Genomic DNA, 144,179 nt, shown 5'->3' with positions numbered 1-144,179 from the left:
GATCCAAACCGATCCCGGGAGCCACTCTTTCAAACTCTTACATGTCCTTTGTACTCTCAGCACTTGCCATTCTGGATCTGGAAACCTGGGGTCAGAACTATCCTCAAGGTAATAGGATTGGGACAGTTAGAGGAGAAGCTGACGAATGTCAGAGGTAAAGAAAGGGTGAATAAAGAGCTAGAGCCCTGGTTGGTGGGAAAACAAAAAAATAACAAAAACAAAAGAAACCCCTGAAATAGCCAAATACACAATTACCAGGGGAATGGGAGCTGAATGTCTGCCTTCCACACCTCGGGGACTTTTAGGATGTCTTCTGCCCTTCTCTTTCCTTTTAGATCTCCGCTTGATGTTGGTGGTCACCATCTTTTCGCTCTATGAAGTGTTAGGGAGAAAGGATAAGTAACACAGTGGGATTAACCCACAACCTGAAGTTCAGGTCATGATGGTCTTGGGGTAGGAGGGTGTGATTTGAGGAAACAAAACAGTTTCAATGTACAAGTCCAAAGAGCTTGACTTCACATCTACCAACATTGCTCTTCCCCCGCCTGGAACCCCAGTCCCAAGCTTCCCCACACCCCAGCTCTGACTCCCACCACTGCTCCTTCCCTACCCATGTTAGCTATTTTCAAGGACATGGAGAATTAAGACCCAAGGCTCTGCCTGTGCCCTGATAGTCCATTCTGCTCATGGCCTCAAAAAAGCACTGGTCTATGCACAATAAACCACTGCTGCAACTGCTCTGAGAGTTTCCTATTAGAGTACAAAGGAGAAAGCTTTAAAACCTCAGCATACAATTTAGCCAAATGATTTCTTTCTTTTGTTCTTTCTTTCTTTGTGTAACTTTACTCTTTGCCTTCCTAGATCAGTCTTAGGAGAAGTTATGTGAGGGTGAGTGAGAGAAGATTTTGTCTCTCAAAGGATTTGAGCAATAAGTTCAACCCCCCTGTCTGTCTTGCGTGACAGGAGGCTCTGTGCATGCCTGACGGAATTCAGGACACCATCTCACTCCCTCCACTTGTAAAATGCGTATTTCAAACTTGATGTATCTTTCAGCTTAAGCCTTTGTCAAAGCTGTAGCCGGCACCAAGAGCTCCCCCTGAGGGCCTCACTCTAACTTTTCCACAAAGAAAATAACCTGCCCTCACCCCATAGTAGTTACATGCTCAACTGGCAGAGTGAATTTTTATCACATTAAAAGAAAGAAAAAGAAAACACTAACCATCATGGTCTCCAGAAATTCTTGCAAAGAGGTCAGCTTTAATGCAATGCCTATTAAACGCATTGCAAGGAACACAGGGCCTGGCTAGCTTATTCCCAAACTTCAGTTCCTTAAGGTGTTTTGTTTTGTTTAATTCCCAATCCACTTCAAATTTCAAATATTTATGGTTCCCAGAGAGCGGGCTGTCATCCTTTGCAGCATGGGAGCCCCGAGGCAGCATTCTTGCCTATCAGGATTCTAGAAGGAGATGAAAGAGTGATAAATAGAATTCAGCATGTGTAGGTTTGGTCTAAAGAAGTGTTATTCCTTTTGTGCTGTGGGAACAATATCTGTTATCCAGGCTGTCCCTCTGAGGTGCACAGGACCAGACAAGCCTTGCAGCCTTCAGGAAGGTGCTGCTATCCAGGTCTCATCTCTACCTGGCCACTGCACTTCCCCACTGACTCCTCATTCCTGACCAACACAACCAAGAAAATACTAGCATTTCTCATATTAGATTTCATCACATCCACAAACAACAGTAAAATATAATGAGACTAAGTGCACACTGTACGTGTAAGAACTAAACAATACCTTAAAAATGAGAAATGCGTAAGAACAAAACCCAAAGCCACTGAATGATCCAGGAGATTTCCTTTCTATCCTTGGGTCCGATAATTTCTGAACATATTTTCCTCAAGAGACCTCTTAGAAGACATCAATTATAGTTATTTTATCAATCTATCCATCAATCATTATATATTGAACATACCTATATAGTATGTACAGTGGGGTGTGTGTGAAATGGATGAAGGGGATTAAAAGGTACAAATTTCCAGTTATAAATATATAAGTCCTGGGGATGTAATGTAAAGTACAGTGACTATAGTTATTAGGCTGGTGCAAAAGTAATAGCGGTTTAAAAGGTTAAAAATAATTGCAAAAACCGCAATTACATTTGCACCAGCCTAATAATAATACTGTATTGCATATTTGAAAGCTGCTGAGAGATCTTAAAAGTTCTCATTATAAGAAAAAAAAATTTGTAACTATGTATGATGACACATGGTAACTAGACTTATTTTGGTCATCATTTCACAATATATGCAAATATCAAATTATTGTGTTGTATACCTGAAACTAATAAAATGTTATATGTCAATAATACCTCTGTTAAAAAAAAAAAAGTACTGACAGCATTTCTTGCAACTGTTTGTGATTGTCTCATTACCTCAAAACAAAATTTCTAATTTAAAAAAATTACTGAATTCTAAGATTTTACAGAGATGTGTTGCCTCATAAATAAAGAATGAACTTCCACAGCAAAAATTCCTGAGGAAGATAATAGCTCACTAATTCTCCTTATTTGGTATACTGCTACCAGTATGTCTTGGGTTTGGCTCATTGAGCCAAAGAGATAAGATAATTTCAACTGTGTATCATTTACCAGGCAGGTTTTTTAAGGGAGTAAACCTTTGATATGGAGTGATTGGGGGGACTCCCCCAAAAGCACCCTGTTCTATATTATACCCATATTGTATCTGTGTGTGTATGTATGTGTGTCTGTGGATGTGTGTACATATATGTATGTGTATACACATATATACACACATACATATGCATGTGTATACATACATCACTTATCCTGCTCTTAACTAAAATTAGTCCATCTGAAATAAATTTATCTCCAGCTTTCTTTTGGCTTGAAAAATTCCAGGATTCTGTGTTGTGTTAGTCAGTGTGTAGCTCAGCCCTGAGGAAACAGAACATAGGACAGGACTGTGCTTTTAGAAATGGAAAGTTCTGGAGCATGAGGTGCTGCCTAAGGGAGAGAGCCTCAGTGGGGGCCTGGGGCAGAGAAGGGCCTGTCCAAAAGGAGGAGGAACAAAATGGGAGCTGTGAAGGCAGCAAAGTCAAACTTGGCCATGACTACAGATTTACCTGGAGCTAGGCCTAGACCTGCAAAACTGGGTTTAATGGCAAAGTATGTAAACATATGTTCAATGAAAACAGTCTAGGGAAGGATCTAAAATGGCCGAGTAGATAAATACTGTGTGTACTTCCTTCCAGGAACACATTAAAATTTCAACTAAATTATAGAACAACCAACCTGGAGAATCATTTAAAATCTCACTTAACAAGAGTTTTTAAACTAAGGATACAAACAAGAAGCCACGTCAAGGTTGGTAGGAGGGACAGAAAAGCAAAACGGGCTGGCCCCAAACCTCCACATGACAGTTGAGATCAAAAGGGATATCGTGATGGTGGAGGTTCCCCCCAGAGGACTGAGGGACCCCAGCCTCACACCATGCTCCCCAGCCCGAAGTACTGGTGCTGGGAAGAGGACCCCATACAACATCTGGCTGTGAAAAACAGAAGGGATTCCTACCATCTGGGTGGGACAGAACACTGCAGGAAACCCAGACATCATCTTAAATGGCCCTCAGACAGACCTCTCACCCCCAGGCACTCACCGTGGTCTCCAGTGGAGGGACTCAGGGGGCATCAGAGACATACAGGGGGCAGACTGAGTTGTGAGGCTTCCCAATGAGGATTAGAGAAGAGTCACCACGTTTCCTGTGTGGGGTCCGTTTCCTGTGTGGGGTCCTTCTCCTGTGCAGCTGGCAGGCAGGGACCATCTTTCCTGTGTTGAGCCTTCCCCCACCATTGCCAAATCTGAAACTGATTGGCCTGGTGAGCTCTGATGAAATCCACCCAACCCAACGCTCCCAACACTGGAGGCACTTTTTCCCCGAGCAGCTAGCCCTGCCCACATTGCACTCTTTCTTTGAAAACTACTGGCATCCGCGTGCTCCAGGTGGGTGGCGACAGGCCTTGGTGTGCTCTGAGACTTTTGCTGAGTGCTCCAGGCTCAGTACTGGCAACAAGCCAGAGTCTACTTTAACCTGGTGACCACAACTCTTCCCACTTTAGTGACTCCCTGAGCCTCTTCCTCACCCAACTCACATACCACATGAGGCTTTATTGGTGGCTGAACCTTAAGGCAGTTGGCAAGTGGCAGCAGGCCTGAAGGTGTCCTACCTTTTTGCAGAGACACCTCAACCCTAGTTTGGTGTCAGCCACTATCAGTTTGCAGCGTGGCCTCTCCTACGTACCTCCAAATTTAGCACAACGGCAGATTGCTTTGTAGTTCCTACTAGGTAGTCTCTGACCAGTCACAGGCAGTGGGTGACCTGGTCCTGCACTGGAGCCCCAAAAGGCCCCAAAACAAACATACTTAGAGGTTGGCTTCATACACAATGGAATACTATTCAGTGGTAAGAAAAGATGAAAAGAGGTTGGCTTCAGACCACACCAGGGCACCAACCTAATTAGCCCCACAAGTAGCACACACAAAGGGTGGTCTCAACAGGCACTCAACAGGATTCAGCCTGCTGGGATGAATCCCACTCCATGGGGTAAGCCCCCTGCACAGCAGCCCATAAGCGATGAGTGTGGCCAAACTTCACAGTCAATCAGCCTGAGGGTCAGTGCCACCCATTGGCATGCCAATAGCAATCAAGGCTCAACTATAACAGGAGAGCACATACAAACCACATAAGGGCAACTCCTGGAGCACTTGGAGCAGGTGACCAGGGAAACTGTGCCAGGGCCCCACAGGGCTCCTACTACATAAGGCCACCCAGCCAAGACTGGGAGACACAGCAGATCTACCTAATACACAGAAACAAACACAGAGAGGCAACCAAAATGAGGAAACAAAGAAATACATCCCAAATGAAAGAACAGGAGAAAATTCCAGAAAAAGAACTAAACAAAATGGAGGCAAGCAACCTACCAGAGACAGAGTTCAAAACAATGGTTATGAGGATGCTCAAGAAACTTAGTAAGAACTTCAAAAGAGAGATAGCAAACATAAAAAAAAAGACATAGAAACCATAAAAAAGAACCAATCAGAAGTGAAGAATACAATAAGTAAAATGAAGAATGCACTAGAAGGAATTACCAGCAGAGGATCGAATCAATTTGGAAGACAAGGTAGCAGGAAACACCCAATTGGAACAACAAAAAGAAAAAAGAATCAAAAAATAAAAAATGAGGATAGTTTAAGAGACCTCTGGGACAACATCAAGGGTAATAACATCCACATCATAGGGGTGCCAGAAGGAGAAGAGAGAAAGCAAGGGACTGAGAACTGATTTGAAGAAATAATGACTGAAAACTTTCCTAACCTGGAGAAGAAAATGGACATATTTGTCCAGGAAGTGCAGAGTCCCAGACAAGATGAATCAGGCCCACACCAAGACACTTTATAATTAAAATGGCAAAGGTTAAAGACAAAGAGAGAATTCTAAAATCAGCAACAGAAAGACAGCTAGTAATTTATAAAGGAGCCCCCATAAAATTGCCAGTTGATTCTCAACAGAAACTTTATAGGCCAGAAGGGAATGGCACAAAATATTCCACGTGAAGGAAAGCAAGGACCTACAACCAAGGGTACTCTACTCAGCAAGGCTATTATTTAAAATCAAAAGACAGATAAAGAGCTTCCCAGACAAGAAAAAACTGAAGGAGTTCATCACCACAAAACCAGTATTACAAAGAACGAAAAAACTTAGAGGGACTTCATTAAGATGAAAAAAAAAATCAAAATTATTAATAATAAAATGGCAGTGACTACCTACCAACAATTACTTTCAATGTAAATGGATTAAATGCTCCAATCAAAAGACAAAGGAGGGCTGCATGGATAAGAAAATAAAACCCTTACATATGCTGCCTACAAGAGACTCACTTCAGATTGAGACACACACAAATGAAAAGTAAAGGGATGAAAAAAGTTATTTCATGAAAATGGAAACAAAAAAAAATCTGGGGTAGCAATACTTATACCAGACAAAATAGACTTTAAAACAAAGGCTACAATAAGAGACAAAGAAGAATCCAGCAATCCCATTTCTGGGTGTTTATTCAAAGAAACTCAAAACACTACTTTGAGGGGACCGGTGTATCCATCTGTGGATGGAAGAATGGATAAAAAGGAGGTGGTACATATATACAATGGAATGTTGCTCGGCCAGGGAAGGGAATGGGTTCTTGCCATCTGCAGTGGCATGGATGGACCTGGGGGGTACTGTGCTGAGTGCAGTATGTCAGACAGAGAAAGACAGACGCAATGTGATTCATTTATATATGGAATCTAAAAAACAAAATAAAAAAACAAAACAGAAACAAACTCATAGATATAGAAAACATTTTGTTGGTTGCCAGATAAGAGGGAGGTTAGGAGTGAGTGAAAAAAGGGGAAAGGATTAAGAAGTATAAATTGGTTGTTACAATTTATTGGTGGTTACAATTGGTAGTCATGAGGATGTAAAGTAAAGCACAGAGAATATAGTCAATAATACGGTAATAACTATGTATAGTGCTAGGTGGGTACTAGACTAGTCAGGGGGATCACTTCTTAAATTATATAAATGTCCAATCACTATTCTGTACACCTGACAATAATTTCAACTGTAATTGAAAAATTTAGAAAGGTGGGGGGAATGTGAAAGGGGAATAAGAGGCCCAAATTTCCAGGTATAAAACAAATAAATTATGGGGATGTAATGTATAGCATGGGGAATATAGTCAATAATATTGTGATAACATGGTACAGTGTCAGATGGTTGCTGGACTTATCATGGTGATCACTTCTTTAGGTATATAAATGGTGAATAATTATGGTGTACCCCTGAAACTAACATAATACTGTATGTTAGCTATATTTTTAATAAAAATCTTTTTTTAAAAATGTCTACTGACCTTATTCTCAGAAGAAATGATTGCAGGACACAATGGGGTCAGTATTGGGACCTTCATTTTAATGCCTAAAAGAATCTGCATTTACACAGTCAATTTCCTCCTACTCCAGAGTTCAACTTTTGACTTTTTTGTTGAATCCTGGCAGTAAAGGGATCAGGGTTTAATGGACTTGTGAATCCAAGGCTCAGTAACAGAAGAAGTGTACATTCCATTCTCACTTGAGCATCTACACATTATCAGACTAAGTAAATACAGTGACACCTCACTCATCTATGATCCAACAATACAGCAAATGCATAAGTGGGAATCAGGAAAGTAGAAAAGGGGCCTTATGATAGGGTGGAGATTGCAGGCATTGGAAAAAACAGTGCTTGGGGGTGGGGTGGGGGGACTGAAAAACAGACAGACAGACAGAGAGAGCACTGAGTAGCCATTCCTGTAACCCAAAGCAGGCAGCCCACCTTTTGTAAAGTATATTGGAGGGAAGCAGTCTTCTAAAGAAATCATTTACTGAAGCTTCTGTACTCCAGGATTTTGCTTTGAAGAAGTGCACAGAGATGTGATTAGTGATATGAGCCTTAAAGGAAAAGGAAGGATTCGATGCAGAAAATGAGAGCCAGCAGCAGCCTGAGGACAGTGGAAAGAGGAGAGGTGCTGCAGATGTCTGGGACCGTGTCTGTGCCCTTCGCTGCAAGGCTGATATGTGATCAGCTGATCTCTAATTATAAGGCATAGGAAATCAATAACAATACCTAGAATGGTTTATATCCCTGTCTAAATGAGCTATAACATTGTCTCAATGAGTTCTAGCTTTCTCAACACGTTCCTTTAGCATTCTGGCTTATTTCTGTGTGTCCTACATGCCACATTTGCATTAAATATAATTTACCCTATTCAAGGGTAGACGCTTGGTCTGTTATTAAGATTGTTTAAGGCTAAATTTTGCAGTTATAGCAAACTTGGACTCTGGCTTTCTGACTCACAGACATTAGAAGTGAGGGTGAGTCTATACAACCACAAACACTAACATCAGCAATAAGTGACAGATAATAAAAATACGGGGAAAGAAAATACATAAACTCTAAAGTGCCAACGCAAGAACCAAAGAGCCAGCCGATTTCAAACATCATCACAGACTTCTGTGACAGATAAGTGACAGCCTAAGTCTACCAAAAAGAAAGTACAATTGGAGTCAGTAGATTTGATTTTAAAAGGTTGAAAAGCAAGCAAGGAAATTTGGCAATATTTTGTTCAAGTGGGGCTAAAGAAAAACAGAAACTTGGCTATCTACAGCAAGTTGTCAAGAGATGTAGACTATTGAGGTCTATACTGGGTTGAATAGTGTCTCCCCAAAATTCATATCCACCCAGAAGCTATAAATATGCCATTATTTTGAAATAGGATATTTGCAGATGTAACCAAGTTAAGATGAGGTCATACTGGAAAAGGGTGGGCCCTACTACAGTGACTACTATCTTTATAAGAAGAAGGACATTTGGTTATGTGAAGAGAGGGAAGATGGTTATATGAAGACAAAGGCTGAGATTGGAATGATGCTGCCACAGCCAAGAAGTGCCAAGAATTTCAGAAAACACCAGAAGCTAGGAAGAGGCAAGGAAGGACCTCCTCTAGAGTCTTCAGAGGGGGCATGGCTCTGCCAACATCTTGATTTCAGACTGTCTAGCCTCCAGAACCCTGAGACAGTGTAATTTTGTTGCATAAAGCCACCCAGCTTGTGGCACTTAGTTTGGCAGCCCCCCAAAAATAATATAAGGTCCTGTTCTTCCAGGTTCATTCAATTAGACAGTTGCTTTTGAAATAAATAGATGTTGCCTGTTGAGTGATTACCGTTTTCCAGATACCATTTTAAGCATTTTGTATGAGTCAACTCAATCTTTATAATAACCTTCTGAGATGGATATAATTGTTATGAGAAAATTTTGAAGCACTGTTGTTACAGATGAGAATATGAGGCAGAAAGAAGTTCAGGAACTTGCTCAGGTTCACTTGGCTAGTGAATGTTGGAATCAGAAATTGGACTCAGGCAGATTAGTTTCAGAATCATGCTCCACTGCCCATATGACACACTTTGGACACTAAACCATCCAAATCAGTTGTTTTCATAGAGTAAATGATCCAAATAATTCACTTACCTTCATTGTGGATAATTCAGGTCAAAAGTTAGCAAAATAAAATGTAGTGAATTTTATGGTTCCCTGGTGATTCTCTGCCACTTACTTACCTTCTGCTCTAGCAATATGATGCTTGTCATTCATTCACTGACCATATCACACCATTCATTGGTGCCTTTGCAATAGTTATTCCTATTTTCTGGAATGTTCTTCCTGGCTTTGGCATGTTTTAAATTGCATCTTATCTTTCAAGTCACAGCTCACATGCCATGGTTCAGTTAGACGAATATGCTCCTAACTACATAGCTTCAAAATACACAAAGCAAAAACAGATAGAACTTAAAAGAGACTTGAACAAATGCATAATTTTAGTTGCAGACTTTAACATTCCTCTCTCAGTAATGGAGAGACCTAGTAGTCATAAAATCCGCAAGGATTTAGAAGAATTGAACAACACCATTCATCAGTTGGACCCAATCTGACATTTATAGAACACTCTACCCAACAACAAATTACACATTCTTTTCAACTACACATGAAACATTCACCAAGATAGACTATGTCCTGGGTCACTGAACAAACCTTTATAATTTAAAAAATTGAAGTCGCAGAGAATATGTTCTTGGACCATAATGGAATTAAACTAGAAATCAATAATAGGAGGAAATATACCTAAAAAAAAATCCCCAGAGACTTGGAAATTACACAATTCACATAATTTCTACAATACTCATGTGAGATGGATACCATTTTTATTTTCATTTACGAATGATAAAACGAGGCAGAGAGAAATTAAGGAGCTTGCCCAAGTTCACTCAGCTAGTGAGTGTTCGAGTCAGGAATTGGACTCAGGCAGGCTGGCTTCAGTGTCATTCACTACTGTCTATACGATACACTTTGGAGCAACCTAAATCATCCAACCAATGTTTATATACATCACGTGATCCAGATAATTCACTTAGCTCCATTTTAAATAATTCAGGTTATGTTTAATGGATATGAAATACGAAGTTGACAGGTCCCTCCTCCCCCGTAAGCACTTTAAAGATGTTTTTCCATTGTCTTCTGCCTCCACTGACTCTGATTATTGTTTTTCCATATGTAATGTGCCTTTTATCTTTGGCTATTTATCTCTGGTTGTAGGCAGTTTGCTGATGATTGGCCTAAAGGTAGTTTTCTTTGAATTTATCCTGCTTGGGATTTGTTGAGCTTCTTGGGTCTGTAGGTTAAAATACTTTTTATCCAGAAACTCATAGATACAGACAATAGTTTAGTGGTTACCAGAGGGTAAAGGGGGTGGGGGGTGGGAGATGAGGGTAAGGGGGATCAAATATATGGTGATGGAAGGAGAACTGACTCTGGGTGGTGAACACACAATGGGATTTATAGATGATGTAATACAGAATTGTATACCTGAAATCTATGTAATTTTACTAACAATTGTCACCCCAATAAATTAAAAAAAATACTTTTTATCAAACTTGGAAATTTGGGGACTATTATTTTCTTAAAATAACTATTCTGCCATACACACTCTCTCTCCCTCCTCTTCTTCTGGAACTTCATGTTAGATATTGTCCCACAATCACTGAGGCTCTGTTCATTTTTTTAAAAAATATTTTTATTCAATTTGCTTCAGCTTGAATGATTTCTATCCATCTGTCTTCAAATTCACTGATCCTTCTGCAGTTAAGTGTATCCAATAAATGTTTTATTTCAGATATGTATTATTTAATTCAAGGAGATATATATGATTCTTTTTAAAAATCTCTTGGCAGCCACTAGGATATAACCTTATATGGTTATAAGGGCAGGGCATTTTATCCATTTATTCACTGCTTTATCCCTATGCCCTAGAATTGGCATAAAATTTGTTCATGAACAAAAATGTGAATTCATTTCCCTGGCTGTAGCTAATGAGATAAGGAAAAAACAGCTGACCTAGTAAACAATATTTAGGAACAAATGAGAGATGCCATGGTTCTTCTTCTGTTCCTTCCAATGTGTGATGATTGCAAGTTCTGCTGACTCTTCTCCTTATAAAAATCTATATTTGGGACAGTTGCTGACTGCATTAGTTTGTGTTGCAAAGAAGCAGACCCTGGGAGCCCTGAGACAAGTATTCAAATGCAAATAGTTTATTTTGGAAAGGATTCCAGGAAACAGATATAGGTAAGTTTGGAAATGAGACAGGAATAGATGGCAGCCAAAAAAGGTGTGTTATTATGCATATCACTTTGTGGACAACTGGACCTTAACTCCAGTGGAGAATTCTGAGAGTCAGTGGAGGGTTATCCCACCCAAGGGGCAAGGGAGCTTTGGCTTTTGTACATCATTCCTATTAGTCATTGGTTGAGTGCTGCAGGTGTTGGGGTGAGGAAGTTAATTCTCCCGTACTTTTAGTCTGCCATACTAACATCCTTGGGCAGACAGGCTCTGGAGCCAATGAAAGATCTCAGGTATCACAAAGCCTGCAGAGTGTGCTACAATGGTAAGGCATAAAGAGATATGGGTGGGGTACCTTTATCAGGTGTTACATGGATAAACTTACTCTAAGAATATATATTTAGTAAGACAAATCTTAATACGAGGTATGATTGAAAAATACGGTGAATGTTTACATTTTAAGAAATTTATTACGGTAAAAGACACAGTGCCATTAATCCCCCTCAGATGACCCCCCTTCACTTCAAACACACTTAATCCAGTTCTTGCCACTTTCTGAAGCAGTTCTGGAAGCCCTCTTTCATGAGTGTCTTTACTTTATCCTCCATAATGACAATGCTCCGTGTCACACATCACTTCTGGTACAGCAATTTTTGTCAAATAAAAACATTACAGTGTATCCTCATCCATTTTATTCACCAGATCTGGCACCATGCGACTTCTGGCTCTTCCCCAAAATCAAAATGGCCATGGAAGGAAAACATTTTGAATAGATTCAGGACATCGAGGCAGGCATGACAGTGCAACCAAAGACACTCATGAAAGAGGACTTCCAGAACCGCTTCAGAAAGTGGCAAGAATGGTGGGATAAGAGTGTTTGACTAGAGGGGGAGTATTTTGAGGGGGATTAATGGCAGTGTGTCTTTTACTGTAATACTTTTTTTTTTTTTTTATAAATTTAAACATTCACCGTAGTTTTTGATCACACCTCATACAGTGCTAGACCCACATAAATATTAGTCTAGAGTAGTAGATAAATCACAGATTTTGGAGTCAACACAACCTGCGTTTAGTTATAATCTCTTCTATATACCTGTTTTGTGACCCTGAAAAAAAATTTCTTAAGTTCTTTGATTTTCAGTTCTTTCACTCATAAAAGGGTGTAATGCAAAAGACTGATGAGAAGAGTAAATAAGCATATACCTGGCACATAGTCAGCACTAGAAAAGAGATTTACATCCTTTTCCTTCTCCTAGCTTTAAGCCAAAACAATAAATTATGGAATTTCAGGCATCAGTAAACCAGAAGGAATTTGTATTGAGGGCATAAGGAAAAGGGAAGAGAACTTTCTGGCATTCTTGAATTACAGATGGAGGGAACACCTCTTTGCCTTACTTCCTAGTTTTAAGTTTGAGAGTCCAGGAGAGTGCAGCATAAATTACAGAAATGGAGAAACTAGAGAAAGCTGTTTGGGTGCAAGGATGATTAATGAAGCAATTCAGTCAAATATTTGGATATTTAATCCATGAGAGGTTAATGATTTGAATATCGCCCTAGATTTTAACAACATATTAGCTCACCTTAAGCATTTTTAGCAAATGTATTTACACGTGAATAGAGATCACTAGATTAGAGTTGGAAAACCCAAGTTCAAACTCCAACTCTACCACTTTTTAACTGCAAATAAACAAATCCTTTGACTTTCATAAGCTTCAGCTTCCTCACCCACAAAATAAAATTATGCCTGCTCGCTCTGGATCATAAGGGGGTAACATGAAAAGTCTATGTGAACGATAAAGTGCTATTAAAAGACATGAATGTTGTTGGGACTGCAAATTGGTGCAGCCACTATGGAAAACAGTATGGAGGCACCTCAAAAAATTAAAAATAGAACTACATTATGACCCAGTAATTCTACTCCTGGGTATTTATCCAAAGAAATCCAAAACACTAATTCGAAAAAATATATGCACCCCTATGTTTACTGCAGTACTATTCACAATAGCCAAGACATGGAAACAACCTAAATGCCCATCAATAGATGGTTGGATAAAGAAATTGTGGTACATTTATACAACGGAGTATTACTCTGCCAGAAAATAGAATGAAGTCTTAATTTGCAACAATATGGATAGACCTAGAGAACATTATGCTAAGTGAAATAAGTCAGACTGAGAAAGACAAATACTATATGATCTCTCTTATGTGTGGAATCTAAAGAACAAAATAAATAAACAAACAAAACAGAAATAGACTCATAGATACAGAGAACAAACTGATGGTTGCTAGATGGGAGGGGCGTTAGGGGATAGGTAAGAAAGGTAAGATTAAGAAATACAAATTGGTAGTCACAAAATAGTCACGGGGATATGAAATACAGTATGAAAAATACAGTCAATAATGTTGTCAAAACTATGCATGGTATCAGATGGGTACTAGGCTTATCAGGGGATCATTTCATAAATTATATAAATGCCTAACAACTGCACCGTACTCCTGAAACTAATATAAAATAATATTGAATGTCAAATATAATTTTAAAATATATATGTAAATATATGTTTATATATATAGTCCATATATATGTATATATAGTCATGGGATGTAAAGCACAGCATAGGGAATAGTCAATGGTATTGTAATACGTATGTACAGTATCAGATGGGTAGTAGAATTGTTGGGGTTATCACATTGTGAGGTGTGTAAATGTCTAATCATTGTGTTGTTTTGACATACCTGAAACTAATAAATAAATACATAAATAAATAAATAAATAAAGACATGAACATTGTTACCATTAACATTAAAAAATATTTCTGGGAGATTTCAGTCAGGGCAAGATCATTATAAATACAGAGAGTGCCAAAAAACGTATGCACAATTTAAGAAAGGAAAAAGCTATTAAAATTGTAATACTCAATATATACCAATAATAGAAGATAAACACAAGTCACGTTTGACTTCTACAATTACAAGAGGTGCTCAAAGTGGTTACCATCAGTATCTAGACCCTTCTGATTACGGCGAACTACTGCTTGAGCAACGTTGACCAGTGTCCATTTGTATACATTTTTCTGACTCCCCTGGTATTTCCAAATCTCGACAGCAATAGGATGCTAACATTTTTAAAAACCTCAGACATTTTCAATAAAATTTGGTGACAAGTTTTACTTAGGCACCACAGAATAGCTGTAGGTAGGACCAAACCACCACTACCAACAAAACCTGCTCACAACACTTAGAGGGTTAGCAACTGTCCGAGGAACCGAAGGGAAGAGGAAGGAGCAAGCTGATGGTGCCGGAGCGAGTGATGTGCTGCTAAATTAGCTCTTCAAACACACACAAAACAAAAGCAAATAAACACAAAACTCAGAAACCAACTTGACTCCAATGTTTGCTGATTTTCAGGGTTTAAATACTCCACCATAGTTAATGTCGCTGATAGCAGACTTGGGAAGGGCTATCACAATCTAGTCTTGCCAATCAGTGTAACCTGAGAGCTTTAGAATCCGAGCCGTAGAATCCCTGCTGACAGCCTTAGATCACAGACTCTCACAGACTCTCTACTCTGAGAGGAAATTGGAATGACCTAGGTCCTCAAGGATCTCATAAATACTCCACAGAAATCCTATTCTAGGAGGAAAAACACCTACCCCGAGTAAAAGCTTCTGGCAGTAGAATCTAAATTGATCAGAACAGGGCACTGGGTGTAACCAGAGAGAAGGTGCAAAGAAAGAAGATCTTATGACTGGGGGCGAAATACACAGAATGGAATACTTTGACAACGGAGACACTTGTGAGCCAAAAAGCTACCTTGGTCTATCCCCTACTCCCTACTTGACAACATTGTTTTTAAATTACAAAGAAACCCATCTTACATACATACAAACACTAAAAAGAAATGTAATCAAACTCCCATATGAAAATATTTTAAGGAAAAAGAGAAAAATGAACTGATTACTGTATCAACAGATAAGAAGGCACACCAAAAAAAAAAAAAAAAAGGCCACAAAAGAGATGACAATTGTTTCCTAATATAAAATGAACCCAAACAATTTTTTAAACTGAAGGAAGTTACAGAAACATGGCATAAATATGATATATAAAGTTCAGAAATGAGGCAGCAGCTAAACAACAGGGATGTGTCAAATAAGAGCTGAGAGAGCTCAGACAAAGTTTTAGAAAATATTACTTTATGAATTGAGACTAAGCTAGAAGTTACACAGGAGCAAATAGACGTCACAGAAAGCACAGCAAGGGAAATTGAGATTAAAAGGAGAAAATTAAGAAATCAAACAGAAATAAAAAACAAAAAGGACTTCTAAAAAGATAGCTGTAGAAAATAGGCAAAGAAAATGCAACAGTGTATAACTGGCGCTCCTGAAGCAGTAAACCACATCAATATGTCAGAACAATGCTAACTGAAGAAATCTTTTATGAAATAAAGATTTTGGAGCATATATATTGAAAGGTCACACTATGTACCTGAGAAACTCAGCCAGAATGGTCCATACTGAGACACAGTCAAATTAAACTACTGGAATTGAAGGATAAAGAAAAGTCATTTGGGTATCCAGACCAAAAAAAAAAATCAATTATAATGGAGAAAAGATCAGATTTGTGTCAGACTTGCTAGCAAAAACACTTCATAACAGACAGCAGCGTAACAATATATTTATAAGACTCAAGGAAAGAAATGTGAGCCAAAGATGGTATGCCCAGGCAAATTTTATATCCTTCAAGAATAAAGGTCACAAACAGTTATAAACATGCAAGTTCCATATAGTTCTCACATGCCCTTCCAAGGAATCTATAAAAATGAGCTCCAGACAACCCTTCAAAATAATCACATGAAGCTTCAGTACAAAGTCTTTGATGAGTCTTAAATATATTTGTGCATAGAACTAAGACTAAGAACTAATGGGAATAAAAGTGGAAGAAAGTATTTCAATACTCTGTGATCTGACAGTGTAAATATAATACTAATAATAACAATGGAGAAGGAACAAAGTATGTGGAAAGTAGAATAAGCTCAGTAAGTAAGTCATAGATATTAACTATGAGTAACAGACTATAACTTTAATTTTGATGCTGGATGAAAAGGGAGAGAAAAAAATTATATTTGCTAATTTTATTATTACCTATAGTTGTGGACAAATAGAGTATATATATAAAAAGAGGGGCTTAATGGTGTTATACAAAGATACTATTACAAAAATAAAGATTAGAACAAAAATACAAACTTTTCTAAATATTAAAAGCAATATAGATACCAAAAGCAAAGCAAAACAAACAAACACATTGTGAAAGCATAAAAAAATTTTGTTATATATTATAAGGTAATATGATAGACTTGTAAGAAATGGAGGAGATATATAGACATTTGCTTAAATTTGCAAAAACAAAACCAAGGAAAAAATAACCCAAAACTAATACAAAATGGTTACCCTTTGGGTAGTGGTTGGAACGCAGGAGATAATTGGGATGGAAGCGAGACTTAAGTGAAATGTACCATGTTGTATTAACTTTAGAAACATCAAATTGTTTACATAATTAAAAATAAATTAAATAAAAAACAAACAAACCAAAAATAGAAAGAAAACCTGAAACTATGAACGTAACTACATTTAAAGCAGGTGGCATCACCATATAGAGAAAGCAATTATTTAAGTGAAACTTTAAAACAGAATTTTTACTGCATATTGTTAGAATAATGTAATCTAAGGACACAAAAACACCAAAGAAATTTTAAAAATACAGTTAGTGTTTTAGTAATATTAGTATTATCTTTAGACTCTTATAGTTTTAATGCAGGGTAAAGTGAAGAAGTAATTGTGTTAATGTTGTTAGGACCTAAGATTTTCAGCATAAAAGAAAAGTAAAATAAGCTAAAAAAAGTTTTTAAGTAAAAACCATGTAATCTTAAATCTGAATTGGAAATATCAGTATGAACTCATATTTTTTTTTAAGAATGTAAAAAGTATTCCTGCAAATTATTTTGGGATGCCACCTCAAAATGGATCATAGACTTAAAAGTAAAAAAATAAAATAAAATAAAGTCTACAGTAGTCCCCCCCTTATCTGCAGGGAATATGTTCCAAGACCCCCAGTGGATGGTTGAAACCAAGGATTGTACCGAAACCTATGTATACTATACTTTTTTCTATACATACCGTACACATTTACGATAAAGTTTAATTTATAAATTAGGCACAGTAAGAGATTAACATCAACTAGTAATAAAACAAAGCAATTATAACAATATACTGTCATAAAATTACGTGACTGTGGTCTCTCTCAAAATATCTTATTGTACTGTACTCACCCTTCTTCCTGTGATGATGTGAGATGATAACAGGCCTATGTGATGAGATGAAGGGAGGTGAATGGCACAGCCTTGTGACCTAGCGTTAGGCCACTACTGACTTTCTGATGATATCTCAGAAGGAGAATCATTGAACCATGACAATGTTGTGTCTTCCACCCACAAACTGAATGCCTTTTCCATCTTAACTAAGCACTTATCACTCACTGTGGCCATAACTTTGGCAGGTTGAGGTGTAACAGCAAAACTAGCATGAATTTCATTTTTCTTCTTCAGAATTTCACTAATAGAAGATTCGTACTTACTATGGATCTTACTAACCTCAGTATATGATTGTTTTCTTATTACGTCAAGAATTTTATTTTACCTTTTCACTTAAAGGAAGTACTTCACAGCTTCTCTTTGGCACATCTGAATGGTCAGCATCACTACTCTTGTGCTTTGGGGCCACCACTAAGTAAAGGAACAAATGAACAAGTGACTTGAACACAAGCACTGTGATACCTTGACAGTCAAGCTGGTTACTGAGATGGCTAATCAGTGAGTAATGGGCAGCGAGCATCTACAGCGTGGAGACGCTGGGCAAAGGGATGATCATTACGCCCCAGGTGGGACGGAGCTGGACCCATGAGATTTCAGAACAGCATGCAATTTAAAACTTATGAATTGTTTACTTCTGGAATTTTCCATTTAATATTTTTGGACCACAATCGAAGGATCATTTGTGCCCTAAAGGTACCTACAGTCTGTATTTTGCTGATAACATTCTTATAGTGTTACTAAATATTTCCCTGTATTTCCTGTAAATTGGTAGTTAGCTATAAAAGCATGACCAAGAATTATGTTCATGTTTTTGGCAAAATTACTTCATATGATTGTGTGTTTCCATGAGGAAGCATAGAGTGTCAGGGCTGTCTCTTTTTTTGTGATGTCCCAAGCTACTGATGCTCATTGCCGAGGTTCATTATTAGCTGGAATGCTCCTATAAAGAAAAAAATTATTCTATCAACTATTTGGTTACCCTCACGTACAATTCATTTAGGAATGGCACGAAAAAATGCTTCATTTTCCCCTTTATTTATCAGTTTTCAATATAATAAGATGGCTCTTTAACATCTTCCAACATGGCCAATAAAGTTCATTTGTGTGTTTCTTTTATTGGCGTGCCATTATGAACTCATGGATCCATTGGGAGCCTCTTCAACCTGGCTCCTAGGTCACTTTGGCATGACTCCAGCAATATTTGATAACTTCCCTGGTTTCTGGTATGACAAAATGTTCCAAGCTCATCTTTACATTTCTTATCTTCAGACGTAGAATCAGCAATTTCTACAAGGATTAGCTGCCTTTTAATTCCATTCTTGGCAGGAAGTACACATTTAAAAAAAATTTTTTTTTCTGCTTGAGCAGTAAATAAATCCTCGTTCAACTCTAACAAGTACTAACATCATTGACAGAACACCTACATCCATGACCCATCAATTTCCAGCACAAAAATTCCTGAAGGCATCCAGCTGGATTTCTGCCTTGTCTGGTTGGAGAGTTTCCTCCCTACTCAGTCAATCAATAAGGCAGCGGTTTGGGGATTCTCTCTCTTCTCTAACTCCAGTTCAATCACTGAGTTTGTATTTCACCCATATGACTGTTCTTAGTAATGTGCAAGGACAGCACTGGCCTCACACACCTGAGCATCTAAGTCACCTCCCGGCCACTTACAGCTGTGTACCTCTGTACCTCCTGAGCTAAGCACTGGAGAGAAAAGAAGTGAACAAAGAGCTTCTGTCCGGTTGGGAGACAAGAATGAATCTTTCAAAAAGTCACAAGATGGACTGGAGGAATACAGAAGGACACTTAAAGGGTGTGGGGGAAGTTGGAGATGCAACTGAACCTTGAAGGGACCCTATAGCAGAGACGATGCTCTGTGTCTCTCACACCTTTTCCCGTCCTGGGCCCTCAGGAAGATGGCGGAAGATGGCATTTCCCTCCTCTGACCACTGGAACGTGGCTGGACATTCTAAGTTTGGCCTTTGCAAGGGAAAATAATGAGCCCTCAAAAATTTCCCTTGTTTGTCTCCCTCCCTCCACACTCTGGCCCCAGCATCACCTCACAAGGCCTGTGCCTCTGGAAGGATGCTACTCACACAGGTCTCTGCAATCACAGCTCATAAGCAGCCATCTGTGCCTCAGAATTGAGTAGAATATTCCTTGTCTCACTTAATAATGCTTTCATCCAAAGGGAACTTCAGGGTTACATTTTCAGACATGTTGGATCTTTTCAAATCATACAGAGGATGCCAAAAAAAATGTATATACATTTTAAGAAAGGAAAAAAACTATTAAAATTGTAATAATATATACCGATAACAAAAGATGAATAGAAGTCACGTTTGACTTCTGCAATTAGAAGAGGTGCTCAAAGTGGTTACCATAAGCGCCCAGACACTTCTGATTACGGCGAACTACTGCTTGAGCAACGTTGACCAAAGTGTCCGCTTGTACACATTTTTTCAGCACCCCCAGTATTGCTAGTGCAACTCCTCTGAGTAGAACTTCCCAAATAGGAAGACAGAATTCAGTGCGGGGATATAAATTAGATAATCACTTCCTCATCCTAGAACATTACACAGCCGTCACACCTGACCTCCTGGGTGACTGTCACAGGTCACTAAGGAACAAGATAATGAACAGGATAATGCACTGACTCTTCCCACTGGTGCTGTGATACATTCCTTTTAAAAATAACATGTATCATTTTTTTGTTGTTAGAAAAAAATACATTTACTATAGGAAAAAGTTTACAACAGGCAATACGAAGAAAATTAAAATCACCTATAATCCAATAATCAAAAAAATTGAGCTTGTTATATATACATCTGGTCTTTTTCCTTTGGGTATGTGCCTGTGTAGTGTTTTGTTTTGTCTAACAGAACAAAATCGTATCACACATACTGTCTTCTAACTTGCTTTTTTACTCAACAATATATAGCGACCATTATCCCATGTTATTAAATATTTTTCTATGGCCAGAACTATATATCCAGAATAAAGGTGATTTCACCAGGGAGGAGGGCCCTTCCTACAAAAGCAAGATTTGTCTGTCAAGGCTCAGGCCCCGCTGAGCTCTGTAGATTTGCCAAACCAAACAAAAAGAAGAATGAAAGAGGAACTTGGGTCGGGCGGTGCTGGCATCAGCAGTGCAGGCGACTCTCCCTTCTGGGAGCGGAAATGCGGGAGGGTCCCAGTTTGCCAGGAGGCCTTGCTTGCCACCCACTTGCTGCTCTTATTCTCTTGCCTGCTTTTCAGATGCCCTGGTCGCTGTCATCTGGAACTCAGAGTTTCTCACTTGTCTTCAATATGCATCGGAGGTGGATGGTAGTGAGGGGAGCTTGCAAGGGGAGAGCGTTAGGACACCTTCAGAAGGTGGGAGACTCTAAGCTATCTATACGCACGCTTTCCCTTTCTGGACCATGTTTTCTCTGGAAAGGAACGGTAAATTTAATGCTGCTTCACCTCCTCGGTGGGCTTTGCAAAATCCTTAGAAGGCATTTGCATTATGCCTCGGAAACGCCATGGGGCGGCGCTTGTCTGAGAACTGCAGCTGTGCCAGCTTTCTCGAAGGTGCTGCACCATATTTAAGACACAGGTAGACACCAGCGGCGCAAACGTGCGCCTCAAAGGCGCTTGGGGGATTGTGATCTCGCCACAACTCGGAGGTGCTGCCACCGCCGGCAGATGACCGGGTCACCGCAACCCCGCGGCTCAGGCGCGAGCGGATCGGGCAGGGCGCTGCCTGGGACCCGTGGCCAGAGAGCTGCACTGCGGGGCGGGAATGCGGGACGCACTCAACCAGCAAGGGCTTCTAAAGGGCTTTTTCAGCTAAGTACATGAAAGCCTGTTCCTTCACAGCTGGGTTCCTATTTTAAAACATAAAGGTTTATTGTCCTGAAGTCACCCAGCCTGTTGGACCACTTTAGAAATTTCTTTCTGCTCCGCAGAACTTGGAGTCAGTCAGTCATCCCACCTCGTCCTGGGTGGTGAGACAGTGTTTTTCACGCATGGGAGCTTCACCCAGCCAGCCTCGCTAATGGGGCGGCCTGGTTTCATTGTCTGTGAGGGACAGGGAAGCAGCACTGGAAAAGAACAGTTCTGCTTACCAGCGCGCTCAGACTTGACTTTCAGAACAGTACACACTCCAGTACTTGATAGAGGAGGAGGTATTATTAACCTGAAAAACAAAACGTTGTGGTGAATAGTTCTGTATATTGACCAAGACTCTCTCCTTTGACCAAACTTGCATCAGGCTCCTCTGACCCATCTGCTCCAAGAGGACCCACCTTGCGCTTCCCTCTCTCTGTGGGGAATCCCATTTGAACAAGAATCCTGCTAAACCAGTGCAGCAGAAAACCCTACCCTTGGTCTCTGATCACTCTGGCCTGCCTTCAGCAAGAATCCCCATCTCTGATGTTTCCTCTTGACGATTTTCTGTCCCCCGACCCCTTCCCTACTCCTTGGCTATAACCCCCCACCTGTGCTCGTTGCAGTCAGAGCTGAGTCCCATCGCTCTCCTCTACAAAGCCCCACTGCAGTAGCCCCCCTTGAATAGAATCTGCCTAACCATCCTGAATAAGTGTCCTGAATAATTTTTAATGTGTGTGTGTGTGTTGAAAACTCTATCATTGAATGATTACCTGTTTCCAAAGAATTAATAAAAAATACATTTATTAAACATGACTTAATCTTTCCCTCATGTCAGGCTCTTGTGCCATTTTCCTAAATCATTCAGAACATCTATAATACAGATTTTTAAAAGTGCATGGTTAATAAAGGTTTGTTTATAGGAGTGAATTTCTCTCTGTTTGTAGAAACTATCTTGTTGACCATAGCTTTACACCTGTAAATTCCTTGTAAACTTTTTTTCAAACCAGACACTTTAAACAGAGGGGCACTGCCACATGTATCCCCCCGTTCCTATGAAGCCAGATGGAGGGCGCTGGTCTCCTTTAGAGAAGTGGACAGGTGCTCCCACAATTGTCGGAAAGCCATCACACCAACCTGACATTTCTGTCCTCCAGCCTTTTATTTATATGATTATTTCCTAAAAATAGGGAGAAAAAAGTGAAGGCAAACAAAACCAAAGCTCTTGAATAACATTAGAGATAGTTGAAGACACCAACTCATTACTCTGAAACTTATAAAGAGGGAGCATTGTTATTAAAAATTATCTTTCCTATAGTAACTGTATTTTAGGGTAATTAAATAGACCTTATGGATGAGGGAAAAAAGTTTCTATACGAAATAATTCTAGCCAATAAATGCAGAATAGCATTTTTAAAAATTATATTCTGCAACTTCCAATTAGTAAGTGACCCCAGACAATTGCCAGATGGAAGTTTAGCTGAATTTATAATGAAGAGATTAGGCTGTCTCACCCTTTAAACCCGTTGAGGAAACTTAGCCTTACTGCAGGTGAGACAACCAGCCGCTGTGTGTAGCAATAGGATGTGTAGCATATCATCTATGAGGTGTAGCTACAAAACAAACAAACAAAAATGCAGGAAGACAGGCAGTAACTCAGGGACTCAGGCAAGCTTTGAACGCTAATTCCCCATTTATTGGAAATACAGGGGATGGAGAAACAAGTTCAATGACACCCTGGGAAGCAATCAGCCAACACCAGAATGTGGAACATTTTACAAAACAACTGACTCCCATATCTTCAACAATTCAATGATAAAGGATAAAAAGGGGGAAGAGACTGTTCTACATTAAATGAAACTTAAAAAAGACTTAAGAGGCATAAATATAATGATGGACCTTGTTTGGATGCTGATTCAAACCAACCAACTATAAAGACTGCTTAGTCAATCAGGAAAATTGAATATACATTGTACATTAGAAAATCTTAAGGAAATATTGGTAATTTATTAATAATGCATTGTGGATATATTTTTAAAGTCCTTTTATTAATGGGTTAAATTATATGAGGGGAATTGATGTGGTTATAAGACGACGTAGATGGCAAAATATTAATGGCTACTGAAGCTGAGTACAAGCATAGAAGTATGTTCTAGTCTCTACTTTTGCGTATGTTTGGAAATTTTCACAATAAAAAATAAAATGCAATAAAGGATGGTAATCAGAAGTGGAGAAAACATTGTAGTAAAAACTGTAGTCTGAGCAACTAACACCTCATAAAAATCATGAGCTCCTCCTGTCCTGTTTAAATAATCAAACATTTCATCATGAATGCAGGATTTTTTCCTGTTACATTTGGATTTTGGGATTCAGTCCTTTGTTGAGACAATGGTTGCTGATTATCACCCAACCTCCAACATTTTTAAAACTAGAATTCTCCAATCTGATGAGCATTACAAAGCTAAAAAGAAGACAAGCTTCATCCCAAACTCCTCGAATTCCAACAGAAAAAGCCCCGCTCTCCTGAAAGTGGTGACAGCAGCAAGCCTTCAGTTTTAAGAGAGTTTCACTTCCCCCTTAATTCTCTTACCACTGAATACGAATCTCTTGGGTAGGGAAAACAATGCCAGCTTTGTCAACAGTGGACAAGTCTATTCTAAAAGTACTTGGCATGTGACAGTGCTGACAGGAATGGATGCCAGTCAGCACAGCCTTCATCACCTGGGATGCTCTTCCTTGACTTTGTTACAAACATTTCTATGTCCTCCAAAACTCAGCTCACATAACATTATCTATTCAAGGATGATGGAAATGCATTCCCATACAACACGAAACAGAATCATTCTATCATGACTGAAAACAGCTCCAGCGTCACTCCTGCACGAAGCCCTACCTCACTGCTGCTTCCTCACTCACACCCTATAATCACCTCCACAGTGGCTCCTTTTTACCGTGTCTTTTTTCATTATGAAAATATTCAGACATATCCAAAAGTAGAGTGAAAAAAGCCCCCCCAGGCACCCTTTACACACCCTTAACAGTTATCAACATTTTTCAGATCTTGTTTTACCTTTTCTCCCTAACCTGCTTTGCTGTTTTGTTGTGTTTGTTTCTTGGAGTATTTGAAAGCAAACCGCAGACATCCTATCAGTCCAGCAGTCTCATAGCCGCTTCTATCACATTTCTCACACTGCAGTGGCTCCTTGACATGGTAGTGTCTCCTACTGACCCCTGGTCTTCAGGAATATGGTTCCTTCATGGCTGTAGAAACCAGTGTTGAAATGGCCCATGGTAGGCACTCGAGAAACTCCAGCTACTGTTGGAATATCTGAGTGACCCCAAGCCAGAATTGTCCAGCTAAGCCCTTCCTGGATTCCTGACCTACTGAAACCGTAAAAGAATGATTGTTGTCTTAGGCCATTAAGTATTGGAATGATTTGCGTTTTAGCTAGATAACCAGAGCATCGGGCAAGTCATTTAACCTCTCTGTACCTCAGTTTCCACATCTTTAAAATGGGGATAGTAACAGATCTACATTGCATTGGGCTTTTACTAGTATCAAATGAGGTAAGAATATAACCAGCTGGCACACTGTAGCACTCAATAAGTGTTGGCAATTATATGGGAAAACACAGCTTAGAAATCCTGACTAACGTAATAACGACGATATTTACAAGTTCTCATTTGCCAGGCATGCTGATACATTTCGGAGAAGGGTGCATTCCATAAATGAAATATCAACTTCAAGGCTGCTATGAGTTTTGCATTCTTTCAATGACTGGGGAGAAAACAGAATTTAAATAATCTCTCAGCCTATAATTTGCATGGTAGATACACCCTGAAATGCAGAAGTGCTTCCCCCGCTGGTAAAACACGCTTCAGAAAGCAGAAACAGTAAGGCCTTGTGATCACTTTCTTTTGTTCTCAGGCATAAGTAAATTTGATCTTTGAAGAAAGCCTGAATATAATTAAACTATGAACTTATTTTCTCTTTCATACATACATGAGATTTTATACTCACTTTGTGAATTTTGTGCAGTGCTTTAGTAGTGTGTGTATCTGAGAAAGACTGTTTGCTAAAATAAAAAGGACGATGGTTACGGAGTTCACACCACATGATGGCATGAGTATCACTAGTTAGATACGTTTCAAAACAAACCCATAAGCAAGATGAAGAGCACATTTGTATCTGGGGACCTGCATTCGTCCAACAATCTCTAATCACTCATGTCGCACCTAACTGCTTCTTGAAAATTAGTCATTACTATCAACTCACTTCACCATTAAATAACACAACCCATCTCTAAGTATTGTTTACACTAGGAGCCGGGATGCTTTAGGTGCCTTTTCTGGGGTTTTAGGTCAAGAACGGAAGCTTTAGAAAGGTATTTGCTGGGACCTCATGGACCCTCCCCATTAAAAGGGTGAGCTTAACTTTTTCCATTTGCTGTGTTTTCCCCTTAAAAGTACTCTCTCTCACCCATTGCAATGCCAATGTGGAAATTACAACTCAGAATTCCTAACAACTATTATTATGGAGAGTATCAACTGGAAGACTTTTAATATTGTGGGTGGAGACATAACATGGGCCGTGAAAGAACGACTGAATTAAAGCAAAAGTAAAAAAATCTTTCCTTCAAGTAATGTGAAAGACATTTTTAAAAAATTCAATCCTCTATTCTCCCGTATACCTTTTTCTTAGTAAAAGCTGTTTCATGAAACTGAAATCAAAGTAAAAATAAATAAAAGATATATACAAGCATGTTTGAAAGAGAACGTATTTATTTACCTCACTATTTTCTTTTTTACAACTCCTACACTTTTAAATAAAAATTTTCCAGGAAATCGGGTAATTTTAAATTAAGATATTTTAACAAAGAAAATTTTCACAATATGATTTTTATTTACATGACTTTTCAAGAATTTTAAATAGTTCTTTTCAAACTGCACAACAGAATGAAAAGCTCTTATGTCAATCTTGCATCCTTTTCAAAAACTTTTAGTTTAGGAAATGATGACAGTAACCAGATCCTTGCAGTTTGGACCCTTACAGATAAAGATCTTATTAACACTTACAAATACAAACCTGCCCCACAAATGATCCTCATTTTGGCTGCGAGCTGAACCTATCTGACACATTTTGATGGTAAGAAAGATATGTTTTAGACAACTGAGATTGCTTTGATGAAAACTCTCTAGAAGTTTTCCGTATCAGTCATGCAACTGCTTGTAAGTTCCTGTGGACATGTTGTGAGCACACACTGAATTTCTGAGGAAGGATTATCTCCAGCTTAGCCAACCGAACAGGGACTCTGGGGAGTCAGAACTTTGTGGAGCAGATATCAGTGCTTTCTCTTCTCCTTGTCGAGTCATACTGGGATGCTTCCTTCTCCTCAGATATTGCACGTGCAAATCACTTACTTTTACAAGAATTTACTATTCATAAAATGACTTTCAACAGTAACAATGGTCAGACACCCTTTCGTGTCACACTGACAGATTTCAAATATTTATTTAGTGAAACTATGAGAGAGGACAGATTCTCCTAATATTTTAAGCATGAGTTCCTCTGACTAGTTGGTATAACATCCATTAAAAAATAGAAAAGATTAACTTTTGCCATGACCAAAGTCACCGTTCACAATGAAAAATATATAGTTCAGTCCAGCTTCTCTGTAAGAACAGCCAAGGGCCAGACTTGAACATCACGCAGCAGCAATAGACGTATCATCCATGAGTCGACCCTGTGGCTTTAAAGTGGGAAAACAAAAGGGGTTTACAAAATAATAGTGACAACACAAACTTTACTGCTTGAAAAAATTTTGCAATTCTTAGAACTGTTTCACAAAAATCAACACGTGCAAGTTATCAAAATAAAATGTTATTCTCCTTCTTTCACCTCGTCCTCTTTCTTCACTGGAATGTGGGGATGGCAGCTGTGTGTGTAGGTGCTGCCTGTTCCCTCTGACCCCACACAGACATCAGTCACTACTTCTCTCATAGCCCGGTGTTCTAGCAGCTGCTGACAGCCTATCACCGAGGGCATGTGAAAGGGAACCTATCACCGTTGCTGCTTAAGTAATAGTTGTATTCTCTCCCTCTCTTGCTCAGGGCACTCGGTGTCTCAAGCTCTGACAGATAAATTCCTTGGGGATTCAAGAAGGTCTCTCAATCTTCTGTTTGAGAAAAACTGATTCACAATGAACTGTGGGCTATCTAACAATGAATATTGCAAGGACAGAAGCAGCAGATAAAAACAAAAATTTCCCTTTCTCTGAGGTCACTGACTAAAAAAATTTAAAACATCGTATCAGAAAGTAAAGGCTAAGAATGAATAAATTGTACTATAACTGCTTTTAGGTGTAAAAATTCTGACAGGTTAGCAACACCCCAGAGTAGAGTAGCTAAAAAAATGAAATTCTCAAAAGTAATTTTGTTTTATTATACAGCTATACAACAGCAGATCTTTGTGGGGGGAAAACGTGAAAGAGGTGGTATTCAGGACTTGAAAAAGAAGTGTTACAATTTCACCACCAAAAGCCATTTGCTGTGCTTTAACCAGAATGATTCCTGCGGGATTCTCTGAGGCACTGAAGAGGGATCCCCCGCTTTCAGTTTGGTTGCTGTGTGGTTGCGTGCAGGTACACATGCACACATGTACGCACGCATGCCAATATGCACACACGCAGGTGTAAGTCAGCTCTCTGACATTCAAGGCAGAAACGGAATGAAAGAAAGAATAGGGGCCTGGTCTTTTATACTTCATGTAATTTTTTAGTACTGATGGAGGATTTTCAGTTTTAGAAGCAGAATAATGGCTCAACCTTGTTAAATCCTTATCAAGCACAGCTTTACAAACAGGGGCAGCAGACAAGTAAGTACATCACGCAATCAGAAAACTGAAATTTATTTTTCGAAGGCAGAAAAACATTGACCCAACCTTGCTCTAGGGCAGCTCTGTCCAAACCACCTTTCTGTGATGATGGAAATGCTCTGTATCAGTGCTGTCCATTACATGGTAGCTACTAGTCACACAAAACTCCTGAGGATCTGAAGTGTGGCTAGGGCCACTGAGTAACTCATTTTTAATTTAATTAAATTCTGACTAACTTTGATTCAAATCTCAGTAAGTATGTGTGATTAGTGGCTGCCATACTGCAATAGCACAGCCCTGAAGTTTAATAAAGGTGTGATGGGATATAACATTTTAGTCAATGATTATTCAGTAAGTGGGAAAAGGGTAATCTTCATGCACTGTCCCTAGTGTGACAGACAAAACAATTTTAATTATAAATTTTCCCAATGGATAAAGGAGCTAGCTCTGAGAAATCCAGCCAACTTCTCTGACAGAAGTCAAATTACCAGAAGGTGGTACTTGTATTTTGAGAAAAGACCATGGCAGTTAGAAAAGGGCATTTTAATTATATTAAAACTTATGAGTGTTTATTTTTCTGAAACCTTTCCTTAGGGGTTTAAACACCACCCAAAGGAGGTTTACTGTGAAAGAAAATCTGAAGACGGAACTAGCATTAGCCGGGACTAAGTCTGGGTGTACTGAGTGCTATGGGGAAAGGAATGAAAGAGATTAACTGATAGAACCGAAATCCTGATTTCTCAGTATGATCAACTCTTTCACATCTCAAACAAGCTGTTTGTACAGCTAAAATATGACCAAGTCTGTACATTGACACGTACTTTCACACTGCGTAAGGCCGTACTTCTGAATTTAGAAATAGAAAACTTTAAAAGGCCAAATAGCTAAAGACTTTAGAGACCAATCATCCCCCCAGTGCTCCCCAACCAACATGAGACTTCCCCTGCCAGTGGCCTCAGACACAACAGTGAGGAACAGCAACGGAAAATGTTTTTAGAATGTGATCAGGTGGAAATGTTTAAAAAGCTACTGTTGTGTGGGGGCAGAGGGTATATGGGAAATCTCTGTACCTTCCTCTCAATTTTTCTGTGAATCGAAAACTGTTAAAAAAAAAAACAGTCATAAAAAAAAGTCACTGTTTAAACACTAGAAATCTCAAATTAAGAGTTTGGCTTTTTTTTTTTCCCCCCACAATTTAAAAGCATCATAGCACAGGAGCTTGGAGGGGTTAATAAAATGATTTTTCTGCATATGCAAAAAAAAAGTTTGTAAATCTGGAAAGATAAAGGCTAGGAAGATTATGAGGGATAGGGTAACACAGACTAATTTATAATTTACCAAATTCCAGATTATATAAACAAGGGACAGTTCCCCAAAACTTGACAGAGACAAAAAAGGAAATAGTAAGCAATGTAATTTGTCATTCTAAAATGGGGTATTAACTGAGAATAAAAAGAGGGCACACAGGATTCACATATATTCATGAATATCTACCTGAGTTACTGAGGGAAACTGAAACTAGCTGGAAGAACAGCCTTAATTCAGGCACCAACAGTGGCTTTATCAGACGCGAGGCACTGAGCTAAATGCACCACTTAGGCAGCTCAATTCACACTCTCACACACTATGACCACTTACATATTCTTTTACTGCAGGAACCTGGAAACTGTATCATTGTAAAAAATCAAAACATTAAACCAGAGTATAATTTCCGGTAGATGATTGTTTTCAGAAAAGACCCAAATCCAGCATTATACAGTTAAACTGACAGAATTAGGAAAGGTCAGGAATCAGACTTAGAAAGTTAGTACATTTTGTTTAAAAATTAATTACAAACTAACTACAATTTAAAAACATGCTTTAAAAAGAATAAATGAATGAACTAATCAGAAACAGACTCAGAGACATAGAGCAAAAACTGAGGGTTGCTGGGGGCGGGGGATAAGGGGGAAGGTGAGGGGATTAGAAAGCATAGTCGGTAACCACAAGATTGCCACGGGGATACGAAAGTCAATTTGGGGAATGTAATCAATAATGTTGTAAAGATTTTGTAGGGTATCTGATGGACACTTGTCCCATTTGGGAGACCACCTAGGGATGATGTAGATGCCTGATCACTGCACTGTACACCTGAAGCTGAAGCTGAACAATAATGAATGTCAGCTATAATTTTATATCTATCTAACTAACTAACTAACTATATATATATATATGTGTGTGTGTGTGTGTGTGTGTGTGTGTATATGTATATATATATGTGTGTGTGTATATATATATGTATATATATATATAAACATATACATATATACATATATATACATATATATGGTTATAAGAAATGGAATACAGTATTAGGAATAGAGACAATGAAAATGTAATGGCTGTGTGCAATGTCAGAGGGGTAGTAGATGGGGGAGGGGGGTTATCACTGTGTGAGGGATATAAATGATAAACTAACTAAAACAAACAAAAACATAAAACATACTTTAGTAAAACCAAAGTTAAAAAAGTTTAAGGATACTATAATGATAAATCATTATTTACCTAAGGGAATAAAAATCTTTGTAATTAGATTCTATAAAATAATAGTAACTTTATAGAAATGATATCAATATTGCCAAATTCATATAATAAAAGCCAAAACTATCAATAATTTCAAAATATTGTTTAGTGAAGGCTACATGAAAAAACATCTTCTTTTGTTTGTTTTCAAGACAGTAAATTTAAAACATAGAACATTTCTAAGCCTTACCTTTACAAAAATAGTGGTAGGTATAAAACGCCTGAGCAGTTGATTTGTGAAGTTAGGAAATCTAAGCAAATTGATGTTGAGAGACGGCAGTTGCTGGTATCCAGCCATCAGGGGATAGAAATTGTATAACATTTCCTGTTCGGTGCCAGGTAGGATACGCAATCGAATCTAAATCATAAACATTTATGAAGAAAGATAATTAAATATACATACTTTCAATACCTCTATGTTGTCACCACCAGATTATCTGCAAATGATTGGACACCCAAGTCCGTGTTTCCCCGAAAATAAGACCTAGCCGTACAATTGGCTCTAATGTGCCTTTTGGAGCAAAAATTAATATAAGACCCGGTCTTATGTTACTATAAGACCGGGTCTTATATAATATAAAATATAATAAAGTATAACAAAATATAATAAAATACATTAATTTTTGCTCCAAAAGATGCATTAGAGTTGATTGTCCAGCTCGGTCTTATTTCCAGGGAAACACAGTATTTCTGGTGAAATATTCTCTTTCTCCTACTCCATCTACCAGACAGATTTCAAAATGTAGGGCTGAATTAGTATGAGGCCAGAACCACGTAGATAATACATATATAAAAAATATGAGCACAATTTCTCAGTTTCTATCAAGATCTAAAAGGAAAGTTATACCGGCTTAAAAATGAGAACACTAGATGGATCAATATTTTCTGCGTCTCAGAACAGGTAACAGGTAGATGTTACAGTGACAATATGCTATGGGATAATTTGTAGAAAAGTATCTTTGTAAACATTATATCAACATAAGACAAACGAGTTGTTTACTATGTTTTTTTTGGGGGGGATTTTACCTTTGTGGTAAGGTAAGTAACTTCAGGGGAGAAAAGATGTTTGGAAATTTTTAATAATACTTTAGAAAAGAACACAAACTGGTAAGATTTTGGCATCTTATAGTATCTAATTATTTGTAAGTTAGTATGTGAAACAGATCAGATCAAGAAAAGCTCACTCATTTGCAAATGAGTACATTATAGGTATATAATGTTCCAAAGATATGCACGTGTGTACCAACCGATTATAGCTAATATTACACTTAATATGTAAGTTTAAATTAGTGCATGAACTTACAGTATACTTCATATATAATTCTATTTTGTATTGAAAAACAAACAGCACTCAGAATATGCACAGCACAGATGATTAGTCAGAGTAGGTACTTCTAGGTGTCCCTCTAATTCCCCTAATTATGTCCTCATTAATAAAAAGTATTTACTGACTATTGAGGGGTGTCTCTGTTATCACTTTGGACAGTGGAGGACAGTATTCTCACTGAAACATGATTTTGCCTGATAGCGTATGTTCTACTCAAAAATCTGATGAACTTTTCCACCTCCTATTTGAATGGATGAATCAAAATGCCCGAATAATTTATTTTTGTGTGTAGACACAAATGTATCTCAACGTATCAAAGACAAATAAATCTATACAAGATCAAAATCTCTGAAAAATTTTACTGATAGTTCAGAGGAGAATTAGACTTTTAAATAGGTTGTCATGCCTCGAGGCCTCAAAATGAACAAAGTCAGTCTCTCTCCCTCTCTCTTTAGTAATAAAAGGGAAATCTAAAACTTTCAGGAATTCTCTTATACTCCAAGGATTTGTGAACTCTTGTTTCATAAGGAGAAAGAACCTAGATGTGTGTGCTCGATATGAAAAATGGGTCATATCCATTTTATGAATGCCCATTTAATCCCATTTAATCCACCTCTATAGCAAGTTGTACTTAATCTTCAAAAGTGACTAAAAATCCACTATCAAAATAGTAGGGACCACAGTCAGCCTTATTAGCACATTTATAAAAACTAAATGTATAGTTCTCCATTTCCTGGCCACATTTTTGTGTCTATATGAGCAACCCAATAAGATAGGAACTGTACCTGTTTAAGACCTGAGAACATGAAGGCATCGCTGGGCTCCACGGAAATTTCCACATCTTGAACTAAGTTAGTCTTATTCTGTAGGTGATACTTGACAGGTAACGATTCTCTGACTCGTCCAAAGGATGGCAGATCTGTAGAGAAAGATGAAACAATTCTTTTGGTTAAAAAAATTTATGGGTTATTTTTGTAAATAAATCTCAATCTTTACACATGGGATTATTTACACTAATAATATTACTGCACTCTTGCTAAATAAGGAAATTCTTTGACTGAACAATAGCCATGGGACTATGATAAAAACAGGCTAATAAGAACGAAAGTCTCCTTCTAAAACTGATTAAGTTATAGAAAGGGTCTTGGCTATCAGGAGCTGAATTACGTTAGGAATAATTTTTAAAATCTATAAAAGATTTCGTTAACTAGTAACCATGGCTCAAAAGGGAATGATAGGAGCACATACCATTAACTATGAAGTATCCCTGCCAAAAACTTGAACCTGAATCTGATCAAGTTTATAGATCTACCAACTTATAGGGACTGAGAAACACTTAAAATGATACAACGCAATCAGCAAAATCCAGGCTGTAGGAAGCTCTATAGGACAAATGACTCAGCTTCTTCAATGCGTCAGCAGCAAGGAAGTAAGGGGGGCGGGGGGGGAGGTAATGGAAGAGATGGCAGTGGAGAAGAGGGACTCTGCCTACCTACAGATTTCAAACATATGAGACATCCATCAACTGCAATGTAGAGACAGTCCTTAGAACAAACTAAAGAACATTCAGAGTCAACTAGGGAACTTCCAACACTGGAATTTGATATTAAGAAATTATTGCCAATTTTAAAAGTCATAATAATGGTATTTTGATTATATTTAGAAAAATAACCACTAATATTAAAGATGCACACTAAAATATTTATAGATGAAATTGTATCTGAGATTTGCTTCAAAATAATGGGGGTAGGAGGAGTGTTAGCGGTACAGATGAAACAAGACTGGTCATAATCTACTTTGGTAAATATTGGGCATTTTTCATAATAAAAAGCTTTTTAAAATCTTAGCAGCCAAAATAAACATTCTTACTGGATTCTTTTTATTATGTAAAACTTGAAAGCCGTTACCTGCGTTCACATGAAGAGGGATATTTTCTACAATCACATGCGGCAGAGTAATGACAGTGCTGATGACAGGGACGTTCTCCATGGCTGAGGTCCTACGGCAGCAAAGTGCGTCGTTTACATTCACAATTTATGTAAGAAGTTAATAAATCAAAAACAGGGAACACAGATGTTCACCAACTAGTTTCAAAGGAAATATACATTATTTACCTATTTTCTAAAACTTTATTAACAGAAGTGGTTTTGTGAAGTAAGAACTTTTAGAATCCCATTTTCCTTTTGAGTATTTCTAATTAACAATGTCACAGCCCAAGGCTGCTGTGTGGTCCCAGTGGCTAATGAAGAAAGGACTGCCCAGAATGCCCATCAGCTCTACCCAAGCTCACTATGGAGCGGTGTTTGTGGTAAAGCATCCTCAGTGCAGTGATTTACATTATGCCACAAACACCTACCACACCAAGGACAGTTCACGGATGAGCATCAGACTATTTCGAGGTGTACCGCGAGGTGTAACTACACTACAAGCACACAGCAGGAACCGAAGAACCAAAAATGTTTTACTGAAAATAAACATAGTGCCATTCTAACGTTACTGAGATACAGTGAGTAACAATATGAAACTGTCAGGTATTTTCCTCTGTACTCAGAGTGGGAACCAGGGGGCAGTTGGCAGCTATCTGACTGCCAAGGAAATTATTAGGAAGAGTCTGTATCTAGAGGTGGAACAGCCAACAATGTGCAAACTATTACAGAGCAAAAGCAACAGGCAAGAAGATCTCATCCTTCATCATTAAGAAATACGTCTTTATACCATTATAGTAACATGATGGAATAATTAAGCAGTGCCTTCAAAATGCTGATTTAATTCCTATAAAGATATAAGTTAAACATCAATATGGTAAATTCAGAAGTAGGGAAAATAAAACAAAGTTAGTTTTTTAAAATAAAATTATATATTTTCATATTTATAATAAACCTTACTGTTTTAAAATTTATGAAATAATTGAGTTACACCACGAAAATAACACATGAAATATCACATATGTGCCGCCCAGTCTAAGAAAACGTAACAATATAGTTGAGTTTTCCCATGTACCCCTTCCATCTTGCATCTCCCCACCCTCCCATCCAGAAGTAACTACTATCTGGAATTTGGTATGTATCACTCCTATGTATTTTACACTTTTCCAAATTATATTATGTAGCCCTAAGAAACACAGACTGTTTTACATGTTTTCCAATGTTATATATATGAAAGTTGTTCATATCCTGAACTTCTGCAGTTGCTCTGTTCACTTAATATCAATAGGATGATAGGTGTAGCTGGTTCAGGCATTTCCAGTGATATGTAGTATTTCATTGTATGATTGCCACATTTTATCCATATTCCTGTTGACAGACATTTAGCTCGTTTCTAACTTTTTACAGTCAGTGCTGCTATGAACATTCTTATACATACAACTTTTATATGCATGTTCGAGACCTTTCCTAGGACTACAGAGTATAGACATCTTCAATTTTACCTGGAATTGCTGAGTAGATTTCCAAAGCAATTGTTCTCATTTATACTCTACATCTTTGACAAACTTTGCATCGGTAAACCTTTTTATTTTTCCAAACTAGTGGGAATACGTTTGAATCTCAGATTACTAGTTAAGACTGACTTTCTCTACCTATATTTACTGGCCATCTGGCTTCTTCGATTTCACTTCTACTGTCTCAAGTATTCTGCTCTCCTTTCTGTTCGGAGACTTGTGTTTTTCTCGTGATTTGTAGTTCTTGACATGAATTTTAAAACTTTGTCAGTTTTGCATGTTGTAGATAACTTTTCCCAGTTTGTATTTTGTCTTTTCAGCTTTCTTTATGTATTTTTTAATGAACTGATAAAGTTAATTTTAAGAAACCAAATTCATCAATTTTATTGGCTTGTACTTTTTGTGTCTTAAAGAAATTCTTCCCTACTCCAAAATCATAAAGTAATTCTCTTATTTTTCTACTAAAAGTAATGTTTTGCTTTTTATAATTAGAACTTTGACATACTTAGAATTAATTTCTATACACAGTATATATCAGAGATCCAATGTTTTCCCAAATGGATACCGAACTGTTCATCGCCAATTACAAAAGTTCATCCTTTTGTAAAATTTACAATGTTACCTCTGTAAAATTTAATTTCCATATGTGTGGATCTATGAATCTATTTCTAGACTCTCTCTTTTGTTCCACTTGTTTATTTACATATCCCTGAGCCAATACCATACTGATAAGTACTGTAGCTTTACAGTAGTTGGAATTTACAAGGGCAAGTACCCTTGCCTAGTTCTGGAATATCTTGACTAATTCTGACTTTTTGCCTTTCCATACAAATTTTGGAATCAAGAGTCTCAAGTTCCACAAAAATACAGAACAAAATAAGCTGTTGAGATTTTTGAAAAAGACTGACTCTATAGAACAATTTATAATATTAAATCTTAGCCAAATCCTACCCAAGACCATTCTGTATGTTTCCCATTTATTTAGGTCTTCCTTTCATGTCTTAAAGTTTTATAATCTTCTCCATAAAGGTAACATACACCTTCTGTCATACAAGTATATATTTCTACGTATCTTACAATTTTTGTTATGTAAATGATACCTATTTCATAAGTACACTGCCTAGTTTTATTACTGATATACAGAAATCCAACTGATCTTGTATATTGATGTTATACCCAGCAACCTTGCTGAAACCCTTACAGTGCTAATAATTTGTGGATTCCCTTGGGTTTTCTATGTAGACAACCCTACTAACTACAAATAAGGGCAGTTTCTCTTAATGTTTTTAATGGTCATATCATCAGAATAACTTTTGCTAAAATTTCATCAGTACCTGTATATTGGTCACAAATTGTGACAAATACAAATAAAAGTTTAATTTTCTTTTTTAATCTTTGTGATTTTGACAAATGGTCAGTGACAACATGAGACTTCTAGTCTGCTCTTGAGGACTGACAGAAGCTCCCAACTATTAAATGACAATGACAAATAATAAAGGCATCAGAATAGCACCGATAATGGAGAAAAGAGGGCTGATAAAATTTTACCTCTTCCAGGAGATAATATAATGCCCAGTTGCTACTCCACCTTCAACATTTCCAACAGATGGGCACCGAAGACAAAAGCATTCACTAGCACTCTCTCCAGTCTGTAAGACAACTACAAGAAAGAACCTTTATAAATCTTATGCAATGATTTCATCTATGAAAGGAGAGTTTTACATCCAAGTAACACAACAAAAAAAGAATACCTTATTATAAATTATTTAGACTTAGAAACTAAGTAGAGATGTTAAATAACTTTTTCAAGGTGACAAAGTCCCTATCCAGTGTTTTTTTTCCTAATCTAGCAATATTCCATTATAATAAAAATAATAGGGGAGGCATCTGTATGTCTGTGACACATTCCGATGGGAACTAATGAAAAGGAGAAGTCTGGAGTCAGAATAATACCCTTTGGTGATTATTTTTATTTCTCCAAATTATTTCATGTTTCTAAAGTGAACATTTCATGATCCAGAAAACACTAGCTTTCTCTGAATAAACACATACTATCGATACCACTCAAATGGAAATACATCATCTATTGCCTTATCATTACCTAACGTGGCTACCTACCTCTCATGCAAGGAAACTTTCCTCTTGCCAATTTTATAATAAATCTCCCAACAAATGCTCGTCTAAGCTAAGTCTTCCCTGCCCTTCAGCACGTCACCGCCTGCAATGTCCCTCCTTTAAATGCAAGACGGCAACGGTGCCAATCTAATGCCAACTCTATGAGTGAAACCTTGTAATAACATCAAAGTCCCTAAATATTAAGTAATTTTTTTTGGTTTTCCAGTGAAAAACATTTTGATAAATTAATAGTTACGATTGTGGGTGGATACCAGAAGTCAAAGGGAAAAAAGCTGGGTCAATCTTTAACTCACTATGTTTAAGTAATTTTTAAAGACTAAGAAATAATACTGTAGCCCAGTAAATAAAAAACACATCAATTCAGACCTCTTAAGATACTTTTTTAAAAACCTGGAACATTCTATGAAATTCTTCCAAAGTCCTCCCTAATTCTACGAAGTTAACTAAAATGATCACAAACATTTTTTAACAATTAACAAACTGGGGTCAAATGTATGACCTAGGAAAGCTGTGGTTTTTAATGTGTCATACGCAAATTGTATAGCGCAGCAGTGCTGACGTTCTGCAGGTGGCACAGAATAATGCCACCCCTGCCCCAAAATACCCACATTCTAATTCGCAGAACCTGTGACTGTTGCCTTACACGGCAAAAAGGACTTTACAGATGGGATTAAGATACGGATCTTAACACAGGGAGGTTATACTGGATTATGCAGTTGGGCCCAATGTAATCACAAGAGTTATAAGGGAAAGAGGCAAGAGGAAGTCTGAGGAAATGTGACAATGGGAGCAGAGGAATCTGAAGATGCTCCACAGCTGGTTTTGAGGATGGAGGAAGGAGCCACAAGCCAAGGAATCCAAGTGGCCCCTAAAACCACTTACTGGGGTAATTTGTTATAGCAGCAATAGGAAACTAGTAACGGGAGGCTGAGAGTAGACATTATCATTCATTTAATAAACATTTATTAAACCAACTACTGTGAGGCCGGCACTACAAAGAGGAGGCTCTAAAGGAACATAGTGTAGCAGGGAGCCAGGCCTACAACAAACGACGACGACATAATGGGGGAAGTGTTGGTATCAGTGGTGTGTACAAGACATCATGGTTAAATAGGGACGCGAGCTTAGCCCTGCCTGCTTGGGAGGAACAGAACCTCCAAGCTTCCATGAGCCCTCAAGAGCCAACAAGACTTCAACAGGTTGAAAAAGAGGGAGGGAGTTTTGGACGAAAGTAGTATGTTCAAAAACAGATGGGAGCGATGTTTGCTGATGGTAAAATGTCTGGCTTGGCTGAAGTCTGGGAAAGGGAAAAGGAAGTAGAGGGACTGGTGCAGAAGAAGCAGGAAAGGTAAGCGGCCCCTCACTGGGAAGGGTCTGGTATGTCATGGAAGTTTTCAAGTTCAGAACAGTCTTCTGAGGAATCAAACTGGCAGCAGTAGGAAAAGTAGACTAAGGGAGAGAAAGGCAAGGAGGCAAGCAATTTAGAAGCTATTTCTAAGGCAGATACAAAATAAGGATGGCAGTGAGAATGGAGAAGAGAAGCTGGGTTTAAGAGATGTGTAAACGGAGAACTGCCACTTTAAGTGAAACGACGTATGATGAAACCAATTTTACGAGAGGCTAAATGCTGTAAGTAAGAGTTAAGTTCCCACGGCATCTCACGATGCTGTAACGAAACAACATTGAATGAAGTGATATTATACGAGGACCTGCTGTTATTATTTTATTTTCAAGTACATTTGTCGAAAAGTAACTAACTTCCTTACAGTAGCAAAAACCTGATTTTTAAAAATAAGGTGTACTCAAACAAATTGTAAATTATGCTAATTCTACCTTAATTCTAAATGCATTTGCTTTTGTGAGCATAAGTCTCAAGATCCCTCCCTTACCAAAAAGCTAACTCTTACACTGCTAACCTACACACACACACACACACACACACACACACAAGTGTCTTCTGCTAATTAAGTGGGATGAGCCACATTCTCACCTTGGTCCACCTGGGACTCTAGCTGATCCACTGGGCTCATAGCAGGAGCGAGCTGGAGCTCACTGGATACAATGGTGAGGGGCCAAGGGGAGGCACTTAGGAGGTCTGTCATCAACAGAAAGGGGATGTCGGCATAGACCCTTTCCAGGTGCTCAAACTGTCAGAAATGAAGACAAAAGGTCCATTACCAACTACATTAATCCATTTTATTTTCTGTTCATTGCTGTAACTTAAGTGATTTCCAATATACTTCACAGTGACATACCTTTGTAGAAACAAATTTAACTGCAACATCAAATGGAAAGACGGTTTCTATTGTTACAGTTTCATCCTGCAAAAGTGTAAAAGGCACATTCAATGGCTTTTCTAAATCTTAACGATAAAGTTTAAAAAATAGAAGGCATACAAAACACAGTCTATTATTGACCAATAAATAATCCCAATTTATATATTAAGAAGCTAGGATCTTTGGATATTTGTAAAAATCTATGTAGAGAAACTAGACTACTTTTTCTAATAAATTATCTTATGGTATTACAACAGCTCACACTGCAAAGTGCTTTCTTACACATTATTTTTCTCAGGATCTAATGCAAGTGGGCAGGGCAGGCACTGTCACCACTTTACAGTACAGGAATCAAAGGTTAAGGAAGATTTTAAGTGTTTGGCTTTAAGCCACAAAGCTCGTAGTGCCAAGCAGGGAATCTGGGTCTTCTTCCAAAGTTCTTTACCTCACCTCGACTCAAAAGGACTAAAATAATAGTAATAGTAATGATAACAATAATGGATTCTGACACAGTGTTATAATCATTATGCACATATTTTTGTAATGCTCATAACTCAAGGAAACAGGTGCCATTATTACCGCCATTTGAAGATAAAGTTGTCACACAGCTAGTAAGTGACAAAGGCTAAAATAAACCAAATCTGACCCTGGAGCCTGTACTTTTAACCAACATGCTACACCTCCTCTCTACAAGAGTCTGTTCAAAAAAACAATAGGGTTATTATAACTCTGGAAACAAACACACCCTGTTGGTTGAGAAACCTTGAAAAAAGGTTGCGTTGATTAAAATCTCAGGCTGTAATGCCAGATAGATGTGGATTCTAATCCTGGCCGGATACACAACTAGCTGTGTAGATCTTGGACATAGAGATGTGACCTTGGGAAAGTTACATGGTCTCTTTAAGTTTTTCACCAATCCTCATAGGATTGCTATGATAATGCACACAGAACACTTAGTGAAATGCTTAAATCATGTTTATTACCGTGTTTCCCCCAAAATAAGACCTAACCAGACCATCAGCTCTAATGCATCTTTTGGAGCAAAAATTAATATAAGACCCGGTCTTATATTACATTACATTATATAAGACCCAGTCTTATATAAATAGTAAAATAAGACCGGGTCTTATATTAATGTTTGCTCCAAAAGACGCAGTAGAACTGATGGTCCGATTAGGTCTTATTTTCGGGAAAACATGGTATTATGTGCTTCAAATTATTTCCTCTTTTAATATCATCAAGCTAACTTTTTAAAAAGTACAATAGATAGGATATATGACATTTTTATTAATGGTGGGAAAAAAGTGTGCAATGATTCCATGCGTTTAACGCCTAGGGCCTCAATATTTCCCCCAAAGAAAAGATCTATGGAAATGAAGAAGCAACTCAATGATTAGCTCAAACTTGGCCAACTTTTTAAATTTCCACATGGCCTGCAAAGCAGACTTACTATAAGTAAAAATGAGATTTAATCCAGTGAAGGGAAAGAATTTACATGCAAATTTCCAGAAATGTCTTCCAAATAACACTAGGACCTGTAAGACATTGCGTGAGAACAGAGCTCCTTGGTGAAATGATTTTTACAGATAATCACTAATAACCTTTTGAGAAAATTCTCAACACAAATTAGCAAATTAAATGTTGTGCTAAGTCCTGAAGTAAAAATACCTATTTAACATCTTTTAACCCAGTATTTTCCAAAAATATTTGACCAATTAATTCTTTATTGTGTAACATCTATTTCTATCCCTCAGAATTTGTGTCCCTCAAAAGCACATCTTGAGAATGGTCTGGCTGAAAAGAGCAAACATATTCTTCTCTAAAAAAAGTGGCATGTACCTCAATAACATCATGTCTTGAGGAGGGGAAAACACTGTTAAAGACATAGCGGCACACTGTTTTAGCTTGATTCCAGGATAGCTATTAGGTAACAAACAATTATGTTAAAAAGGTACATTCAAGTCTACCATAAGCTTCATTATCAGAAGCAGAAGGTTTAGGACTCTAAAGCTGCACAGAACTTTAACATTCTTATTTTACAGATGAAGAAATTGAATCCAAAGTTACATGGCTGAGTTCCCAAGTTAGGAGGCATTGCTCAGATTAGCGCCCTTATTTCCTATTTCACCATCCAGGGTTCTTTTTATTACACCAGGCTAGGTGAAATTTTTGACAGTATATTTCATGTCTTCCTCCCTCCCACTCGGGAAATACTCCTAGTTCTCGTAGGATGGTTTACCTGCCAGTCATTAACAGAACAGGCCACAGCCCAGACTGTGCAGTAACAAAACTATAAATCCCCAGATTGTTAGGCCTTCTCCTTTGTTGGGCTGAAGACCCAAGTCCTAAGAAAAGGCTGAGACAACAGGGCTGATAGGACTAAGATACTAAATATCATAATTTCCTATTAATAAAAGAGGATACAGGCATTACATACAATATGGTTAAATCTATACAAAAACATGCCCCCGTCCAGAATCTCTATAAATAGAAAAGAGACCAATAAAAAATACACCCGAGTTAACAAGCAGCTGCCTCTGAGTTGTTGGACTATGAGTGTGGCAGCTTTACTATTTTCACTCTTTTCTATGTACACTTACCAAAAACAATTTTTGTAAGAATCTATTTAAAGAGAAAAAATATTTCATAAAGGGGTACCTCCCTTCCTCCAAAACCTTCATCATATAAGACAATTTACAGATGTTATCTAATGTGTGCTTATAAACAGCAGTTTAGAGTCTCAAGACTTTTTTGTTGGATCTCAAACCTGTTGATCCTGTACACGAAAAACCATGTAGGGCAATTTTCTAATGTCTGAGCAATGAATACCTTATATTGTTCAAAATAAATATAAATGATTTTTTAAAATATATGTTTAATTAAAATTTATAATAGACTATAAGCACCTAACTGCTTATTTTACAGGTAAACTAAAATATACAATAAGGAATACTCCACAAATGACACTTTCTGAAGTACCTATGGAAAACAATACCTTATGACACTTGCAAACAATTTCTTTTTCTTCAGTAGTTGTATTGATCAGGTAAGAAACATATACGAGAAACATTCTTGAACCCACTGTTCCACAGCGAATATATAACATTTTCTCCAGCTGTAACAAAATAAAAGTACTTAAATATAAATACGTTTAACTTACTTTACAGAGATTTCCTCCTGATATGTATTCTAGGATAAGGTCCCTACCTTTTAGAGCACGGGTGTCCAAACTGCGGCCCGCAGGCCTACTGCAGCCCGCAATCCATTTTTAATTGGCCCGCAGCAAATTCCAAAAATATATTTAGTTTACTTAAATAAACCAGGTAAGGCAATACGTACTTCACCTCAAGTGAGTGGCCCGGTTGTTTGTGTATTTTACCGCATATGGCCCTTGGTGAAAAAGGTTGAAAAAAGTTTGGACACCCCTGTTTTGGAGTTTACTGTACCAACTGGCTAAATTCTTGAACACTTTTTATAGGCTACTCCTGCCATAGCACAAGAGTGGGACCATAACCCTTCCATCTTTTCTTACTATCATTTTCAACTTCCCAAGAATTCTATGTGTTTGGTTTGAAAATAGAAGTTGACCGAAAAGTTATATCACTTAGTTATTTTACAGGCAGCTAACTCCCTATAGGGTCATTTGTTTTAAAATCCCTTGTATAAAAACTGCTTAAAATATCTTACACATTTAAATATGTAAAACGTGTATCAACTGTGCATTAGTTAAATCACTTTTTTAGTCTCAGGAAATGCTGTTAACATGTTGCGTACGGATCACGAGAATCTTCACGAGGGATTTAAACCCCGCCGTACGCAACGTGTTAAAATCCTCTAGAACTCACCACATATTTAAAATTACAAGCTAACAATCATTTCTGACTAAGTTTACCTGTTCCCCTGGATGTAAGTCTCCAACAGGAACGTCAGTGAGTAAAGCCGGGCAGGACTCATCGCACAGTGCTGTTCCATGAAGAGTCACCTGAGTTTTCTGAGTTAAATTGGCATCCTGTCCTAAAGCGTTAATATTGGTGTTTTAAAATACAGAGACTTCAAATGTTATCCTAACAATCAATATTGTACAAAGAGCACTATATCATAGCTACATTTTAAACAAACTTCCTAGAGAGTTGACACCACTTGTGTTTTTTATGTTGGATTATTAATAATACAGATCAAATTTTAAAAGGAATGTTTACCTGGTTTTAAACCAGCAGTGAGCTTCACGTCTCTGATTTGGGTCTTTTCATGAGACTGAATAGTCACAAGCAAACAATACATTTCATTAGTCAAGGCAGGAGGGTCATGTCGCAGATGTACAGAAATGTTTGGAACTCTGGAAATGATCCTTTGGGGAAAACAACATAGCTAAGTCACTGTTTTAAAAAACAAATGGTTCAAACAAAGTATTTCAAAGACATGAGATGACCTTTCACAACCTGCCTAGCAGGGCGACTTACATTGTGCTGGCCTGAACGAGGACGCTGTCCCAGTGAATCTCATTGTCGGGGAGCTTGGGTCGTCTTTTAAAAGAACGCGAGGCTTGTAAGGCTTCTTGGGACGAGGCAGCATCTCCTCCTCCTCCCTGCCAATTTAAAACCACACATCTTCCCGTCTCATGGCCCAGGACCAGGTCCACAGAGGTAATCTAAGAAAAAGGTCTGTCAGAAATGCCAGCTCATTCTTGTTTGTCGCCATCCCCTCTCAACAAACCACATCATAGAGTGCTGGTCTACGGAGCTCATCTAGGAACCCAGAAGCCGGAACACCTGCTGTTGGAGTCTGATGCTGGCCATCTACCAGCTGGGACACTGGCTAAGACAGCATGTTAGGTTTCCACTTCTTCACCTTCAGAGATAATGAGCTGACTTTCTAGCTAAGACACTGACGATACAATACTGTTATATTAGCACCTGGCATAGCCCTGATGTAACAGATGCTCAATTATTGGCTGCTGAGTGAAATAAATGAATGTTTTGATAACCATTAACATACTCATAACCTGATTCCTAATTCCACACACTTCTCCTAAAGACATCTATAATATTAGCAATGAAATTCTTTACTACTAAGTGTCCTTTTCAACTAAATCCATTAACAAATGTACTCAAAATAGTATTATTACTTATGATTTATTAACTGCTAGGCTTCCTTAGGTACCTTGCAAAAAATAAAATATGTAATTAGGGATTTAGTCAAAATCATAAAGAGTTTCTTTTTAACGAATAACCAAAAAACTCTGGATACTGATTAATAATAAAATCAGCAGATTCACAGAAATTGTTATGGGAATATTAGCAGTACAATCTTATGTTTCTATCTTAGAAATGGTCCCAAGCTTACATTAGCCAACCGTTCACATTCAAGCCACGGCAAACATGCACTTAATAATGAGTGCTTACTACATACTAATCACTTAATCAGCACGCTAAGCAATTTACATTAACTGATTTAATCCTCATGAAACACTAAGAGGTAGGTACTATTATTATCCCCACTTTCTAGGTGAATAAACTGAGACACACAGAGGTCAAGGAACTGCCCAGGGCCAGAGAGCTGGTCAGCTGGAGAGTTGGAATTTAAACCCACATAGATTGGCTCCAGAGTTTATTTACGCTCAATAAAAATATTATTTTCATCATATATTTCTGAAAGGCATTTTAATTATCTACATTAAATGAATCCTTTAAAAAATATATATATCCATTTTTTTCTTTAAAAAAAGGTGAAGATGTTGCAATCAGCAACATCTAAACATCAAAATGATATAGATCTTTAGACTGAATTACGTCATATTATATAAAATATAACTGCTACATTATAGAACATATTTTGTTTAAAATTCCTGAAGTGATTATGTTTGTCTTATATGCTAACAGAAAATGATGCCTAATATACACTGTTAAGTGAAAAAAGCCAACTGCTGAATACTATGTACAGTATATTCTCAAAGAAAATACTAAACCACTATGAATGGTTTCCCATGGAAAGTCCAAGTGGAAGATTTTCATTTTTCACTTAAATAAATTTCTGTATTGTTCGAAATTCTTCCTGACATACACACATACTTCTATCCTTTAAAATATCTTTTAAACAAATTTCATGACTTACCTCAATTTTCTTTCCCACATCTTCAGTTTTTGCAATAAATTTAAATAAAAACTTCCTTGTTTTACCAGGAACTAAGCACATCTTTCCCTGAGTCAAATTTTCCAAAACTTCACTTGCTTTGGATGCTTCTTGGATTACACAGAACTGGTTGTATTCCTGAAAAAGAGGATAGCAAGGACCACAGTTTATAAACATCAAAGGCCAAATGATTTGGAGCTTGTTAACTTTAACTTCACTGAAACTGCAGCATTTTGAAGGGTTATTGGTAAAAAGAAGTATTTATTTATGCCAAATGGAGGCACTTATCCACTCACTGCTGCCACAAAGAGAGAGACAACTCACTACACACAAGCTGATTTCTGAAAACATTTAGACATCCCTTTCCTGGAGAGAGAAACAAAGATTTAGTCTTTGTTGCATTGGACACTGTCATTTCCTTTCCTTAAAGAACTTTCTTTTTACTTGGCTTCTGTGACACTAGAGTATCTCCTATTTCTCATCCTCCTTGACTACCTCCTGCTCTTCCTTCAAAGGTCTTTTTCCTTCTTCTTGTCCCCTGATCAGAGGTTCCACAAGTTTCTGTCCTTTGCCTTCAGTTCTTTTCTCCTTACCGTGTTCCCCCGAAAATATGACCTAGCCGGACAATCAGCTCTAATGCATCTTTCATATAAGACCCAGAATGTTATGTTATGTTGTGATGTGATGTGATGATGTGATGTGATGTGATGTGATGTGATGTGTTGTGATGTGATGTGATGTGATGTGAGACCTGGTCTTATATTACAGTAAAATAAGACGGGGTCTTATATTAATTTTTGCTCCAAAAGATGCATTAGAGCTGATTGTCTGGCTAGGTCATATTTTCGGGGCAACACGGTATGTTCACTTCACTGTCAAGTTTATCCATGTCTACCTATTCTGTACCTCCTTGCAAATATTTCCCACGTGAACAACTTTAATTCTGTTCTATTTTCTTAACTAAAAAAGCTCATATCCACAAATGTCTAGAGGATAATTCCACCACCACTTCAAAATCAGCAAGTCCCAAACTGAATGTTTATCTACCTTCCCAGAAGAGCATATTTCTTCCAGACGAATAAACAAAGACATCTTTCATGAATATATCAAAGGATTCACCATTCCCAGCCAGTCAACAAATATCAAGAACTTTCCAAGATGCATCTTCTATCCCAACAGATGAATTATCCTCACAGAAAATTTTTATATAATTAAGTACTACACTTTCCCTCTAATTTTCATTTCTATTCCATGCTTATGAAACCTAAGAACTCACTACTTTTTTCTTGTGATTTGTATCTTGAATGTCAAATAACACATATTCAGAATATAATCTAACTTTAAAAACTAACTGCTTTTATTTTAGTATCTTTATTAGTTTTTAATTATAGAAGTAGTTGATGGTTGTGGTTTTTAAAGAAGGGGGGGGAATGGAATAGCAGGATATGAGAAAAGTAAGAGTCTCTATATTGACCCTCTAATTCCAGGTTTAAAATATTTCATAATGATCGAAAATATTATCTGTCCTCATGGAGCTTACATTCTAGTTTGGAAAACAAGTAATTTACCAAATAATTACATAGACAAAAGTGACAAGTACTATTAAAGGTTGTGCAACCTGGCTAGGTCCAAAGAGAGGAGGGAAGGCAATCAACACAGAAAAAAACAAACTGTTGTTTTTTTAATACTAAACAAAAAAACCAACTATTAAAATACTTTCTTTACCCTTCTTTAACCACCACCCAATAAATAACCAGATAGATAGGACACCAATAAATGAATAAATCAACCTTGAAAGACTTCTATTTACTAGTCTGTCTCTGCTTAACTCAAGTTCCTATAAGCCACCCACTCTAACTTCCCACTAATCCCCCCTGCTGACCCGTCATGAGGATGGTGTCTTCACCTGCCCACAAACATAGAATGTGTACTCCTGCTTCCATTCAGCGTTTTCTCATTGCCAAACATGTCCTCCGCCTCTGATCTTCTTGTATCCATCTTAACCTACTTTAACTGGATTTCTAGTCTGCACCACAGAATTTGGTCCTTATCACCCACGAGGCAATCTGTGAGTCAGTCCTGGACCTTGCCCCCAAAACGCTTATATTTAATGTGGCTGAATATGCTCAACTTTTCCAGGTTCATCATGCTGCTAAGAACACTGCAATGCTCAGTAAGTGACTGCTGGTTAAAGGCTCAATATACTTTCTGGGTGACCAGAAGGTAATTACCTGTTAAGTGAGCTTAAATGAAACAGTCAGAATGTAACTAAGTACTTGACTGTATCACACTACAAAACTGCTCAAATGTAGGACATATAATATGATCTCAACTCTGCAGGAAAAAAAAAGTTACTTATATATAGGTGCCCAGAATAATTCTAGACTATTGAAGAAGTTAATAGTGATGAGCTCTGGGGAATGGGAATGGAAGAGTACATATTTACACATTTACTTTTCACTTTACATCTTCAAACATGTAATAGTTTTATAATTAAAAAAACTAGTATCAATGCTAGATTGTAAAACAAATGATTTGAAAATTATGTTTATTCTGAATATAATTTAAAATTCAAGTTATATATTATAAAAAATATATAGACAAAAGTTCTTAGAATTTCATAAGTATGGAGTGAAAACAAAATTTAGAGGAGGAAAACAAAATTAGAGAAGGAAAGTACAAAATTTGAATTGCTGTTACAGAAGTAGAGAACTATAAATACACTAATTTTTAATTTGTTACTACGAAATCATTAAGATCTAAAATTTACTAAGCTCATTTTATCTAATTTAACATAAGCTAGAGTAAGATACACATGTGGTAAAGACACAGTAAAGCCGCCATTACCTGATTATTAAAGCTGACACACAGCTTAGAAAACCTAATGGGATGTGGACAATCAGCCTTCAGATAAATATCAAACTGCACAGGAACATCAACATGAAAACTCGGGGCGTGAAACTTGGCTTTGCATTGCACTAGGAATAAACAAAAAAGGGCTGAGTCACACACTAGCATGCACTCTAGACTCACGCACATTCTTCTCTGATTTTCATTTACTCTTTAGAAAGGACACATCTTCCCCAGTCTTCCTGACTTCTACACTTGAACAGACATAAATGTAGCTCACTTTTTAAAAACAAACCAAACTTAAATAAATTACAGCTCCAAAATCATCTTTAATTTTAAAAACACAGTTGTTCCTAAAATGTAACAGACATAGAATTTTATAGGAAAAAGAACTGTTTTTTTTTTAACTTATTTCAAAATACCTGCCTAGACATTAAAGCATTTATAAACCTTCTGAATAACTATCTTTTCAAGTGCATTTTAAATAACATCTGAACCACAAATAATAAAGTAAATCTTAAGACATAAACTAAGTATTTAAAATTCTGATTGTTATAAATCAAGGGGAGAAAGAAAAAAAAATCACAGTTTATAAATGATGTACTCTGAAAATTTTTTGACTTTTGGAGTGATTATTCTGCATCTGTTCATTTTGTAGAAATGAGGATGATTTCCCTGAAATAACACTGTAGATGCTGGCTACCCACCAAATGGCACAAAGTCCTGTACTCCTATTGTGAAAACATTGCTGCCGGCCAGAGAAATCCGGTCTGCCCACAGCTTCTGAGCAGTTTTCACAGCTAAGGGATCACAGTCCGGTTCAGGATCAGGACTTTCATTCTGCACCAACACAGAGGTAAACATTCTTTCAGCTAGTTATAAAAAATACATACACAGAGACACAGATCTAGGTAAACATGTCCCTAGAACATATTTTATATAAAGAATTCCAACCTACCATTAAAACATTTATGAGGTTCTTTTCTATCCGAGATTTCTGGTCATCTTTCAGAGTTGAAGCTAATATGAAGGAAAGAAATTAAAAATGTAAGTAAGACAAGCAGCCCCTCTTAAAGTATTAAAATATTGTAGAATAAATATCTCTTCTAAGATGCCTAAGCGCAATTCCAGAATATTGACAGGTAGCACAGCTTTCTAAAATTTAGCCCAAACACTTGACGTATTTGAATTCTATGTGAAAAATTATTTTATGCCATATTTTAAAAAGGTAGAAGAATTTTGTTCTTCTCAACTACTAGACCCTCAAGTATTACAAGTTCCATGAAAGTATAAATCCTTTCACTTAGCAAAGTACCTTGCACATAGCAAAAGTACTATCAAATATTTGAGACAGAATTATTCTTCCAATTTTAAGAAGCTTAAAAATGCTGAATAGCTTTAAAAACTCATAGTTTTACTCAAAGAACATCAAGTTACCTCTTCCAAGGAGTTCTAGGGAGTAAGTAATGTAGTCTTTTAACTGGGCCATGAGGTAGGAACACTTCAGAGCTGTAGTCAATACAGAGGTGAGGAGAGTCCACCATCCTTCACTCCGATAATCACACATCACATAATCCAGCAACCTAGAAGACAAGAGTATAAGACAGACTGAAACAGCTTCACAAGCAAGGGTTTGAAGAGTTCTGACAGAAAATAAAGTGCTTTCTCATTTCTATATAAACTTCAGACAATCTTATTAAAATAGTTTAACAGGTATTTTCACATTTAGCTAATGTGAAATTAGCTTGCAAATGATTGTACCAATAGGTAGTATTTGAAAAAATATCACAGAAATGCAGTTTAATAGAAGTAAAAATAATTATGAAAATAATAAATACAACACAAATTTCTTACACAAATTTCTATTCCATAAGATAATCAGAACACTTGTAAAAATAAACAGTGAACAAGACTCACTTCAAAGCTTTGGTATAATCCTTTGCATAGTAATATTCCTCTCCCATCTGAACCACTATAAAGGAAAACATATTTTATGTACATAATTTAAAATTATTCAAAGTTGCATGAAATTGTGGCATGTTATGGATACATACTTAGATGACTTTTCATTCTTGGACACTTATACTTCTTAAATTGTGCAACAGCATTGCTCAGAAGAGTTATTATTATTTCCTGTTAGAAAACATAAAATGTGAAACATTCCTATAAAAATAATCTCACGTTTTCTGTGAATACTGTAAAAATGGTTTATATTTAAAAAAAACTTACAGAGTGAACAACATTTCTCTCCTTCAGCTGAATGGCAAGAATTCCTACCTTCTCTTTTTCAGGATCAGAAAGATCAAAACCTGTATAAGACAAGACACTACCCATTTTAGACAGATCATTTAACACAAATCCACATGAACACTGGGTGTGTACACTCCTTGAATCCTTTAATATAATGTATTTAAAATTCTTTAGCATTCTAGAATTTTAAAGATTCTAAGAGCCGCCTTCATTAGTATGGAACCTTCTCTGTGATCTCTGTTCTGAAGAGAACATCACTGAGCTCAATGTTCTTTAGCCAGAGGGACTCAACCGCCTGAAGAATAATACCATCTCTACACAGAATACAATTCCTGGAGATTAAATAACTTCTTAACACTTACGGTTCAATCGCCACAGAAATTGTTCAAATTAAATTATGTATAAAAAACAAAGATGCAGGGAAATTATTTTTCAGGTGATATAAGTTAATGCTGTTTTCAAAATGTCAAATAAATCATTAAACTTAACTGGAATTAAAAAATTTAAATAGACCAGAGTGGCTTATTAATTTTGTTGTTTAAAACAACAGCTGGCCCAAATGTTTTAATCAGATCCGCATCTTTCAGTACTAGTTATTCTGAGATGTAGTGATTCAAACAAAACATCCTAGAAAGAACTGAAAATCTCTAAAAAAAATGTTTTAAAAGCACCCATTTCTACCTCAACATAATTTGTTATGCTGAATGTAGCCAATAGAAAACTGGTATCTTTGCCTTTTGAAGTTGAGAAAAAAGAGAAGAAGGAAAAATTATTTACTTAGTATTCCTTGTCGCCATGGTCTTTGTCCATAAAAGTCAAGAACGCCTGTTTGTGTTTCTAAGGGATCAGGATTGGGATACATTACAGAAGCCTGTAAATTAAAACACAACCCTAAATAAGAATTCATGTAACCCATCATAGACCAACTCTCCCTAAGTATTTGATAGAATAAAAAAGTTTTCATAAATACAAATACCGAACACATTCAAATATAAAAAATAGTGACTATTTTAACATAAATAGTCACAAAAATTAAACTAAAGATGTTTCATTTAATATTTTGGTGGTCTCATGAAAATTAAATTGAATAAATCAACCTGATTCTGACAAATGATTTCATAGTACAGCAAGTCCTCAAATAACGTCACTTCATTCAACATCATTTCATTATAACATAAGAGTTAACCCTTAAGAACTTAACTCTTGTTTATATCAATTAGCCTCTGGTAAAACTGGTTTCATTATACATTGTTTAGCTTAAATGTTAAGTGTGAACTTACTGTAACTAACTTTACATTTTCTTACCTTTGTTACAATAAACCAGTACAAATATATGAAAAATTATGCTTGATGTTTATTCCATGTGTGTAAGTACGTTTTGTGCAAATGAAAATAATGTTATAAGAAATTTTAAAAAGAAGAGACTATTTGCTTTCTTTATCACTAGTGTTTAAGTCCTGGCATTGGTAGGGGAGGCGCACTTTTGGCACAAGAATTTTCATATTTACATTGCTTTATATTTTTTAATCTTTTTTATAACTTCCCCCCTCTGAAACCAAAATGTAATACAAGTAGACTATTGAAAACTGCAGAAAACATCCAAAATTGAAAGGATAAAAATTTAAATTACCTATAAACCTACTACCCACTGTTAATAATATATACATTATTCTTCCACACTTTGTATGCAAACATTTATTCATTATCAACTGGAATAATTTTTCACGCCGCTTTTTTGATTTATATATATTCTGGTACATTTCACCAAACCCTTAATATTCTTCCAGAACATTTTTTATGGCTGCCTGCTGGTCCACATTTTAACAAACTCCTTATAGTTTTATCTCTATTTTACATTACGATTAATAAATCTGTCAGAACTTTGTAAACAAATCTTAGTACTTATCTCCTAGGATTGCTTATCTGCTTTAGCCTTCCTGAAAATGCAATTCTGGGTCAAAAGATATACACGATTTGGAGGCTTCTCAAATAATTAATTATACTTGATCTTAGCCAAAAGGCCAAGAAGCGATTCTCTCAAATAATTATTTGACAAAAATACTATTTTACATTCCAGCCAATATTTATTAATGACCATTTCCTCACACCTTTATAAAACCTAGTTTTAACCACCTTTTAAAAGTATTGTGTTCAAATTACAATATACCAAACTTTTTAAATATATATATATCATGCAATGAAGTTATAAATCATATACAAACAATATGGCAGAATATAGTCGAGTTAGATCATGATTTAAGGAAAAAAATTCATACATTTAAAGTACTAATAATCAACTGCTTTTGGAGAGTTTTTTAAGTAGTAGTATTGATAATATTCACCTATCTTCAGAGAAGTAAACTGCAGATTTTAAGTGAAAATAAACTGATATTAACTACATGAATGTAAATGTATTTATATGTATACACAACTTGTTCTGATTTGAAAGGTGCTTATGGGGAAACTGGTATCTAAATATAATCATTCAAGAGAAAGGCAAAATATCAAGTTTAAGAAACTGTGCAACTAACATTATGCCTCAAATAGATTCCCAGGAGTTTTCCACACAGAAAAAAACCCCAGGAAGAGAAATAAGTCTGAAGTTATCCTCTCTGGTGGGTCAAAATAAAGCATATGCCTTCAGTGTCCTTCAAACTCCTACAGACATGGTCAAAGAAACAAAACATTGGATTTACAGTGTGACACAGACTAAAGTGTGGCTTTTATTTTAAAGTAATTTTCTCTTCTCTAAATCACTAACTTAGTGACAATCATAAATCAGTTCTTCAAAGAAAAACTTCTGCTTAATTCACAGGTAAACATGGAGTACTCAGGCTAAAACTGAAAACAATCACAATTCCTGAAAATATGAAAGACAGAAACTGATTACATTCAAAGGCTTAAAAACAGTTACAAACATCAATCACTCTTGTCTTCTTTCAAGAGAAGATGAATCAATTTCTTCAATGCCAAATAACATGGGAGTCGGTAACTTACTTCATGGTTACAGAGGGCTTTTGCAAGCTGTTTCCGCTCCTGGGCATAGTACGCTGCCTGCTGGTAATAGAAACCAGGATTCTGTGTCTGAATAGCTGTCAACCCTAACTTAATAGCTTCATCAAATAAATCTCCAAAGGCCTGGAATCTTAAAGAAAAAAAAAATCAAGAAATAAAAAAAGAATGAAAAACAAAAAAGAAAAGGCTTACTTCTGTAATTATTCATCCTAGAACCATACACAAGCAGACTGTATTAAAATAATGCTAGTGATGAACTATAAATTGGTGGGATTCTTTGTGTAAATACTAATATACACTAATTGTAGGTTACAGATAAATTCTGTATTTAAGTCAACTCTTCTGTGCTAGCAAGTCTTTATAAATACACCACCAAAATTGATGTGAATATAGTTCCCAACACTCAAATACATTCATGTTTCTGGGAATAATTTCATTTCAGCAATTTTTAAAAGCCAGTCCCAAACAGCAAGTTCAATGTCAGCAGGGATTTTTTTTTTTTGTTCACTGCTACATTCTCAGTACCTAGACACATGGCAGAAGCTCAATAAATGCATGAAAGAGATGGTACCATGAATTAACCTATTTCCACTAGGGAACTGTATGAATCAATTTCTACTATTACTGGAAACATACACTAGATCATTAAAAAACCACTTACTGACAAAAGTCTTAGTTCAATTTTGAACCAAAGTCCATGCTAGTTCCATCCCTCCAAATCCCAAGTATTTAGAAAAAAAAATTCTAAAAGTACAGTGTAAAACATACTGTTTAGACATCCATGCAGCATGCTCAAACGACAACTCTGCACTTCCGATTTTTTTCTTACACAAGTCAATGTGTTTTCGGAACTGAGCAATTGCATCCAATGGGGTGTTGTGCTGAAAACACAGCCTACAGATCTGCAAAACGTAAATTCAATCCCAAAGTAAAAAAGAAAATCAAAGTCAAAAGGCACAGTCATTTAAAAATGTATAAAATTGGAGACTAAATTTAAAGATTATCAGGTTTCCTTCTCTGAAGTTCTTTGGGATAGAATTGATTTTCTCTATCGGAATCGTTATGCTAAAACCAGAGGTTATGTCCCTTTGATAAATGAAATCAATTATTTAATATTTGTACTGAACTTATTCAGTACAAATATTACTTATTCAGTAGAAGAGCCTTTTAAAAGTAAGAATAAAAACATATACTCAATGAAGAACATAACAGTGGACAAAAGTAAAATATCACCAACAGGTAACTGAGAAAGGACAGATTAACTTTCAATTGTAGAACAGTCAGAAAGCTAAAGACTTTCTGTAGCACAATTAGAACACAGCAGCTTCCATATCAAGTAAGGATTACAAAAATTCCTGAAAACTTTTGGTCAAGGATGCTATTTCAAAACAGTAATAATTTATGTGTATGTAGGGTGAAAAACAAAGCCTAAATTTATTTCTATATGCTTATATAAGTTTTAATTTTATTTTGTTGGTACAAAGGAATATATGAAAAGCCTCTCATCTAGCTCTGTTCCTTAGCCATCCAACTTCCCTTTCCAGAGGCAACCAACACATTTATATGTAAACTATTATTTTTATGCAAATAACATCTTACTAAATACGCTGCTTTGTGCCTTACTTTTTTCATCTAACAATGTATCTTGGATTTCATTCCATATCAATATATGGAATTGCCCCATTCTTACTAGTTGTATATTATTCCATTATTTGGAGTTATAATTTATATTAACCAGTCATTTATTGCTGGGTTATTTCCAATCTCTTCCTATTACAAGATGCAATAAATATTCTCATATATGTGATTTGCAAGTCTTAGCACATGTGTCAGATAAGTTTCTTGAAATAGAATTGCTAGTTCGAAGGGAACATCCATTTAAAATTGTAGTCATTGCAAAAGGATTCTCTATAGAAGCTGGACCAATTTACACTTACAGAAACAATGAATTAAAGTGTCCACCTGCCCGCACATCACCAACCCAGTGCCAGCCATCTTTAAAAGATGAGTGTGGTAAGATTACAAGCAAAACAAACACCCCTCACTTGCCTCTGGGAGCATCCATTTCTACCATATACAATCTTAAAATGTGTAAATAACAAGTATAAAAGTTTCCTCTAAGGTGAATAGAGACACCTTTCCTATGGATATGCTATTAAACCAAGGAAGCCTTATAGAATTCTAATATGTTGCACCTTTTAATATTCAATAATACAAACAGCTTTCTTCTCACTTCTTCCTCCTCCCACTTAAAAACAAAGAAAAGACCTTCCTAAAGGAGTTCTACAAAAGCAAAACTGCTCTAAATGAGACCTCTAACACCTATAAACTCAAAACCAAGCATTACAATCAGACTGCTAAGAACCAGGTATCCTTGCGACAACAGACATAAAGAGAGCAGAATTAATCAAATACTTTTCAGAGCAAGTAACTAATTTTGATTTTCAAATTTTAAAATAATTTGATATTTAAAAACAAATTTTCTTTATTTGGAAGTAGAACTATTACCTTGTAGTTTATAAATCCTGCCATCGTCTTAATTTCCAGAATATTAGTTTCATGGGCTCTCAATTCATGTACAAGATTATAGGCGGTTCTATAATTCCTAGTATAAACATGGGGAACGTGGTTAATTATGATATAAATTTATTTTAAGAAAAGATTCTTAAGAACAAAATTATTAGAAACAGATGATATTGACTCAACATTTCTTAGCACTCAACAGCTCAATGACATGTATGTATTAATCTCTGATTTCCTGAAAAATGATACATTAATAATGTGTGACAGGATTCATTGATTTTTCACTAAGAACAGTACCATCATGTGCATTGTTCTGTCATTAACATTTGTCAATAACTGATAGAAAATAAGTTGAAAAACCAAACTAAAGTGAACAATTGTCCAGAATTACATTTAAAAATAAGCATTCTGTTAAAAAAATAAGTATTTCTTAAACGCATCATAATGAGCTTCTCAAACAAACAGAAACTGTATTAGCCAAGAAGGTGCTATCAAGATAGCACAGGTCAACAGTTTTTAAACCCAAGTATCTCTGTAGGTTAAGTGAATACCCAGCCTGCGTACAGGCTGGAGGGAGGGAAATGTCCTTAGGGCAGCTGGTGCTACAGTAGAGAATGTGTGAGAAAAGAGAGCCTGGTAGAGCCTGGCCTGAACATGGAAGGTAATGAGGAAATCGCAAGTCTTCGCCAAAGAAAACTGTTTGCTGCTAACTTCTCCAGATAAAATTTTTCTTTCCAGAAATATTTTTTAACAGAACTGGAAGTAAAGGTTTTTAATTAATACCATGGATTAAAACAGAGAAGAAGAAGAAGAACTACATTAATTACATGAAGTTGTTGAGATTTAGAGAACACTACTTGGTGTTCTCTAAATTTGTTATTGGCACCTCAGTAACAAAAAGAGGTTTCTGCAATATTCCTCTGAATAGACATATTTAATTATTTCTCTAGTTTTCTCCCTGTACTCTTAGCCTCTCCTCTATTTTAGGATACGTCGCTGTTTTTTCATCCCTTTGTTACACTGCCACAATCTTCAAAAATTGAGACAAAGCTAGAAAGAGATCACATTTTATTAACTTGTGCTTAGTTAAAAGCAAAGGAATAAAATGCTTAACCACTGCTAACACATCTGCAACTACTCATCAAAGCTCTAAGCAGAGCCTTTGAATGAAAAATGATGCTACTGATAGACATCATAAACTAAAAAATGAATTTAATTAAAAATAAAATCATAGGGCCGGCCCGGTGGCTCAGGCATTTAGAGCTCCATACTCCTAACTCCAAAGGCTGCCGGTTCAATTCCCACATGGGCCAGTGAGCTCTCAACCACAAGGTTGCCGGTTCGAATCCCGCAAGGGATGGTGGGCTGTGCCCCCTGCAACTAGAAAACGGCAACTGGACCTGGAGCTGAGCTGCGCCCTCCACAACTAAAACTGAAATGACAACAACTTGAAGCTGACGTCACCCTCCACAACTAGGATTGACAGGACAACAACTTGACTTGGAAAAAAGGCCTGGAAGTACACACTGTTCCCCAATAGTGTCCTGCTCTCCTTCCCCAATAAAATCTAAATAAATAAATAAATAAAATAAATAAATAAAATCATAGTTGAATAAAATAAATGCACTATAAACCTTAAGAAATTCATAGTCTGATAATGCGTAATGTATATTTAACTTTGGAAATCAGTCTTAACATGAGGATTTTATTAAATATACAGATAAGAAGTAATCTATGGGAAAATTTTAATATTATGTGTCTTTAGGTCATAAAAATTCATTCAAGTAGACCAGCAAGCCTTATAACACTATGAAATGTACTTCCGATAATGGAATTTTTTTTTAAATCCCAAAATATTATATTCATCTCTAGACAAACTAAATACTACATACCTGAATCTAAGCCAACATACACATTTTAAATTTTGGTTGCGATTCAGAAATTGCCATTAACATGTTATTGTTAACATAAATAAGAAAAATTTAGTTTGACAACTGTTAGAAACTTACTTCAGAGCATTTTGTGTGTCTTGTTTCAATTCACTAAAGAAAGCTATTTTGAACTGATGTCTAACAAATAAAAGCTGAAAAACAGAATAGAAAGAAAATCATTATTACACATATTCTCTTTAAAGTGTAAAAACTAATAATGTTTACTAAGAGGAGACATAAAAGTATGAAGGAAAATATTCAAAATTGAAGTTCAAGAATTATTCCAATAAATAAGTATAGTTAAGAAGACCATGAAAATCTATATTTAAGAACTTTAAGGGCAAAGGGTACAATAACTAATTAGGTTTAAATGCTTTAAAAGTACTGAAGCCATTTAAAAACATACTTAATATTCCCCCAAAATTAATCAGTGATGAATAATCTGCTCTCGAATGCCCCTATAATTTCATTCTTTAGGAAAAAACACATACCTGGTGTGTTGTTTTATTCAAAAATTCTTTATGAGATTTCACTCTTCGGATCTCAGTGTAGTAATAAGTCTGTGCGTGTTCATAAAAGGCATTTTCTAATCTGTTTAAAAACAACAACATTCAAATACTAGTTATTTTAAACCAAAATGTTTTCAAGAATCATACTTGTAAGAAATAAAATTCTGATCATGTCTGGTTTATCTCATGATGAAGATAAAAAGTAAAGCAAAATATAACCTATATTTCTAGATTTCAAAAATCTAAAAATAAGACTTCCCACTTAGTGATTTAAACTCGCTGAATTTTAAATGTCTATGCTTTTTCATGATGTTCCTGTCCCCAAATAACCACTACCTCCTTCTCCCTCATCTAAACCTTCACGGCACAGAGGCAGTCCTTCCTCTTCTTTAAAGCTTAAAGCCTTCCCAGGCCACATCCATCCATTTGTTCTCTGAAATCCTATAGGCCTAACAACCTGTATTCACGGTTTGCACACTTGGCAATGCTCTGGTATTTGACATGGATGATTTCAGTCTCGTCAACTAGATCAGCTCCTCCATGAAGGCAGGAACCTAACTGACTTGTTTTGAACCAGACCAGACATACACAGACACATGTATATATACTTATATACACAAATATAAAACTAGACATCTATCCTTTTATTATTTGACTTGTCTCAAAATAGAATTTATCCTACCTGGTAATTCAGATTAAAATTCTGATAACAAGCATCTCCCTACTGTAGTGACTTATCCTGCAGATCTGTGGTATTCATGCTAGCAAAATTCATGCAAAGTAATTTGGGATCCATTTTCTGCTACCGCTACACTAGCACATGAATTAGGCACTCTTTTTATTTAGAGTATGCAAACATGTAAGTCACTACAGCTGAACTTTGAAAAGCTATCACTAACACTAGGAAACAGAGCTATTGGTTTTCAGGTGAAGAACACTCAAGCTTCCATGTTATAGATTCTGACTTAAGTCTAAAAGAAAAGGAGCTTTCCTGAATTTCGGCAAGTATGTAACAGGGAAAAATAGTCATACAGCTCTAGGGAACACAGCAAGGAGCTACCGTATACTTAAAAGGAAGTTACTGTTCAAGGCAGATCCTGGGTTAAAGGCTGAAAGTAAAGGCAGTAAGAAAAGCAGAAGCAATAGCAGCAGGAGGGTTGGACTACTTACCTCCTTTCCTCTTTTCCCTACAGCCTTTTCACTAAGCGTGACAGGAGGGAAGAGTCCCACCCATCAAAATGCTTATAGCAGTCCCAATTCTTACTTTAGGGAAAGGCATATAGACCAGAGATCCAAAATCTAACCACATGGATCTGTGCACGTGTATATGGTGTTTTATATTTTTAACAAGTGAGTTGGGACCTATTTGAACTTTTTTTTGAAATAGTTTTAAACTAGTCAGAAGATTGTTTCCAATATTTTCAAGACTGCAATTGATGGTGACAGCAAATAATTATATAGACCACACATTTAAATTGGTCTCAGGAAAAAAAAATCAAAATGCTGAGACACTTCATTTTCAGCACATTCACTCTATAGCACAACTTTCCTCTGAAAAGCATTTGCTTCTTTATGTGTTATTAAAATGTCACCTTTGTTTTGAAAGGCCAAGTTCAATGTTTTTTTAATCTGCTGGTTAGCATGACAGTGACAGCCAGCCTGTTGTCCTAAGAGGAAAGGTCTGAGAATTCAAAACACTTTTTTTTTTTTTTTTTTTTTTTTTTTTAGTAAAGCAAAATGCTTAACTCATCGTAAGTCTGACAATTCTCTTAAGTATTTTGCATTCAAATGATCACTGAACCTCTCAGGTAGAAAAGATTCTTACTCAACACATTAACGCAAGTTTTATAAATTTTACCACTTTGACACTTAAACAAAATTAACCAAATCACTGACAACTTGCAGCATGTATACTTAATACATCAAAATGTCCTGAAAGCACACAAATGAGTAAGGGTGCCACCAGTAACTCTGCTAATTCCTCCCAGATCAGACACTGAGTATGAAGATTTACTGATATTCAGCTTTATGCTCTCTCTTAAGAAAAAATACAAAGATGAAGATAGGGACTGCCTTATGCACCCGGTGCTCACATCCGTATTTTGGAGGTCTTGCTTTTTACATCAGTCATTTTGACACTGTACTCCTTATTGAGATGTTTCATTATCCCCAATAGGACCACAGGGGTTAAGGGCAGAAGCCGCATCTTGTTTCTCTTGTATCCATGATAGTACTAAATTTGAAAACTGAGGACGGGCCAAGCATTAAGGCAGGTTCTCAATCTCAACACTCTCGATGTTTGGACCAGGTAACTCTTTGCTGTGTGGGCTGCTCCGTGCACAGTAGGATGTACAGTAGCCTCCCTGGCCTTCAACTGTGAGATGTCAGTTAGGAGACCCTCTATCGCGCAATCCTAAGTGTTTCCAGGCATTCCCAAATGTGCCCTGGAGGGCAAAATCACCCCAGTTAAGAATCACTGGGTTGAGGTATAGGATAGAGGATAATGACTTTCTAAAGAAGGCTGCATGACAGCTGAGACTTAAAAGCTGAGTAAGAGAGCGCCTAGAAAAGGGGGCTACTGTGAAAGCACAGACAAGAAACAGCACTGTGAACAGGGAACTACTGAAGCACAAAGGACAGAGAAGAACTGTAAAGGCCTGGAGAGGCAGCCAGAGGCCGGCTGGTAGGCTGGGATGACCACAGTGCAAGGGGCAAGCACAGGTGGGTGCGTGCCCACCAGCTACCTAGATACTGCGCCTCCTCTCTGTGCTCCCCTGAGTCATAAGCTGAAAAAACAAACTCGTTATCCCTTTCCTCTGCACTCTGGGTAGTCATCTGAATTTTATCCTTAGCACTACTGATCTGACTTTCTAGAGTATCAATTCGACTCTAGTGCTTCCAGTGTGGAGATTTATTTTGCTAACTGCATTTAAGTTTTCTGACAGTTCATCTTTTTTTGTTGCCTTTTCATGCTCTTTCTTTCTGGATTTATGCTTCTCTGTCTTAGAAGTCATTTCATTTATATACCAATGAGAATGGCATATAACTTCCTTGTAGATCATTTTTAGAAGTTTACTTCTGAGAGACAGGAACAAACATAAGAGAAGCAATAATCAAAGATTATTCACTGTTCTTCATTTTAAGGACACTTATGCAGAACGAAAGGGAAACCATTACATAGTTAAAAATCAATGAAAATATTCATATCTAAATACATCATGGCCAGAAACTTAATACTATAAAATGTCTCCTCTGCAACACTAAGTGCTAGGAAAAAAAAAGGATAGTGGTCACATAATTTGTGAGATAATGTTGTACCCTAGGGTAATATGCCCGTTATACATACACGCTTTATAAAGACATTTAAGATATGGTGGGGCTCAGACCCTTAAAAATTACTTAAATAAACACATCAACATATCGAAAATGAAGCAAAACAAGAGGCCAGAAATGGAGATGCTCATATGAAAGGACAAACAAGGTATGTCATAAAAGGACATAAAGCAATTACAGAGAAGTACAATAAAAAAATATGCAAATCTTTTTTTTAAATGAAGTTGGCCTACATGGATACATATGGTGTCAATGAGGTAATGTTATGTGGCAGTTCAGTGTGTGGTATGATTACATTTATTTTTATATAAAAATAGGTTTTTTAGAAAGGAAACTTAAGTTGTTCATAATGGTTACCTCAACGAATTGGAGAAGGTTAAGGAGTTGACAAAGGGGACTTTCACTTTTGTCTCATAGCCTCTGTACCATTTGAATTTTTGCCCATGAACATGTTTTATTTTTTAATAAATGGCTCTAAACTACCAATTTCTCAATGCCTAAAGAACAACATAAAGAAAAAAAATCTAAAGACCGTTATTTACCTTATAATATAACCCACAAGGTGGTCGGTGTGGGGCAGTACAAACAAAGACTTTCCTGAGAGTTCACATGCATTACATAAAGCTGCAGCCCTTTCTGAAGCAATGACATCTTCTCCTGTTAAAAAGTCCCATAAAGATAAAGAGAGAAAATAATTAATGTCATTTTTCTAAATGAACATTTCCCCAAATCTGAACAATATCATTAAGAATAAAAACCTAAACCACTGTCATCCAGCCAGTAGGGCTCCTGGGGTTCTTGAGAGCTCTGTGGGGTTGTTAGAAGTTAAGCCAAGATACATTGAGCCAAGACAGGGCATGTAATGCCAACAGGTACGCTACGTAACTATTTCAAAAAACCAAAACTAAAAATGAAAGCAATAATTCATGAAAATGATTTCCAAAACTATTTAGGATGCTGTAGGTTTCAACACAGAAACAAAAAAAATATTTTGGCCTCTCAATATATGACAAGGTAGAAGAAACAAGCATTTGAAACCAAGACATTTTCTTATAGGAAATTAGAAATCCAGTATCATTTTTCTTAGCCCCATTGCAAATTAAGAAAAAAATATTACAGAAGATACCATATAATTTCAAATACATCACAGATAAGTAAACCTTTTTAAAAAATCAAGTGAATAACTGCTTTGTCAATTAATTCATGCCTCCATGGGAAGTTAAGTAGAACTCAGGGAGTACGACTTAGAAAGATTTACACTCTTTAATATTTTTAGTTGTTTAACATATATTCATGCATTATAAGTACTTTTTAAAGTTAACACACCATTTTTCACACATTCATGCATAACTGAATGCATGAAAGATTTTTTTTTTTTAAGTTTACTGGGATGACAATGGTCAGTAATGTTTCAAGTGTACAATTCTGTAATACATCATCTATATATCACATTGTGTGTTTACCACCCAGAGTCAGTTCTTCTTTCATCACCATATGTTTGATCCCGTTTACCCTCATCTACCACCCCACCCTCTCTTTTACCCTCTGGTAACCACTAAACTATTGTCTATGTCTATCAGTTTTTGTTTGTTTGTTTGTTTGTTCCTTTGTTGCTTTCAGTTTTTATATCCCACATATCAGTGAAATCATACGGTTCTCGACCTTTTCTGACTTATTTCACTTAGTATAATAATCTCAAGATCCATCCATGTTGCTGCAAATGGCTCTCCTGGGTATCCACCCAAAAAATTTGAAAACATTTATCCGTAAAAATATGTGTGCATAAAAGATTGTAACATTAAAAATTATGCCTCCTGGCAATAAGAATTGGAGGTATAAGGCAATTAATTAGTTATTCATTAACTTTTTGATACCTGGGGGCAAAGGGGTTTTCTTCTGAATTAGAACCACTGCAACTTTTGTGTTTCTCCCTTGTAAACTTTGCCTGCAGTGGAAAAATAATAATAAAATTAATTAAATAATTTTAAAAAATTTTTAATGTATTCAAGACTTTACATAAAATACAAGTTTGATAATTCAAACATAAATTACAAATTAAAAAAACACTGCATACAAAGAAACATATATGCCACAATCATTTAAATTCTAAAAGTATCTCATATCAAGCTTCTCCTCTTTACAAAAATGTTTTAAAAGCAAAAACTTAATATATACTTTTAGGTAAAAGTTATAATACAACTTATTTCTTTATAATGATACATGACAAAGTAGTCATTCAAAAGAATTATTTTGCAACTGAAATGGTGATAAAGCAAAAGTATATATGGAACTAAAGGACAGTTTACTGTATCTTCAAAAATATAAGTGCAAGATAAAGCATCTGGAAATTCGGATCAATTTGTCTTCTAATTTCTTCTCATTGCTTAGCATTGCAGAAGTTCATATTAATGCTTCCTGTAAGGAACTGAACTAGTTTCACTGGAGGTCTGCGATCCCTAAAGTGACCACTGCAGTCTAAACAGCATTCAGTCGCCTTCAATAAATGTTAGTAAACAAAAGACAGGTACAGCCTAACCAGTCAACCTGACAAACGGAGAAGACCAGACCTGACTATTTCCACTCTGGTAGCGCACTCTGACTGCTTTTCCTTCCACTGAGGCTCATCCCAGTCCAGTTCATAGAACACAACCACCAGCGCTGGCACCAGATTCAGATGTTTATTCATCCAGCCAGTCTTTAAGATCCCTTTCGGAATGTACCATTCATATGAAGTTCTCTGCAAATATTGGCAAAAGTTGGAAAGAGTTACTTGATAATAACAGCAGCAGACACCACCTATCCTTGAGTGCCAAGTACTTTATGTGCCTTTATCTCAATCATTACATACATAAGCCATTTTTAAGATGAAGGAAATTCTGGCTAACAGACCAAATGAGAGCTAGCAAGTACTACCGGTAGAATCACAACCCGAGAGCTGCAACAATTTCCATTTAAAGAATGACCAAAGCCAAGAGTTTCTAATGATGTCAAGGCTCTCAAATGCCCTGGAAACAAAGAGCCCTTTTCCAGGTCAATTCTACTTATATTCCTCATCCCAATTTCTGTTCCTGTAAAAGCTGCTCAAATACACTATTATCTAAAACCCAACATGGCTTCATTTGTTCCAACACATACTAACAGGATGACACTTCACCTTACTTGTGGCTAAAGGGAAAAATGAAGAACAATTCGTAAATATAGAAGCATTAAGAACAGTCAGTCAGGCATCAGCGCTGAGTGCCAGGTCGTGGGGAGGTGACACAGTAGGTGGATTAGCCCTGGAGAACGCAGCTGAAATTTCTAATTATTTCTAAAGCACCTGCACTGACTCAGACTATTCCAGCTCATGCTGGTGTAATGCCTACTTTAAGTGAGGAGTAACAAGAACAGTAAGGAAACAACTGGGAAGATGAAAATGAAAAGCTCCCAAACTGGAGAATTGAGGAGAAAAGGGGATGAGTTGTACGGGGCAACTGGCCTTCGTTGACACAGATACCACATTAAAAAAAAAAAAAGGTGTGTAAGGGCCAGGGGTGCTATTATTTGCAGTTTCAGAGAGAGCTCTCCGTTTCTATGGCTGGGTATATCAAACTGTGTCTCAAGTGTGTGCTTCTCAAACACATGAAAAGAATCGGCAGGTAACAAAGTACTACCCTTGCAGAGTTTAACTGAGGAGACCTGGCATTTACATTTTTAATAAACACTCCAGATGATGATGACACACTTGGTCTAGAGGCCAATCTGTTAGAAACTCTACTCTAGGGGGAAAAAAGAAAAAAGGTGAGGGCGGTGAGGGCGCAGTTATTTTGATCAATGTGCTTTGTTAGTTTACTGTCAGATGAAACTCATACAAATATGATAAATAAAAAAATCAATTAAGTGTACATAACTTCCTTTAAAAAACTGACATAATAAGCGCTATATATGTATTAGCTACTATTAATACTATCATTATAAATATTATTTTTCTAGGTAAATTGTCTCTATTATGATGCTCACCTTAAATGACAGTTTTGAACCTAACACCTTTCCTCATTCCACAGTGAATAAACTGTTTTAGTTTATGTAGAACTCCCTAAGGACAGAGAACATGTCTTATTTAAATTTCTATCACCAGCCTATTGCATAGTTCCAGGTATCTAACACAAAACAAACGCTCAAAACAATGTGTGTGAAATTGAACCAAACTGTAAAGTCCATGGATTCTATAATGATACTGGCAATGATAAATGGGGAATGTGAGACCTTCCTTTTAAGAGGCCTTCATGGAGACATTGGGTTTTTTTTAAACAAATGAAAAAAGGAAAACCTAGGCTCATAGGATAAAAGGTTTAATGATTATAAAGTAATTATTCCTCTGGAATTGAAAAAAATAACTATCTTTAAAACACACCTATAGTATATTACATACATGAAAAAGCCCTGGGTTTTCTTTATGCATAACTGTAACCATTCCTTAATAAACTCGGGGGTTTTCCAGCATAAGCAATAGGAACAAAAAAGATACCATGTTCCCCCAAATACAAGACCTAGCTGAACAATCAGCTCTAATGTGTCTTTTGGAGCAAAAATTAAGACCCAGTCCTATGTTATATTATATTACATTATATTATATCATATCATATCATGTCATATTATATAAGACCCAGTCTTACAGTAAAATAAGACCGGCTATTATATTATACCGGGTCTTATATTAATTTTTGCTCCAAAAGACGCATTAGGTCTTATTTTGGGGGAAACATGGTATACACACATATAGAGGGAGAGATGGAGAGCACCCATGCAATCAGAATGCCATTCATTACCTTGGGTCTACATTTGGGATACTCGTGGTCACCTGGGAGCACCTTGAAAGAAATTGGTACCCGATCAGCCCTCCGATTGGCACAGAAAGCATCCCAGACAGCTCGATGGACAGCATTATAAACCACATCCAGGCCAGTAAGAGTAACAAAAGCCATAGGCCGACAACATAATTCCACAGGGAAGTCCCACTGTGTTGGGCTCATGTTCAACGCGTTAAGAAAAATCTGAAATATAAATGTTAATACATTCATAACTAAATTCTTTAAAGTCCATATCCATACCTAATATATGAACCTCCACCATTTAGAAAAATTACAAAATGGTAAAAAGATTTTGAAGTGTCTGCAAACTATCAAGCTAATACAAAAGATGAAAAAGGAAAACTTTAATTCCTAATTTGACCTACTGAAATTTATTGTTATTGCATTTATAAAAAAATCTTTCACATTACAAAGGCTGCAGTCAACTTTAAGACAAATCAGTATTTTCATTAACATCTCAAAATGCGCACAGAACTTTGGGATGAGCAGACCAAGAAAGCATGATCAAATTAAAATAGGTCTCCTGACCTACTTCAGCTATAAAGAAAAATAATTACTGACTTAGACATACAATAAAGTACAACAGTCTCTAATTTCTCTGTAATTGCTAACATCAAATTTCTGAATTCCTGGGATATTTTTTAAATAATATGCTAATTATCTAAATAGAATCGGCTCTCCATATCTGAGGGCTTCATATCTGCAGTCAACCAACTGCAGATTGAAAATACTATTGGAAAAAAACAAAAAATTCCAGAAAATTCCAAAAAAGTAAAACTTGAATTTGCCATGCACCAGATACTACGTTGAATGAGGTGATATGTATGCACTCCCTGCTGTATCCTATGTGCATTTTCTAGCAGTCACACTAAAAAAATAGAAACAGGTGGAATTAGTTTTAATAATATTCTATTTAACCAATATATCCAAAATATTATCATGTCAACATTAATATAAAAGTTATTAAAAAGATATTTTACTTTTTTTGTACTAAGTTTTCAAAATCCGGTGTGTATTGTACACTCCCAGCACATTTCAGTGCAGGTTACCCTATTTCAAATGCTCAATAGCCACATATGGTTACTGGCTACCATATTGGACAGCACAGCTCTAAAGTATCGTAATTCCGTTCCAAAACAATTACCTTATGAAACTGAACCAGAAATTCTTCCCACATTCTACCTTAAAAGCTTTGGCACGTGAAATGTTCGTGCTTATTCTGCAGCAAAGGATGGGAATGGCAAGGGACAGGTACAGAGACTGTATGGATCTCTATGGCAGCCTGCAGAAGAAATTTCTTCTCCTGGAAGAAGCCAATGAACCAACTAACCAAATTATGACATGGAAGGAGGTGTAGTGTAAGGGAAGTAATCTGGAAGCTGGCATGGAAGATAATAATAAGGGTCTTGGAAAGGATGATATACAGCAAAGAAAGCTGACCAATCAAAGTGGGAAATAAAAAATTATGTGGTCACTATTTTTTAATGAACGGAAGTTCGGTGTATAGGATCTAAGGCTAGTAAGGAGAAGATTCAAATAAGTTCAACTACAAAACGGTCCAAATGGGAACGACAGTTTGGGGCCTGGATGATGGGGAAAAAAAAAAAAAAAAAGCTGATGATGATGTGAAGAAACAACCGACTTAAAAAGGGCCACCGTCCCAGGGGCGCAGAATTCTGTCCTAGTAGCTACAATGAAAGGCGGAGAAAATAACGCTGTAGCCCTATGTTCCTCCTCTCCTCCCCTTTTACCCTTAAAGCTGGAGTCCCTAGAAATAGGTACGTTTTTTCTTTAGGGGCTAAAAAAGAAATGCCAAAATTGCACCCGCAGACGCCTCAGGAAACGCAGGCCCCCCAAATCAGCATTGTTAAGAGCTAGTAGCTCTTTCCCTCAGCGGTCTCGCCTGGTCCTGCAGGTCTCCCGACCCAGACTCACCCAGGCCGCACGCCCTGGCCCGCTGCAGTTGTGGCCGGTCGCCCTCAGCCACCGGAGGCAGAGGGGAAGCAGTCTTACCCAGTCCCTACCGACACCACCTCAAAGCCCGTTCCAGCAAGCCAGATTTCCCAGTATCCACCTGCGTAGGCACAGGAAGTAATTTCTGGGCTTGAGTGACAGAGCTCTACACCAATCGCTCTCCCGGAACTTTACGCTACTCCACAAAACGTGAGGAAGACGCTCCATTTCCTAGAGGAGCAGGAGTTGGGGGTGGAGAGACAAGGAGCCAATAGAAGAAGGGAGAAGAATGAGGAGGCGGAGCCTTTGTCGTTACCGCCCCGTTTTCTCGTCCCAGAGGCTTACGCGCCCCGCCTGCTGCGACCCCCGGCTCCGAGCTCTTACCCCCGGATCCGCAGCTTTGCGTTGCGGGAGGGTCGGAGGTACGCGTGACTCGTCTGCGGTGCAAACGGTGTGCCTCCAGCAGCTGAGAGTGCGGGACGAGACGCCCGGCCTCGGGGTCACTGCTCGCGCTTTCTCTCAGTAGTCGCGAACGCAGATCGTGCAGGAGGCGCCCTGCGACCGGCTCGATGGGTGCCAACGAGGACCAGGAGGTGAGTCCCCGGCACTGGACGCCCCTGCCCCCGCCCAGGCGCGGTGCCCAACCCCGAGGAAGGGCGACTGACGGGCAGCCCCGCACGTGCCCTTGTCCCTACCCCTACAGCAGACAGCCTGGCTGGGGTGCCCCAAGTTGACCGGTGCAGTGCAAGCATAGGCCAGGCATTCGCCCGCCTCTGCCCCGCCCTCGCCCCGCAGTTTTAAATTTTGTAGACTTCGAGGTCTCCCCAGGTCCCCTTAATAACAAGAATGAGTGTCCTTGGTCCGCAACCCGGTGCACTTGGCTCGCCTTAAATCCCGTGTGTTGTGCAGCACTTGTGAACTGAGTTATGCTGGTTGGAATCTGATCACCTTTACATTTTAAAACTTCTTGGCTTGTAGGGAGGAAGTTAATTGAATTTCTGATGGAGGAGCATTATGACACTAGTGTCTCTGATTTCTGGCCATATTGTTTGGTGGAATCATTTATCCACGTGATAGTTGTCCGGGGGGTACGAAATCTATTTTGAGCATACATGTACCAAAGTTGGAGGGGATGCTACGTGTTATCTCTAGGTGAGCCTTCTAATTTTGTAATGTGTACCGATAAAGGGAAGAGGACAAAGGTAAAGCAGTTTCCTCAGGGCTGCACAGTGGTAGATTCAGGGCTAGAATCTGAGTCTCCAAGGTAAGTAGTAGTTCACTGTTCGTTTAGAATATATTGCTTGAAATATTTTACATGATAGATGTAATAGAATCTCTGGATTGGAAGTTACCTTTAAAGGAGCCAAATCCAACAAGAGAGTTATCTGTATCCCTTCTAAAGTATTCTTGCCAGGTGAGTTTCTAAGCCAAGACATGAACAGTTCTTACTGAGAAGCATGGAGCACGTAGTGTAATGTTTCTCAAAGTTTGGCCCATGGACCACTGCCTTAGAATCATTAGGGTGGTTGTTAGAGATGCCTGCACACTACCTCACATCTACCATACTCAACCAAAATGCCTGTGGTGGGGCGCAGGGGTCTCTGTTTTACAAAGAAAATTCCATTGTCACACATGACTGATTTTCAGATCTTTGAAGACAGGTTTTCTGCCCAATTTTTCAAACTACTTTTATACTAACTGGTTCCTTTTAGCTTTTCTCCATGTCCATTGTTTTAAATTCTTCTGAAATCATGTGTCTCTGGACAAACTATAAGTTTATTTATGTCCTGTTTTAAAATTGTGGCATTACAGTTCTCTGCAGTTAGATTTACTGTCAAGTAAAACCATTTAAGTGCTTTATGCAAAGCAGTGTCTTTCACCCTCTGCTTGTATGTTTAGGTATCTAAGGACAAGTTCTCCTCCTGACCCTGTAAAGTTTCATCTTGTTAGACTGTTTTTCAAGGACCTTTTGAATTCTTGTCCTGCCACCAGCATGATTCACTATCCTATCAAATTGTCATCTACAGACTTAGCAAGTCTGCCTTCAACTTTTGTTCCTGTCCAGGTCATTAATTAAAATATGGGAAAGGAGTAAGGACAGAAGGAATAGCATTATATTTTGAGTAAGTTTGTTCCGATCTTATTTTCTCAGTTATTCTTGAATCCAGTTTGAATTCCTGTTTTTGTTTTTCTCTAAAAGTCGCAACAGAAACCTGTAAAGTCTTGCTGGAATCCAGGTAGACTGTTTTGTACCTTTCCCTAATGTCCAATCAAGTTACTCTCTCTTAAGATCGGTTGTTTACATTACATATATCTCGTTTTTCATATGCTTACTAGGTCTTAGGAACTACTTTCTCTCCCAGGTCTTCACAAACTATTTCTTTAATAATCTATTCGAAAATTTTGTCCACATAGATCAAATCCACTTGTCTTTAGTTTGTAGAATTCATTTCATGCATTTTTTTGGAAACTGAAATATGTACCCAAATGTAGTCATTCTTTGCTTCTCTTCTCAAGTATTCATCAGTAATCACAATGATTGAGTCTTCTCATTTGTAAGCCCACAATGTTCTAAGTAATATTTCCAGATAAGGATTATTACTTGCATTTTCTCTTGCAGTCATTTTTCCCATCCTGGGTAGATCTTTGTCAACCTTTTTCTATCGTTTCCAAGTTCTTTTTATTGCCCTTAAGTGTTTTTTCAAGTTTTGTATCATTCTATGGGAAGAATTACAAATATAAATCATATATATAAGTGATAGTCTTTCATGCTCTTTTTGTACGCAGGCTACTTTTTAACAATGATAAAGGGCATATGCGCTAGAGTTGCTTTAAACCTAATCTTATTTTACTCTGGTAAGAAGGAGAAAATTATAAGATCTTCACAGGATTGATGTGAGAATTAAGTGAGATAATACACTGTAAAATGCTAAGCAGTGCCTGGCACAGTTTTGAAGTAGGTATTAGTATTATTGTGATTTGTTGGTATATCCACGTATATTATAAACATCTAAAGCCATATAAGCTAATAAAGTTTTAACTGGTTGACTGGGCCTGAATCGAAAACTAAAGACTGTTGATAATCCATTTATACCACTAAACAAAACTTATTTGATTTATTTCTTTCAGATGGAACTGGAAGCATTACGTTCCATATATGAAGGAGATGAAAGTTTCCGGGAATTAAGTCCAGTTTCATTTCAGTACAGGGTAAGACATGGTACTACTTTGCTAGAAAAGTCTCAAGGTTGCTAAAAATGCTGATTTTCTTTTTTAAATCTAGTGGCTTGACTTTATTATGTCTTTGGATTTTCTGAAGCATTTAAATGAAATACATCACCATGACATCAACTATTTTTAAATTTTGAAAATATAATTCAGAAACTTTTAAAAACTATGATAAAATTGTTTTATCTTACCAGAATTATAAAATGTTAGAAATGAAAAAACCTTATGAATTACATGGTTTTTACCTTCTATTCTTAAACATAAACTTCTCTCAGTCATAACTGCCCAAGCTCCTACAGCAGATATTGATAAATATTATGATTAAAATCCAGATCTCTATTCCAAGTCTAGTATTCTTTTTACTACCCTGTGATATAGTCAAGGAAAGTTGATTTTTCTTAATTCTGTATTACTAATATATGTTAATATTTTTTACATATGTGAACTGTCAGTTTTTCTGACTATCATCAGAAAAACTGTCAGTTTTTCTCTAAAATGGAGGTTGCTCATAACTGTTTTCATCATGAAACAGTACCAGTATTTTATTTCGTAAATACATAATGTAAACCATTTATCCAAATGATTACAAGTAATAGTGGCATAGGAAAGTTTTTTGTAAAAGATTGATGGTTATTAACGTCACCGTTTCAAATAAATTGTGTGAGAAATGATCCTGATACATGATTATTACAGACTATGACAGGAAATAAATTCTTTTAGTTGCCTCCTTTAGATGCTCTCCTCTCCGCTCAGCTCTTCTCAATTCCCTTTCAAGCTCAGCCGTCCTCACACCATCTCCATGTATGTAACGGCAGAGAGACTTAGTGGCCAAAGTTAAGAATGGAGTTAAGTCCTGGGCCCTTCCTTCTATTTGAATCTCTCTGCCTCCCCAGACTTCCCCAACCACTGCCCCCTGCCCTTAGCAAATGGGGGATGGAGCTTCCCCTATACTTTCCTAAATGTCTGGTTCACAACAGCAGTTATTTATGGAGCACGTGTGCGGGCTGCTGTAGGACGTGTGTGTGTCTTATAGGGTGGATACTGTTGTGACTCATGGATTTGGGGTAATGAACACGTGAGATTCAGAGATGGTGTGTTGAGAGTTGGAGGACCTGGGCTACCGTCGTGGCTGTGTCCTAGTCACACCCCGCAGACTGGTTTAGCAGCCTCCTAAATGATTCTCCCCTTTCAGTTCGTTCTTCAGCTTCCCACTTACACGTAGGTCCTCCCACAGACTACCAGTCAGCTGTTGGAAACACATAATTTGCAATCCTACTCCGTTATTTATAAAGGTTTCTCCATGTTTCTCTTGTCTGCAGAATGAGGATTAAATTCCTTAGCTTAACATTCAAGCCCTTTTTTTGGTTCAAACTGCCTCTCCAAACTTTCCCAGCCACTGCCATCCATCAGACATAATGGCTTGTTAAGTATTTCCCTGCATGTTTTCTAATACTCAGCCTTGGGACCCGTCATTTCCTCTTCCCCTCACCTCTCATCCATCATCCGTCCTCCTTCTCCTTTAATACCTAACTCAAGCCTCCTGTGTGACATATGTGGGTCATGTCTCCTATCTCTCCCCTAACTACAAAGCAGAATTGACCGTGCCCCATTGCTTCATACTTTGTTCTGTCACGGTCGAACTTTTAGTCATCCTACAGTTTAGTGATTTATGTGAATGTTTGTCTTCCTGGGAGACAGGGATGGTCCTGTCTCTGTCGCTTTGGTACCTAGCACAGTGTGAGGATTGTGGCAGTTGTTTCTACATGCACCTTGAGGAAGGACAGCGATTCCATAAAGCCAGTAACTTCTATTACTTTTCAGTTATCTCTCTATTTAAAGTATGAGCATAAATCGATGACAACCATTATACAGCTGATCAAATTATATAGGTATAGCAACAGATCCCTAAGTTTATTTGACATGATTTCTAAGCTTTCCCTTATGTTGGTAGTGGGGTGAGATTGAGGGTGAGGGGATGGAAATAAAAAATGAGTCCTCAGAAAATAAAGGTGGATCAAGTAACAATTTGGGGTAAAGAAAAGTTTAAATCATATTGCTCTTGTTTTAAAATAAATATTTTTTAAAAGCAGCACATATACTACAAACACTATAGCATAGCCCTATTCAAGTGTCAGATGCTGATTCATGAGTCATTCCATAGTTTTATCACAAAAATCGTCATTTTGCAACCACCAATGTAATGATTGTTTCAGGCTAGGATCGTTAATGGATGCTAGAACCTATGAGTGAAAAGTTATTGAGAAACAAGATACACACAGGTTTGTAGTATCACCCCACAGATTACTTCTTAATTCGAAAATGAAAAAGATACCTTTACATTGAAGAAATCTGGAGAATATCACCTTTACCAAGTAATCAAACAAGGTGTCACCAGTGACAATTCATACATGCCTCCTTATACGTTGCTCTGAGAATATACCGCATCCCCTATGTAATATCCTTACCGAAATCATTTAATCTGAATCCAAACAGAGGAAACAAGCAGTCCTGATCTGGGGACATGATAAAAGAAAGCTGGCCTAAAGGTTTTTTGGTCATAAAGGACATTTAAAAGGCACAGTGAGGACTAAAGACTGTTCTAAATTAAAGCAGAATAAAGAGATTTGACAACAATATAGAATCCATGATCCTTGGTGGTTATAGATTTGTGGTTTGAGGAGATGGTTTATTAAAGGACACTTCAGATATGCTTGGGGAACTTTTATATGGATTGTGAATTAGATCATACTTTTGTATCAGTGTTGAATTTCTTTGGTGTGATAATGGTGTTGTGGTTATTTTATTGTTAGGATATTTTTCTCGTAAATATTTAAGGAAATTTTATGATGTCTGCAATTTACGTTCAAATGGTTCGACAAAAACCAAGGAGTCACACACATTGTGGGAGGAGGGTTGGTTCCGGAGTGGAGAGAAAGAAAGAGAAAGTAGATAGAGTGAAAGGTATTTAGTAGGTAAGATACATGTCCATGAGTGTTCATTGTTCTATTTAGTTTCTCTGTAAGATTAAAGTTTTCCAAAACAAAGTTGGGCAAAGCAAAAGAAACAAAAAAGACATTTCTAAATTATTTAGGTAAAGAGAGTCCAAAGGCACAAACTTCTAATTATAAATAGGTCCTGGGGATGTAAGGTGTAGCCTGGTGACTGTAGTTAACGATACTGTATTGCGTATTGAAAGTTGCTAAGAGAGTAGATCTTAATAGTCCTCATAACAGGAAAAAAAGTTGTAACTGATGACGGCTATTGACTAGACTTTCTGTGTTGGTCATTTCACAGTATATACAAATATAGAATCACTATGTTGTACATGTGAAACTAATATAATGTTATATGTCAATTATACCTTAATTAAAAAAAATAAATATAAAGAATTATTCAGGAATTTCTGTCCTGCCTATGGTATTACTTTTCCTCATCTGCTTGCCTTTGCATTTTTTTTCTCTAAATTTTTTATTTCCATCTTCTAGTCTCTTGGAATTGTGCTAACACATATCAATTTACTTATACTTCATGCCTCTTATGATTTAGCAATTGGAGAACTTAAGACAAAGATGAGGTGTTTCAAGTTTGTGGATTCTTATTTTTGTCCATCCTCTTCTTGTTCCACAGTTGATGTTTTATCTTTATCTTCAGAAAACTTTGATGAAAGAAGAACTGTCTATAAGACATAGTCTTGGTACTGGATAAAGCTGGAGGGCTGGTCAGAGAGACAGGCCCTGGACGTCAGCGAAAGCTGTTAGACCAGGAATGAGTCAGACTATACCGTCCCCACCCCCTGCTGAGTCTTAGCCTGGACCCCTGAGCTTTTCAAATGATGATATTTCTGACATTGGGAAGAATTCATCGTCTTAAAGATCATAATTTACTGTTCTGTCTTTATATCACTTTTTACAAGCCTAAGATTTCCCTTTTCTTCAGATAGGTGAAAATGGTGATCCCAAAGCCTTCTTAATAGAGATTTCCTGGACAGAAACATATCCCCAAACACCTCCAATTATATCTATGAACGCTTTTTTTAACAACACCATGTGAGTAGTATTTCATTTTCTTCCTTTTTTTTTTTTTTCCACACTCTCTTACTTTGCTCTTAGCAATGTGTTTCTTGTGCGTTGTAGCTCCTCGGCTGTAAAGCAGAGCATATTAGCCAAGCTCCAGGAAGCGGTGGAAGTGAATCTCGGCACTGCTATGACCTACACGTTATTTGAATATGCCAAGGACAACAAAGAGCAGTTCATGGAGAATCACCACCCCGTTAATTCTACGGTGAGTGTGCTGCTTGTTTTTGCCAGATTTCTTTGATGTTTTGATTTTACTGTTAGTAATTAATTTTTGTTGGGTTATTATTTTTTCAAAATTGGAAGGAAACTTTGTGTTACAAAGTAAGTTACGTCTGAGTATGAGCAATCAATTTTAGATTTCTTAGTTTCTATGTAACTTTAAAAATTAAACTATACTCTTTAGATTTTATCCTTCCTATAAGACTAAAATACTTCTTGTGCCCACGAGAACTGAGATATTGTAGAACCAAATATTTTTCAGATTTATTCGATCTCATCATAAAGCTCAGATAGAGGACTTCTTATTGAGAGCTAAAATACGTATGAAATGATTTTCTTTATGAGGATTGTTTAATTGTGAATAGTCTTGCCACAGTTCAGTTTGAAGGTGTTGCAATTTAAGGAGACTTTATTAAATAGGAAAAATGTTACTTTTTTCTAGAATTACTTAAGGAAATAATCATCCTTTCTGACCATAAGCATCTATGTATTAGACCCCTTTGCACCAAGTCCTGCACTGAGAGACTTTCAGTGATCAGTATTGAGTTTTGTCTTATGAACCAAGCTGGAAGCCTTTTTTTACCCTTTATTTATTCATTCATTGTGTTTTCCCCATTAGAAAGTAAGCTCAGTGAAGGTGGGACCTTACCTGTCTTGCTGACTATACCTCCAGAGTCTGTGTCAGTGCCTGTAGTAGGGATGAATAGATATTTAATGAGTGAGGAATGACAAGTGCTGTCTCTCCATCAGTCTGAGTAACGTGGAGGTGATTCTGTTGGTATCGTTAGTCATGATTATATGTACACCCAAGATGCATTTTTACTATTTACTGTGCAGCTTTTGGTAACTGCTTTCATCAATCTAATTTACATTCTTCTCACTCTTCTCCCACCCTTGCACAAATTTTCTGATTCTCCAGTGTGTGGTTTAAAAAAACGATAGTGTTTTTCTTCTGCCAGCAGGAGTGGCTGCATGGGGTAATGGGTGCGCTGGGCTCGGGGTATTGGTGGTCTGTGAGGAGATGATCAGAAGGAAAGGCCGGGTCTGGAGGCCAGCTGCAAGGGCTCCTCAGATCCACTTCTGGGAACGGGTACAGGAGTCATGGAAGCTCCCACCAAGCCACCAGTAAGATTAAGAAATTCTTGGAAATCCAGCTGCCCATCACAGTTGATGTCCAGTTTCTTCATCATGCGGGTGGGGACACCAGGGTCCTTCTGGTTCTTTGTGAAGGCAGCCAATTCTGTATTCATGAAGGTTAGGAACTCAGTCTGGAAGAGACTGCATTTGTTACCGTCCTTTCCAGTGTCCTCTGGAAAACAGCAGAGACTCGATGCACCGCTGGGTCTCGGTAGGGTCGGGCATTTTTGCCGTGGTGGAGTGGAGCGAGGCTGGAAGGCTGCACGCAGGGAGCGGTGCAGGGAGCCCCAAGCTGTACGCCTTTGACAGCAAAGGTCGTGTCTTCTCCTTGAGCGGTTCTGGCTTCCCCATCCCCAGGGAGCCCAGAAGAACACTGAGAGGCAGCTGGAGGGAGGGAGGGAGCTAAGCTCATGGACTGTGGGCCACATACCACATGGGTTCAAATTGTCACTGCACCACTTACTGGGTGACTGGCAAGTTTCTAACCTTACTATGCTCAGTGTCATGTGTAAAATGGCAGTTATAAGAGTGTCTACCTTATAAGATTACAGTAAGGACCAAATGAGTGATGCATGTACAACATTCATAGCAATGCTTGTATCGAGTAAGCATTTTAAATTTTGTCTATTATAAACTGTGCCTACATGGACCCAAATATATTAAAGTTTGTTGATGTTGTTTTTTCATTTCTTCAGGGAACCAGGATAATCTAGGTAGGCACATGAGATTTTTCTAAAGACATACTTAAATTTCCAAATAATAGCAAATAAACTAAATTGTAAAATTACCTTGGAACTTCAGAGCTTCAGTGTAATACTGGTGTCAGATGTTCTTTCTCAGGGACCTGGTTATAACAATTGCACTAATGTTATGTCTTTCAGTGCAAACTTCTAGAAGAGTGAAACCAGTAATGTGCTAAGGTCCCCTGAACCTATAAATGGATATAACAATATGGGATTCGTTTACTTCACAAATATAAAAATGATTAACGCATTTCGGGATGTAACCATATTTAGTGTTTTTCCGTAAGTTTTAAGTCATAAGTCTAAGAATATTTTTCCTTTTTTCTAGACATCCATAAGCAATATCATCTCAGTTGAAACTCCCAATATAGCCCCATCAAGTAAGAAAAAAGACAAAAAAGAACAACTTTCAAAAGCCCAGAAGCGTAAGCTGGCAGATAAAACAGGTTTGTGCTAGTTTTTTTTCTTTTATAACAAATGTGCTTTGTATTGCAATATGGATGCTTAATGAGCATGTTTACATGTAGAAGATTAGTCTGTACTCTTTATTCTTGGAACATTTGGCTCAGAGACTGTCTTATCACAGATGTATATGAAAATATTTCCTACTATTTTACCACAAGAGATAACCATTTGAGAAGAAGGTAGATGAGTGGCAAATAACTATAAATGAGTCTTGAATCTGTGGAACATTAGATAGTGTACAAATGTGTGTCCTACTTGTACCCTCTCTGATATGTTCAGAATTTTCCTATTTGTTTACTTCTATGGCAGATATATGTATTATTAAAGTTCTTTTTTGAAATATAGCTTTCATATTAAATGAAGTCCGGTATGCCATTAAATCTTAGCACAATAAATAATGTTTTTGTTTGTAGTTGACTTATTTATACAACAACAATAAAATTTAAGAATAGAATTCCTGTGTGTCCTAAACCAGTCATTTGGTATATACCTTTAGAAGAGTATTATAAACTCTAGCTCATATCAACAATAATATTTTATCCCTTTATTTAACCTGAAAATTTGCAAATCAATATCAATCTGTAAATGCCTTTTTCCCTGTTGATGAGATCATTACCATGTGTGCATATATACATTTATATACATATACACAGTGTGTACGTATATACTTAGGACTGTATGTGTGTGTTATTGGTGTGAGGTTACAAGCTCTCCTTTATTGAGAAGAACTGACCCTTTTTCTTCGGTGAGGAGGCTTAAAATAATGCCCTTTCTTTTATAAATGTTGGTAGTTTTTGGTTGTCTATGTTTTGTTTAATGTCTGTGGCAAAATAAAACAGATAGCAACCTTGTGTTGGCCTTCAAAATACATTTTTGCGATTGAAATGATTTGTGAAATAAAAAATCTGGGAATCCATTATACCTAATGTCAAAGCAGCCTTAAAGTACAGTATAAACTGAAGCAGTAAATTGTTAGCCATTACAGTCTGTTTTCTAGAATTTTGTTTCATCTCTTTCTGGAATGTTTAGCATCTATGTCAGTTCATTACCTGTTGTTTTCATACATAATAGCCTGTGATCATTCCCTTTTATTACTGTCTCCTAGACGATGCCCACCTAAAAGTAATTATCTTCCTATAATTGTGGTATAGGAGTTTGTGACTTGGAGCTTGCATTCTAAATAGAACTTCAATGGGACAGTCATGGATGGCGCTGTGGATAAGTTTCAGTTACCAAAATTGGAGACCTACCTCCATGCCCCTGTAACCAGTAATTAGTGGGATAAGATACTTATATTCGCATAAGAAGAAAAAAACCATTAGCACGTAAAATTGAGCTCCAGTAAAATTGCTTCTCTCCTATAATAATCACGGGGTTAGTTTCTGTTTCCCTTGCTGTAAAATTAGTGTACTTGTTTTCAGTACAGATTTTCAAAGTATAAAGGAAATCAAGCCATATTAAATTGAAAAAATTTTAGATTGTATTTATTGAATTACTCTAAATTTGAATCGATTAAAAGAATGAAATCACTTTGTAAACTATGAATTCTTATACAAGAGTTGAACTTGTTTTCAAGCACTCCCAACAGATTAAAGCCCTGTTTAAAATACATCGGATTAAATAATGAATATTTTATCTCAGAGCACAGCAGTTAATAAATAAGTTGACCAGGCCTCCTCTTAGTCTTGAAGCCAAACATTTGTTTATAAGGCCTCGCTTCCTAGTGTGAAACACTAACTCATGAAACAGTAAACTAACACAGCTTCTTACTTAAGCAGTGAGCTTTTATAAAGTAGTCAAATCTTTGTGCAAGTGCATGAAACTAGTAAGTTGAGCAGTTTGTCTGTCATTACCAACTCACCTCCATATTTTTTCCTTGATATCAGGTTTTGTCTTGAATGGAAATAGGGGAATGTCAAATGGGTAGACCTGAAATACTCGGCAAGTATCCCCAGGGGAACAGTGCTTTCAATTCATAATCATGATAGACTATTTTTTTCAACTCAGTCATATGTAATTTAAATTTTTATCGATTTGTTGTGCATAATAGTATGTAAATCTTATTTATTAGTGTATTAATTAAATTACTGATTGGTCTTAAAAATAAAGTTACCATTATTTTATCCCTTAGACCACAAAGGAGAACTTCCTCGAGGATGGAACTGGGTTGATGTGGTGAAGGTATATCATATTTATATTCTAGTCTTCAAAAAATTGTTATAATTATTGCCATCAAATAATGAGATTTATATCTTCCATTTTCTCCCCCCTCAACCTTTGGATTTCATGGGAATGTCTGTTTACTTTTTTACATTCAGCATGTAAGTATTTTTGAAATATCTTTCACATTCTTCTCTTTCCTACACCCTCAGTTTTAGATTTTTTTTTTGATAATGGAAAATCTGTGACAGTAAGTTATAACTACAATAAAGTATGACTGCTTATATAAGTACATCTTAAGAATGGACGTGTTTAAATATGACTTTTAGTAATAATATGGAAATTGAAGAAATCACAGAAAGAAATGCTTTGATTTCTTAGTAGAAATTAACACAATTAATTCTCTTTGTAGAACTTCATGAAATAAGTTTTGCATGCCAATTAGTGCCACTACTGCTTTGAGAAGTAATTAATATGATCCCAGAATAGTTCAAGATTAGGATTTTAGTGAAGACCTACAAATATGGGTAATTTAAATTCATCTGTTTGGGCCATGGGCTGCCTTTTCTATAGGAAGTATTTAAAATAGTCTTTGTGCTTCTAGAATCTAGTACAAAAGTAATTACTTGGGAGTGGGGAGCAATGAGCTACAATTGGAATAAAGAAACAGTACTTCTCTCCTTGTGCAAGATGTATGTATGTCTGTATGGGTGAAGATTGTCTAGTATTCTTTTATTCGGGCCCCCTCCACTGATGCTTGATTGATAGTTCATGTTGTACTAGGTGTCCCCATAGGTATCTCACTAGCTAAGTCTGTTCTCACCTTAAAATGCTCCATGCTCCAGATTGAGCTGGTTCCTAAATCAGAAGGAGAATCATCTTTTCAGAGCAGCAGGTCCCAGCTGTTAGTGAGAAGAAAAAGAATCTGATTAACCTAAAGGTGATAGTGCTTCTCCTTCCCTGGCTCCAGAAGTTTTCTGTTTATTTTTAAGGAGTCCTTGTTAATATAAATTAGAATTTTCAATCTGTAAAAGATTGTAAAATTTAAATAATCCAGTACTCTTGGGAGATGGGAGAAGATATTTGTAAGAGGGAGGTTACCACCTAGACACGGTTTGGACTCAGAATTCCATTACCCTAAGCTAGTAGTTTCCACTTGGGAGGTCCTGGAGACCCTCTCAGAGGGTCTGCAAGGTCAAAACCACCTGCATCGTAATATTAAGGTGTTGTTTGCCTTTCTTACTCATTCTCTCACAAGTATACAGAGACATTCATAGAGGCTGCATGACACGAGGTGATGCCATCACTAATATTCTTCTATCAGAGTGCTAATAGTATATGTGCTTTTATATTCTTGCATTTTCCGGAATTTTCTAAGTAGTATGTAGGTTTAGGATGTAAGTATGTGCATTTTTCTATTAACTCCGTTTATTCTTAGGACTTGTGCTGTGTTCTTGTAGCTGTCTTCCATTATACCTGCCTTACCATAGAAACAGATTAGTGAGAACCTAGCTGGCTTCTGTTGAGCAAAATAATAGAGATTTGCAAAAATGTAAATTCACATTAGGTTTTGTTTGTTTTAGAAAATGCATTGTTTCGTTTTAAAAATGTTATTAACATGAGTTTATTGTAATTTTTACATGAATTAAATTTCTGTTTTAATGTCAAAGGTAGTAGACATATAACCTACATTTTTTTAAAAAAAATTCTTTAGTATCCTCAATATTTAAGTGTGAGAAGAGATCCTGGGGCCAAAATATTTGAGAACCACTACACTTAGCAGTTTTTACTCTTCACAGTTTCCCACATTTTCTGGGTTCTACTGGGATTTCTTAGTGGCCGGGTCTTTATTCCAGTCAGAATTGCCTTTGTATTATTCTTTGGTAATTTTATCTAACCCCCTACCACCCAATTTGCCAACTCCTGCTATAGATTTTTATCAAAACAATTGCAGTTTAAGATTTTTATCACATTTTCAAAGCTGTACTTTAAGAATTGTTGGCTAAGATAATCTTAACTTTTTTTTACGAGAAAATTTTTAGAAATTAAAATATTTCATTGTTTGTAATAAAAGACAAAAATAGAAGCTATCATTCATTTTACAAATGGCGCCTTTTATATCTTCTTGGTTCTAGTTTATTTTTTTGGAAAGCTTCAAGAGATTTTTCCCCCTTTGTTTTGTTGGGGTTATACTTGTAAAGAATCGTTTTTGAAGTATAGTTACATATGGTGAAAGCTGAAGGTGGTTGAAGTTACTTGAACCTTGTTGTCTGCTCTAGTAACTATAAATGTTTACTTTTGATACTAAGTGAAATAAATGAACTCAAAATATGAGAGCTTAAACTTGTTGAATATTTCTTTTTGTTTTTTTATAGTTAAGCAAAACTGGCTCTAAAGATGATGAATAGTACTTGGAATTTGAGACAAGGGAAGAACATCCTTTAAAAAGTACACTGGGTTCAAAATCTTTCATTACTCTTTTATGGTATTGAGGTGGCTTTTTATAAAACAATTTTTGTATGTTTCTTATGTAAAAAATGTTTTAAGCTGAAAGTTCATGAAGAGATTTGGTTGTATTATTTTCACAAACTTGCCTTAATAAAAGGTGAAAATGTTACTGTTTGGTATACTTTCTGAAACCCGTTGAGCTTTATCAATGGACGAATAAGGAGAATAATAAATAATCAGTGTTAATTTATATATCTCATTCTAGTGGATGTGATTTTTTTTTTTAAGAAGTATGAAGCCCTTTTCAAATTCTCGTCCCAGTGGAGCAGAATACTGAGTGAACAATTATTCTGCAGCATGATCCATATTAATAGGCTTCTCGTCTTAATAAAGTCATCTCTTCTTTCTCTTAATTACTGAAGCATAAATTGCTTCAGAGAAATTTAAATACTAGTATTTGAACTTTACACATAATAGTCTTTGTTCCTTTTTATTGTTCAAGGGTGAACTGTTGAATAAATGAGTATCTGTTTATACTTTTTTCTTGGTTTGGGTCACCATGTTTGATGATGAAAGCTTTCAGTGCTATGTGGAATAGGAGAATATAAAAACAAATCTGCCAAATACATTAGAAAGCATCTGAATAGAAGTGCTGGTTCCTATTTAAAACATTTCTCTTTGCTGCGTATACCAAGATAAAAGTAAAAGATGCCTTAATATTTAATTTTTGTATTGTTGGAGACAATGATTTTTAATAAATTTTTCTATTTATCTGCTATTGTGTATCTTTAGTTGTTTGGTAACTGAGGTGTTCTAAATGATTTAACATAAAACCACATTTCAAGTTTTGTTTCTTTTCAACTATTCAGCGGTATTTCTCAACCCGAGCAACTTTGCAATAGTGGACATAGAAGTATTTCAAATGCTGAAATGTAGCACATGCTTGATTTTTCTTTTTTAATCATTAATAGAGGAAACTATTAGTGCATTTTTACCAGGGAGTTATTGATGTTTATGTGCGATTTACAGTGATTCTGTATATCCTGTCCAGCTTTAAAAACACTTAGAACTACTACTGTGGTATCTGGAAAGGTAGATTATTGATTGGTTCCTCAGTTATACCTGTGCAGCTTGGGTCTGAGTTTTTAGAGAACAATTAACTTTTAAAGAAGTTTCCATAGCATAAGTGCAATTTGAGTTGTATTCATGGTTTCTACTGGGTTAACGTTGGCTTCAGTTAAATTGTTCGAATTATAAAGTAAGTATAATTATGGTGAAGAAATTTAATCTCACTTTTAAAAGTTGAATCGCATTTTATTTCTTGAATTAATGTGATACAGAAACATTAAAATTCAGGGCCACTGAAATATGCTGACTTTTGTTTGGGGGTTGTGTGTGTAGGTTTTGTTGTGTTAATTTGCTTGTTTTTTTAAAGAAACATACTGCTACATCTGCTAGTGGAAGAAAATACTTTGTTTTGCTCTGAAGATTCTGAAATTGTTCAGGCTTGTCATGGTTTATACATTACAAAGAATGATGCTAATAAAATGCCAATGAACTATTTTTAATCTTTATATAAAAGGTACAAACTTCGGGAGGTGATGGTGGCAATGGTGCCTCTTACTACCTTATGTAAAACACTTGAACATTCTCTCATCAATATTGCCATCACCTTTGTAACACTCCCAAGTATATTTTCTCAATGTCTGTTTACTTAAAATTGTATGGAATGAGATAATCAATAAGCAATAAAATCTGAATTACACACAGCGATTTTTCTACATGTTTTATTTCAAATTACCTTAGAGAGAATTGTTGATTTATAAATCTGTATAGTATTATGGTGCAAGATGTACCCTCCTACCAGAATGTGGGATTAAAAAATGTTTTTTAAATGAGCTGACAAGAAGGTAAGGAACACCAGAGTCTACAAGATTAAATGAAAGTTGGAACCTAGAAATTAAGGACAGCGTTAGTTTCAAGCTTCAGGAGGCCCAGAAGAAAGAAGATGAAGTCCAGGATTAGCCCAGGGTAAGGAGTCACACACGCGTGCGCGCGCGCACACACACACACACACACACACACACAGACCCAAATGTGAGGCTAAGACCTGTCCCCCAGTGAGGGCCCTGAGGAAAAGTTCTGTCTTGAATTTTTGTTGTTGATGGAATGGAAAAATGTAAATATACATACACACACTCTCCTGACAACTTATAACATGTTAACCTCTCACTTGGATTTCAGCCCAAATTCCTCCCTATATGGACCATCTTGCAAAAAAAACACTAAAAAACCTCAAGCCAGGATTTTAGTTTAAAGTGGTGCCAAGTGGGTGAGCCTCTGGGCAACATAGAATGACCACCAATCTCTGGAAGAACCCACCCCCAAAGAAGCCCCTTCTATAGAGTGCATAGAACGTATGCTCACAGTGAAAAACCACAGTACACAGAAGCAAGGCACTGAGAGAGCCTGTTGAAATTTATATTGATATATAAATGATCAATATATGAATGATATATTGATATTACACAGACTTAAGTGTTCTGAAGAAATTGAGTAAGGAACAAGAAACAAAATTATTAAGCAGATTTGGAAAAGAACCAAATAGAACTTCTCAAAAAAGTAATTGAAATTAAAGTCATAGCTGAAGATAGTATTGCTTGCAAAGTGTATAAATATTCTGTGGAATGAAATCGCTACTAAACTTTGGATTTTGGATTTTCTCTTTTTTTGATTGTAACATTAGCATTTCAGTCATTCCATGTCATTTCTTCACAAGCCCCAACATTTTAGATTAGTTGGGTGATTCAAGCCTTCACAAAGCTTTGCTTGATACTATAGATGTACCCACCCTGGACCTTATTTCAGAAGCGAGCAATTAGGACAGAATTGGCCAGTGTTTCCACAGGGCAGTCTGGTAGCTTTAAAAAAATCACACTATGTAGTAAGATTTTTTTTTTTGCCATTGGATATTTCACAAAGGATTTGTGAACAGAACAAGAGGCATCATCTGGTAGGGATTATCTGGTAATCTATGATTCTGAATTTCAGTGTTTTCAATTATGTGACAGAATAATAAGGAAGTGATACATGTGTGATCTAAAGTATTTTTCAGACTGCAGTTCATGATCCATTAGTGAAGGAATTAGTGGAGGGACTTTACCAGCAATTATTTTAGTGGAATGGAAGAGAAGAGAATTGAACAGAAAATACTGGTGTATCCTACATGTTGTAAGGGTATTTTTGTGTGTGTATGTGTGGGTACTATGTAAAATTTATTTCTTGAAGTGAGTAATGGCGAAAGAGTTTGAAAGCCATTGATGAGAGTATTCAAAAGATGGAACAAATTTTATAGGAAGACTTAATTTTTAAAAAGACAACGTGCTGTTCAAAGTGCTAAGAACATTAACTTGATTGTAGCATTATTCCTAAAGACCAATTAAGTAAAGCAAACACTGCGTACTATAATGGGAGAGGAGCAAAACGCTTGATTTAGAGTGGGATCTTTCAGTAACTACATTTGTAATAATGAAAATCCTTGCATGACAATTTTGGCTTATATAATGGCTGAAGAGAACATATAAGAGCTGATGCCTGAATAAATAAATAATTTTAATAGCTTTAATTTCTGTGTCCTTTTCTGTGGCTTCTACAAAGATTTGGCCTATTGGGATACTATTCCTGATATTTTAAGCAACTACGCCCACTTCAAAAGAATACAATTTAGAAAAGGAGGAAACTTCACAGGAGAGAAAAATGCAGATGAAAACATTTTGCTTCCTAATTAAGTGGTTAGAAATTAATCTTGAAAGTTTTAATATTAGGACAGTTTTTAGGCTACAGAAAGAGATAAGGAGAAAGGTTTTCATTTAATATGTGGAATTGCAGAGGACAAGCCTTACTATGTGTGGACTGAAGACGTTTATCTGCTCCAACACCTCATTCTGCTGCTCCTGCTGCAGGGTGAGACTGCATCCTTGTTTTCACAAAGAATAGCAGGTATTCTGAGTCACTATCGCCTCATCGGTGAAGGGACATACTAGGGCTTGGATCCTCGTATCCTGGACAATGTTAATCCCTCTGAGATTTCAGTGGAAGCAAACACTTTATTAATTTCTGCATTCTCTTCACTGTCTATTCTGTATTCTTAAAATCACTTGTTTTCTAATTCTATCCAATAATATGATTTTTTTTAAAACACAAAAGTGAAAAATTAATATCTGTTGAAACCTATTCCTCCTTGGTTTTATTTCTCTAAAGATCACTGAATCCAGAATTGATCAGTTTGCCATTTCACTTGATAAATGCTGAATACACTAAATATTCCTTACATTCCAGGGGCTGCTCCAAGATAGCTTTAAATTGATGGATGTTAGTTATTTAAAATCTTCATGACTGAGAAATGGAGTTGGGTTATAAGAATGTCCATCCATCTGCTACAAGAAAAGCTTAGCTCCCATTACATGCTGACAAATAGCCATCTGTTAAATTTTTCCTTTCGTTTCCAAATTTTTCTTTTGTATGTCAATGTTTTTAAATTCTTTCTTCATTTTATATTTTTATCAAAGTCATACGTACGCATAGTTTTAGAAGTCAAATATTTATACAAGACTTTGAATGTAAAAAGATCATTTTCTCTGCCACACACCTCCTACCAATTCCCACCCCACGTAGGTAACTGCTTTCAACAATTTTTAGCTTAAACTGGCCCACAAGACCCTGGTCTGTGGTCTGCTGCCGTGCTGCTGGCTCTCCATCATGTTCCTGCCTTACAGCCTTCGCTCTGGCTCTCACCTCCGCCTGGGACTCTCCCTCAGATGGTTAACTCACTCGCCTTCAGATCTTTGCTCCAAGTCTGTTTTTCACTCTGAAACGGAAAGCCTCTAGAGAGAGTATTTTTGCCCCAGCTTATCGAGATATAATTGACATACAACACTGTGTACGTTTAATGTGATGATTTGATACACTTATCTATTGTGAAATGATTATCTCAATATGATTAGTTAACATCTCCATCACCTCACGTAATTACTTTTTTCTTTGTGGTGAGGACATTTGGGATCTACTCTCTTAGCAACTTTCAAGTATATAATATAGTGTTGTTCATTGTAGTTACTATGTTGTACATTAAATCCCCAGAACTTACAGCTGGAAGTTTGCACCCTTTGACCAACATCTCTCCATTTCCCCTACCAGGTGGGAACTCCTGGCAGCCACCAATCTATTTTTTGTTTCTATGAGTTCGGCTTTCCTAGATTCCACATACAAACAAGTGAGATCATATAATAGCTACCCTTCTCTGTCTGACATTTCACTTAGCATAAAACGCATCCATGCTGTAAATGGCAGGACCTCCTCCTTTGTTACGGCTGAATAATATTTGTACAAAGGGTTTTGAGCAGAGGCGTAAGGCAATCTGATTTATGTTTGAACAGTTTATTCTGGTTTCAGTGTTGAGAGTAGGATTAAGCAAGAGGGAAGGCAGGCAGACTAGTTATGGTAGCAAGCTATTGCAGAAATGTGAATGAAAAAAAATGACGAACTAGGGTGGGAGGTGGAAATGGGTGAGAAATGATCAATTTCTGGATATATATTCCAAGAACTCCTGACAGGACTTCCTAATAGATCAGATGAAGGGTGTGGGAGAAATAGATGTGCATCAAAAATGACTCTTAAATTTTTGAGCTAAGCAATTGCAAAAAAAAAATTGATAGAGATATTAACTCTCCCTAAATTCTATAAATTTAATTTAAGCTAATCCCAGTGAAATTGCGACTGTATTTTTAAAAGAAAGAAACAAGCTTATTCTAAAGTTCTTAAGGAAAACTAAGCACACTAGAATTGACAAAAAAATAATGAAAAAGAAGGATAATAAAACAAGGTTAGTTCTACCACTCAGTAAAACATTTTAAGCAACAAAAATTAAAGTGAGAAGGTGCTGGCAACTGCTCCATCAATGACATAAAATAGAGTCCAGAAATAGACCTAAATATATATAGGAATTTTATATATATAGGAATTAATTAATATAGGAATTTCTGTAGAAAATATTATATCTTGAATAAATGGTGTTAGGACATCTGGATAGCCACCTGGGGGAAGAAAAGAAAGGCATTCCTACCTCACTTTACATCATAGTAACTTCCGGATAGATCAAGAAAAAAAATATTGGAAAATGATTAAATGTATAATTTCAAGGTGAAACAACCTTTCTTAAGTAGGACACAAAACTCTGAAGCCATAGCGAAAATGCTAAGTTTGATGATATAAAAGTGAAAAAAAATCTGCATGGAAAAAATTTCCTTAAATAAGATAAATAACACAACATTTTCTTTTTGAAAGAAAAATTATTTTTAGTATACATATTATATATCTAAAGCTCGGAAATTATCAAGAAAAAGAACGACATAATAGAAAAATGAGCAAAATATGTGACAGTTTCAGAAAAGGAAATGTTAAGTCACATAAACAAAAAGATATTCACTCTCATAAGAGAAATTAAAACTGTGATAAGATTCTATTTTTCTCCTATAGGACTGGCAAAGGCTAAAAATTTGGTAACACCATTTTTGAAGGTGTGAAGAAACAGGTTCTCTCTTACAAAGTGTTTGAGTGTAAATTGATACAGTCTTTATGAAAGACGATTCAGCAATACCTATCAAAATTACAAAAGACTGGTCCAGAAATTCCACTTCGAGGAATTGTTCCCACTTGTCTACTTGTCTGTATGCGAAATGTTTGTGTGCATGGATAATGTCTTGTATTATTACTTGGACATACTCAGTACCAATTAGAATCTTCAGGCATATCCTGGGGGAAAGGCACCAGATTGGATTGGGGACCAATCAGAGGCTGTGGTAGAGTGAAAAGAGCATTTACAAAAGAATCAAGTGGACCTATTAGAATGTATGCCCTACCACATTATTTGTGTGAGTTTTAAGAAAATGATGTCTCTCAGCCTCGAGTATTTCAACAATAAAATGGGGATTTGTTGGGAACAGTAGTCACCATGGGGCCCGAGGACCCCGCATGTCCTTGCTGAGAATGCCAACCTGCAAGGCCTCGCCATTCTCCAGCCCTGAGCTGTCAGTGTAGGGAGTCACACAGGCCACCACAGCACAATCGCTGGCACCCTGCTCGCCCCACAGGCAGTAGACTGGCTGCCTTACCTCTTGCTATAATGGGTGCTGCGCCCTTGGCCGGGGTTCCTCAGCTACAACACAACCCACTAGATAGTAGCTCTCCCGTGTCTGCAGTTTTACTTTCCGTGGTTTCAGTTACTCACTGTCAACCGTGGTATGAAAATATTAAATGGAAAATTCCAGAAATAATTCATCAGTTTTAAAGTGCGTGCAGTTCTGAAATCTCGTGCATCCCGCTCCGTCCCACCCAGGACACGAGTCCTCCCTTTGCCCAGTGTCTCTATGCTGTACATGCTCCCTGCCTATTAGGCACTGACCAGCCATCTTGGTGACCAGCTTGACTGTCAAGGTATCGAAGGGCTTGTGTTCAAGTCACCCTTACTTTACTTAGTAGTGGCCCCAAAGCACAAGAGTAGTGATGCTAGCAGTTTAGATGTGCCAAAGAGAAGCTGTAATGTGTTTCCTTTGAGGGAAAAGATGAAAGTTCTCAACCTAATAAGGAAAGAAAAAATTGTATGCTGAGGTTGCTAAGATCTCCGATCAAAATGAATCTTCTACGCATTAAATTGTGGAAAAAAAAAAAAAGAAATTTGTGCTAGTTTTGCTGTCATACTCTGCCAAAATTATGGCCACAGTGCATGACATGTCCATCTCCACATGGGTTGAAAACCATTATCATTCATTCCCATGTTACAGTGGATCCATTCAGTCTATTAATAGATTGCTTCTCACTTGCCCAGGCCAGTGTGTCTTTCCAGCATTACAAACTGATGACATTTAGGTACCTCTGAATCTCTGGCATTTCTCTTCACTGGGTGTTTACTGCATGGTGCTGACAAACAAGCATCTTCCCTGAGTCAAAAGGGGCACGTTAGCATACACAGTAGGACTTGTACCCACTAGAAGCGTTCTACTGAGAACACTGGAATCCTGTGTGGGAGCTCTCTCTCTCTCTCTCTCTCTCTCTCTCTCTCTCTCTCTCTCTCTCTCTCTCTCTCACACACACACACACACACACACACACACCGCTTCTGGACTCCAGTGAAGGCAGGGGGTGTCAAAGCCCCTAGGGATCAAAGTCAGATCTTCCTTCCTTGGAATAAGTTTGTGTTTTGTTATGTATTCCTCGAGAGATCCCCTCAACTTGGCATTCAGCCATTAGGACAGATGGCCTTTATTTCAGCAAACATTTCAGGCTGACAGCTTCCAGAAGCTATGTGTCACAATAGCATCAGCCTCTATAAAAAGGGGAGAAAGTCACGGCCAGGAGAGTCTGAGAGAGTGCAGGGCAGCTCATTCTTCCTCATCCTGTGCACTGTTTGTTCTTCCTTTACCATCCCCTCAATCTGAAATATACATCCAGCATCACTAAATATGGCTCAAGAACAAGGCCCTCCTTGGAGCCTTACTCCCCGAAATCTAAACACAGAGTAAATTCATTATCCTTCCTTTAAGTCACCATAATCCTCAAGACATGACAAATGTGCGATTGCAAACAAATGGAAGTGCAGAGAGGCAGCACTCATGTGTTGTTGTAAGGTTTGGTCTGGCCCCCTGAGAGCCAATAGTATGCACTGAGATGCGGTGGGATGTGGAAAGATGCTCTTGTGGCTTCAAGCCAAGCGGCCGCAAGGTTCCAACTTGCTGCTGTGTTACCTCGTGATCAAAGGAGAGTTAGATTATAAGTGAATGTTTAAAAATCTACAGCAGCCAAGCAGTCCCAGAAGTGAATAAAACAGGTTGGGTTTAGGAAACACAACGCAAAGCCCTCAGGAAGGACTCTGAGTCCTTCCCGAGTCTTCACTATGACAACCGAGGTGATGGGGAGCACGGAGGTTGGCAGAGCACAAAGTCAGCCTCCCTGCTTCTGCTTCACCACAACCTGTAGCTGCCTTGGAAGAAGGAAGGTGGAATATTACCAGGTCTTTAAAGAAAAGCCAGAAATATGTATTTTTATGTAGGCTCTCCTGAATTTTAAACATTGGTAATTAAAATATTTTTAAAACAGGCCAAATAATCCTAGACATGGTTCGTTTAGGCCCCTGGGCCATGAGTTCGTGACCGCAGCAAAACAGGCCATCATGTATGTTCATACCTTGCTCAAGGGCTTCAAGGGGGGCCTAAAATACGTGTCACTCACTAATCACCAAGCTGTGTGGCCAGGCTTGAGCCTGCCTCCAGGGGGAAGAAGGAAACCCTTTCCAGGTTTGTCTGCCAAAAGGAGGGGTCCCCTTTTTCTAATTTGCATGCAGTGCCTGTATGTACCAGCCATCATCCTATAGCAAAGATAAACTGCATAATGCAAGATGGTAAAGCTACTACAGGGTTTTTCTGGGACACAGGACTTTCAGAGACAAAACCAGCAAATTCACAAGTGGCCACCTGATGTGTGACTCTGCTCAGCCTCTGTTGATGTGTTAATTTCTTTGGTTCTGAGCATAACTTTTTTTATATCTGTGCAAGCTTTTATGTTGAAAGTTATATAGAAGTAATGAGTTTCATGAGATTACTTCTTATATTAATTTCCATTTTGAAGTAATTTTAGATCTACAGAAAAATGACGAAAATTCCTTTAAAAAAATTCCTTATACTGTTCACCCAGATTCTCCAAATGTTGCATTTATTTTATTTTACCATATTTATTTTATCATTCTCTCTCTCTCTCTCTCTCTCTCTCTCTCTCTCTCTCACACACACACACACACACACACACACACATACACTCTCTTTCCTCCTCAATGCCTCGATTTCTCTCTTCTTATACATACATACATATATACATATTTCTGAACCATTAGAGACATTAAACCCCTTTACTTGTAAATACTTCAGCATATATTTTCAAGGGCAAGGATATTCTTTTGCATAACAACAGTACAGTGATCAAAATTGGGAAATTGACCTTGATACAGTACTATTATCTAATATACAGACCCTTTCAGATTTTATCAGTTTTCTCAAATGTCCTTTATAGCAAAAAAACCCACAGTTTTTCCAGGGTCCAGTCTAGGATCAGACTTGCATTTTGTTACCATGTCTCTTTGCTCTTTAGTCTGGAACACTTCCACAATCTTTCTTTGTCTTGCAAGACCTTGACATTTTTTTTTGACCTTGACATTTTTTAACAGTGTGGGCCAAGTATTTATAGAATGTCCCTCAATGTTTCCTCATGATTAGATTCGGGCCATGAATTTTTGGCAGGAATATCTCAGTAGTACTGTGTCCTCAGTGAATCCCATCAGAAGGCACATATCTATTCTTCTCCTTTCTGGTGGAGTCAGCTTTAAACACTTGGTTTAGGTAACATCTGCCAGGTTTCCCCACCAGGAAGTTATTATTTTTTACTTTCATCATTAGTAACTATTTAGTAAGGAGATATTTTGATATTATATAAATATTTTTGTTCCATGTCCAACTTTCACCTATAATTTCTATTGCTGATTCTCGAAACAACTGTGACTATGGAGACAGCCAAGAGGTGATGGTCTAACTCTACCACTCCTTCTGCATTTATGCCTTGGCACTCTGTGGTATAGCATTCTTCTCCACATATTTACTTACATTGACACGGACTCGCTTCCATGCTGGATTTATTCTATAATCCATTTTATCATTATTTATTTTGCTGTTCAATTTCTCCCATATTTGACCAGTGAATAAATACCCCAGCAAACTGGCACCTACATCCTTTTGAAAGGTCCCCATTAGACTTGAACAATTCTATTTTCTGGTATAGCAATATTCATCAGGTTATCTATTAATGAGTTCTTGAACAAAATCCCAAAATGTGGTATTAAGGAAGCATCTCTGTAGAGAGCCAAGATGCTGTGATCCAAAAATGCTCTTGATGATCTTGCTTGATTTAAGGCTAAAACTCAAAGAAACCACAGGAATGGGTATTCTTCCACCAATTATTTGTAAATGTTGCTTGTTTTAAACAGGTTTTGTATAAAATTTGGGCATCAAACAATTCAAGATTTTATTCCTGGTACAGATCAACGGCACTGTTCAATATAACTCCTGTGATGATGGAAATGTTCTATATCCAATAAAGTAGCCAGCAGTCACATGTGGCTATTGAGCACTTGAAATTTGGCTAGTCTGACTGAGAAAGTAAATTCTTAATTTAAATTGGTTTATTGTAATTTTAATTTCTATAACCACATTTGGCGAGTGGCTACCATATTGGACACACAGGTGGAGGAGTAAGGTTTCCTATTATATCAACAGGGGATAGATTTAAATACATTAGAAGAGAAATGATGAAATGCAGCCCTAAATGATTAAACGACTAAAGAACGTTGTGGCGATACTGAACTTAGGCCATGTGAGTGGTTATATTTGTGCATTATTTAAAGAGTAGATTGTAAAATCACTATGCTCCCCTGAAGCTCCTCCTAATTTGTGACAGTATCATCACAGCATCAGCTTCTGGGATATTTGTCCCTGTGTTCTTTCTTGCAGGGACGGTGCATGTAGATCATCAAAGGTTGTGTCAAGTCGGTAACATCTGGGGGCACTAATGGAAGGGAGAAAGGCAAAAAAAAATGTTCCTTCTACAATCTAAATTTTACCTACGTATGCTTTATTTATGAATTGTCTATATGCTTTGTGGAAAGACTAACAAGGTTGTCTGGCCCTGAAGACCTAGGTTGCCCGGCAACAATCTACTTGGGACCAGAGCTTCTCCTCCCCCAGCAAGAGGGGCTGTGCTCTGATGCAAGGTCAACAGGTGCTGGCAACAGTGCTCCAGACAGCTAACTGCTGAACAGCTGCCATCTAACCTCAGATGGCCTGATGCCCACGCAGACATTGTGTCCCAGTTGGCTAGGCCACTCTCACGCTTGCTCTATAAAAAAGGGAAAACAAGTGAATGGGGGTGGGGGACTCGAGTCCTGCTCTTGGAGTAGATCCCTATGAGCATGACTGGCCCCGACCCAAGCGTCCCGCCACGGATGCTGCGATCAGAGGCCCTGAGTCTGCTCCACCTCGGCTCACGCGTTCCAGCCCGTACCCGTACCAAAACAAAAACTTGCACCGTTGTTTACTCAAGCCCTTAGGAAGACACATTTTTAATGGAAATCATCTATATTTTTCCCCAAAACAGCTGACATCAAGGAAGATCTTCCAGGAAAATTCAATATATGATCATAGAGAAAAGAAGGCACTTGCATAAAATCTGTGGATTAAACGGCAGGAAGATTTCATTGATAATTTCCTAATTTTAATGGTGGTAGTTTCACTTACGTAGAAGAATGTCCTTTTTTGTCGGGATGACAAACTAAAGAACTCAGGGGTGCTGGGGCATTCTATCAGCAACTTACTCTCAAATGATTCAGGGAAGTTTCTTCTACTATTCTTGGAAGTTTTCCTGCGTTTTAAATTATTCTAAAATCAATAACAAAAGAAGTGTGTTAAATAAAAGGAAAATCTACTCCCCTCCCAGGAGATACCCTCCCTGGTCACACACTTCCACTTCCTTTCTGCACTAGAAATATTTGTTTGCTTCCATATTTGTTTCCCTTCCTTCCTCGCCAACAGAACCCTGCTTGTATGTAGAGTGGAGACCTGTGTGAAGCCCCGATTCCTTTGCAGCAGGAGTGGACCTGGGACTCAGTTCTGGGCCAAGGATACATGGGAAAGATTTTGCTTTCTTGATGCCTCTCTTCCTGACTTAAAGGTGGAAATGGGGTTGCAGAGGAGTCGTCATCTTGTGCTGATGAGGCAACACGGGTGGGGATGAAAGCCAGCACTCAGCGTGGCAGAGTAGAGCTATGTATGGAAAGCCTGACTCCTCGATGGCCACACTGAGCTGCTGCACTGGCTCTGGGCTGCCCACTTTGATTCTCCTCGTCATGTGAGAAGTAGAAGCTCCTTTCTGTTTCAGGCACTGTGGCCACAGTTATTTGCGGCAGAAGCATTCCTAGCTAATGCACCTTCTCTATGCATTTACATATGTATGTTTGCATAGTGGATTTAAAACATATAGATGGATCATACCATCTGTCTTCTGCATATTCCTTTTTAATTGTTTACTTGACTATATCTGAAGGATCTTTCTATGACAGTTTTTTAACCATAGTATTTTATAGTATGCATAAGCCACCATTTATTAATCCATTTCCCAATTGATTGCTTCTAATTATTAGCTACTGCAAACAATGTTGCATGGTATATTTTTACACATATACATCTTCCTGAGTGTGTCACTGTTTCTTAGGAAAGTCCTAGGAGATGAATTGCTGTATCAGAGATTATACATGTGTGACATTTTGCTAGATGCTGACAAATTGCTATCTCAAGACTGTACCTTTAAACTTCTACCAACAGAGTTCAGAGCTTTCACCCAAACATTTACTTAAGCAGAATAGTGTCAGGTTTTAAATAAGTAAAATATGGTATTTTGTTGTCATTCTCATTTGCATTTATCGGATGCCTAGTGAATTTGAACATCTTTTCATGTACTTACAGGACATTTGTATTTCTTTTGATTATTAGTGTCTGTTACACATATTTCTACTTGACTGTTCATCCTTTTACTATTGATATACAGTAGGTGTTTCTATGCTAAGTAGCAGGACAATCTACAAACAGTTTTTCTATCCTGCCAACAGTCTTTGAACTAATGTCTGTGTTTGCTACTGTAGAGCCTAAATTTGCAGATTCTCTGGGCTGCCTCTGAATGACTTCTCTTACTAACAGTCCTCTCACCTGCCCGTGTTGGGTGGTGTTGCTCTCTGCCATGGTTTCTTCATGAATCTGATGCCATTTGCTTTCAATATCCCAGAAATCCACCCCCCTACAAATTCTGATTCACGAATGACACCCTTTCTTTTCCAGCTCTGTTATGGATTTATTCTTTTAAGAAATATATTTTGTATTATTTTAATCAGATTTTAGGTGATGGGAAGGGGAGTTAAAGACAAATACTGACTGTGTCATCTGCAAAGAGGAAGCTCACTCTGCATTTCCCCCTGGGATCTCAGGTCATTGTCAAAGGCAAGTTTTCAATTAGTGTAGGAAGTGGATGGAGTTTTACCCCAGAAGGAAAGTAGTTCAAATACTAGGAGGAGCTAATGGAAATTTGTGGATTTTTTTCAGAAAAGAGGGAAGGTAAAAATCATTTATCCTTGAAAGCTAGAGCTACTATATGCTTAAGTGGTTAAGAATAGACTAATGTTATTAAAGAAATGTCTTCTCAGTTATTTTTAATTAAATGTAAATATCCCCAGGATGCTAATAGAGGATCCAATGCTTAAATTTCCAAATGATGGTGAATTTAATGTCGGGATTATAATACCAAAAAATTAAAACTAAGGCCTGTGAATGAAAATCTGTACAAGAGTTCAGGAAATAAGGAGGAGAATTCACATTATGGAGTCTTTATATCTGTATCTTAGAAAGAGAATCTATTTGAATATAGAAATGCACTAATTTTTTCAAAATGGAGGTCTTTATGATATCTCTGAAGGTAACTAGAAACAGTGGCTTCCCCTAGAAACGTGTTCCAAAGCCCTGGAAGAGAAAATAGTAAAACTGAAGGAACATGATGCTAGAGTCCCTAAAAGACTGGTGGAAGTCAGAATTGCTTGATGGTGCTTAGGACAAGGAAGGTTGTTAAGGGGCAGAGCATATCAGATCCAGGAACAGAGAGTATGACAGCACCTGTGGGAATGACCTGTATATCCAGCAGGACCAGCCTACACTAGGATGGAGAAGATATAGCAGACCTCATGCATCTGAGGTGGCAGAGGAAACAAAAGAAGCCATGAGAGAGGGACAGGGCAGTGTCACTTCTCAGTCAGAAGAGTATGTACAAGCATGTGCTGTAGGAAACTGGGCCCACCCAATCCTTCACTATATGAATCAGGTTCTCCAGAGAAACAGAACCCATGGGATGTGTATAGATATATATAGAGAGAGATTTTCCCAGGAATTGGCTCACACAATTGTGGAGGCTGGCAAGTCCAAAATCGGCACGGTGGGCCACCAGCCTGGAGACCCAGGGAAGAGTCAATTTTGCAGGTCAAGTCCAAAGGCAGTCTGCTGGCAGAATTCCTTCTTCTTCAGAGGACCTCAATCTGTTTGCTCTTAAAAGCTTTTAACTAACTGGATGAGGCTCACCTAGAATATGGAGGGTAATGTGCTTTACTCAAAGTCTACTGAGTTAAATATCAATGTCATCTAAAAAAAATATCTTCACAGCAACATATAGACTAGTGTTTGATCAAATATCTGGTTATCATGGCCTAGCCGTGTTGACATGTAAGATTAACCATCACACCTGCCCTTCCTCCTGGATTTTTCCTCAGCTGGCCAGGAGGTCTAAGATGATGGGGAGGACTAGATTTCCTGCAGCACAAAGACAGTGAATAAATGACACTTGGTTTCTGTTGTTAATGCCTGGATCTAAGGGAAATATGCATTAGAATAAGCACTGGGAATTAATCATGTTGTGGAAAAGTTACCATGATTCTCTCACACCATACACCATGAATACGCCTGCTAAGTCAGCCTATGCACGGATGTTGTCCTGAGTCCTGACAAATCCCTCCTGACATGACTGAAGCCCATCACTCTCAAGCCTCAGCTCCTAGAGTTACAAAGGAAAAAGGGGTGATATTTTCTTGTTTGTTTTTATTACGATGCAAGAGGAGAAGAAAATATCAAGCTGCCTAATTTTTCTTTTTTTAAGGAGAGAGCAAAGACTGATTCCTCCACAAACCTTTGAGCTTCATATTTCTTCTAAATGGAAATATATTCTTCTGGGGAATAAAAATGTATTTGTGAGCTCAAAAGTTTGTAATAGAGCTTCCCAGAAGAAAAGTAGTCATATGTCATGGAGAGGCTGGTGGAGAAGAAGGTGCTGTGTTCGCTGGAGTACTGTCCTAGCTTTCAAAGGGATACCAGAATTGGGCTATTACAATAAGTTCAGAGACCATTGGATCAGGAATGAGGCAGAACTGGATTTAAATGGTGGCTCTTCCACTAACTGATCACGTGACCTCAGGTAAATTTCTTTAATACTCTGCCCCTCAGGTATCCAAATCCTTAAAACGGATATAATAATACATGTCAATCTCCCAGAGTTACTGTGATTTTCAATTTCAGTAACAGATATGAATGTGTAAAGTGCTGTGTAAATGTAAATAACTATCATTTCTTTGGACAGTGTCAGTTTTTTTATGAATAAAATAATTTTGAGACAGGGAGACTAAGGTTTATGTCCTCTACCTGCTAATTTTTATCTTTTATTGATAGGCAGTAGGAACCCCATAACCAAAGCTTGCTAAGACTCTGGAAAAAGTATCGGAGGGCCAATTTGTTATACATTTTATGAGCTATGGAAATGTTGATTGAAATTTTTATTTTTCCTTCAAATTTGGAAGTTGTAGTGATGTTGAGGGGCTAGAGTTACATAGTGAACATGTGATCTATCAAGTATTCCTTTCCACTGGGACTTTTCCCTTATCCATTCCAGGTGACTCTAGTTAGGCTGTCAATCATGTGGACCCTCCTCTCCAGTGCAGCCTGGCCAATCAGAATGCCCCTTCCCTTGACACAGTAATTGGTCCAGAGGTGATCATGGAACCTAAGTTGACTGCTGAGATCCTTGTGGGACTGATATAAATGCCAAGGAAGAAAGGTCCTCTCTCTTTTTTGGGATTGTGAGCATATTGTCTTTGTCTTCTTTCTTAAGCAAATGAGCGTGCAGTGGGTTGAATGTGTCCTCACCGTCCCAAATACTAGTCTACCTGGGAACTCAGAATGTGACCTTATTTGGAAATAGGATCTTTGCAGGTGTAGTTAAGAATCTGGAGATGAAATCTTCCTGAATTTAGGGTGGATCCTAAATCCAGTGATGGGTGTCCTAATAAGAAGAGAAGACAGAGACACAGAGAGGAGGGCAATATAAAGATGGAAGCAGAGGTTGGAGTGATGCGTCTACAAGCCAAAGAAGGCCAAAGAGTGCCAGCAAGCACCAGAAGCTAGGCGAGATATATGGCATGGTTTCTACCTCAGAGCCTCCAGAAGGAACCAACCTGCCAATACCTTGATTTTATACTTCTGGCCTCCATAACTGTGAGAGAGTAGATGTCTATTGTTTCCAGCCACTCAGTTGGTTGTACTTTATTAAGACAGCCCTAAAAAACAAATACAATGTGTTTTGCAGAATTCAAGGAAAAGTTGAGCAGAATGGGCCTCAGGAGAGGTGGGAACCAGAGTGGCCCCATGGACCTGGAAGCAGGCATGTGGGCCTTCAGGATCATGCTCCTCTGTGTCTTGCAACTCCAGCTCTTTCTGTCTCGGTGTCTATTAATTTAAATAAACTGAAAGAAAAAAATCTGGCCAAGCTTATGCAGATGCCTTCCCTTGGCCAAATCACCATGGCCTAGGAGAAAGTCAGGTACTGACACTTCAGTAGTCAGTACCCATCCCCTGTAAATAGGGGGGAAGTTCTCAGAAAAAGGGGGTATCAGAGAGACTGAATATTTCCAAACCTCTCTACTGCACTTCTGTCATGTAACAGATCACTGAGATAGACAAGTGACTTCTAATTCTCTCTGATAATCATAATCTCCTAGGGAACTTTTAAAATTGTAGACTATGGGGCCCCATCCCAGATTTACCTAATGGGAATCTCAACAAATGTGTGACCTTTTTTTCCCCAAAACTCATTACGTAATTATGATGAGCTAGTAGTAGGAAGAGTGAGCTAGAGCTAAATAAGGTTGTTGGAGAAGATTCTGACTTGAACTATGCCTTGGAGGATGCATAAAACTTTGTTGGCATGAAGGAGCAAAAATTCTAAGCAGATCCTTTAAAAGATTCTGAGTTCTCATAAATTGCTGTATGCATCCAAAAATAGCTGCAAAGGAAAGACAAGCGGGTGTGTAAAACAGATTAATTTTTGCAACCTGACTCCCTATATGGATCTGTCTTTGAATTTGTTGCATGAGGTCATATCATGATCAGTTTAATGAATCAACAGATTTTATCCCTGTTTCTGTGAGAACTGTTAATACCCTGGGAGGAATCGGGCACATGCACCTTTAAATTCAAAGGCTTTAATACAACACAGTAAACGCTATCCTGTAGCATCTGGACTTGAATCAACATTTTATACTGGCACTACTGACATTCTGCCAGCAACCAGGAACATAATTTTTAAAATATTCAGCCAAAAATCACTCATCAATTCCTGATTTGGATTTTTATTTTCTTCAGTCTTGATTTGGAACTTACTTGTACCTCTGTACATGTTACTATAGATAGGTATAACTGAAAGCCTAGATGCACTCTTTCTAAATGTTTGCATTGCAAAGGGTTGAATTCTCTAAAATGTTACTCATGCAATTGCATAAACACACACACACACACACACACACACACACACACACACACACACACAGAGCCATTTCTCCCCAAGGTCCCATTAAGAATAAAGGACACCTCTGACTAAACTCACCTCTGTCTAACACTTATTAATAACTACTTGCTGTGAATAATAGACATTAAGGCTTTTGCAAAACAGGTAGCTTTGAATGCCCCTTGGGATTAAACCTCTAGGCAATAGAAGAGTTACATTTTTATCTTACAGTGGGGTGAGCTTGGGAATGAATGGTGATTAAACGCTTTCAAATTGCGTACTGTGTTCCAGGCACTGCTTCTGTTAACTCACTTAAACCACATAACAATATATTAGGTAGGTCCTATTATTATTATCACCATTTAACAAATGAGGAAACTGAGATACATGGAGATGACTTAATGAACCCAAGTCATACGACTCATACGTCACGGGGCCTGAGTTCAAACCCAGGCAGTTGAGCTCTGGAGCTGTGGTGTAATAAGAAATACACTTGGTCTTGGACCCTGGTTCCGGCCTCAGAGCTCCTAAAACTGTTAGATTTTCCTGAAAAATAGGAATGTTTTTTGTTATTCATAATGACTCCTATCCATCATATCTGAGTTTATGCTAATGAGGTGACTCAAGGTTTATGGCCTCAGGATGAGGCTGTTCACCAGAAAGACCAAGTTACTAGAAGGTTGGGACTTTCAGCCCCACCCACTAACCTCTGGGAAGAGGGAATAGTGACTGGAGATTAAGCTCTGTAAAAACTCTTGAACAACAAGATTTGATGAGCTTCCTGGTCACTGAACATATCCAGGTGCTGGGAGGGTGCACCTGGAGAGGGCTGGAAACTGTACCCCAACACCTTGCTTCATGCATCTCTTCCGTCTGGCTGATGCTGAGCTGCAGCCTTTGTGAACAACCAGTAAACCTAAGTAAAGTGTCTCTGAGTTCTGTAACCCGTTCTAGCAAATTATTGAACCTGAAGGGGAGGGTTATAAGAACCCCTATTTATTGCTGGTCAATCAGAAGGACAGGTAGGTAGGACTTTCGACTGGCATCTGAAGTGCAAGTGGTCTTGTGGGACTAAATCCTTAAACCTGTGGAACCTGATACTAATTCCAGATAGTTAGTGTCAGAATTGCACGGAATTGTTGGACACCCAGTTGGTGTCTGGAGACTGGGTTGTTGGTGCTCTCAGCGTCTGCAGTGCGCCCTCTCTCCCAGTGGTAATGGTTGACTCTTTGCAAATGGATGCTATCTCCCAAGGAAGTAATAGATAAGAGAGAAAAGTTAGTTGAGTACAGAACTTCAAAAACTCTTTGTTCTTGGGACAAAAGAAAGGGCTAAGGAGACAGAAAAAGGGTCAAAGAGATTGGAGAACTCTGCACCCCCGTGTGAGAGAAGCCCCAAGAACAATACATGTCAGGGGTCAAATGGCTCCAAGACTTCAAGAAGGAGAAAGTACGTCCATGGACGCTTCTTACTGGACTCTGGGGATATTAGTGACTTTAGAAGTACAGATCCTGAAGAGGGCCATCGTGAGGATCCACAGTGCTTAGCGTTCAGGTGTCACCAACAGTGAGGAAGTAGAGATGGCAATTATGCAAAGACTTGTCTGTCAGAAAATGTGCTGTTGAAAAGAATGAGGAAGGGGTATGGAAACAATAAGCTACTACCAAAGTATAAAATCTTTGTTTGTATGTTTGCTTATAAGAATAGAAAAGGCATAGTAGGTGCTCAGTTAATTCACAAACAAATGAATAGCTCACATTTATTTGGTGCTTTCTATTTGTCAGGCACTATTCTAAGCACTTAACATGTATTAATTTATTTGTTATTTCCAACCATCCTAAATGAAGTACTGTTGTTATTATTATTGTTGTCTGAATTATACATAAGGATAGTTTGCCACTTGTCCAAGTCTGTGCTCTTAGGTTGCACACTACTACCCATAGTGATGGATTTGAAGATCAGATGGAGACAAGACTTTTAGAGGATCTTACTTTTAAAAATAAATCGCTAGTAAACTGCATTCTTCATTAAGGATTTCATGCACTATCCAGGGAATAGGTATGACAATGACAGGCGTTAGGGAGAAAGCCTTGCAGATTGTAAGACCCAAGAGTGTCATAAAAACAACTCTCTTCCTCATGTGCATTGTGGGCATTCCATAAATATTTGTTGAAAGAATAAATGAGTCGCCATGCAACTCAACAACAAAAAAACAAAGAACCCAATTGAAAAATGGGCAGAGGACTTGAAGAGACATTTCTCCAAAGAGGACATACAAATGGCAAATAGACATATGAAAAAATGCTCAACATCACTAATCATCAGAGAAATGCAAATAAAAACCACAATGAGATATCACCTCACCCCAGTCAGAATGGCTATCATCAACAAGACAAATAGTAACAAATGTTGGAGAGGCTGTGGAGAAAAAGGAACCCTCATACACTGTTGGTGGGAATGCAGATTGGTGCAGCCGTTATGGAAGGCAGTGTGGAGGTTCCTCAAAAAATTACGAATAGAATTGCCATATGACCCAGCAATCCCTCTCCTGGGTATCTACCCAAAAAATCTGAAACATTTAGAGATAAAGACACGTGTGCTCCAATGTTCATTGCAGCTTTGTTTACAGTGGCCAAGACATGGAAACAACCAAAATGTCCTTCAATAGATGAATGGATAAAGAAGTTGTGGTATATATACACAATGGAATACTATTCGGCGGTAAGAAAAGATGATATAGGAACATTTGTGACAACATGGATGGATCTTGAGAGAGTAATGCTGAGCGAAATAAGTCAGACAGAAAAAGCAGAGAACCATGTGATTTCACTGATATGTGGTATATAAACCAAAAACAACAAAAGAACAAGACAAACAGAAACTCATAGACACAGACAATAGTTTAGTGGTTGCCAGAGGGTAAGGTGGGTGGGGGGAGGGGAGTGGGAGATGAGGGTAAGGGGGATCGAATATATGGTGATGGAAGGAGAACTGACTCTGGGTGATGAACACACAATGGGATTTATAGATGATGTAATACAAAATTGTACACCTGAAATCTATGTAATTTTACTAACAATTGTCACCCCAATAAATTTAATAAAAAAAAAAGAATAAATGAGTCACTAAATTATTATGCCGTAAGTTATTATGCCATAAATTATTATTATAAGATTGGTAGTATTTCTTGATACTAACATACTTTTTAGTTATGATGAAGAGGAAGTAGTGAAAGATAAAAGTAGGTATTTTGTATTCCATAACTTCTTTCGCTTTTCACATGAAAATTGCCTCTTTTAAAAATCTAAATCTAAAGGATACTCCTCACCATCCCTGTCTGAGTCCATTCAGGCTGCTATAACAAAAATACCATAGACCGAGGGGCTTATAAACAACAGAAATTTCTTTTTCACAGTTCTGGAGGCTGGAATCCCAAAGGTTATGGTGCTGGCAGATTTGGTGAGAACACACTTCCTCAAAGATGGCGCCTTGTCACTGTGTCTTCACAAGATAGAAGGAGTGAGGGGTCTCCCTTAGGCCTCTTTTATAAAGGTACTAATCACTCCCAAAGGCCCCGCATCCAAGTACCATCACCTTGGGGGTAGAATTTAAACATATGAATTTGGTAAGGGACCCGTTCAGACATAGCAATCTGCAACAGTTTCTGTTCTTTCCTCTTCTTAAGGGTTCTTAGGAGTGTTTTTGTTTGTTTGTTGAGTTGGTTGGTTTTTGTGTTTGTTTTTTTATTTTTGTTTGTTTATTTTTTTACTGAGTGTATGTAGTGCATGAGGTCTTTTGGGTTTGTTTTCTTGGTTTTTTTAAATGACCTATGGTGCTGAAACAGCAGAGGGTGCTAAAATTAATAAACTGAGATTTTTGCTATCTTCATCAATGCTTCCAAGGCACAAAATATTTCAAAAGCAGTCATGTCAGTTTTCTACTCCACTAGAAACAGGGTTTGAGCAGGAAGTAGGAGAGGCATCCTAGTTTAAGTAAGGTGCTAGAGCAGAAGCATTGTTTCCATGTGTTGCAAAAGCCTAACTCATCCAACAACACATTCCAGAGGAGACATGAGGGAGCAGTACGCTAACTTCTAGACCTGTAAAATCCACATACTAAATCTCACCACTCTGGGAGAGAAGTTAGGCCCAGAGGCCTCTGTAGCATGCTGTGTCACCTCCAACAGATGCAGACCTCATTGGAAACGGTCAAGTTAGGAAGTAAGTTCTGGACCACTTTATTATTATCTGACTAGTTTTTTTTTAATTTTATTTTATTAAATTTATTGGGGTGACAATTGTTAGTAAAATTACATAGATTTCAGGTGTACAATTTTGTATTACATCATCTATAAATCCCATTGTGTGTTCATCACCTAGAGTTAGTTCTCCTTCCATCACCATATATTCGATCCCCCTTACCCTTATCTCCCACCCCCCACTCCCACCCCCCTTACCCTCTTATGTTTTCTATCTCCATTTTTATATTGCCTATCTCTTTGTTGAAGTTCTCCCTGAGATTATTGAGCATCCTTATAACCAGTGTTATAACAGAACTCTGCATCTAGTAGATTGCTTGTCTTCGTTTTGTTTAGTTCTTTTTCTAGAGCTTTGTTCTGTTCTTTCATTTGGGACATATTTCTTTGTCTCCCCATTTTGGCTGCCTCCCTGTGTTTGTTTCTATGTATTGGTAGAGCTGCTATGTCTGCTGGTCTTAGTAGGGTGGCCTTATGTTGTAGGTGTGCTGTGGGGACCAGTTGTACAGTCTCCATGGTCACCTGAGCTGGGTGTTCCAGGTGTGTCCCTTGTGTGGGTTGTGTGTGCCCTCCTGTTGCAGTTGAGCCTTGGCTGCTGTTTGTATGTCAATGAGTGGGACTGAACCTTGGGCTGGTTTTGATGGACTGGCCAGGACTACAGTGGAAGAGCTGTGTTTCAGTGGCTGACCCTACAGAGTAGGATTCACTTTAGCAGGGCTCTGGTACCTGTCTAGTCTGCCCTTTTTGGGTATGTTGTTGGTGGTGGTAGCCTGGTGGTGCTCCAGTGTGGTCCAAAGCTGGTCATCAGGTGTGTCAGCCCCAGGGCCTCCTGATGTGCTCATGAGAGGATGCAATTTATCTACATGAGGAGGCAGCATTTACCTACTCTGCTTTCTTGACCAGAAATCCATGACCGTACATTTTAATGCTTTAAATTTTAAGGCTTTATTTGTCCCCAGACTACATATGTTATTGTTATGGTGTGTTTTAATTCTTTGTCATTGTTTTTTTTTAAATTTATTTTATTAAATTTATTGGGGTGACAATTGTTAGTAAAATTACATAGATTTCAGGTGTACAATTCTGTATTACATCATCCATAAATCTCATTGTGTGTTCACCACTCAGAGTCAGTTCTCCTTCCATCACCATATATTTGATCCTCCTTACCCTCATCTCCCACCCCCACAGACAATAGTTTAGTGGTTACCAGAGGGTCATTGGTTTTTTAACTTCTCAAGTAGTTAATGTTCATTTGGATTTTCCCGCCATGGTAGAAGTTCTGATGTCACTGCTTCCAGCACATTAAAATTGCTCTTCCATACCCTCTTGAAATTAAATGCGATTGTGTGACTTGTTTTAGCCAATGAAATGTGAGCATTAGTAACCTGTGTCACTTCTAAGTGGAAGCCATAAAGGCCATTCTTAATTTTGCCATTTCCCTTTCTGTCTGCCATGGCAACCAGCATCATTCCAAAAGGTGTAGCCAGATGTTAGCCATTCCATCAGCCTTCATCCTTGAAAGGAGGCAATGTGAAGCAGAGCCTCCAGCCAACTCACAATGGACAGGTGGCATGAGCGGGAAATGACCCTATGTTGTTTCAAGCTGCTGAGTATTAGGGGTTCCCTGTTCTTTATGCTACACTGTTGTGTTACATCATAGCTTATTGAGACTGATACACCTGCATTTGTACCATTTTCTTTGTTCTTCATTCCTTCTTACATCTCAGCTCTATCATCTGCCTTTACTTTGCTTTCACTTACGATATATCCTTTCAAATTTCCTTTAGTGTGAATCTGTGCTGGTGAACTCTGTTTTTGTTTGAACGTTGTTTTATTTGCTCTCATTCTTTAAAAATATTTTCACTAGCTATAAGAATTCTACATTGGTGGCTATTTTCTCTCAGCAAAATGTAGATATCTTTGTATCATCTTCTTGTTTCTGTTGTTGAGGAGAAGTCAACTGTAATTAAGCTACCCTTTTAAGGTAAGTCTTTTTATTTTTTTCCCTGAATTCTTTCCAGTGTCTTGGTGTTCTTCATTTTCATTGTACCATGTCTGGGGGTGCATTTCTTTTTCTTAGCTTCCTTGAGATGTATTGGCCTTCATAATATCATGGCTTGGGGGTCCTTAATCAGTTTTCAGCATTCTGAGTGTCAGCCTGCAAACACAGGAGATCTGGCTTCGCAGCCCATGCTCTTTGGCCCCTATGTTATGTCACCCAGTAAAATTACCGCCTCAGCTTTCCTACTGATAGGACTAGATATAAAGATGAGATTGAAATTATGTTCCATGTCATTCACTTTAAGAAAGCAGTTACTTATATGATAACTTTTAGAGGGATTTCCTTTAAAATTGATAAAATTAAAATTTCAGAACTTAACGAAATAAGCTTTCAGATATTTGAAAACTTGTGTGCACCATCTCATTCCCTGATTATAGTGCTGAACGCATGAGCTGCTTATTAGTCTTCCTAGTCTACTTATTAGTCCATACCCTACCTCATTTCAGAAGGAACATAGCCAAAGTCACACAGTAAGCCTCTGGTGGACGAGGGGATAAAGCCCCAGTTTTTTTATTTTTCCATTTACTGATCCAGACACTAAACTAATTGAAGACAGTGCGTGAACCTTTTTTCCCTGCCATATCTGAGAGAGTTCTCAGCATTCCTCATCAGTGTCATACCTACTAATACAGAAGGGTCATTGCATTGATCTTATTAATACGCTGAAAATATTTGCTTCCGACATCTGTCATTTTGCACAGCTTTGAATACAAATCATGGGCACCATCTGGGATGTCGGAGTAAAGGGGAGTGTGACTGTTTGAATTTCCCTTCCAATATAATTTCACAGTTTTTAAAAGTCTTGTTTTTCTACCATGATCTTTACAGGGAAAAATAATTAACAGTTATCCTCTTAGCGATAAAATTATAACAAATTAAGAAACAGTTATGAATATAATTTATAAATAATTATGTGACATGAGCATGAAAAGTGCAGAACGAATGAAACAAAATTAATTAAATTTTGTTTGGTCCCTTAAGGACAGACTGTTTCAAGATGCTTTACAACACTGATAACTATGATTCAAAAAGAAATCTGAAGTTTTCTCACAACTGTATGTGGCAAACGTGTCGGTTGCATTGCCAGCAGCACATGTCTGTAGGTGTCATCAGAACCTTCGAAACAACAGAGCTATCCTAATGCAAAACCTTAAAACTGGACCTGTGGACCTGACGTAGGGGCAAATACGACGATGGCTGAACCGGTGCTGCTTCCTTTTGGGGAGTTGACATTCGAAAAAATTACAAAGTAAGACCTCTGAAAATTATTTCTTCTATAAAAACAATGAGAAAACTGGTATAAAATAATGGTCAGAATACAGTCTTTTCAACAACTGGTGCTGGAACAGCCAGACTTCCACATGCAAAAAAATAAATCTACCTTTCACAAAAATTAATTCAAAATGGATCATAGACGTAAAAGTAAAATGTAAAACTTCTAGAAGACAACATAAGAGAAAGTGTAGATGTCCTTGGGTATGGCTGTGACTTTTTAGATACAGCACCAAAAGCACCATCTGAGAAAGAAATGATAAGCTGACCTTCATTAAAATTAAAAACCTCTGCCCTGTGAAAAGCAATGTAAGAGAATGAGAAGATAAGCCACATTCTGAGGGAAAATATTTGCAAAAGACATATCTAGTAAATGACTGTTATCCAATATATACTCTTAACACTTAACAATAAAACTACAAAAATACCAATTAAAATGGGCTAAAGACCTTCACAGACACTTCACCAAAGATGTGTAGATGGCAAATAAACATACAAAAAGATGGTCCTGATCATATGTCATCAGCGACATGCACATTAAAATAACAATGTAATGTTTCTTTTTATTCCAGCCACCTTCAAGATTTTATCTTTATTCTTGGTTTTTGGCAATTTGACCATAAAGCACCTAGGTGTTTTTTTGCCTCCAGCTTGGAGTTCTCTGAGTTTCTTGCATCTGTGATTTGTTGTCTTTCATTAATTGTAGAAAATTCTCAACAATTCTCGTTCCAATATTTCTTCTGAGACTCCATATAGTTTACATATATTAGGCAGTTAGATACTGTCCCACAGCTCTTGGTTGCTCTAGGCTTTAAAAATATGCATTTATTTTTCTCTTTATGTTTCAGTTTGGATAATTTCTATGAACAGGTCTTCACACTTATTAATCCTTTTCTCAGCTCTTCTCAATCTGCTCATAAGCTCACTACAGGAATTCTTCATCTCTAATATGTTTTTTTATTTCTAGAATTTCCAAATTTTACTCTTTTTAATAGTTTCTATCTTTGCTAAAATTTCCCATTTGTTAATGCATGCTGTTCACATTTTCCATTAGTTCCTTTAACATATTAATCATATTTATTTTAAAGACCCTGTTTGATAGTTCCAACATTTGGACTATATCTGGATCTGATTTTTTGATAACTGCATTTCTTAACAAGTTGCTTTTTCTTGCCTTTTTTCTGTGTCTCATAGTTTCTTCTTAACCAGCGTTAGAAAATAGACAATGTTTTTAAAGAAAAGTTTTAAGTTCGCAGCAAAATTGAGCAGAAAGTAAAGAGATTTCCCATATGCCCCCACACATGCGAAGCCTTCACTACTATCGTCATCTGACAAGAGTGGTACATTTGTTACAGTTGATGAACTTACGATTGATGCAACCCTATCACCCAAAGATCATCGTTTACATTAGGGTTCACTCTTGGTGTTGTACATTCTATGAGTTTTGTCAAAGGTATAATGACATGTATTCAATATTATAGTATCATACAGCATGGTTTCACTGACCTAAAAATTCTCTGTGTTTTTCCTACTCATCCCTCCCTCCCTACAACCACTGAAAACCACTGATCTTTTTACTGTTTTATGTGAACCTTTTATGGTTTTGCCTTTGTCAGACTGTCATATAGTTGGAATCATTGAGTGGGTAGCCGTTTCGAATTGGCTTCTTTCACTTAGTAATGTGCTTTGAAGTTCCTGCATAGGGTAGCTCATTTCTTTATATGCTGAATAATATTCATCACCTGGATATACCACAGTTTATTCATCCACTCACCTACTGAAAGACATCTTGGTTGTTTCCAAGTTTAGGCAATTGTGAATAAAGCTGCCAGAAATAACCTTGTGCAGATTTTCGTGTAGGCATTAAGTTTTCAAGTCCTTTGAGTAAATACCAAGGAGCACAATTACTGAATTGTATAAGAATATGTTAGCTTTGTAAGAAAAGGCCAAACTGTCCTCCAAAGTAGCTGTACCATTTTGCCTTCCCACCAGCAATGAATGAGAATTCCTGTTTCTCCACACCCTCACCAGCATTTGGTGGTGTCAGTGTTTTGGCACCAGTCTGATAGTGAAGTGGTACCTCATTGCCGTTTTAATTTGCAATTCCCTAATGACATATGAAGTTGTGTGTCTTTTCACATGCTTATTTTCCACCCACCTATCTTCTTTGGTGAAGTGCTCAGACCTTCTGCCCATATTCTCCTCTTTTAAATAGACTGTGTTTCAGAGAAGTTTTAGGTTTATAGTCTGTACATATGTATCCTTTAAGGTTGGCCTCCTTAACTTAGTAAATGTGTATTTAAGGTTCGTCCATGTCTTTTCATGGCTTAATAGCTCACTTCTTTTTTAGTGCTGAATAATATTCCATTGTCTGTCATAATTTTATATTCTATGGTAAATAAGGATATTTGTATATATGATATCTTGATTTAACAAAAGATTTCTCTGGCTTGCTTTTCCGTAAGTTTATTTATTAGATCATCAAAAATCATAATTTTAGCAATTTCATTTTCAGTCAATATAGTTGAAAACAATATCAGTTACTCTTGACAAATGCAAGATCACAAATAATTTTTGATAATTTTTAATTTTGAGAGAGATGAAACTACTTTCAGAGCTGTTAAGAGTCATGGTCTGTGACAACACTGGGATAAATTTCTGATAAATTATTTTGAAATATAAAATCTAGCAGATCTACAGTTGATGATTCTCAGAATAATTTAGCTAAAAGAAATTTAATTCTTCATATAAATCAATTTTGTGTAAATCTGAGTTAAATTTACACACTGGCATTTTAAGGTGTTCTCTGGCATTACCTCTAACTTGTGTAGAAATTAGCGTCATGAAATTGTGTTTTTGAAATTAGTGTCAGGATTTTCATATAATTTAAAACACTTGCTTATGCATTCTATAGTTGTATCTTCAATCACAAGGAAAAATTAATTAAAAAATTTTCATCCTTATTAATAATTGATTTATTTGAAGCTTCTTGTGCAAGTAGTATTCTTTACCATTGAATGCAATGACCTTTAAATTTAATTTCCAAGCCCAGGTACATTTGCTTTACTTTTCAGTATTCCAGGAGTTTAAAACACTGGAGACCTTAAACTCTGAGAATTCTAATAACTTTCCAATATGCTTTATTACAATGCCCATGTGTATGTTTTTCTTCTGTAATGATTTACTACCAATCTTTACTGCCTGAGCACCGCAGTTCCTGTCCTGGTTCTCAGGCCAGAGAGTTAATATTTGTGCAGACACTTCAAGGATGGGCTCTGGAGACAGACGGTCAAGCTGCCTCACACCCCAGGTCCTGGCACTACCCCCATATAAAACATTCTTTTCTCCTGTGGCTGCAGCTGCTGCCACTACCACTACTGTTTCTGCTGCTGCTGCAACTGTCATCACCACCAATCAAGGCCCAGGTCCTGGTCTGGCCACGTTGGGACCCCCTGGTGCTGTCCCCCAGGCATATATGTGTGCCTGGCCATAAGCCAATGGCTGAGTGTCTGGACCCCTGGCATATCTCTTTGCTGAGAGGCATATTCCATTGTCCCATAGGACTTCACTTACACAACACAAATTCAAAGATAAAATTATTAAGAATTTCAAGGTGGAAACAACAGAGCATTGAACCACATGCTAAGTGAAAGAAGCCAGTCACAAAAGACCACATATCACATGATTCCACTTATATGAAACCAAGTCGCAAACTCAGGAAGCCAGCCCTGGCTTTCACTTGCCCACTTCCCAGTGTGGTGCCACTTCCTGTCAATAGCCCTTAAGAGCCATTTCCAGTCGTGGCAGGCATCCTTTACCCTGTTTTCCATCCCCAAACTCCCTACTTCCAACTGTCACTCAGGGCAGTCATCCCACCTCTTCCATAGGCCCCTACCTGACCCATGTCATGCGGTCCTTGAGAAGTGGCTCTGCCCATCTCCTCTATGGACTTTAAAGATTATTACTCCATAATGCCAATGCCCTTTGATCCAACAAAGCTTCTAATCAGTGTCCTCTCTTGCTCCCAATCAACATGCTGCCTGTTTTGCCAGATAAAGGACTGCCATTCCTTGCATGAATTGGACCACTCTTCTATTCCTACCCATGATCCCTCTATCCTTCCTGCTGCTGATAGTGTCTAAAAGGCAGCAGTACAGACAACATTCAAAGAGATCACATTTAACAACACAGGGACAACAATGTAAAACATGCAAGAGAAGACACATTTGGATGGTGTGTTGTTGTTCTATGTTTAAGCTATAATATTCCAAAGAGAAAAGCTAACCTGACCAGGAAACATTCACTGCTCACTTTCCCTGCATGTTCTAGATAAGATTTGCATGTGTGGTCCTCCTCAGTGAAGCATAGCATCAGTCTTTGAGAGATTCATTGGAAGCCAGTTTCATGGACCAATGGGTGATGCAGCATCAAGAGTAATGAGGTAACCAGCATTAAATAACTGGTGTGGGAACTGCAGAGACAAGAAGATCTATGAGGTCGGACAACTAAGTTCACGAACTCACCCTAGAAAAAGTGCTCCATACCTCATTGCTGAATATTACTATGGTCATCTTTGAAGTATGTCCCTTGGGAAGCTGTTCACTGACGCCAGTGCCTAGTCTACCCTTCAAAGCAGTTTTGGAACTCTTTTTCTGAAATGGCCATCAGAGCTGTAATCGTATTACCCTTCATGTCCTGAATGTCATCAAAATGTCTTCCTTTCAATATTTCCTTTATCTTCGGGTAAAGAAAGAAGTCATTGGGTGCCAGATCAGGTGAGTAGGGAGGGTGTTCCAATCCAGATATTTGTTTACTGGCTAAAAACTCCCTCACAGACAGTGCCGTGTGAGCTGGTGCATTGTCATGATGCAAGAGCCATGAATTGTTGGCGAAAAGTTCAGCTCGTCTAACTTTTTCATGCAGCCTTTTCAGCACTTGTAAATAGTAAACTTGGTTAACTGTTTGTCCAGTTGGTACAAATTCATAATGATAATCCTTCTGATATCAAAACAGGTTAGCAACATTGTTGCCACAAGTTCACGAACTTAGTTGTCAGACCTCCTACGCTGTGTCAGTACACAGTTTCTCACCAGCCACGGCACTGTGAGGATTAACAGCGCTGCTCCTTTTTTGGGTGGTGGGAGATGTGAAAATAGTCAATGGGGCATTTGCCAATAAAGAACACAAAGAGATGATTCCTGGACATGAAAAAAAAGAGCTGTTACCTGGACACAAAGAAGAATTTTTATGTGCATGGATTGGACAATAAACAAATACTTGAATATCTCTTCTCTAACCACTATTCTAAATCTTCATTAATAAATCACTGTACCTCATATGGGTCCATGAATTTCGTAATACATTTTTTAAATCAAATTATATAGAAAAAGGACTTGCAAAAAGTATTTGCCCAGAGCTCGCACATGGTGGGTAACCCTTACCTCCCAAAAACTATAAGCTTCTTGAGAACAATTGTCCGCGTTGTTTACTATGTATTCCCAGTACCAGAACAGATTGAATTGATTGCTCTATACAGATCAACTTCTAATGAACTTCATGGGACTCTCTAAATGATGGGTTGCACAGAAATTATTTGGCTGAAAACTGTTGCAATAATCGGGAGTTAGAGATTATTTTGTAAAACAGAAATTGCTATATTGGTGTGTGGCATAAACCAAATTGGAATCATGTAACTCCTCAGATTCAGTTAATGGTTATAGAACACCTGCCAGATTTCAGGCACTTTTTACTTACATACATTATTTCAGTTCACCCTTCTGACAATCATTACACCATCTGCATTTACAGTGGAGTAAACAGACAGGACAGCTTGGTGTCACTATGTCATTAGCGAAGCAGGCATGAAAACATAGCGCTTGAGGTTCTAGCACATCTGTTGCCTGTGTCTGAGAGCTGCTGGGTAGCCCGTCCCCTTGCCTCTTTCCTAGGCTACAATGTTTTATTCATAAGTCCTCCAAATTAGTCTAGGCAGCCTCTGACTGCTTTGAGGGTGCCATTTCTTTCACACAGCAATTTATGCCATTCACCTGGAGATTATAATGGTAGCTACTCAGCTGCTCCTGTTGCCCCTCCAGCCAGCGTTATAAGCACTAATCTTCAGGCAATGAAATAGCACCATTTATGAAAATGATCATTGGCAGGTACACTGCATGTCTCTGAAAAAAACTGGTTGAGGTGATGTTTGCAAATGAGCCCCAAAGTGTCCTTTATAGACAGTGAGTCATGGCTTCCAGAAGGGCCCATTCACACCCTGCATCTCTCTTCAGCCTGAGACTCCACGCAAACCTCCCCTCACCAGAGTCAGAGCTGGGCAGCTATTTGAAAGGCTTGAATCTAAAGAATGGATTTAGTTTGGGACAGTCTGGACATTGCTGGCTATGTAGGGCATCCTTGTCGAAGCACCACCAGGTCAACACCACATAGACTTAGCTGCAGCATCACTTGCAGGCTTGTCACATCCGTGTGCTCTTAAGAATACACTTATCCTGCTGTGTAAAGCAGGAAGAGAAATTGTTGGAAGCAAGACGCTCAAATGTCAGAGGAAAGGCTCTACTCACCCAGAAATGCCTGAATAAAACACAACACATTCTGTAATTTATTTTCTATGTCATAATTCATAGCCAGCCTTCCAGGTAAATTACACTTCAACTAGGACTTAGAAATTCTTGCAGAACATGTGGAACAGACAACCAAGATAAATGGCATGATTATCTATGAGCCACTATTTTTTCTTATATAAACTTTCTGTATTGGGTGTCCACCAGCTGACGAATGTATAAATAAAATATATATATATCCACACAGGAATGTTACTCATTCGGCAATAAAATAAATGAAGTCTTGATACATGCTACAACATGGATGACCCTTGAAAACATTATGCTCAGTGAAAGAAGCCAGTCACAAAAGATCACATATTGTGTGATTCCATCTCTATGAAATGTCCACAACAGGCAAAACTATAGACAGAAAGTAGATTAGTGGTTTCTTGAAGCTTGAGGGGGGCGGTGGTGAGAATGGGAAATGACATCTAATGGGTCCAAGGTTCCTTTTAGAAGGGACAAGTCTTCTAAAATCAGTGTGATGATGGTTGCACAACCTGGTGAATGAATGAAAAACATTGAATTATAGACTTTAAATGGATGGGTGTATGATATGAGAATCATATCTCAATAGAGCTATAAAAGTTTTAGTTTGGGTTTTAAAGTCTTAATGGAGTATTACAAGTTAGAATTTAACTTTAAAAATTTGAAGTCTCACTTCAGAACTGGGTCATTTAGATCAATAACTTCAGATGTAGGCCGTGATCATAGCACTGCACATGACCATGAAAAAGGGCAAAGTTATAAATACCCTGGTTCTCATGCTCTTTACTCTGTAACTTTACTACTGTTCTTCCCTGACACCTTGTCAAATTCTGAAGTGAGGATCTCATGAAAGCTGTTACAACACTGGGGGAAGGTGAGAGTTGTGTAGTGTGACGTGTGCCTGGAAACTGAAGCTTATAAAAAAGCTGAAAGCTGGTGAATCCACAAGATTTATGGCTCCTGTGAAAATATGCTAACTCAACTGTAAATTGATACAACACCAAATTGAGCTCCATCTTCTCACATAACACTGTTTAACTGTCAGGCGCAGTCTTTTGGGAGAATTAATCGCAGCGTGTTAAATTTAAATGGAGTCTCCTGTGACCTGACGGAGCCCTTTCATAGGGAGTACGAAACGTTCTCTGGCCAGCCTGCTGAAGAGACGGAAGAGGCTCTCCGACACGTGCCTTCAGCCAAAAGAGTGGAAGAGATTTGAAGAAATTCATTCATGGAGTTCATAAAAAAGCAGTGGGAAATTTTGGCCTTAAATTTAACTTCATTTAACCCTTTAGGACAAAAAAAAAAGAATGTTCCTCCATTGAATCTTCTGCCTCTTTATTTTTCCCTCTGAATCATCTGGTATTTTGAATAATGACCTAAGGTCTATTTTTGTTCGTGTAATCCCACTACATATTGAATTCATGACATAGGTCTTAGTAGTTGATATTCTGCATTTCAAATTCTCACTTTCTGTAGTTTAAAATGTGTATGGTCTCACGCTATCAATCACTGGATTGAGTAATTTAGTAGGACGGTCTGCTTTCTTTATATACTATCTCTGACTAGAAATTTAAGAGAGCTATTTTTCAGATTCATGTTCTTTCTATCCTGACTTGATTATATTTTAAGGGTGTTTTCAGGTCTGATTAACACTGGAATCTCCAAGATTCTAACAAAGCAAGGTTCTCCTCTATTCCTTGTCTCCTCGTGTCCACAGCTCTCATTCTCTTCTGTCCCCCTTTTAAAACTGGTCGTAAAATTTAAAATATCCCTCATTATTCTATATATGCCTAGGAGATTTTATATTCCCTATTCTTAATTCAGGAAATGTGTTGATCTGACATCATTTATTCCTTTATTTATTGAATAAACTTTTAATCTAATTTGATTTTTTAAGTGAGTGTATTCATACCAGTTACATTAGTAGGTTTATCTTTCATTGTTAGTTAATAAATAAGCAGTCTTGTTAATTTAAATTAAAATGTAGAAAACAGAGAAAGGTTAGAAGGAGATAAAAAGACCAGATGACTAAAAAATCAATTCTAACTTTGAAATTCTCTAATCCCTGAGATTCCACATAGTAGATACATAAGTGGAACATTTCATGTCTTTAAAGCAATACTTATTCAAAAGGCTGGTTGTTATTTGTTTTTTTGCAATAACTTTATTAAGACACATTCACATATCATATAATTCACCCATTTAAAGTGTATAATTTAGTGGTTTTTAATATAAGCAAAGAGTTGTCCAACTATCACTGAATAATTTTAGACCATTTCATCCTCCCCCAAAAGAAACCCCATATATATTAGCAGTCATTCCCCCATCCCCTCTCCCCAGCTGTAGACAAACACCAGTCTACTTCGTGTCTCTATGGATTTGATTATTCTGGACATTTTTTGTAAATGGAATCATACAATATGTGATCCTTTGTGACTGGCTTTTTTCACTGAGCATAATATTTTTAAGGTTCATCCATTTTGTATCATGTATCAATACTTCATTTTTTATTACCAAATAATATTCCATTGTATAGGTACACCACATTTTATAATCCATTCATTAATTGATGGACATTGGGTTGTTGCAACTTTTAAGCTATTATTATAATGCTGCTATGAACATTCACGTACAAGCTTTTTTGTGAACATGTTTTCAGTTCTCTTGGGTACATACTTAGGAATGGAATTGCTGGGTCTATGGCAACTCCATGTTTGCTGTTTGAGGAACTGCCAGACTGTTTTCTACAGTGGCTGCACCATTTTACATTCCTACAAGCAGTATATGAGGGTTCCACTTTCGCCACGTCTTTGCCAGCAGTTGTTATTATTTCTTTTTCATTATAACCATTCTAGTGGGTATGAGGTGCTACCTGATTGTGAATATTTATTTTTAAGGGATTGTTAAACATAAGTGGATCATTACAGGTAAAAAGAAAAGAAGACTTCACCTGTTCTGGTCACCTTGGTCATCTAATAGAGTTTATGTTCCCTGTGCTGATTCAATTGTCTTTTAGATTAGTGTTTCTCAGTCTTCCTCCCCTTAACCTATACTCCCCTTGGAAATATATTGAAAATTCATGATACCCTGAAGTTCTCATATACCTCCTGGGCTGAGAATCATCTTAACCTATTATCTGAGACTTTTTGATTTCACAGCTCAGAAAAATACAGTTGCCAACTTTGTATTTGGCCAATTATCGACTTCAGTAAACATAATTTCATCAAATAAGGGACATTCAACCCTTAAAATAGTAGAACTATTTCAGGCTAAAAAAGAGAGTTTTTCTCCAATGTTACCTACGCACACACGCACACACACACACACAGGCACACACCCCACCGTATCCTTAACTGCCTGTGTTAAAATCCTAGTTTCCCATATGGATTCCTGTGAAACTTCTGGTGAGGACTACATTGGAATAAAGTTGGTACTCTCGCAGGCAAGTGGCCCTCTCTGACAAGTATACACCCTCAGAGGCAGGCAAATGGGTGAATGAACAGAGAAGCCATGGGGAAAGAGTTGTTGCGTACTACGCCTGAGACAAGTATATTCCTATAGCCACCTCTACACTACTTCAAGGAGCTCTGTGCCCAAAATACTGGCCCTGCTGGCCCTCATAATCTGGGTATAAAATGGCCCTTCTTTGGTGGAGACAAAACCAATAAATGAAGTGCTGGTGGGAAGCTTCATAATGCAGGAATCAGTCTGACACATTTGGCACATAATGACTCATCTTGGCCTTTCTAAAAGTGGGAAAATAAGTCATTATGTACCACACAACGTAATTCCAAAGAAGTACACAGCACTTCATATGAAGGATCGTTGGCTATAAAATTGAACCTGAGTCTGTCATTTAAATATCTACATCTAACTATCAATTTACAGGAAATAACAGGGAGTCTGCAGAACAAGTTAAAAATGAGACCATGAGGAAACAATCTGCAGCCAATACAGATTGTGGGAGAGTCTAAAAAAAATGACTCATTTTCTTTTACATACCACAGCATGTAGAAAAGGGATTGCTATAGAGAAAAAGAGATTGAAAAGACATGGCAACCAAATGTAATTTGTAATATTTGTTTGGGTCCTGATTCAAACAAATAACCTGTAAAATTACACTTTTAAGGTAAACTGGGGCATTTCAAATATACTCTGGATAATAGTTTATATTAAGCTATGGTTATTAATCTTCTTAAGTGATAAATGTCAGAGAGATTATATTCTTTGAAAAGTCCTCATTAATTATCACTTAAACATGCATACTGAAGCATTTATAAGAGACGTCATCTGAGATTTGCTTCAAAATCCTCAAGAAAGCTCCATAACTTGAAGCATGTCCAGTAATGTTTTATGCACCTGGCTTCTCATACGAGGGTAGGCTGTAATCCAAAGCCAGACATTGGCTCTAATCCTTGCACAGTATTCTTTTGCATTGCTTTGGGGAGATAATTTGATGCTAACCCACTGATTTAAATATGATAGGAACTCACAACTCTACAAGTCACCAAAAGATTAAACTAAAACAAAACTAACCTTTGACTAAATGGAAGGCAAAGTATAGAAGAAGTCCCAGTGATAAGGTGTGAAAGAGAGATGTCATGACTGCAAGCTCAAGAAATACCACCTGTGGAGTCAAATGGGAACAAGGGAAATACAATTTTAACCCTGGAATCATAAAACCAAAAGGTTTTAAGTTGCTTTCTTTTCACTATTGATCCCTAATCCTGTCACTTCAAACAATGACATTTTCTGATCAAGGCTAGAGTTATAATTTCAGTTGAGTAGAATGAATGGTCTTGGCCTTCTGTGAGCACAGGCCCTGGAATGTAATTCTGTTCCCCTGGCAGGAAGGTACACAACTTGCAACCTGTCCAGTAACCTCTTATGCTTCCCATGCCAGTCGGCTGGCATCAGAAAACAGTCATAGACTCTAATCCTTACTAACACGCAATTGCTCTCTTGGATGATGTTTGAGGAAGATGGTTCAAGCCACGTGGAAGGCCTCACACCAGTATGGATGAGCTTCTAACTGAAGTACCTGGGCAAGGAACTGGTGCTAAGAGACCCTAGGCCAGCTTCTAGGTCAGTACTGTCCAATAGAAAGACGGGAGCCACAAGTGTGATTCAAAATGTTCTATTAGCCATATTTGAAAAATTACAAATAAATATATAATGTTAATATTTTTATTTAATCCAATATATCCAAAATAGTACCATTTCTATATGTCATCAATATAAAAAACCATTACTGAGATATTTTACATTCTTTTTTTAAATACTAAGCCTTCAAAACCTGGTGTATAATTTGTGCTTTAAGTATATGTCAGTTTGGACTAAGCACATTGCACGTGCTCAATAGCTACATGTGGCTACTGGCAACTATAATGGACAAGAAAGTTTCAAATGATTGATGGTGGAATTGTATAGATATTAACTAGAAAAACTTCACCAACACACAAGGACAAATTAAATATTTTAATAGGAGGGAAAATATTAAATTCTTACATGTTTACTTCTGTCTTATGGATGTAAGATGAGGTGGGAGTCTCTAGCCAACGTTAGACATGATCTAAGCCTTCTTCTGTTAGGTCACAGGACTGTGCATTGTGTATAAATAACCACAGGAATGACAAAACTTGTTCATACAGGCTTAGAAATGTGGGTTATAGTGAATATATAATTTGTATGTTCTAAGAGGAAAAGGAATTAGTAATAGCCAGGGAATTATTGATAGAACCAGACCAAAACTATTCCCCCAAGTGTTATGGTTTAATAACATTTACCCCAAATTCTGGGTAAGAAACAAGCTCTGCCTAGAAAGTTACAATGCCAAGATATACCCTCCTAGGGGTCAATTCGTCCTTGCCTGTTTAGGTACATTAAATTCATCTCCACCCCTTCTCCTAGGGGCCGCATCCACCACGTCTGCACAACCTGTGTGTATACCACTAGTTTCCAACAAGTGTGTTTTACAGGCTGAGCTCACATGCCTAGAATCCTAGTCATTGAAATTCAGGAAAAAACAACTACCTCTCTTGCAAGAACAGTTGGGTATCATGTCAGACCATTGCCTGATAGTACAAAAAGACTATGCAGCTCCAAGTTGTATGTATACTCCAAGAAAGTATGTATGCCAATTGAATTACAACTAGCCAAGTGGCCAACAGTGCCTCTGTGAGGGCCACAGGCTACTGAGCTATGATAACTCTAAATATAACACTTTTTTTTTTCTGAAGCAAATTAGCATGTATCAAAATATAACGTTTAAGTAAAATTCATCAGGACCAGAAGTTTCATCCTTGGACCCAATGGACTGTGGCAAATCAGGTGCTAATTTAGTCTGAAGATCACTTTTATGAAGATCCAACTGAATTGGAACAATCTTATCCATTATTATTTTAAAACTTAATACATACATCTGCTTCACATTTGTGAATAGTGGCTTGCCTGGCACTATTGTCATTACTGGATTGAGTGTCATTATTTTACTAGTCCTATGCTATTGCTAAGACAAAAAGACACAAGCCCCCTTCTTCATTTTCCCGTGGGGAATGCCAAATCCAAGGATTTGCTGTATCTTAAGAGTATTTCACCCATCTAGTCCCATTCTGTGGGGGAAAGTGAAGGTAGTAGATACAGGGGACTCATGGGGAAGTCCTTTCAGGAGTTTCTCAGCCATTTGCCATATGTGACTCTTTACTCCATCATGGAAAATGTGGGCTTCATAAAATGTTGCCAAAGTTCCAAGAACATGATGGTGCAAGGTCTGGGCTGTAGCATCCCCTAAAGATGATTAATAAAACTTATAACAAAGAAAGGAGTACAAAGTAGGAGGGTTTTGTACAACTTTTTCATTTAATCACAAGAAAGCCCCTATGATATTACACTGTAAGCACAAGTAAATGCATTTTTCTTACAGCTTCTCTCAGAAAATAGAGAGGGCCCTGCCCCCAGTGTCTCACTTGAGAGAGAAAATGTTCTGATTGGATCTCATCACTGTCATTAATCCCACTTATTTTTTAAAAGGGTCAGGATCTCACCCAGGAAAACAGACCTGTTCAGAGCCTCTAAGCCTGACCACGGATGAACTTCTCTCTGTTTGTTCTACTCCTAAGAAAGAAGGAAACTTCAGTATTTAGGCTTTTAAGATAAAAAGAAACCATCAGATGGCTGAGAAATTGGTGTGTGTGTCAGTACATTGCAGAGAACATAAAAGTTCTCTATGAAGAAAAAGACAGTTGGATTCAAATCTTACATCATATACTAAGGTAGACTCCATATAGATTGAACCCTTAGTGGTAAGTGATAAAAGCTATGCAGTTAACAGAAAATAATGTAGGAAAATATCTTTTTGACTTAGAGATGAATTAAAGATTTCTATTCAACAAAAACACCATGAAAAAAACTAACACAGATCACAAATTAAAAGAAAATGTTTGCAGGGGAGATCCAAGATGGCAGAGAAATAAACACTGTGCCCGCTTCCTTCCATGAACACATTAAAATTACAATTAATTCACAGAACAATCAACCTGGAGAACCATCTGCAGTCTGGCTAAACAGAAGCTGTATAGCTAAGTATATAAAAAAGAAGCCACATCGAGACTGGTAGGAGAGGCAGAGACGAGGCACCTTCTAACCCCAAACTTCCGTGTGGGGTTGAGAACCTGGAAGGATATATTGGCCACGAAGGTTCCCCCAAGAGTAGAAAGGGACCCCAGCCCCACACCGGCCTCCCCAGCCCAGAGTACTGGTGCCAGAAAGAGGAGAACCCACAACACCTGGCTGTGAAAATCAGTGGGGATTCCGACCATCCAGGTGGAAGGCAGGCAGTGGGAAACCCAGGCATCCTTTTAAACGGCCTGCGCACAGACTCTCTCCCTCCAAGTCACTCACCTTTGGCTCCAGCAGAGGGATAGTAACTGAGGATGTGTTGGAGACATACGGAAGGCAGACTGAGTATTGCTTAGGGTTGAGGACTGGAGGACAGTCACCATTTTCCCTGTGAGGAGGTCCTCTTCCCACCAGGCAGCCAGCAGGCAGGCGCCATCTTTCCTGTGTTGAGCCCGCCCCCGCGCAACCAAATCTGAATCTCATTGGTCTGGTGAGCTCCACTGCTCCACCCTGCTGACTCACTGGGACCCTTCCCCATTCAACTCCCTCAACATCAGAGTCCCAGACAAAATGAATGCAATCAGGCCCACACCAAGACGCATTATAATTAGAAGGGCAAAGGTTAAAGACAGAGAGAGAATCCTAAAAGCAGCAAGAGAAAGGCAACTAGTAACTTATAAGGGAGCTCCCATAAGATTGTCAGCAGCTGATTTCTTAACAGAAACTTTACAGGCCAGAAGGGATTGGCACAAAATATTCAACATGATGTAAAGCAAGGATCAAGGATATGTTACCCAGCAAGGCTGTCATTTAAAATTGAAGGACACATAAAAAGCTTCCCAGACAAGAAAAAGCCAAAGGAGTTCATCATCACCAAATTAGTATTACCAGGAATGTTAGAGGGACTTCTTTAAGATAGAAAATAAAATAAAATAAAAAGATCAAAATTATGAATAATAAAATGGCAATAGCTACATATCTATCAACAATTACTTTCAATGTAAATGGATTAAATGCTCCACTCAAAAGACATAGGAGGGCTGAATGGATAAGAAAACAAGACCCTTACGTATGCTGCCTACAAAAGACTTCAGATTGAAAGACACACAGAGACAAACAGTAAAGGGATGGAAAAATATGTTTCATGAAAATGGAAATGAAAAAAAACAAACAAAAGAAAAGCTGGAGTTACAATACTTATACCAGACAAAATAGACTTTAAAACAAAAGCTATAACAAGAGACAAAAAAGGGCCCAGTAATCCCGCCTCAGGGTATTTATCTGAGGAAATTCAAATGCTACTTCGAGGGGATGTGTGCATCTGAATGTTCATTGCACTATTGTTTACAATGGCCAAGATGTGGAGGCAGCCTGGGTGTCTGTCGATAGAAGAATGAATAAAGAGGAGGTAGTACATATGTACAACGGAATATTGCTCAGCCATGGAAGGGAATGGGTTCTTGCCATCTGCGGTGGCATGGATGGACCTGGGGAGGTATTGTGCCGAGTGGAGTGTCAGACAGAGAAAGACAGATGAAATATGACTTCACTTATATGTGGAATCTAAAGAACAAAATAAACAAACAAAGCAGAAACAAATTCATAGATGCAGAGAATATACTGATGGGTGCAAGATGGGAGGGAGGTTGGGGGTGAGTGAAAAAGGGAATGGATTAAGAAGTACAAATTGGTTGTTACACAGTAATCATTGGGATGTAAGGTATAGCGTAAGGATTTTAGTCAATAATATTGTAATAATTATGAATGGTGCAGATGGGTACTAGATTTATTGGGGTGATAGATGGGAAGGGGTGGGGCAGGGTGAAAAAGGTGAAGGGATTAAGAAGTGCAAACTGATAGTTACAAAATAGTCACAGGGATCTGAAGTAAAGCACAAGGAATTCAGTCAATAATATGGTAATAACTGTATTAGACTAGTCAGAGGGATCACTTCTTAAATTATATATATGTCTCACCACTAAGCTGTACCCCTGAAATTAATATTAAAAATTTTGAATGTCAACTGTAATTGAAAATTTAAAAAGGGGATGAAGGGGAAGAGGAATAAGAGATCCAAATTTCCAGGTATAAAACAAATAAGTCATGGGGATGTAATGTACAGCATAGGGAATATAGTCAGTAATATTGTGATAGCGTGGTACAGTGTCAGATGGTTGCTGGACTTATGGTGATCACTCTTTATGTATATAAATGTTGAATAACTATGGGGTACACCTGAAACTAATATAATAGTGTATGTTAGCTTTATTTTAATAAAAATCTTTAAAAAAATAAAAGATTTGCAATTATTATTACTTTAGTAATGTTAATTAATTTTATTAATATCGTTTCTATTTAAAAAACTCCTACAAATCAACAAGAAAAGAAACCCAATAGTAAATGCATAAAGGATTTGAAATGCAATCTACAAAAGAAAAAAAACCTATGTAACTCACAATCCGATAAAGAAACACTCAAATTCATTAGTAACCGAAAACCATAAACAAAATAATGAGTTATCAATTTACATCCATAGATGGGATGGCAACTAGAAAGCTGGACACAGGGCAATCCTCATGTACTACTTCTTGGTATAGTGTGGATGGTGCAAACTTTCCCGAAAAAAACTACAGCATTTAGTCAAATCAAGTTTGCACATGCCCCATGATCAAGCAAGTAGTCCCGGTCCTACTTACAGAATTCCCACACAGAAGTAGAGGGGATATATGTGAGGATTCTCATTACAGTGTGGCTTCCATTAAAGGGAGTTGGAGACGATCTCAGTGACCGTCTCTGGGCAAATGGGTAAGTAAATACGCGAAGTGGTGGTAGCATAGATTATTAGGTGCACAAGGCAACTCTGAAAGCTCTAAATCTAGAGTAATAAACGAAAAAAGTAAGAAACAGAAGAAACTCTAGAGCACAATGTCACTTTTAGAAATGCACCCATTACAACGTTATTCAAATAAAAGGATTCACAGCAAACACACTAGAATGATTGTCTGTGATAATTAAGTGGGACTAGGTCTATGAGAACTTAACTAAATAGAAAAAGTAAGAAGAGGCATTTCATGGACCACAATGGAAGTGCCATGACTTGAGGAATATCATGAACCCACTGTATCTAAAAGTATGATGGGGTGTGGGGGCACATGTGGAACAAAGTGGGAAAACTTTTTTGATTGATTCCTGTTTCTTGGAATTCTGAATTTTCTACTTACTTTTTGAAAAAAAAATTTTTTTTTTTATTAATTTCTGGCAGTGAAAGTAGTCTCCCTGAATCTTTGGCCGAAGATGCCTCTTAAACAACTGAAATCTATGAAAACTTACTCATAAAAAAGAAGCAGCTCCAGCTGTCTGCAATGATAATTTCAAGATCCTATCTTTTGAAATCTCCACCAGCCAAGAATATTTTAAGAAGCTTTACATTTTAGTTTGTATTAAGAAAACAATTTTGTTCCATTTTCTACATATAAAATTGTATAACAAGAGCAAATGCCTTTTTAAATTGCTTACCTTACACTCATACCAATAATCTGTTTTCACATAACAAATTACTCCAAAAGCTAGCGGCTTAAAACAACAAACATTTTTTATCTCACAGTGTTTGGGGTCAGGAAGTCGAAAGTGGTCTGGTAGGATGGCATGGCTCGGGTTCTCCTGTGAGGTTGCTATCAAGATGTCAACCAGGGCTTCTGCCACCTGAAGACTTGCCGGGCTGGACAGTTTGCTTCCAAGATGTCTCACTCACATGGCTGGTGTCAGGGGCCTGAGTTCCTTGTAATGTGGGCCTCTCCATTGGGCTGCTTGAGTGTCCTCATGACATGGCAGCTGGCTTCCTCTGTTGTTGGTGATCCAAAAGAGAAAGCAAGGAGACATCACAATACTTTTGCCCACCAGGTCTTGGAAGCCACACATTGTCAGTTTCATCACACTCTATTCATTAGAAGTGAGCTCCTAAGACCAGACCCCACTCAAGGAGAGGGAAATTAGGCTCCATCTCTTGAAGGCAAGCGTTTCGAGGAATTGAAAGATGCTATTTTTAAACTACCACAATACTCGTTGGATGTACTCCTCTTCAGGGGCTGCTCCGTACCTCCCTCATACCCATCCCCATTGATAAGTTCCACCGCATCCCCTTAGAAGTTTCCTGGCCCATAAGGTATTTTCTCTCCGGCCACCTCATGGATCCCTGACACAGGCCCCTAAGAGAACAGCCTAGGCCGGTGCTTTTGAAACTTCAGGTTTTGACCCATTTGTGCGTCTTGGTCAATTTTTTTAAATGGATGAATGAGAAAATATATGCATGTATTCCACATAGTAAGGATAAACTTCATGAAACATTTATTTCAATTCAATTCATTCATGTTAAATATTTGTTGAGGACATACAATGTGCCAGGCACCATTTTTGACACTTGGGATAAATAAGTGAACAAAATAGACAAAGATCCCTGCTTTCCCAGTGCTTACAGTCTAACGGAGAGATTCAGATCATAAAAATAAACACAATCAAATCAATTACTTAGATATTCAAAGGTTTGATGTAAAAAGGGAAAAGTAGGACAGCATAAAGGGTTTCAAGAGTTGGGGGGTGTTAGTTGCAATTGTAAATAAGGTAAATAGGTAGGCCTCCTTGAGAAAGTGGCAAATAACTGATATGTGTGCGTATAGAAGTGCATATGTATGCATGTATGTCCATGTATGTGTGCACCGAGTCTACTAGAAAACTAATTTCTTACCATGAATTATGAAATCTGAGCATCACCGCCACTGGACCACAGTGAGACCCAGACACAATGGGAAGGAAGAGGCAGAGAGAAGAGGAAAGGAACATCTTTTCTTCCCCTCAGCTCCCGGGACAGGAGTCAGTACCTGTTTGGTGAGGAATGAGTCTGGTACCCTCTTTCAGACCAGCCCTGGATTAGTGTGAAACACCATCTTAAACCAGGATATTTTTCACCCTTTGAAACTTGCTAAACCCAAGCCTTTTAATTAAAATCTCATCCCAACTTTGAGCAAGTTCACTAGTAAGTCCATAATTCCAATGAACTGTGTTGTACATCGCATAAAGATCGAATCCTATTTTTATGCGGGTTTCTGAATCCTGACAAGGTGGAAGGTAGAGGAACAGACCTCAGGGACTTCCTAGACATTGCAGTTATGGGAAAGACTGTGTAGGGAGAAGGATTTCTGTTGAGAGGGAAAAGGTTGTGCAAGGTCCTGAAAGGGAGAAAGTGTTCAGCATAAATAGAAAGCAAGCGCAGGTACTACGATTCTAAATTATAGGGTGGTCAAGTGGTGAGATCAGAGCCATACTGACTTTAAAACCCATGTCAAGGAATTTGTTAGCAACATTGTAGCATTTTAAGAAGGGAGAGATTTGTATTTCAGAACACTGACCCTGGCAAAAATGAATAGCAATGATCTTCAAAATGCAATGTAAGCAACTTATGATGTGTGCAAAACAGTCTGTTAAAGAGTGGGGGGAAATATTAGATCTACTTTTTCTTAAAAGAAAAATTAATCTTTACTATCTTATATATATATAATCTATTTAATATTTAATTTATATAACATTTAACCTGTTTAATATATAGATTTCAGCATATAATTATATGTATAACTTATAAATAAATATACATGGGTGGTGCATGCTCAAAAATTTTTTACTGATAGGCATGTGCATTTAGAGACAACACATGCAGAAGATGACTTGGAAGGATCCCCAGGATGTCCTTCTTCCTCAGGCCCTGGGAATAACCGCTCCATCCAGAGTCTTGTTCACAGCTGACAAGCCACCGGCTCAATGATATAAGGACTGAGTGAAAAGATTTCATGGCCGCCATCCCAATTCTGCCCCCAACAGAGTGGTTTTTCAGGAAACGGAGGAAACCCCTGCAGTCCAAGTAGAAAAGACAGAAACCAGAAGTCCTGACAGGACCCACAGGAGGGAAGCTAACAGGGCTGTTTGGCAAACACCCTCAAGGTCGAGAGAGCTTCAAATTTTGGTTGCTGTTCAATGACAAGTTTGTGCAGAGCCACAGGATAAGGCCTCTTCACAAATGAAGAGTTTGACTGTGGACGATATCCTTTTCTAAGCAGCATACAGGCTGTTGTCATGGTTACTTGCAGTTCGCCATTTCTTGTGATAATGAAGAGCTTTTGGCCACTCAGTGTGTACTGCAGGGAGAGAGAGTTTCTCCATGTTAAAACTACTCTGAAGCATTTGATGACCTCTCTCCAAGAGAGCACTTTGAGATATGAAAAGACTATTTAATTGTTACTTGTACACTGTGACATTGTACATTGTACATTGCCAACGAGGTACCTTTAAAAATACACATTTCCTCATTTGAAGCTACTTTGTATTAAGTTTCCGTTTAGTATTGACTTTCCCCTTAGCTTTAAATGAAGTATATGTAAAACAGAATTTTGCAATCAATTTTTGTTTATTGGTGCATACCCTTTTTAAAAATCTGCTCTGTGCACGAGTTGCAGCCTATTTTAATCTTGTATAATCCTCATCACTTGCCGCTGAATAATTAATAGTTGTCAAGTACACACTGAAGTTTTTCAAATGTCAGCCTTTTTCAGAATACAGTGTAACCAATGAATAATGAAAGAATTTAGATATTACAGTTTTATAAATTTTTATTTTCCTCATAAATTCAGTAAGCATCCCTTCATTGGTATCCCATGGCTCATTATTAAATGCAAAGGAAACCCACGACCACTGGTACTAGCTAAATCTGAGGGTAGAAGGATCGCTTCAAGAGAGGAGGACCTCAAAAAATCTGTATGCTACCTGATTTCATTGCAGTTCCTTAGAAGTTGTTTGGACTAGAGTGAGACAGTGGAGGAAAAATCAAGACCTCATAGGAGTTTAAATGAGCAGAATTGCGTTGTCTTGAATAAGGAAGGTGAAAAGTGACAGGTTGGGGACAACACATAGGTTCTTGCTTGGGCATGTGTATGGTGGTTCCAGCCACTGATCTAGTGAGCAATGGAAGAGGACCCGCTTTGAGCAGGAAGACAACCAATTCAGTCTTGAACACGTTGAGCTTGAGAAATTTTTGAGACATCCAAGTGGAGAAGTAAAGTAGGCAAGATCTGTAGTTGAGAAGCTGGGGCTAGAGATGTCATTTTGGGAATCATTAGCATATAGATAGTGACTGAAGCTATTGGCAAAGCTAAGGTTTACCAAGGAGAGTATGGAATGAGAACAGAGCTTAGGACAGAGCATTAAGGAATCCTGATATTCAATGGCCCAAGGATGAAAGTTTCAAGAAGGAAAATAAATGAGTAGTGTGTTAAATGCTGCATGGAATAATGAGAAGGGCACTGGAGACCCTGACATATACTGCATGGAAGTGATACGAGTGGGTTAAGCATTGAGAAATGAGGAAATAGAAAACATAAGTCTCTTCACAAATATCAAGAGGTTTGCTTATAAAGGGAAGTAGAGAAATGTGGTAGTTGTTGGAGGTGTGCATATCAAGGCATAGTTTTTTTGTTTGGTTTTGCTTTGTTTTAAGATGAAAGATGAGCATGTCATGGAAAGAATCCAGTTAAAAGGGGGAAGGTGAAGCCATAGAAGAGCAAAGGGATCCTTGTAAGTGGCAGGCGTGAACGAAAGCAGGTCCGGAAGCAAGAATACTCGTAACTAGAAAGTACAAGAGGCTAGATACGGGTGCGAGGTCATTTACAGGAAGTTGAGAGAGTTCTTGGTTGATGGCTTTAATTTACTCTAAGAAGCTGAGGTTAAAAAGGGAGGTGAAAGGATTAGAGGTTTGAGGAAAGCAGGCAAGTTTCAATACAGTCACTGAATAGAGAGGGAAAGTGAAAAAAACAGAGAAACATATTAGGACTTCCAGGCAGTGCAGTCTTTTTGAGATTGGAGCTGATTAATTTATAAATGCCCCTTTTCACAGACCTAATGGAAAAACTGCCAAGAGCTTATTAAATAATGTTAGGATCTTTCTTGATAATTACTTTTAATTACATCATGGCAATTGTTTTCTTCTACACATATTTTATTGTGTATATTTTTCTTTCATCACCTTTGAACATCAAATCCAAATCCATGAGAAACAGTTAAGGTAAATAAATCTAATTAATTTTTGTTGTTGTTGTTTACAATTTAAAAAGAAAAATGTACCAGAGTAGCTAAAAAACAAATCCTGAAATCTTCCAAATAATAATCTCAAAATTCATATTTGGAGTGCTGAAGAGGGCACACAGATAAAAACACAGCATAAAGACAGTGCCCTTGAAGGCCGGACTGGGAGAGGGATTAGTTAAAAGTGTGCAGAATTCAATAATTCATGAGGAATAAAGGAGTCATTAAGATGCAATTAAGGAGAGAGTATGCAAAACCAAATGCAGAAAATTAAATAAACCCAAGAATTTGAGTGTCCAAAGCAAAGTAGCTATGTCACCTTGAAAAGGGCTGTATGAGACATCCAGTAAAAAGGACAATATGAGACCAACAGGTGGCTGGTATGGTAATAAAGGCTATGAAATAAACAAGGAGGGAAGATAGTAAATATTGAAGATAAACATTCTAGGAGGAATATGAATATAAAGACGAACAAAGACAGAAAATACTGTATGTACCAGCATTTATTTTATCATTTGGTATCTCACTATTAGGAAGTTTCTGTCTCCTATTGTTCTAGGAAGAGAAGCACAAGTGATCTCTTTCCAGGTGTTTCCATTCCAAACAGTATATTAGTTGCTTTGCTGTTGTAGGTTAGGCAAGTCCTAAAATGGACTGGTCATTGCTTTCCATCCTGAGTTCCACTCCTTGCTCTGTGCTCTCTGTGATAGAAATAAAAGACCAGCATTTGGTCAAGAGGTTCCTTATCATCCCCTCACTTCCCCAAGCCAGGAGTCGCCCATACTCAGCTCTACCGTCTCCCTCACCACCTGCCCAGATTTAATCCATCTGCAAACCCTCTCAGTTTTTCCTCTGAAATGTCTTCCAGATCCATTCACCTCTTTCTCAATCTCCACTGTTTCTACCTTGGGCCGCCACTGTCTCTCACACAAAATACAATTGCCTTCAGATTGGCCTCCTTGCCTCAATTTTGTCAACTACCACCCTTCACTCTTTCCTAGTTCAGTTGCTGCATGGCCAGAAGCTTTTTCAAAATGCAAATATGATCATGCTAGTTCACTGAAAAGTTATGTAGTGGCTCCCTATAGCCCTAAGTTTAAAGTCAAAAATTCCTTAAATCTTGATCACCAGGCCCTTTGCCATCTGTTTAGCTTTCCCACAGCATTTAAAATGCCAGTTTAACTGAACTTCTTTCTCTTGCCCTCATTGCACCCTGCCTCTCCTTTACCTCATTTCTTCCACTATCCTCTCCCTCTTCCTGCCCCATTCACTTCACAAACTCATAACTTCAGTCTCTGTTTAGTGACTGTACTCCAGAAAACCTTCCTGAACTTAATTATTTCTTCTAGACTCGAAATTTTTTCCCCCTAAACATTGATTCCCAAAAAACCCTTGTCGTGTTTATTTTATTGCACCAATGAGCTTGAAAGCTCTCTGATTGTCAAGATTATGTCTATTTTGCTCAATGTTATATTCTGAAACACAGTGGTTGGGCTGAAACAAGCTTCCAAAAATATTCAATTGAAACATAGATGATCAAATGAGTTCCCAGTGCAACCCACAGCTTAGAAACTAGATTTGGTCAATGTTGCTCGTTTGGTCAAACTTGGGGAAAATACTGACAAGGCACTGAATCATATTAACCAAAATTCCAATTTATTCATTTCAATAAGAATAATAACTCACAAGTGGGCCCAGAGTTCATGTGAATCTTATATTTTCTATGGATTTGGGAAAACAAATCACAGAATATTTTTTGATAAGCATAGATTCAGAGAAAGGGAAGTTATGATTCAAATGTTTAATAACATATGGCTTTAATTGCCGGATTTTCTTCATTTTCATAATTGGTGGGTACATCTGCCAGGTAAAGACTCTGTATCCTGTTTGTGGATGGCACTGCAACACCAGCCGTTCTGACTGCCATGTCTTGGCCCTCTCTGCTAGAAAACCCCATATTACAGTGATACATTGGTTAGATAAGCAAACATCTTCTATTGTATTATTAAAGTCTTTAACCAGACTGAGAGTCATCCAAGAGATTTGCATATCTCTATTATGATCCCTTGGACGTTTTTATTTTCCTGTCATTTCCAAGACCTGGGTGGTGACATTTCCAAAGTAACATTTTCCACGTGAGCATTCTGAGTCTGTACCAATGACTGGTGAAGCTATAGACTGAATTAGGTAATTTACTGGACCATTGACTCATTTGAAATTGAGGGCTTCATGGGAATGATGTTTGAAAAGATAAAAATGTTGAATCTAGGACACAAGACAAGCATTAGAACAGCCTTTGAGGGCTAAACCAGCAAGGTGGCTGAGCCCGTACAGAAGAAAGATAGGCTGGTGGCAAAGCTAGAAGATGGTCATTAAAAAAATAAAACAAAACAGAACAAAAAACCTATGCTTTGAAAAACTTCACAGGTAAATACCTTGTTATTTTTGTTTTCTATAATTATTTCTTTGTATTCTTCCTTGACGTATATAAGTTCTTTTTGTGAACAGTCCCTTAATGGTTCTTATGTTAACAATAACTCTCTTTTCTATTTGTGTGTTTATTGTATCTTATTCCACTAAAATGACAGCTCCATTAGGAAAAGAATCTAGGAGTCTGCCTCATTCATCTCTGCAACTCAGGATCTAGAAGAGAATCCAGCACAGCAAATATGCTGAATTAACTGTGGTCCAAAGAATGAATGCTCAGGAGAGCCAAAGAAAGATTGTTTTGGCCAAGCTTGGGGTAGGGTTCAAAAGTGGAATGCTACTTTCCTCTGGCCAGATTGGGAGGTGATAGAGGCAACCAAATGGAGACAGTCCACTGGGAAAGTAAAGCCCCAGAAGGAAAGAGAAGACAAGTTACAGAAACAGTTCAGCCCACACTGACGACCATCTTCCAGTGTTCTCCTTGGCTGAGGCCAGTGTTCTGTGTTAATATGAGAGTTCCCCTGTGGCCAAATATAGTGTGGAAATAGACACCTAACCCACACCGGGCTGCAAACACTACAGGAGCATTCTGTATTTGACAAATTTTAACTTATTTACGGTAACAAAATGTTACATGAATTATTTACTTTTTAATCCACAAACTAAACCGAAATAGAACAAAGGAAAATAAAATTGGAAAAAGTGATAAGATAAGTAATGGCTTTGCTAACCTGACTTCCTGAAACTCAGTTTTGAACCACTCTTTCACTCTATTTTCAGCTTTAAAGACCAAATAGCCCACTTCAGTCTTCTTAATGACGGCCTCTTACTATGGCTGTATCTGAAGGTTCTAAAGATTAAATCACTTGAACACCTCGTCAGAATGTTTTACAGAATTATCTTGGCCCAGTATACTCTTGTCTCTTTACTAGAAAGGCCATATGTTTTTGAAATTTTCACTGAAGTCCCTGCTTTAGCAGCTCAGTGTCCCAGGACCGGCTTCTCTCACTGTTTGATCCTGGAAAGAAGTTTATCTCCTAAAGAACTGGCGACTTTTTAAATGTCAAATAACAAAAGACCCATAAGTCATCATTTTTCCTCGGCTGCCACAAAGCTCAGAGATAAATGTTGGGCTCCATTAAAATTGCTCTTAGCCTCGACCCTGGCCCAGGAAACTCTAAGTTAGCAGTATTCAGACCATATGCTCGAATGTCTGTAACTTCCATACTGTAAAGTCAAAGAAATGTTTGAACACTGAATATGTTATTCATGCCACTCGGTTTTGTCCCAGATGACCTCCAGGAAGAATTCTGTCCACAACGGTTTTGTTTTCCTCAGTCTCTTATGGGAGTTTATTAACTACTGTCCCATCCTTTTACACAAGTCAACATACAGAAGAAAGTTGGAATCTTGTGCTTTATATTTTAAAAATAAACTATATAACTTATTTACACTTATAATTGTACATGCTTTTTTAAGATGTGAATAAAATGGGCGGCCGGTTTGCTCAGGTGGTTAGAGCTCAGTGCTCATAAAACCCGTGTCGCCGGTTCGATTCCCACATGGGCCAGTGAGCTGCGTCCTCCACAACTAGATTGAAAACAATGACTTAGTCAACTTGGAGCTGAGCTGTGCCCCCCACAGCTAGATTGAAAGAAAAAACAACGACTTGACTTGGAGCTGATGGATTCTGGAAGAACACACTGCTCCCCAATATTCCTCAATAAAATAAAATAAAGATATGAAAAACAATGGTAGTGGTTACTGAAAAACCTCTTGGTTGGATGTCATGTTCTTATCTGTGCAAGGTGTATATTCATGTACACAATTGTGTTAGGTTCCAAAAGACAAAAATGGTCACATTCAGGAAAGCAACCCTTCGCCAATCTGGAGACTAAACTGTACAATTATGATTCTTATTAAACTATCCACATTTTAAACATTCTTTATGTAGCTGTGATTGCAAATTCTTAAGATTCTTCTTGACTGGGTGGGGGGGCTTTAAAAAATGCATGAATTTTGAAACAAATTAATCCTACATATAGCATATATCAATTAAGCAAGTTTTTTCACACTTGAGTTGAAATCTTTTGATATACAAGAAGTTTTTGTGATGGACAGTTTCATGGCTCACTGATCATTATAATTGTGACTTATTTCTGTACTTATTAAGTACCTACTGTTTCCTCTAGGTCTGATTAGATTCATAGATGGAGAGAAAGGTTAAAATAATAGAATATCATTTTCTTTGCCTTGAAAGATTATAATCTGTAATGGCTGAGGAGATGAAACCCAGCTACCTGGAAAAAAATTTTTTTTAAGCAAAACAGGGGTGGCCGTTAGCTCAGTTGGTTAGAGCGTGGTGCTAATAACACCAAGGTTGCTGGTTCGATCCCTGCATGGGCCACTGTGAGCTGCACCCTCCTTAAAAAAAAAAAAAGCAAAACAAATATTAATTATATAGATTTGAGGTTTGGCCAGTCCTGGAAGGTTTTGTGAACTTAAACTTTGACTTCAAATTTAAAGGAAGTATAAGACTGAGATGAAGGGAAATAAGGAAAGAATTCTTGTTCTAGGTAATGGGAATCAGTAGTGAGATGTGGTGTGTTCGTGTCCAGCGTGGGCTGACCTCAGGTAGAGAGTTAGAAAGAGAAGATGGACTCTCCTGGTAAAACACTGGTTGGAGGGCCGACTGTGGGGGGAGTTAATCTCAATCTGATTTATACTGAAGAGCCATTGTAAACTCTTGATCAGAGCACTGAGATCCTGGAAAGCGTGCTTTGGAAAGAAGCTAGTTGTGGAGACCAGAGGTTTTGTAATTATAAGATAGGAATAGGATATGAAGGTTTCAACAGTATCAAGAGCTGTGTGAGCTACAGAAAATCTCTAGCTTCTACAGAAAACTAAGACTTAAAACAACAGAGAGAAGCAGAGAAGGAGTATTATTCAATGATAATTTTGAGTTCAATGGAACGTAGTTAAAAAACTAAAGTTTTGAGCATAACACTTGTGACATAGTAAGGCTTAATAAATACTATTGTTGTTACATCATTATAAGACTATTTTGCCGTATGTTTTAATAGAAACAGAAAGCGAGGGAGTCTTACATTTGTTGTGTACCAGCTCGGTTAGAATCATATTTATTTTTATCTTTGCAATACCCCTGATATGTAAATGTTAACATCCCTATTCATATAGTTGAAGATACAGGCTCAAAATGGCTAAGAATCACACATACTCTATCTAAATGACTGAGCCTAGATATGGACCCAGGTCTGTCTGGCTCTGAAATCTATGCTTTTTCCATTCTGTCTCTGAATTGGGATTCAAAAAATCTGCCATAAGCTAGAAGAGCAAATGTGTAATCGAAATCAATTAATGCTATAAACATACCTAAAGAAAAGTGTCAGTGAGAGGGGAGCATGTTCAACAATGGAGCACAGAAAAAAAGGGGGTCTGAGAGGCAGAATTGGGAGTGGATTTAGCTCTATAAAGCAGAAAGATTGACTCTGACGATACACACAGTCAAGTGGGTTCCTTTGAACACACTTGATGCTCCAGCCTTACTCAGCTGGGATGGTATTTTCTTCATCTTTCCACATTTACCCAGAGATTTCATCACTGATTTTCCAGATACCTTGTTAGAGAGGAGAGCATGCTCTTTGTACTGGAGATAAACTAGAAAGGATACTGTACTTCATAAATTAAGACATGGATGATCTAATTTATACCCTAGCCCCTTGTGTATTCTATTAGCATTAGCCATTTTCTGCATGTAGCTAATCAAACTGTCACAATAATGACATGAAGTTTCTGGACAGGCCCAACTAAGACAAAAGTAGCATCATAAAGGAAATACTCCTCATGAGGCCTCTGGATGGCAAGCCAGAAGACTTCTTCCTGGTGACTCCTCTCATTTAAAAGTTCAACAATGAGGAATCCATATTCTCTAGTAGTTTAGATCTCTTGCTGTGTCTCTACTTCCTGAAAACCTTTTCAGTTCAAATTATCCTCATTAACTTCCCTGCTTAGAAGGGACATATGTCAGTCCCATTCACATTTCACTGGTCAAAGCAAGTCCCACAACTACACTTGGTATTAATTGTGCATGGAAGTATAATCCTGTACAGGAAAAGCAGCAAATAATTGGGAAGAACAATATAACCTCCATGGGTGTGAGTATCTGCTTACTTATTTGTCTAATTGAAGATTCATTCCTATCAACGGTCAAAGAATTTTTTCTTCTTCAGTAAATTCTGCTACTTCTATTAGTGTTTGGTTTGATGGCTCATATTAAAGAGTATGATTGTTTCGGTCTAAGAATTTTGATTGACTTCTGTAAGTAATCAGCTTTGCTGCAGTAACAAAAAAACTCCAAGAAGCTCATTTTCTTACAATAAAAAACATTTTTATATGTTGCTCATATTACATGTGGGTCTGTACAGGCAGCTCCAGGCTGCGGCTCTGCTCCAGAGCTATGGGTCAGTGGCAAGTCTGCTTTCCACGTCTTCTCAGTCTGGGACCTACATTATCTTCTGGAGATGATGTTATTCATACAAAATGTGATTATTTTGTTGACTTACTTGTATCCTCCGCAACCCTGTTCTGGGAAGTGCTATCCTATGGCAGAGGGTCGGCGCAATCAGAGTTAAAGTTTCTGCTATTGTGTGCAAGTCACATCAGCTCACATTCCACTGGCCCCACCTGAGAACAGGTTGTGGGAGTACACCCTGCCCCTGCTTATGGGGGTAGCGTGAAGTCACATGCAATGAACAGCGATGTCTAATCCTTTTTTATAGAAAGGAGGAGGGAGCAATTGCAAACAATAACACAACCCAATACAATATCTGTCAGGGGTTTTCCACTGAGATTTGTCAGGAATGTGAAATGCTGTTTCCACACGATGTAACATGTTACCTCCGTCATTGCAGTCTTAGACTGATCCTCACACACCTTTTCACAACATCCGCTATCATTGCAGCCATCTCTGTGTGGGCTCCCCCCAACCCCACACAGGCATAACCTCAGTAGATACATTCTTCCTCTTCCCCCTCTGAATTGTCTCAGGAAGTGTTTGTTTGACATCTCAAGTAATGGCCAGCTTGTTAACTCACCTTCATAAGGACTGTCGCCCTTCCCTGCTTCACTGCTTAACCACGTTCCTCTTCCTTGGAATTGCACTCTTGATAAATAGTAGCATGTCAGCTAAGCAGGTGTTATAGGCTGAATGTGTGTGTGCCCCAAAAATTCGTATGTTGAAGCCCCAACCTCAGTGTGGCTGTGTTTGGAGAAGGGCCCTCTAAGGAAGTGGGGTTCAATGAGTTCATAAAGATGAGGCCCGGAAGCAACAGGATTAGAGTTCTTATAAGCAGAGACGCCAGACAGCTCACTTTCTCTTTCCCTCTCTGTGTAGCACGTGAACCGAAGAGAAGCCATATGAGCTCACCATGAGATGGTGGACACCTCAGGGTAAAACCAAGAGAAGAGTCCTCAGGATAAAACCTACGTCGCCAGCACCTTAATCTTGCACTTCCCAGCCTCCAAAACTGTGAGAAATAAATTTCTGTTGCTTAAGCCACCCAGACTGTGGCATTTTGTTGTGGCGGCTGAGCAGATTAATACAAATAGGTATCTAGCCTATAGAAGGCATTCAACCAATGGGAGCTGTCATTATAATTTCTTCTGTATATGCAGCCTTCACCTCCATCATTTGGGTTAGGACTTCAGAATGTCTCTAATTCTGAAGAAGCCAAGACTTACAGTATTCATATTCCTTTCCCCTCTTTAACGATCTTTCTCCACTCCACTCTTTTTCTTTCTCTCCCTTTCCATGTTGTTATTATTTTATTGCCTAAGATTTTATAGAAAGTCTACATATTTTATACTTTTTAATCGAGCCTTGTCTTATTTGCAGAAGTCATTTCCTTTTGGTTATATAAACCTTATGGATCAAACAGAGGCCCCCACAAGAAAAAAGAGGGTACATTCCAATTAAGGTAAGTTGACGAGAATTTTAAAAAGGGGCTATTTACAAAAGGATGGCTAAGATGGAGGGAAACCCCAAAGGATACTGCTGCACCACTTTTTTGGCTGACTAGTCAAGGAGAAGAGAATTTTCCAGAACACAAAGGAGTGAGCCTTGGGGAGGGGACCATCTTGAGAGGAGCTGTGACCTGGGGTCAAGGATGAAGGATTTGGGAGGCACAAGGTGTGCAACGGCAGAGTCTTTGTAACAATCCATCAGCACCACTACCATCAACACCATGCTACTGTCATCTTTAAATGCTGGGGTGCCAAAAACATACATATATAAGTGGACACTTTGGTCAATGCTGCGCAAGCAGTAGGTCACTGTACTCAGAAGTGTCTAGACGCTGATCGTAACCACTTTGAGCACCTCTTGTAATTGCAGAAGTCAAACATGACTTATATTCATCTTTTGGTATCGGTGTATATTGAGTATTACAATTTTAATAGTTTTTTTCCTTTCTTAAAATGTATCTACTTTTTTTTGGCACCCTTTGTATATAATGATATGCAAATTATTCTCTTTTATGATTTTCAGAAATGACCAGCTTAGAGCCTTGTGAGAAGAAATATGTAAGGAAAAAATTGGCCTTAATGATGTACCAACCCAGAGCACAGATAGATGTAAGGTGCTTAGTAGAAGCTTGTCTGTCAGAAATAGGTAAGGTATTTTAGCTATTATAATCAAGGTTAAGAAAAGTAAAAGCTCCTACAAGAGAATTCCTCCTTTTCAGTGCTTCCTGCTTGTAAGTTTGATGAGAAGCTCCAGTTCTGGAGTCCCTAGTTCTTGTAAACCTATTTACTCTGAGAGACAAATATGAAATACCAAAAATAAGCAAGTCGAACATGCCACACTTCTTTTGAGTCCATTTCAAAGCCTTTTGAAGATGACCCATTATAATAAACTCGTAAAAATCCATAAATGTAACATTCACATTGATTCATAGTTTTGACTAAAAGTTATGAGAACTTTTTAATGGAAGTTTATATATAAACTATTGCTTACAGCTGATGTAACTCAAGTTGAGTAAAATACAATTTCATTTCGTATGGTTTAGCATAATACTTTGAGAAAATATCTTTGTCATCGAATGATAGTTCAGAGGAAATTTAGTTTCTCATTTAAAATAAATATAATCCAAGAAACAAAGCTGTCACTCTTCAGCAGAAGTAATCCCAAGAAAAAATCCTCAGAAGCCAGGGTCAGAAACCTTGCTTTTCCTTCCAGTGTGCTGCCCACAGTTCTGCCAGATAATACAATGGCCCTGGGCCTGCTCCTGGTCTCACAGGGAGGCCCACAAATACTGCTAAAAGCAACACTGATACCCATTTTAGAGATAAGGAAGGTGAGGCACAAGTTAACTGAAAACTTTATTCAAAATCCCCCCACCTAGCAATGTCAGTGACAGAATAGACTAGAACTCAGTATAGAAACTCTGGTTGAGTCACGACTATTACTATATTTATCTACTCATTCAGCAAATATTTATTGACTACCAACCATATTGCAAAGTATGTTTTGAGTTTTGGGGATACAGCTGTAAACAAAACAAAGTTCCTGACCTCAAAAAGTTTGCATTCTCGTTGGGAAGGAAAGATAGGAAATGATAAATATGTCAGGTGGTGGCAAATGCTGTACTGAAAAATGTAAGCACAGCAAAAAAGCATAGATATGTACACCCATGTTCATAAGAGCACTATCCACAATAGCCAAAAGGGGGAAAGAACGCAAGTGTCAAAAGGAAGGAAAATTTGACACATGCTACAATATGGATAAACCTTGAGGACATTCTGCTAAGTGGAATAAGCCGGTTACAAAAGGACACATCATGTATAATTCCACTTACAGAAGGTACCAGAGTAGTCAAATTCGTAGAGACATAAAGTAGAATGATCGTTGCCAGGGGTTAAGGGGTAAGGGATAAAGAGTTAATATTTACAGTTTGTTGGGAAGATAAAAAAGTTCTGGGGCTGGGTGGTGGTGATGGTTACACAACAATGTGAACGTACGTAACAACACTGAACTGTACACTTAAAAATGGTTAAGATGATGTGTATTTTACCACTATTAAAAATAATATTTTAAGAAAGGCTAGACAATATCAGGATGGGGGATTGTCTTTTTAGGTACAATTGTAGATGAGGGTTCTCTAAATAGACTACAAATACCCATTTGACACCCCTTTACTACAAGCTTGTCAGTATTTAGAGCTGGGGCAGGATAAATGAAACAGTGTGGGTGCTTATTTCTTCTTGGTGGAGGTGGGGAGAAGATGGTATTTCCTGGTAGACATTCAAAATGATACAGTTTAGGCATCTTAAACAACATATCCATTGTAGAAGATATGTGCCCACCTTAAAGCCTCATTTTTCAATGTTGGCAAATGAGGGAGAATCTCTACAAAGGAAAAGCCACTCATCACAACTTCCTTTACCCCTTAGAGATCTCTCCCTGAATATGGTTGCTGCTCCTCACTGGCTTAAAGGAGGGAAGGGCTATACTGTTCTGACGTTCTTGAAGCCATCATAGCACAGCTACAATAAGACTAGATTGTTTTTATAAGACTTTGCTCGGGGAGGCCAGGGAGGCCAGTTAGCTCCGTTGGTTAGAGCGCGGTGTTCTTAACAACAAGGTTGCCAGTTCAATCCCTACATGGGCCACTGGGAGCTGCGCCCTCCACAACTAGATTGAAACAACTACGTGACTTGGAGCTGATGGAAATAAAAGTTAAAAAAAAAATAAACTCCCTGTTCGAGAAAAGCATCCGAGGAGCTGGTTTGGGAAATGAGGGTTTTTTGAATACTTGATATGCTAATCATCATTTGACTGTCCCAGCCCCTTCAGGCCTGCTTGCTGCAAACTGGCCAGCCCCCACTAGCCAGATTGACACATTGCGTTTCTCACACAGGGATTTTGTACAACTGGGATTCTCAATTCAATATACTCTGCAATGGCTAAGAAAAAGTAAAATAAAGTGAAAAGTACCCACGTAAAAAAAGAAAGAAAACAAAAACTTTGCTCAAAGATATAAAAAACACATGACAACATATAACTAAATTCTTTGGCTTATAAAATAAATCCTTCTCTGAGTAGTGCAGGCTGCAATCTACCAGTCACAAGTGCTTATGTCCACATTTTGAATGACAGCTTTTTGCCTGAGAAATGTCTTCCTTCCAAAATAACTGACACTGGGTCCAGTGTTGTGTAACCTCCTCAAGGCAACATTTCCTCCCTCCCCATGAAGGGAAGGCTCCCTGTAGCCTCAGAAGGAAAAGCATTCTGAAGTCAGCACAGTCAAAGGAGATTGTTTCATCACAATCCAAAATGGAAACCTC

General features: G+C 37.7%; 2 protein-coding genes and 1 pseudogene across 6 annotated transcripts; 1 reads left to right on the top strand and 2 right to left on the bottom strand.

Moving 5' to 3' along the window:
* Positions 1 to 26,269: 26,269 nt before the first annotated feature.
* TRAPPC11 (trafficking protein particle complex subunit 11) lies at positions 26,270 to 69,638 on the bottom strand. Of its 2 annotated transcripts, none has more exons than XM_074329855.2 (30): positions 69,523 to 69,638; positions 67,468 to 67,692; positions 65,227 to 65,396; positions 64,534 to 64,604; positions 63,202 to 63,316; positions 59,309 to 59,408; positions 58,896 to 58,969; positions 56,872 to 56,968; positions 55,132 to 55,265; positions 54,346 to 54,493; positions 52,126 to 52,219; positions 51,328 to 51,407; positions 51,153 to 51,231; positions 51,016 to 51,070; positions 50,536 to 50,681; positions 50,057 to 50,118; positions 49,806 to 49,938; positions 49,096 to 49,226; positions 46,231 to 46,386; positions 44,580 to 44,767; positions 44,319 to 44,467; positions 44,012 to 44,133; positions 43,115 to 43,234; positions 40,099 to 40,164; positions 39,834 to 39,990; positions 37,256 to 37,367; positions 34,176 to 34,267; positions 33,054 to 33,187; positions 31,132 to 31,299; positions 26,270 to 27,255 (listed from the first exon to the last, which is right to left on the bottom strand). In XM_074329855.2, exons 2-30 carry the CDS (start codon positions 67,669 to 67,671, stop codon positions 27,211 to 27,213), a joined length of 3,402 nt encoding a protein of 1,133 aa, XP_074185956.2. In that variant the 5' UTR covers positions 67,672 to 67,692; positions 69,523 to 69,638; the 3' UTR covers positions 26,270 to 27,210. The 2 variants fall into 2 exon arrangements, with proteins under 2 accessions (XP_074185956.2, XP_019591731.2); XM_019736172.3 differs by having other exon boundaries at positions 69,445 to 69,585.
* A 132-nt stretch (positions 69,639 to 69,770) lies between these two features.
* RWDD4 (RWD domain containing 4) lies at positions 69,771 to 85,707 on the top strand. 4 transcript variants are annotated; one of them, XM_019736180.3, is made up of 8 exons: positions 69,771 to 70,055; positions 72,592 to 72,672; positions 76,627 to 76,736; positions 76,824 to 76,971; positions 79,194 to 79,311; positions 81,462 to 81,511; positions 81,649 to 81,651; positions 83,866 to 84,046. In XM_019736180.3, the coding sequence occupies exons 1-8, from the start codon at positions 70,032 to 70,034 to the stop codon at positions 83,896 to 83,898; spliced, it is 567 nt and encodes a 188-aa protein (XP_019591739.1). In that variant the 5' UTR covers positions 69,771 to 70,031; the 3' UTR covers positions 83,899 to 84,046. The 4 variants fall into 4 exon arrangements, with proteins under 4 accessions (XP_019591739.1, XP_074185958.1, XP_074185960.1 ...); XM_074329857.2 differs by lacking the exon at positions 81,649 to 81,651 and having other exon boundaries at positions 83,866 to 85,707; XM_074329859.2 differs by lacking the exon at positions 83,866 to 84,046 and having other exon boundaries at positions 81,649 to 81,836.
* Positions 78,054 to 78,353, bottom strand: LOC148755095 (protein S100-A11 pseudogene; annotated as a pseudogene).
* Positions 85,708 to 144,179: the final 58,472 nt, after the last annotated feature.

The sequence above is a fragment of the Rhinolophus sinicus genome, chromosome 16 (assembly GCF_057876585.1).
Source record: "Rhinolophus sinicus isolate RSI-liver-muscle chromosome 16, RSI-T2T, whole genome shotgun sequence".
NCBI classification, from domain to species: Eukaryota; Metazoa; Chordata; class Mammalia; order Chiroptera; family Rhinolophidae; genus Rhinolophus; species Rhinolophus sinicus.
This window is presented reverse-complemented; position numbering and strand designations above follow the sequence as displayed.

What these genes read in the sequence shown, in the direction of transcription:
- TRAPPC11 (XM_074329855.2), bottom strand. Translation starts at nt 67,671, where the DNA reads ATGAGCCCAACACAGTGGGACTTCCCTGTGGAATTATGTTGTCGGCCT. An exon ending in TGAATAAAACAACACACCAG is followed by an intron (nt 58,970 to 59,308) that starts GTATGTGTTTTT and finishes TCTGTTTTTCAG; the next exon opens with CTTTTATTTGTTAGACATCA. An exon ending in ACCTCATAAATGTTTTAATG is followed by an intron (nt 49,939 to 50,056) that starts GTAGGTTGGAAT and finishes GTGTTGGTGCAG; the next exon opens with AATGAAAGTCCTGATCCTGA.
- RWDD4 (XM_074329859.2), top strand. Translation starts at nt 70,032, where the DNA reads ATGGGTGCCAACGAGGACCAGGAG. An exon ending in CAGTTTCATTTCAGTACAGG is followed by an intron (nt 72,673 to 76,626) that starts GTAAGACATGGT and finishes CCTTTTCTTCAG; the next exon opens with ATAGGTGAAAATGGTGATCC. An exon ending in ACTGGGTTGATGTGGTGAAG is followed by an intron (nt 81,512 to 81,648) that starts GTATATCATATT and finishes TTTTACATTCAG; the next exon opens with CATGTAAGTATTTTTGAAAT.